The 144,179-nt window shown below is 46.6% G+C and overlaps 3 protein-coding genes and 1 pseudogene across 4 annotated transcripts; 1 reads left to right on the forward strand and 3 right to left on the reverse strand.

Annotated features, from left to right (window-relative positions):
- Positions 1-1,543: 1,543 nt before the first annotated feature.
- UBE2V1 (ubiquitin conjugating enzyme E2 V1) lies at positions 1,544-38,318 on the reverse strand. Its single transcript, XM_080683159.1, has 4 exons — positions 38,245-38,318; positions 18,030-18,178; positions 4,792-4,917; positions 1,544-3,596 (listed from the first exon to the last, which is right to left on the reverse strand). Exons 1-4 carry the CDS (start codon positions 38,264-38,266, stop codon positions 3,450-3,452), a joined length of 444 nt encoding a protein of 147 aa, XP_080539285.1. The 5' UTR covers positions 38,267-38,318; the 3' UTR covers positions 1,544-3,449.
- LOC308255841 (large ribosomal subunit protein uL22-like) lies at positions 13,544-14,088 on the reverse strand (annotated as a pseudogene). Its single transcript has one exon. The product of its transcript is annotated as a large ribosomal subunit protein uL22-like (transcript).
- A 12,685-nt stretch (positions 38,319-51,003) lies between the features above and the next one.
- Positions 51,004-79,757, reverse strand: LOC308255554 (plasmanylethanolamine desaturase 1). Its single transcript, XM_080683158.1, has 6 exons — positions 79,487-79,757; positions 71,663-71,782; positions 56,390-56,481; positions 55,834-55,978; positions 54,026-54,238; positions 51,004-52,009 (listed from the first exon to the last, which is right to left on the reverse strand). The coding sequence occupies exons 1-6, from the start codon at positions 79,608-79,610 to the stop codon at positions 51,888-51,890; spliced, it is 816 nt and encodes a 271-aa protein (XP_080539284.1). The 5' UTR covers positions 79,611-79,757; the 3' UTR covers positions 51,004-51,887.
- Positions 79,758-117,072: 37,315 nt separating this feature from the next.
- On the forward strand, positions 117,073-119,403 carry CEBPB (CCAAT enhancer binding protein beta). The gene has a single exon (XM_080684495.1). The coding sequence runs from the start codon at positions 117,754-117,756 to the stop codon at positions 118,795-118,797; it is 1,044 nt and encodes a 347-aa protein (XP_080540621.1). The 5' UTR covers positions 117,073-117,753; the 3' UTR covers positions 118,798-119,403.
- The last annotated feature ends 24,776 nt before the right edge of the window (positions 119,404-144,179 follow it).

Genomic DNA, 144,179 nt, shown 5'->3' on the forward strand with positions numbered 1-144,179 from the left:
ATTTAGGTTGATAACATCTATGGCCTGTGGATGATGTTATAAATATCCAGTGGCCCTTGGCAGAAACAAGGTTCCCCACCCCTGCTCTACACCATCCACAACTGGGGAAGCTGTGCATCCTCCCACCCAAAGGCCAGGCATTTCTGGGCAGAGACACAACTCAAGGGACCTGTCCTCACCCCGATTGTGGTCAGAGGTCATGGGAGACCCATCACTGGTCTCAGGAACAGAAGACCTGGCATATGCTGGGAACTGGAGTGTGATCCAGGGAGGCCACCTGTTCCTTCTGTGTCCTAAGTTTAGGCCTAAACTCCAGCCATAAACTTGACCACCTGTGAACCCACCAGTAACAATAGAGCAAGTCTCACACGACTGTGGGGCACAAACACCACAGCTTGAGGATTCAAGCCGTTGTCACAAGAAGTTCTAGTAGTGCTCCTGAAGCTGAGCCCAGCACCCTGAAGCCTACTAAGAAGGCAAAGGGAGACCCTAGGATTTCGATGGGACTTGTTTCCTCGCTGGAGGTCACTCAGCACGGAAGAGCTGCCCTCTTTAGATTTAGCCCTGAACTTGCTTTGGGGTTTTCTAGCAGCGTTTTGAAATACATTTAGAACCTGTCCTTTCTCCCTTTAGGGAGTTGACTGAGGGTACAGAACCCACAATGTCCCTGGACCAGTCCTCTTTCAGGGAAGCTGAAAGGCAGCAATTCACTCCAGAGAGCTGATAGAGGGCCGATGGGCAGAACTTGGGCAGTGCTTTCTGGAGGGTGGCCTATTAGGAAACAATCTGGCTCTTTCCAGACAGCCAGGTTCTGACATCTGAGCTGACCCCAACAGCCACAGGGGAATGGCCTGGCTCCTACCACAGGACACCAAGGGCGTGCCTGTTGGCGGTTGGTACCACAGTGGGAACTTCAAATTCTGGGTAAAAACAGATGTTTCCACCCCTCACACAGTGAATGGTTAACAAATTGTCAATCATCAGATCAAAAGTCTCTTTTCATCACTAGAAATACGTATGAAAAATCCTTACTCAATTCCCCCCTACTCCCCCGCCTCCAAAAGACTAAATGCAGTCAATACATAGCTTCTAGTGGAGAATAGCTAGAGTCCCACAAAGCTACTTAAATCAAAGGATGCCACCCTCTTTGTCCTGGCTGGTGTGGCTACATGGTTGGAGCACCAGGCTACATATGGAAGGGTCTTGGGTTCGATTCCCGGTCAAAGGCATGTACCTGGTTTGCAGGTTCACTCCCACCCGCAGTTGGGGTGCATGTGGGAGGCAACCAATTGATGTTTCTCTCTTCCCCTCCTTCCTTCCCTCCCACTCTCTCTCTGAAAAGCAATGGAAAAAAATATCCTTGGATGAGGATTAACAACAAAAACAAACAAACAATAAGAATGCCACCCTGTTTGTTTACTACCATCTTTTAGGACAAGGGTTGGCAAACTATGGTCCACAGGACAAACCTGGCCCACTGCCTGTATTTGTATGACCCCCTGGAATGGAGAATGTTTTACAGATGAACATTTGCAACTGATTTGATAATAGGGAATACAAACTTTATATTCCAACTAAGCAAAATGTTCTCTAAAAAAAGAATTCCCACTACAAAAAAATTATACTCATCGTATTTTTAATTTCATCAATAAAAACATTTGTGGAAATTTGTTTTCTCTCATGACATAAATACATATTTTCTATCTTGCCTCTTGGCCCACGAAGCCTAAATATTGACTAACTTAGGCCCTTTGTAGAAAAAGTTTGCCAACGCCAGCACTAGGAGGTCTACCCGAGTCCCACAGCATCTAACACATTACTAGTAAATGCTGATCCTGTTACATGCCAAGAGGAAGAAGAGCAGAGCTTCTTAAATATTAACGCACACTTTTTTTTATTATATTAAAATCAGGCAATGGTCTGACAATAAAAAGGCTGCTTATGGAATACTGTTATGTTAAACTTTACTTACAGGATGTTAAATCCTTACAACTAAGGTTTTCCCCAGAAAAAGATTAATGAAAACATCAATTGCTTTTCAGACTTGATAGTTGCTGCTTCGAAAGGTGGTTTTACACAAATACTAAATTACAAAAAAAAAAAAAAAAAAAAAAAATCCTTTATAACACAATGAATCACTTTTATTTCGGTATGCATCCACATCTCAGTAATTAGTGGTCCTGAACAGAAAAGTGGAAAAACGCAGCCATTTGCCAGGAAGTCAAGCCCGCCAATTTTGGGGTTCTGCTGTGCACATCGAGTTCTTTCTTAATCCATGCTGAGGACCATGAGAAGCTGCAGCACCAAAACCAAAGTATGCACCGAATTCAAGGTTCTTTTTGTTCCAGTTGTCAAGATTCCAAACTAGACCCAAACGGATTGCAAAGATGACCAAATGAGGTCTCTGTTTAAAACTTCAATTTGTAAAAGCAAAAGCAATGATAGGTACAACAACAAAATTCATTCAGAGGGATCATATGTGCTTACAAATGTCTTCTGTGGCCTTCCTGAGCTTAAAAAACAAACATATCAGCTGATGATGACAGCAGAGTGGCAGGGCTGCAGACCCAATTTTCATTTCCTGGGCTGCTGGAGAATAAATGAATGTGGTTCCAAAACTAAACGAGGGAGGTCAGAGACTCTTTCCAACCTTACCTGATGGCTTCTGGCCAAAGCAAGGGAGTGTCATGGAAAGTGTTGCGTGGTGATGGTGCAAGAAAGGGACTTGAAGAGGAGGAAGGAGGAAGCAGCACCCCTCGATATAAAGGTGGTGGGGGAAGTTATGGGGAAAGCCCTGAATTCCTCACCAAAGGCCAATTTCGGAGGGGAGCAGAGGGGGTTACAATCTATGCTTCGGCCAAGGGTGGTAGTAGAGTGGGGAAAGGATGGTGGCTTGGAAGGGGGAGGGGCATCATTTAAGACTTAAAAAAAAGAAACCAGGGGTGCAAAGGAAGCACCCACACATACCCAGCAGTAGTCCCACAGGCTGTGACCTGAAACCTTCACATCTACTCTAACAAGCCACCCCAAGCTGGAGGGCTGTTGCGAGGGAAGCGGGGGTGGGGGGGGGGAGGGAAAAGGCAGAGCCCCCAGGCCATGTAATCAGCAGCAAGGTGATTGTGTGATGTGTCTTTTCACAGTTGAGTTAGATGTGCCCCACCAGTTATGATGGGAATCAATTTAAATATACTTTCTTGATCCCAGAAGTTCAACTATGTGGACAGTGGTTACACTTGACAGGATGATTTGTTATAGCACAACTTATATATTTCAAATGGACAAAAAATTAGTATCATTTACAGTATCTTAAGATAAACTGCCTTTGAACGGGAGCTTCCTTTCCAGTACTTTGAGGTCTACAAGACGTTATCTAGAAAATTTACTACTGTGGAAAATGAAGACTGCTTAAATCGAATGGGGGAGGGGTGGGTCTGTGGTTTTCTTTTTAATTAGTTGCTGTAACACTGTCCTTCAGGTGGCTGAGGGAGTTTCATATTTTCTTTAGACATCATTAGGCGCCGAAGCTCCTGCAGGACAACTTTGATACTATATGAATTCTGCCATTTCGCTAGCACTGATATGGCTCTTGGGTCCACCTATAAAAAAGCAAATAAAAACAAATTACTGCTGGGCTCTCAAACAAAAGAACTGTTGTACACCGGAGTTAACCTACAGTATAAATTTGAGTAAAATGCATTTTTTTAAATTGAACACGCTGATCATACAATATCTGACATGCAGAATACCTGCAAGATCCCTCCCACCAGTCTGTTTTTCCCTTTTTATGTCCCAAACCCTCACTGTTTAGGAGAAGGAAATTATGGATAAGTAAAGCCACCTTTAGAGAAATGGCCTGATACTTGGCGAGACTCAACCCAACCAGCTCTAAAACAATGACCTGCTTATGGGCGGGCTGCTGCCGCTGCCGCTGCCGCTGCTCAGGGTTTGTCCTTTCTCGACTCCACACCCAGGTGGTGGATGATAAAGATGTGCAGGGCAGTCGAAAGAGCAAAGACAACGGGTGGCTTGGACCCAAGCTCTAGTGACAAGGGCCTGCCTCAGAGTCCTAATCTCTCAAGTTAATGCAGCATTCCCTAAAAGAAATTTCCCAAAGCATGGGTCAAGTTCTGGCTCTGAACTTTAGGTGGAACTTGGATACAACATTAAACACTGAACACACAGTACAAGGCTCACATCTTTTCAACACCCCCGCTCCCCTCAAATCTTTGGAATACCTCAAAATTAAGGATTAGCTCACATGAAGTTAACTTATGCCACACCCTCAAACACCTGCTGATCTCCCTTGTGAACAAGAGAGCAGGCCTCAAAGGCTCCAGGCCCTTGGCAAAGAACATAAGGAGGAAAAATTTATTAACTTTGCTTTGGTTTTGTAGTATTTCTTGTTGCTATTACTGCCTTATGGCAAGTGCAACTGGTTTTCATTTATGGCAGTAAAAATAAGTTAAAGAAAGCAAGGACATTAAAAAAAAATTATATACCAGTGGTCCACAAATTAGGCCACAAGGTAAAAGTGTGACCCTGGGCAAGATCTTTCACCTCTGTGCCTGAGTGTCCTCATTTCTACCTCATAGGGGTATAGCATGAGGACTGATGAGCTCATATAGCAAAGTAACGAGCACAGTGCCGGCCCAGATGCGTGACCCCACCCCAAATGTTCATACTACAACACACGTTATCATCATATAACCAAGGAACACGTGGGGTCAGGTCTAAAAGTACAAGGCATTTCTCAATCCTGGGGAACAAGTAGGGGCAGAAAAAACAACTTACCACTCCATTAGAACTATTAACTCCATTCATATTAATTTTTGTTACAAATCTTACAAAGGGGGGTGCTTCTGGGTATTTAGGTCCACATTCTATTTTAAGGCTGTATATTCGGTTTTCATAAATTGTCTGGAAAAGAAGGGTAGAGATGTCAGGCAATTACAGAGAATTCAACTAAAAGGCAGACCTTCTGAAAGCCCAATACCCCCGACTGCAGAACGGGTGCATCTGCTTCCATTGCGCAGTCTACCTGTTATTTGATAAGTCAGTGGTAACTAGTCCCTACACTAGTGTCTGTGTATTCCTTGGGGAAAAGTTAGCATCATTAATTTTTTTTTTTTAAATCTTCACCCTAGGACATGCTTAGAGAATGGGAGGGAGGGAGGGACATTAATCAGTTGCCTTCTGTACATGTCCTGAGTGGGGGGTTGAACGTGCAATCCAGGTATGTGCCCGACCAGGAATTGAACCGGCAGCCTTTTGATGCATAGGACAAGACTCAACTAACTGAGCCACTCCAGCCGGACACTAAAGTTTTAAGTTAGTATTATTAAGTCCAATCAGGTGGACCTGTTTTTATGTTAATTTTTCTACTTTGCAGAGCTGCCTGACACTCTGGGGATGGTGTGTTAAGAGGTATTCTCTATTCTGGGAAGCCACACTATATGTCTATCCACTCCAGGATCATAGCCAACGCATTAAGTGTCAATATGTCCAAAGCACAGAACAGGCATCTCCTCTTTACAGAACTTCAAAATTAAGCAGAAGATAGGGGTGGGGGTGCAGATGGGTACAGATGTGAGAGCTGCTTTCCCACTTCATCATCACTCTGGGGCTGTGCACTGCACAAGGGATGTCAGTGGGCAGGTACCAACCCTCCCTTGCTATTTTTACAATGGCCCAAGAGGTCACCAGTCTTTAGCGTGTGTGTGTTGGGGGGGAGGGGGAAGGGAAAGTGGGGAGGGGCGCCAAGGTCACCAGGCCTGCATAAAAAAAATTCCTTCTTCAAACACCAGCCGTGCTTTTGTTGGGAAACACTAGAAAAATCCAATGCCCCACGTCAATGAACTTTTCACTGCAATGTCTACCCAATAACCATTAAAATGTGCTGCCTTTGCCAGGCTGTTCCTTCTGCCTACAGTACCCTGCCTTCACCTGAGCTACCTACCTTTAAGACCCTGTTCAAACATTACCTAGTCAAACACCCCCCAGTTCAAATATTATACAGGACAGAAGGCCAATCCACAGCTTTCTGTCCTATATTAAATCGCATTGTTATCACTTGTGTCTGAAGACCACACTGTGGTAACGTCTCCCCATCAGGTGGCACCCTTGAAGGTACCCTCCTATGGTTCCCTTCTTAGGCACCTGTGCCCTTTCCTCATTGCATGCTGCACAAATAACTGTTCCTGTGTAAACAGCGACATCTAGTGGTCCTTAGAAAAATAAAACTAGAAGATGTGATTTAAACCCCTGAAAACACTGCATCTAAATCAAGCATGTCAAACTTGCAGCCCACAACAAATATTTCTGCGGCCCAGCCAAAATAATGGTATGTAAGAAACGTTTTAATAAAAAAATCAGTAACTTAATTTTTACAATATCCTGTTATACATAATTATTAATAACGAACTACAACATTCGCTGATTACTATAATCATGTTGCATTCATTTCCTTTATGTGCAGGCGCACCATTTCTCTCCACTAATACTAGCAGCGAATATTTTAGCAGTTAACTGCCACATCATTAGTCTTGGACTGACTTGTTTGGTGTGCGCAATTCGGAGAACAAGAAAAATAGGTTTATTTGAGTTACGCTTATTAATTTGTGCAGTTATTCAGTGCCTGGTAGGTTAACGTTCAAGAAAAAATATTAATTTTTATTATAAAATATTCTATTATTTTATGTTAACGATTACTCATTTATTTCAGCCCTTTGTATTCAGCATGTCTCTATCGAAATAAACCTATGTTTCTATGAAAATTGAAGCTTTTATTTTTTTGCAGCCCACATAAACTTTTAAAAAATATATATTTCAGAGAGGAAGGAAGAGGGAGAGAGATGGAAACATCAATGATGAGAATCATTGATCAGCTCCTCCTGCACGCCCCCTACTGGGGACAGAACCCTCAACCCAGGCATGTGCCCTTGATCAGAATCGAACCCAGGACCCTTCAGTCCCCAGGCCTAAGCTCTATCCACTGAGCCAAACCAACCAGGGCAGCTCACGTAAACTTAAACCTTGTTTATTTGGCCTGTGTTAACCTTTGAGTTTGACATGCTTGGTCTAAATATTGGCCTGTCCCTAATAAAAAACCAACAAAACTGGAACATATTTTAAGATTCAGAAGGTATTGATAATATACCCGTAGAAACGCTTCACATCCACTTAACAGAGACTATATACTATAACAAAACCAAACTCAAATCTGGATTTCCACCCACCCTCAACCTGCTCCACCATCTGGCAGTTAGTTAAAGCAAAAACCTAGCAGCCATCCATGATTCCCTTTTCCGGTACCCCCTACCTTGTAATCATCAAAAAGTCTCACATCCATCCACTTTCCTCCACCACTGTACCTCAACTGAATCTTCCAAGTTTGGTTTTTCTTCAGCTCCCTACAATCTGTTCTTCATACAGCAACCTCACTGACCTTTTAAATCCAGAAACTGTCCTTTCAGCTTAGCCTTTCTACTGGCTTCCTAGTTACCTGAGAAGGAAACCAAAGTTTCTGAATCGGACCCTATGCACCCTTGCCTTCCTCTCCTTTTATTTCCTGCCTCCCCAATCAGGCCCGCTGGTCTCCTTACTCATCAAACACACCAAGTTCTCTCTATCTTGGGGCCCTTATGCCAGCCCCTCCTCTGCATCCTGCAGCTCCCAGGCTCAAGTGAACTTTCCTCTCACAAGTCCCACTGACCCCCCATCTGAAGACTCACACCCAGTCTGGTATCAGACCTCCCTCATCAAACACAGAACAAGGAGGGCAGGACCCCAACAGCATTAGTATTCAAATGTTCATTGAATGAATGAATGTTGCCCTTCATATTAATGTAAAATGAGCTAGCTTGTTGCCATTAAGGAGTTTCCTCAGAGGAAAAAAAAAAAACCCACTCAGTAAACATAACAAGTAGGAAGCAAACAGGGACATGATTTCCACACAGATTTATGGAAAATATAAAAGGTCTACCTTAGCACAGTCTCTATCAGCAACTACACACTAAGTATCTGTTGACTACATGGGTCCCAAATCTATCCCTATGTGTGTCCTGCATTCATGCTCAATGGTTTTGTCTGTCATAAAACTCAAAGACAGAATTTCTTACATAAAAAGTCCTTGGGGGTATGGGCACAAGGTAATTGCCAAAGTCACAAAGTCCTTTAAAATATCTGATACCACATTTTGGAGGCTCTGATGCACTAATATATTAATCTACTGGTACGTTTTATGGCTTATCAGTATTGATAAAATTTCACTGATATCTATTAACAATAATATAAAAATGGTTAAAAAGGTGGACAGTTTATTAATAGGATTCTGATTATTACACAGATTAAATATTAATATTACTTTTGACACTATGAAGTCTAATTTTAAAACATCCATGCTATGACTAATTTCTTAGAAAGAAAAAAAGAAACATTGAGTTCTGACCACTGATGTTCAACTGGAAATTTCATTGGAATACAGTATAAAATGGCTCAACTCAGGTAAACATAGAGACCCCTGAAGGGTCATTAAAAAGCCCAAAGTACGATTTTTTATAAAAACTGGGTTCTGTAATTTGGATATGAGTTAGAAAATTAATCTTGTGTTTGTGCCCTATCCAGGGGACTCCCCAGATTCTGAACTTGAGCTAGACGAAGAGGAATCCATGAGGTGCTATCTGGTCAGACTTAAGTGGATTCTATATCCTTGGTTCTCCCTCTACCTAGAACCTTTTTTTAAAAAAATATATTTTATTGATTTTTTACAGAGAGGAAGGGAGAAGGATAGAGAACTAGAAACATCGATGCAAGAGAAACATCGATCAGCTGCCTCCTGCACACTCCCTGCTGGGGATGTGCCCGCAACCCAGGTACATGCCCTTGACGAGAATTGAACCTGGGACCCTTCAGTCCGCAGGCCGACGCTCTATCCACTGAGCCAAACCGGTTAGGGCAAGAACCTCTTATTTTATTGCCCCCTCTTTTAGATCAATTCTCCTTTGATTTGGATATATTGAGGTTTGTTGAGAAGGATTTTGGAGAGTAGATTAACAAAGTTCCAAGAGTGAAATTACATTGTGTTATGTGTGTGGGGGAAAATTCATCTTATTTTTTCTCTACATGGGGTACAATACTGTGAAATTCAGTCTTCAACTGATGGCCCTGCAGTTCTCCTAAAACACAGATCTTTGTTTCTTTCTTTAACAAAGTTTAAGCCAGTGTTAATAAATTAAAAAGAGAAACTGCTTGTCTGTCCACTTCAGCTTTGTTTTAAGCCCATTTCATACTGTTGTCTGTGTTGTAATTCATACTTTTGATACCATTTCTGATGTGTAAAATTGGTTGCCTTGTAAATATCTTAAAGACTTCAATCATAAATAAACTATTGTGGCTGTTAGAAAACAAACAAACCAACCCAACAGGGTTCTGGTTTTATTCTTTTGTTTGTGAGTACTCCAGGGACCTCCTAAAAAGGTTCCATGGAAAAAAGGAAACGTGCCTGATGGTGAATTGTTAGGATAGGCTGTCTCTGTATGATACACAGTTCTTAAAATTCGTTATTTGATCATGAAACAACACTTCCCACATTGATGATGTGGCTTGAGCTTCATGGGACAACTTGGCAGTGCCTATCAAAATGTGAACCAGGTATGCTCAGACCAGCAAGAGCATTTCTAGGAATTTCCTACAGGCAGACTCATACTTGTGCACAAAAATGTGAAGCACTGTCTGCAACAGCAAAAATCATTGTAAATAATCTAAATGTCTACATGCAAGGGACTGACTAAATATGGCATATTCATATAATCGGATACTCTGTAGCCTCTTCAAAGGCTGAGGCAGAGCACGCACGCACACAGCCAAGGCAGAGCTGGTGGTATAGCCAGCAAGTTGCAGAATATGTACAATCTATAAAAACAAACAGATGCCTCCCTCCAACTCTGGGTATATTTATGTGCACACAGGCTATTTCTCCATTAGGCATAACAGGTCCAGAGCCTAGAGATTACAAGCTTTTCCTAGACCCAAATATATATATATATATATATATATATATATATATATATATATATATGATCCAGCCTAACCATGAGGAAAAAAACATCAGGCAAATTCCAAAAGAGAGAAATTCTATAAAATATTTGACCAGTACCCCTCAACATTAACAAGGGCAAGAAAAACCTGAAATTGTCACAGTCTCAAGGAGCCCAGGATATGATGACAAAATATAATGAAGTATCTTGGGTAGAATTCTGAAATGGAAAATAGACATAAGGTAAAGACTAAGAATACCTGAATAAATTATGGACTTTAGTTAATAATAATATATCAATATTTGTTCATTGGTTCTTACAAATGTACCACACTAGAACACTAATATACTAACAATAAGGAAAACAGGAGGGTGGTATATGGGAACTTTCTGTACTACTTTTGCAACTTTTCTGTAAGATTATTATAAATTAAAATTTATTTGAAAAATGATAAATGTAAAGGGAAACAGTATTGACTTAAAAATATGCAAAGAAAATTATAAAATCTAAATTAACATATAATAAAATGGTGATACTAGGTCATCTAAACATTACCCGCTACTCAATTCAAAACTTATATATAGTTATATGAGGCAGTAAGGGGTAAACCAGGAGAAAAGACATGGCACTAGGTATTTTAACAGAGAATTTAACATAGGGAATCAGTTACATCAGTGTCATTGAACTAAAAAAACTTTAAAAAGGGAACATGAGCTAACACATGGGCAATAACTGCAGGGAGCAGGTGGTAACCCTTAAGGTTGGGGGAACAAAGGGAACAGGCTACAGTTGATCAGACCTAGAGGCTCAGAGGAGTGGTTTCTGGAGATGAACAAAGAACTCTGAAGAGGGGGCGCTGTGAGGCCGGTGCTCAGAGTGTCTCCCAAAGCTGAGGCTGGAACCCATAGGTGATGCCTGAATGAAGAGCTATTACCAGAGTGGCAGAGACAGAACAGTCCCTTCTCCCTGCCATTCAGGCCCTCTCCTGTGTCCTGAACAGAGAAAGCTAACAGGAAGCCAGCTGACAAAGGAAAGACGTAGTTTGTAGTATCCAAAGTAGAGCAAAGAAAGGTGGGCTTGGAGCTTACTAACCAGCACCTGCACACACCCTCTAGACAGTGACAAGACACCATTTTCCTTTGTACACAAACTCGCTTTGTCCACCAGTCAGAGTATCCTTCTGAGTGAGCCACAGGACCCATCTAGAGGCCATAGTAATTATTAATTTCTCTATTCAATCCTAGTGCTACAGGAATATTCTACAACCTGAAGACTAAACTGTCAAGTTTACCACACAATACTAACAAAATACAAAGGAAAAGAGACACTTGCCCCTTCCCACTTATTTTTTGTCAGTGTCACCCCAGCATGAGCCCCTCCTCTTGGCAGCAAGAGCTGCTTCTGGCCTCTAGCGCTCTCCTAACCAGTCCCTCGGGCCTTCTCCAGTGCTAGGTTCGGATGGCCCTAGCCTCCTCCCCTGCCCTCCCAGTCCCAGAGAAGCGTTTTTTCTATAGTGTTATCTTTGTGTTCCTACAGTTTACCTTTTTTTGCTTTTTTTCAGTCCAACATCTATTTGATCAACTTCCTATATTAAATTATCTTTGTTGATATATCTAGTATGATTTCTCTTTTCCTGACTGACACAAAGAGTTAAGGGGAACAAAGTGAACTTCTTACTCCATACTCTGTTTCGTTTTTTAAAAATTTGAGAATATATTCATCCATCAGATATGTAACTTGAAGCTATTAAAAAAGAGACAGGTCGCCGAAACCGGTTTGGCTCAGTGGATAGAGCGTCGGCCTGCGGACTGAAGGGTCCCGGGTTCGATTCCGGTCAAGGGCATGTACCTTGGTTGCGGGCACATCCCCAGTGGGAGGTGTGCAGGAGGCAGCTGATCGATGTTTCTCTCTCATCGATGTTTCTAGCTCTCTATCCCTCTCCCTTCCTCTCTGTAAAAAATCAATAAAATATATTTAAAAAAAAAAAAAAAAAAAAGAGAGAGAGAGACAGGTCAATATGCACTGATGTGGAATGACATCCATCATTTGTTGAGTGAAAAAAAAGTGTTGCAAAACATTATACAGAGCAAGGTCTCACTTGTATTAAAAAGAATATGTACTTGGGTACTCTCTCTCCAGGGAGCACAGCCATGCCATTCCCTTCCCCTTTTCCTTCCTTCACAGGCATGTATCCCCTAACCTCTAAGGCAGTGGTTCTCAACCTTTCTAATGCCGCGACCCTTTAATACAGTTCCTCATGTTGTGGTGACCCCCAACCATAAAATTATTTTCGTTGCTACTTCATAACTGTAAATTTGCTACTGTTATGAATTGTAATGTAAATATCTGTGCTTTCCGATGGTCTTAGGCGACCCTGCTAGTGGTTCTCAACCTGTGGGTCGCAACCCACAGGTTGAGAACCACTGCTGTAGAGCATAAGACCATTGGAAAACACAGATATTTACATTACGATTCTAACAGTAGCAAAATTAGTTATGAAGTAGCAACGAAAATAATTTTATGGTTGGGGGTCACCACAACATGAGGAACTGTATTAAAGGGTCGCGGCATTAGAAAGGTTGAGAACCACTGCTCTAAGGGACCTCATGAGACTTGCAACCAGAGCAATGCGCAGCGGCAGCTTGTCCTAGGCTAACCCCCTAAACCTGTCTTTAAGGTCCCTATCATTTGACTTTCCAGTGAGCCAAAGCAAACCCAGCCTAGGCTCTCTTGTTCCTTCTTCTATGCCCTTCCTTTTTTTACTCTCCTATATATAGTTTTGCTACAGTCAATAAATTCTTGCTTGCTTTTCTACATTTTGTCTCGATTGAAATCTTTCCCTCAAGACAAAAAAAAAAAAAAAAAGAAAGAAAAGGTATGTATTTGTGTACCCACAAAAACAACCAGTTGTTGTCACAACTGGGGGAAGGAGGTACTACTGGCATATGGTATGTATGTAGAGACCATTCTAAACATCCCACAATGTACAGGACAGCTCCCCAACAACAAAGAATGATCCAGTCCAGTACATCACTGCTGAGGCGCAGAAACCCTGCTCTGTAACCTGGCTACTGTTAGCACCTCTGTGGTCAGAACTGCTGTGAACAGTTGGACATTTGCCTGAATTTTACAAGGGGCACTTGGATGGATTTAGGTTTGGAGAACTTGCTTTCCTTAAAAAAAAAAAAAAAAAAAGGCATTCAAATAGCTAACATACACATATAAATAAAGCATACTCAAAGAGTACAAAAAGATACATGGTAAAAAGTAAGTCTCCTTTCTACCCTGGCTCCAGCCAGCCAGATCCCTTTGGAAGAAGGCAAATTACAGTCACCAATGTCTTTTATGTACTCCCAAAAGTATTTGAAGCACACAAGAGCACAAGTATTAATGTATGACCTTTTCCTCTCCCACCATGGCCCCCATCCCATGTGGCAGCATATTCTGTATACTGCTTTGCACCTCCCTTATTTTCTTTTACTTTTATTAGTATTTATTTTATGCTAAATTTACTCTGGGACCATAAATGTTTGTTTCTTCAGCTTTTTCTTCTGTGCAACCCCCTCTTCTGGTTTACGAACAATGTGCTCTTTTTCAGTAAGGATCATCTCAATGTGGCAGGGAGAGCTCATGTATGGGTTAACCCGCCCAGGAGCTCTGTAAATTCTACGCTGCATCTTGGGAGCCTTTTTCACCTGGATGTGCTCAATGACTAGAGAATCTACATCTAAACCCGTAAGTTCAGCATTGCTGACTGCATTTTTAAGCTTGTGCAGCAAAAATTCAGCACTCTTTTGGGCCACCAACCCTGCATCGAGCCCCACTGTTCTGCCTGGGCACACCTACCAACTCCACCATTTTAACGACGGAATGGCACACGTTGCTGCTGTAAAGTGACATCCTTCAGATACTTGGTGGCTTTTCAAATATGCATACCCTTGATGGTCTGGGCAGTCTCACGAGTGTTTTTAAAGTGAACACGAAGATTTGAGCCTCTTGATTTGCAAGATTTTGTGGGTTTTTCTGGGTCAAGTGAATAGAAAACAATTTTCATAGGTCACCTCTGGCCACTTTGGGGAAGAGGAAGAGCGGTGCACCTCACTTTTTTCACTTAAATATTATAGGGATTGTCCCATTTGCAGCACATAAATTTGTTTCATTCATTTGAACAGGTGAACAGTACATAACCAGTGGTCGGCAAACTCATTATGCAACAGAGCCAAATATCAACAGTACAATGATAAAATTTCTTTTGAGAGCCAAATTTTTAAACTTAAACTTCTTCTAATGCCACTTCTTCAAAACAGACTCGCTCAGGCCGTGGTATTTTGTGGAAGAGCCACACTTAAGGGGCCAAAGAGCCGCATGTGGCTCGCGAGCCGCAGTTTGCCGACCACGGATATAGTCAATTGAAAGACCTTGAGGCAGTTTCCAATATTTTGCTACTGTTGAAAATGCTGCATGAAATAACTTTGTATACGTAGGCTTTTGGGCAATACATTCAAGATAAACTGAGTTAATTCCCAGCAGAATTGCTGGATCATATGGCATATATTAAAAAAAAATTTTTTTTTAATCCTCACCCGAGGATTTTTTCCCCATTGATTTTTAGAGAGAGTGGAAGTGAGGGGGAGACACAGAGAGAGAAACATCAATGTGAGAGAGACACATCGATTGTTTGCCTCCCGCATGCACCCTGACCATGGTCAGGAATTGAGCCTGCAACCAAGGCACATGCCCTTGACCGGAGTCAAACCCACAACCCTTCAGTCCATGGGCCAACACTCTAACCATGAGCCAAACTGGATAGGGCTACATCTTTTAAATTTTAATGGATTTTCTTTTTTTTTTTTTAATATATTTTATTGATATTTCACAGAGAGGAAGGGAGAGGGATAGAGAGCTAGAAACATCGATGAGAGAGAAACATCGATCAGCTGCCTCCTGCACACCTCCCACTGGGGATGTGCCCGCAACCAAGGTACATGCCCTTGACTGGAATCGAACCCGGGACCTCTCAGTCTGCAGGCCGACGCTCTATCCACTGAGCCAAATCGGTTTCGGCGTGGATTTTCTTTTTAATAATACAATAATAAAAATTAAATAGGGAAATTAGTTTAATAGGGAAGTGCTCTATTAGATGCTTTAATAACTGCATATATCTTGTATTCTAATCTTAAAACATACTGGTCATAGGAACCACCTAGAAGCAAATAGTTCTTTTTATGACTTTGCTTTTAACCTTGCAAAGTCAGGGCAATCAAAAATTATAGGAGTAAAAAGACAATAATAAGTACTGGTGAGGATGCAGAGAAATTGAAACTCTGCTGCGTTTCTGGTGGAAATGTAAAATGGTGCAGCCACTTTGAAAAACAGTTTGGGCAGTTCTTTAATATGTCAAACACAGAATTACCATATGATCCAACAATTCCATCCTAGGTATAAAGAGAATCAAAAACATTAGTCCACACAAAAACCTGTGCACAAATGTTCATAGCAGCATTTCTCATAATTGGAAAAATACAAATATCCATCAACTAATTAATGGATAAACAAATATGGTATACCTATATAATGGAATATTATTCAGTCATAAAAATGTACATGCTGTTACATGGATGAACCTTGAAAACATTATAGTAAGTAAAAGTCAGTCATAAAAGACCACATGTTATATAATTCCATTTATATGAAATGTTTACAACAGATAAATTCATAGAGATAGAAAGTAAATTAGTGATTGTCAAGGGTGAGGAGTGGGGGACAGAATGGGAGTGACTGCCAATAGGGATGAGGTTTATTTCTGGTATAAGTAAGATGTTTTGAAATTAGTGATAGTTGCACAATTCTACTACTAAGTATAATAAAAAAAATCACTGAACTGTTTTTTTTTTATTATTTTAAAGGTGTATTCTACGGTAAGTGAATTCTATGATATGTAAATTATATCTCAATAAAGCTGTTATTTTTAAAAAAGGATGTATGGAAAGTAGCTTGCATACTGAAATTATTTCATGAAAAGTTAGCCCCTTTTGAAAGAGATAAACTAAAACTCAAGGTGATCTAAAGTGCTTTAGGTATAACAGAATATTTTCCACAGAACTTAGTGGTTCATTTTATTTGTTCATTTGCTTAAATGTGTAATTCAGTGGCATTCAGTGTATTCACAATGTTGTGCACTTGGGTTCACTATTAGGTTGTTAGAACCTGAAAACTGATCTGTTGATTAACAAATCTACTGAACAACTAGCCCATTCTTAGTCATTTCCAGGTGTTCTGGAGAGTAAGGAGTAAGGAACAATAGTTCTCATCCTCAAGAAATCTAAACCACTCTTAGAAAGAGATGAAATGTAGTGAAGGGAGCCATCACCAAACAATGGACTTTCAGAGGCAGCAAGAAAAATGATCTCCAAGAAGAAATGAGTTTTCTAGATCAGGTTTTCCCTAGTATTTAACAGGTCCAGAAAATCTTCGTTTTCATAGATTTTAAAAAAGATCAAGAAATGAGTAAAGCCCTGGCCGGCTTGGCTCAGTGGATAGAGCGTCAGCCTGCGGACTGAAGGGTCCCGGATTCGATTCCGGCCAAGGGCACATGCCTGGGTTGCGGGATCGATCCCCAGTGGGGGGTGTGCAGGAGGCAGCCGATCAATGATTCTCTCTCATCATTGATGTTTCTCTCTCTCTCTCCTTCTCCCTTCCTCTCTGAAATCAATAAAGAAATATATTTAAAAAAAAGAAATATATTTAAAAAAAAAAGAAATAAGTAAAAACTTTTTTTTTAAAAAAACCTCCAAAATAAAACTATAGTGTTACAAAAATGACTCAAGAAGTAACATTAAGTGGCAAAGTTAGTCACTTGCCATGAGTGTGTGACAGCCTAAGATCAACATTAAATTGTCCTAACACTTTATGAGCAGGACACACTTCTTTTCAGTTGGGGCCACATCCCATGTGACTTTCTATCTCCTACAGAGGTGGTGCAGAGCCTTACATGCAGAGAAAAGAATGAACATAATCATCCTTAAGCACAAACAGACACAGGAAAGGCCCAGCTGCATTCAGGCAGAATCTCCTACTGCTTGTCTGAAAAATGTATCACATTATGGTAATCTATTTCTTCACTCCTACATCACATTACTACTTAAACTGGGTAATACTATAATGGGAACAGAGGAAAACTCAATTTATAAACGGGAGGGACACAATGTAGCAGAGTGGTTAAGAGCACAGGCTCTGGAGTTAGACCTGTTTCGGAAATTATCAGCCACGTGACTTTGGGCAAATAACATCTGTGAGTCTGTTTCTTCATCTGTAAAACAGAATGCAAGTACACAATAGTAGCACCTAACAGGTTCTAATGAGAATTAAATGACATTTCTGGGGGGCTTACTATGTGTCATTAAAAAAAAGGTTAACTGATTTTCTGAAGACTGGGAACTCTCAAATCACAAAGCTCGAAAAGAGAGGTCATTTTCCACTGTGTCTTCTTTGCAAAGGCCTCTGGGCCTAACAGTGCCTGGAACAGATCAGAGCGGACCAGGCAGGCAATAACCCTTCGTTGAATGGCCCCAAAAATTAGGATACAGATGCATATTAGAATGGGAAACAATGAATAAAAACCACAACTGTGAAGGCTTTCCAAGGTTCATCTGGACACTGTCTTCAGAAATGTTGGCTACATCTGGAGCCTTGTTATCTGATAAACCCAAGAGTTTGTTCTAAACTACATCTGAGGGTACATTTACCTCAAACCTCACTGTCTACATCGTCATGTAAATTCACACTATGAGTCTAAACAGGTTTTTGCTTACCATTTAGAGGGATTAAACAGCATCAGAGGAGGTTCAAATATATAAACTGAAACTGGTCAAAAAATAGCCACATTTCAGAAAATATACCATTGGTGAGCTTTTTCCGTGATAAGGCTAATATTTTTTAAAAGGAGGCACAGTGAATTTAAGACATTGACATTTATAGCCGTAGCTCGACGCTTACTCTTGGAGGCCCAATTATCATCCCTGTCCATCTTGTAAGTGTCATGTCTTCGTCATCTTCTAGACCCCAGCTAACTGTGCCATCTCCTACTCCTTTCTGGCCTTCTTCGAGTTCTTCCAACAGTCGAAAATTGCGAGGGACTTTTACTCCTAAAATAAATGGAAAGAAATTCAAGATACTAGCAACTCCAGGGGAACTTGTAAACCTAGTTAGTTGCTCATTATCACTACCTGGGAATGAAGATGCTAACATGCAATTAATGCTGAAAGTTGTTGCACCTCAAATTTGCTGCTTTCCAATCTATTTGTAATTGGCCAGCACAACCAGAAGGAAGGGGCTTATGGTTTTGTTACAGGTGAAGTAACAACTGAACCAAGAAAGACATACTCAAAACTAGAAAGACACCCCACCCCATTTCCATGGCTTTGACGAACTTCATCAAGGGCTTACATGTGGAAATGTTGATTCATTTGGGTCCATTAGTTAGATGAAAACCATCAATATCAATTACTAACAAAAATGCCTTGAAGACAAGAAACCATTTCTTTTGTTTTGATCTTATTACACATTTCTGTGCTCATTTGTTAGAATGACTCTCAAACTACCTTAGGAGGAAGAGTTGTCCGGACTGCATCAAATCACAACTATGTCCTCTTGATCAGTAAGAGTCAACTAAAGGCACCAAGGATAACATTTTCAATTATTTAAGCCACAGTTTCTCTCTTAAAAGAGAAAGCTAAAAGAGGGTAGTCAGTTCTCTGATTTACTTGTTTCTACAAACCCAAAGCCTGACAAGGAAGTACAAAAACACACCTCACAGATTCCAGCCACTACTCCCGAGTTCATACTGAGGCTTGAGCCATTGTTTCTGGGTGTCTTTCAGTACAGAGCCTAGGTACTGGGGCCAGAGAGGGAATGAGGCGGTGGGAGGGCACAGAGCAACTCTCCTAGGGTTGCTCTCCCAACCAGTCTTGACTATCTCTCCTTCCTCCCACTTCTTTCCCTGGAATTTGGACTATTCCTCTGGATAAAACTCAGGATCCAGGCAAGTCACAAGCATTCTTTGCCTTAAATGCTGAGCCCCCCAACTGGCTAGACTCTCAGAGATAAGTAACTCAACATAGGACTGTGAACAAAGATCCACTGAAGGGACTTAAGACGGTGGGAGATTTTCCCGGTATATCTCAGTATTTCCCAAAGTGTGGGATGCATGCTACTATTAATTCAATTTGAATAAATATTTGAGCATTGACTATATATCAGACACTTTTCTAGGCACTGGGGAATAAGTAGTGAACAAAACAAAAATGCCTGCCCTCATGGTGCTTACACTCTAGTGGGACACATATAATTGATAAAATAAACATGCAGAGCCCTAACCGGTTTGGCTCAGTGGATAGAGCGTCAGCCTGTGGACTGAAGGGTCCCAGGTTCGATTCCAGTCAAGGGCATGTACCTTGGTTGCGGGCGCATCCCCAGTAGGGGGTGTGCAGGAGGCAGCTGATCGATGATTCTCTCTCATCAATGTTTCTAACTCTCTATCCCTCTCCCTTCCTCTCTGTAAAAAATCAATAAAATATATTAAAAAAAAAAAACATGCAGATTATGTAGTATGAGAGATGGTGGTGTTCTGGAGCACAAAGTAATGAAAGGAGGAGTTACTGCCTGGCCGGTGTGGCTCAGTGGATGGAGCGTCGGCCTGCGGACTGAAGGGTCCCGGGTTCGATTCTGGTCAAGGGCATGTACCTTGGTTGCGGGCACATCCCCAATGCGGGGTGTGCAGGAGGCAGCTGATTGATGTTTCTCTCTCATCGATGTTTCTCACTCTCTATCCCTCTCCCTTCCTCTCTGTAAAAAATCAATAAAATATATTAAAAAAAAAATTAAAAATTGAAAGGAGGAGTTACAATTTTAAATAGGGTGATCAAGGAAAGTCTTACTGCAATCAGGAGTCATGACTACAGACCTGAAAATGAGGGAGCCTGACTTATGGAGGGGGAGTGGGAGGGAGTCTTCCAGGCAGAGGAAATAGGCAAGTGCAAAAGCCCTGAAGGAGGACCTTGCCCATAGCGTCAAAGAAGAGCAACCATGCCAACCAAGTTAGCTGCAGCAGAAAATTAGGGATTTCAACTATTATTGAGTGACATAAAAAAGCCACTGGAGTTCTAAACAAAAGAGTAACAGAATCTGACTTGTTTTAACAGGATCCCTCTGACTACTGTGTGAAGAACACAGTGAAGGGAGCTAGGGCAGAAACAGCTAGGAGGCTATTCCAAGAATCCTGCAAAAGATAATACTGGCTTGGACCAGGTAATGGCAATGAAGGTGGTGAGAAGTAGCACAATTCTAGATATTTAGAAATCTGAACTGATAAGATTTGTTGTCAAATTGCCTATGACACATGAGAGAAAGAGGAGTAAACTATGGCTCCCAGGCTTTTGGTTTGAGCAACACATAGATGATTTTAGGTGCACATGAATGAACTTGCTTTTACAGTCATGTATTTATTCTAATTTCTCCTTTATGCTGATGGTAAAATTTTCCTTTTAAAATAAATATAAGTGCCCTTGCTGGTTTGGCTCAGTGGATAGAGTGTCTGCCTGCAGACTAAAGGGTCCCAGGTTCCATTCTGGTCAAGGATACATGCCCAGGTTGCAGGCTCAATCCCCAGTAGGGGGCGTGCATCAGGCAGCCGAGCAATGATTCTCTCTCACCACTGATGTTTCTATCTCTCTCCCCATCTCTGAAATCAACAAAAATATATTTAAAAAAAATAAATGTAAGCAAAAACCTGAAAGCATACTTGAATGGCTTGTCTGAGAAACACTGCCATTTTTCATCCATAGAACAGCCATTAAGTCTCCTCCAGCAAACACAAAACTGAAGGATGTCTGTGACATTATAAGCAAAGAGTCAGAGAATACATCTTTTGTTCAAAACAAGTTAAATATAAATCTTTAATAATCCTAACTAATTTGGATTAGGGGGAAAAAATCACTGTGCATTACTAATTGGTTAATTTATAAACCTAAACTAATACAAATAAATGGTCAACAAAGAGCACAGAATCATACTGATAGGAAGACTGATAAATATCTGAATACCTGACCATAGATGGTGTAATGGACTGAATTGTGTCCTCTTAAATTCATGTTGAAGCCCTAACTCCCAGCATCTCAGAAACTAATAGCCATATTTCAAAACAGTGCTTTTAAAGTACAGATTAAGTTAAAGTGAGACTATTAGGATGGGTGCTAATCCAATTTAACTGATGACCTTAGAAGAAGAAACTTAGACACACACAGAGACAATAAGGATGCACCTTTGCATGGAGTAAAGACCATGTGATGAGGATACAGTGAGAAGGCAGCCATCTGAAAGCCAATGGGAGAGGCTTCAGAAGCAACCAAACCTGCTAACACTGATTTTTTTTACTTCTAGGCTCCAGACCTTGAGCAAATAAATTCTGTTGTTTAAGCCACCCAGTCTGGTATTTTGTTATGCAGCACTAGCAAACTAATCCAGATGCTAAGTGACATCTTAAACTTAAATTGGAAAGGAAACAGACTAAGATAGCAACAGTGATTATCTCTGGGTACAAAGATTATGGGTGATTTTTTTCCCCTTTTCTTATTTCCTGACTTCTTTTACCTCTCTTATTATTTGCATAGCAAAACAAAACAATAACAATATACTCAGGGCCCACATCAACCACACTGTAGGCAAGGGTCCTACTTCTGGGCCTTTGTACTTGCTATTCCCTCTGCCTGAAACACCCTTCCCCCAGATATCCATCAGTCACGCTCCCTCACCTTCTTCAGGGCTTCAGTTGTATGACACTTGATTGCAATATGGATCGCAGAATCTCTGAAAGTGGGAATCTCACTTAACGGTATTCCCTAAGTGACCAATAACTGTGTCTGCATTTTTTAATATTACCAAACTTGTTCAAGGCAAATGAACAATGGCAAAGTACAATAACTTGCATAGCTAAGTCCTTCATTGAATGAAGTTGCTTTTTTTGGCAAGATAAATGTGCTGCTTTCTTGTGTCGGATAAAATTTTAAGTCAGGCTGGATTATCTACTTCTGGTATGACTATTCCTCTTATAAACTTTGGCAAAGAACATTCTGTGGCTAGAAATGTTATCTCTTCATCTAACAACCAGATATCACAAGCTCATTGTTATTAATTTCAAAACAGGTGATGAATTCAAGGTATATTTTTCTGATGTTTGAGTCCTACTTGTGAAGTAGGAGAAAATATATTAGTAATGGAGAGAAACCAAGATGGCGGCATAGGTAAACACCTAAACTGCTGCCTCGCACAATATCAAAACTACAACTAAAAGACAAAACAGACACCCATCCAGAACCACAGGAAAGCTGGCTGAGTGGAAATTCTACAACCAGAAAGAAAGAGGAAAGCACATTGAGACTCAGAGGAGCTGCAAAAGGCTGAGGTATGGAGACGCGCGCATGGCTGAGTACACGGGCAGCTGAGTGCGCAGCTGGCTTTCTAAAGTGGGGGGGAGACGGAAGCTCACGACTGCGCTGAACTCCAGTCCCGGGCGAGACTCTGGGAACCCAGACCCATTCGGGGGGAATCTGGACTGTCAGGAAAAGAGAAAGCACACTGAGACTCAGGGGAGCTGCGGAAGGCAGAGGTCCAGAGGTGCGCATGCGCAGAGAAGACTGACTGCTGAATGCTCGGGTGGCTGAGTGCGGGGCTGGCTTTCTAAAGTGGGAGGGAGATGGAGGCTCCCGACTATGCTGAACTCCAGTTCCGGGCGAGTTTCTGGGAATCCGGACTCATTCGGGGAGAAACTGGACTGTCTGGCAGCGGGTGAAACTCAAGGGCGGTTTTCTCTCAGAGGTGCTTGCAGCGATTACCGAGGGACACTGAGACCCAGGGGCCTCATAGGGCAGGGCTGACGGGAAGCCAAGGCTGCCTGCTCCACCCTGAGACTCTGCCCCATCCAAGCTGAGCACAGAGGCTTTTGCAATTTTTCAAGTCTTGTCTCATAAGGGTGTCTACAGCACAGAAGTTCTCCCAGCGTAGACACAGCTGATCCTCACAGCCAATTGGCCTGGAGGTCAAATCCTCCCAGTGATACCAACAACAATTAAGACTTACCTACAACAAGGCTGTGCACACAGTCCACAACGGGGTGCACCAAAAATGTCCACCTCAGGTAACTGGGGAGGCTGAGCCACTGGGCCCTATAGGACACCTACCATACAAAGCTACTCTACCAACTCAGGGAAGCAGTGAAAATGCAGAGACAAAGAAACAGATCACAAATGAAAGAAATGGAGGAATGCAAATGACTGGATATAGAGTTCAAAACCATGGTTATAAGGTTTTTCAAGAATTTTCTAGAAAAGGCCGATAAATTCAGTGAAACCCTCGAGGATATGAAAAATGACCAACTAGAAATTAAGCATACACTGACTGAAATAAAAAATATTATACAGAGACCTAACAGCAGACTAGAGGACCACAAGAATCAAGTCAAAGATTTGAAATACAAAGAAGCAAAAAACACTCAACTGGAAAAGCAAAAAGAAAAAGGAATCCAAAAATTTGAAGACAGTGTAAGGAGCCTCTGGGACAACCTCAAGCATACCAACATCTGAATTATGGGGGTGCCAGAAGAAGAGAGAGAGCAAGATACTGAAAACCTAGTTGAAGAAATAATGACTGAAAACTTCCCCCACCTGGTGAAAGAAATAGACTTACAAGTCCAGGAAGTGCACAGAACCCCAAACAAAAGGAATCCAAAGAGGACCACACCAAGACACATCATAATTAAAATGCCAAGAGCAAAAGACAAAGAATATTTAAAGCAGCAAGAGAAAAACAGTTAATTACCTACAAGGGAGCACCCATACGACTGTCAGCTGATTTCTCAACAGGAACTATGCAGGCCAGATGGGAGTGGCAAGAAATATTCAAAGTGATGAATAGCAAGAGCCTACAACCAAGATTACTCTACCCAGCAAAGCTATCATTCAGAAATGAAGGTCAGATAAAGAGCTTCACAGATAAGAAAAAGCTAAAGGAGTTCATCATCACCAAACCAGTATTATATGAAATGCTGAAAGGTATTCTTTAAGAAGAAGAAAAAGGTAAAGATAAAAATTATGAACAACAAATATATGTCTATCAGCAAGTGACTCTAAAAATCAAGTAAATAAAAAATCTGCCGAAACCAGTCTGGCTCAGTGGATAGAGCGTCAGCCTGCGGACTGAAAGGTCCCAGGTTCGATTCCGGTCAAGGGCACGTACCTTGGTTGTGGGCACATCCCCAGTAGGAGGTGTGTAGGAGGCAGCTGATCGACGTTTCTCTCTCATCGATGTTTCTAACTCTCTATCTCTCTCCCTTCCTCTCTGTAAGAAATCAATAAAATATATTTAAAAATAAAAATAAAAAATAAATAAAAAATCTGATGAACAGAATAAACTGGTGAATATAATAGAATCAGGGGCATAGAAGGGGACGGACTGACAATTCTCAGGTGGAAAGGGGTGTGGGGGGTGCGGGAAGAGACTGGACAAAAATTGTACACCTATGGATGAGGACAGTGCGGGGGAGGTAAGGCCAGAGGGTGGGGTGGAAACTGGGTGGAGGGGAGCTATGGGGGGAAAAAAGAGGGACAATTGTAATAATGTGAACAATAAAGATTAAATTTTTTAAAAAAAGAAAATATATCAGTAATGAATCCTATACTTCCAACATACATTCCCATGGGGTTAGCTATTCAAATACTTTTTAAAAAGTGTGCAAAGTCCATATACACAATTGAACAACAACAACAGAGAGTCAGTTAAACAAACTTATTTTAAGGTAGCCTTTGGAACAGTAACTAAGCACCACAGAGGGCAAAGTCAGCTTTTTATTACAGCAGCACTGACATCATAGGATAATTTGATTTGAGTTAATTATAAAGAAGGCACCAGAAATCCACATTAATAAAAGAGAAGATGCAAATCGACCGTACCTCTGCCAATCAGGAGCGAGTATGCAAATCAACCCAACAAACTGGCGGGTTAATTTGCATACGCAGGCACAGAGCAAAGACTGAAGGCTCTGCTGCAGCCCAGGTCCTGGGTGCCAGAGGAAAACCGGTGCCGGCAGCCATAGGAAGGAAGGCCTATTGCACGAATCTTCGTGCAATGGGCCTCTAGTCCTATCTAATAAAGAGGGAATATGCTAATTGACCCTCACACCGTTGCAAAGATGACGGTGCCCAAAGCCAATAAGGATGGAATATGCTAATTGACTGCCCGCCCTCAAATATGGCAGCGCCCATAGCCAATGAAGAGGGAATATGCTAATTGATTGCCCTGCCCTCAAAGATGGCGGCGCTCACAGACAATAAGGAGGGAATATGTTAATTGACTGCCACGCCCTCAAAGATGGCGGTGCTCACAGCCACAAGATGGTGGTGTCCAGTCCCCTCAGCCCAGCCACCCAGGGCCGGCCCGAGGCGCAGGCAAGCCTTGGATGGCGGCTGCCCAGCCGCCCAAGGCTCAGGTAACCAGGGTTGGCCGAGGCTTGCGCTGCTGGCAGTGGCAGCAGCAGAGGTGTGATGGGGCATCGCCTTCCCCTGATCGCCAGGCCGTCTCCCGCCCCTGAGGGCTCTTGGACTGTGAAAGGGGGCAGGCCGGGCTGAGGGACCGACCCGCCCCGTCCAGTGCATGAATTTTCATACACTGGGCCTCTAGTAGTTTAATAAATGAAAAACTTTGGATTGGCTAATACCTATTAGGCACTCTTAAAATATTCCAAGCAGGAGTTGGAATATATATATAAATATCAGAATAATTGTACTTTATACTGATTAATGACAATAAGCATTTATTCCATTTGAACAGTAATTCTCAAACTTTTTTGGTCTCAAGACCCCTTTATACTTTTAAAAATTACTGAGGACTTCAAAGAGCCTTTGTTGATGTGGGTTATAGCTATTGATATATATTGAATTAGAAATTAAAAGAGATTTTTAAAAGTATTTAATTCATTTAAAATTAATCACAATAAACTACTGTATGTTAAGATAACATATCTTATGAAATAATTATATTTTCCAAAGAACAAAATAAAATTAGTGAGAAGAGTGGTATGACTTTGCAAATTTATTTATCGTCTGGCTCAAACAGGTTTAAGAACTGAAGTGAGCTGGAGAATACACATCCTGTCCAAAGGGGACAATCACTCCTTTGCTTTGGCCAAATGTCTATGGGTCATATTCTGTTTATGGTTCAACACTTTGCAACATCCCTGGGATCACCTAATTGTCCTCAAAAATCCCTTTGACACTCAACATCCTAGGGTTAGCTCAGCAGATATTTTAAACTCTTTCTTTTATCAGAACGATAAATAAAAATTGATAAACGTTGTGCTAGTTGGGCATCAGGCAGTTAAGTACTCTAACTTTATTAACCTTTATTTAGCTAAATCTTGAATGTAAGCCCACAAACTGGATATCATTTAAAGGAGACTTTTTTTTAAAAAAAAAATCCTCACCTAAGGATATTTTTCTATTGATTTTTTAGAGAGAGTGGAAGAGAGAGGGAAAGACAGAGAAATATCTATGTAAGAGAAACACACTGATTGGTTTCCTCCTGCATGAACCCAGGCCAGGGTCCAGGCGAGGGAAAAACCTGCAACTGAGGTATGTGCCCTTGACTGGAATTGAACCCAGGACCTTTTGATCTGCAAGCCAACTCTCTATCCACTGAGCCAAACCGGATAGGGCTAAAGGAGACTTACTTTTTAATTCATTTTTTTCTAAGCCATAAATTTTTATTTTCATTCAAAATTCATTAGAAGAAACGTTTGGGGAATAAACACCAGGCAGAAATCAGGAATAAAATATTTTAAAATTATGAGGCAATTCATTTAGTCTTTTCTGATATTTAAATAGAAGTGGCTAATTCAGGTTAGCTGGTATACTGAACTCTACTTGGTAAGGGACCACTTGGGAGCTCACCATGTTTAATGTATGTAAGTCTGGGCTCACTTCACACTTACAAGTAAAAAAATCCCACATATTTCAGGACTGCCATTTAAAAAAGTTTGCTAGGCTTTTTAACCTAGGCTTTTTTTCCCTTTACATAAATTTGTCAGTAACATATGCATACACACACCTTTTTCAATGCAATAATTACCTAACACCATGCTAGACCTTATAGGGGCTATGAAAGAAAAGACAAAAGCAAAAAACTGGCCTCCTAATCAGAGTATAAAGTTTCACTATGGAAGCAAGATATAAACATACCAAGTTCAACAAAATAAAACAGTATTAAAATATATGAGAAATACAATCTATCACAGGGCAATGTTTCTTAACTTTTGAGGGGAGGGGGCGCTCATAGAACCCTTTGAATTTGATGAAAGCTAAAGAGGTGGGTTCATGTTACTAGGAGGGACTGGACTTTATCCTGAGGATAATTAGTGGGGAGCTGCAAAAGGCTCTGAGTAGGACAAGAGATAAGGCAAATCTCCAGGGTAATGTTCAGGATGGGCTGGAAGGCTTAGAGGCCACGTTAGGGAAGTGCTATTACTAACAGTCTCTAAAGCCAGAGGCAATTGCTTAGAGCAGGGGTGAGGAACCTATGTTCTGATAAGGGTTACTTAGATATTTATAACATCGTTGGAGGGCCATACAAAATTATCAACCTAAAAATTACGTTGCTATTTAAAAAGCTCCTAGATTTATTGAACTTCAACTCCTTTCTGCAGTTGCCTTGGCAGAGCCAGACCAAATTATACGGCCCATGAGCAAATACTGTGACAGCGTATGTTATCAAACTTCTTACAGGCCTAGATAGGTAGAAAGCAGAAGGAATATTAAGAGATTTAAGGCAGGGCATATTAATTTGCATGACTGTCCTGGTAGTTGCCATTTTTACAATGTGACATAAAAACAACTGGTCTTCACACCTTAGGCTTCAGATAAATATTTATTGGGGGGGGGTGAATGAGTAAAGGATAAAAAGGTATGCACACTCTATTTTATAAAAGATGGAGTCTTTTATACAAAAATTAAACAAAGTCAACCCAGGCTTCTCCATATGTATATACTCATATAAATGACATTTAGATACTTTTTTATGATCACAAATAAGATATTTGATCTACCACTCCATTTCAAAAAGACTCGTCAGGGTAATGGCTACGTTATCTTTCACAAATAAGAATCAGAATGTAGTATACTTTAGGTAAATTTCTTTAATCTCTTAGCAGAGAATTAAGAGCACAGGCTTAGATTCAAGTTCCCACTCCAGAACTTTCTAGCTGTGTGACTCCAAGTTACCTTGAGCCTCAGCAAAACAGGGATCTCAATACTCTTTGCCTCTATAGGTGACAGGATGAATGAATGAAGTAAAACCTGTAAAGCACCTTCTGTAATACCTGAATCACCTTTATCAGCACTGAATTATCCATCATAAGATTAAAGAAACCCTCACTTGACCCCACATCCTCTTTTAGCTACCATCTCATTTCTTTGTTCTTTCTTAGCAAAAAAACAAAACAAAACAAAACACCTCAAAAGGGCTGTCTAAACTCCTTGTTTACAATTCTTCACCTTACTTGCACCTACTCCAATCAATCAGGCTTTTCTATCCAGTCACTCACCAAAACTGCTTGTCAGGGGCACCAAGCAGCACCCTCTAGCCAAATCCTAGTAAATTCTCAGTCCCCACTCCAAGTTCCTGGAGCTCTCAGTAGCACCTAATTACTCCCTTCTTTAGGTCTTTCTTCCCTTGGCCACAGAGGGCCTGGCTTCACCTCCTTGACCTCCAAACTCTGGCTGCTGGGCCTCAGAGCACAGCCCATCGACCTCTGCTCCTCTACTACCCAAGTGATTTTAACTAGACCAAGGAAGCTGATGACTCTTCAATTTATATTTTCAACTAACTGCCAGCTAGACATTTCCATTTACTAGTAAATGCCTAACAGGCCTAACGCAAAACACTTCCAAACAGCCCTTACACTCCTCAATCTACTCTAAAAACTACCCACTCCTCAATTTAAAAAATACAGCACATTTACCAGATTGCTCTGGCCAAAAATCTTGGAGTCATTAATAAGAAATCTTTCCTTTACATCCCATACCCAATCTATTTCCAAATAGATCCCAAATATGATCATTTTCACAATCTCCACTGTGATCACTGTAGTCCTCAGCTTCCTACCTGATTTCTTAGTCAAACTGGTCTCTACCTATAGCCTATTCTCCACAGTGAGCCTTTAAAAAAGTAGGACATCACTCCCCTTAGATCCATCAGCCCCCTCCCCACTCAAAGCCCTCCCTACTGGCTTCTCCTTGCAAACAACATACATCCAAACTCCTTACCTCACCTACAGAGATGCACCTGCTTCTCCAACATCATTTCCCACCACCCTTCCCCTTGTTCTCACTCTCCTTCGGCCATACCATCAATCCTTAAGTTTCTGAATGAGCAAAGTGACTTTCTTCCTTTGCACTTGCTGTTCCCTCACCCTAGAATTCTCTGTCCCAGAGCTGTAAATAGTTGGCTGGCTCCCTTAATCCTCACTGAGGTCTAACTTCCCATTACCTTATCTTGCTTTATTTCTCTTCACAGTAATCATAACCACTTGACATTAGTTTATTGTCTATCCCATCTGAACATAAACTCCATGAGGGTAAAACTTCATCTGTTTTGTATACTGCTGACTTTCCAACTTGAAGAGTGCTTTGCTGAGTATGCACTCAAATGCTGGGTATTAGCTCGAGGTATTATTTCAGAATGAATGATGATCAATATCACAAAAATTCTAATTCTTTATTTCTAAAAATACAGTAGGGAAACATTCAGAGTACTATTAAAAGGAAGTCTAATATTATAAATATTACCAGAGGGGCTTAGTATGGAATTTAAATAGCCCGAGAAAAGTTATTTATTAAATTTTGAATTTAATGATCTCAAAAAGAAACACAAATCTTAAGTTAGAAGCCAGGCAGTCTGCAGAGATCCTCTCAGAGCCCTCCCTCCCCCATATACCTTTACCTAATGTCTATGCTGTACTCTTTCTTTTAAGTTTTATTTTCTTTCTTTTTTATTGTCTGACTCACTCTCTGAGCTTCTTAACTTAGAGCTGTGACTCACTCAGTCCTGCCTCCCCAGAATCTGGTATGCTGCCTGGCATATAATGGTACTCAATAAATGTTTTCCTCATTAAACAGTATCTCTTCCGTTCCTACTGTAAACTCTAATATGGTCAATTGTGGACAAAATGTTGGACTCTGATACTGTCTTCTATTTTGAGATAACCATTACTCGATAACTAGTTTTCCTGTAATTTTTTTAGTTTTCAGTTTTATTTTTTTATTGAAGTGTGCTTGAGACTTTTAGGGAAACAAACTGTAAAACAAACGATTCTTCACTATAAAATAAACTTTGTTTAATAGGCTACATATGCTAGTATGCTACTGATATCCCAAACCATTTAGAAACTGCATGTAAGAGCATTTTACTCCAAATGGCCTGACCACATCCTAGGTCTAGAATTTTAGAGGTACTCCAGGGACATAAATCAAATATTAGTGGAGTTCAGAGATCCTGTAGATCTTGTGAGTACTAGTATATCAATCACAAGTGAAGACTTCATCTCATCCCAAATGTAGAGTATAAGCTCAAAATTATAATATATTAATTTTAATAAAAGATTTTAGTGACTATATTAAAAAATTAAATCCACATATGCAAACCCCCCCCCAGAAGCTTATCACATCAGAAACGTCAAGAAAACTCTAACCTATTTTTCTTCCTACAGCTCTTTAATCCATTGAATCAACCTAAATTTTAAGATTCCTAACATTAATGTGTGAACCTGACTCCTAAAAGGCAGCTGGAGAAATAGCTTCAAGTGACAATACACAGGATGTAAAACATGGACTGTTGTCAATCTTAACTATTAAAAAAGTTAACCATGAAAATGTTAAGATAACTTCACCAAGGTGCTATAATACAGTAATCCAAGATTTTTTTAAAAAGCAAACATTTGTTCCTGTTACTTCAGAATTCTTCTTTCAAGAAGGATTTTTCCTGGATCTGTGTCAGTATTAAAAGTCAGCCAGTTATTCTCTTGGCTAAATATAAACTGAAAAGTCAGCAGCTGCAGGATATTACAAAGAAAATATGACAACTAGGTTGAAAAAGCATGAATATTTGATAGGGTCTTACACCATGTCATAGTAAAACATTTAATGCAGCAATCTGAAACACATAACATATTAAAATATTTCTGGTACAATGAACAACATAAACTGATGAACAAAAATAGATCCAGAGACATAGAAGCACCGAACAGACCATCCAACCTCAGAGGAAAGGCAGGGGAGGGACAGGGAGGTAAGAGAGCAACCAAAGGACTTGTATGCATACATATAAGCATAACCCATGGACACAGACAGTAGCAGGGGAGGGTGAGGGCATGTCCTGGGGGATGGGAAGGGCCAGGGAGAGGTCAATGGGGGAAAAAGGAGACATATGTAATATTTTAAACAATAAAGAATTAAAAAATATATAAGTACCAAGTGAAAAAAAAATATTTCTGGCACAAAAAGGATTTTGAAACATCTTTTAGGAAAAGTATGATTACAAAGCAGCAGCTATTACAGCATACCAATATCAGGAAAACCTTGGCCTGGCCTGGGTCTTGATTTAAAATGGCAGAGCCTCAGAGGTTTCTCCTGAAAAGAAAGCTGCTAATTAAAACTGGTTTGGTTGCCCAGTCAGGAAAGACAGTGCATTGAGCTAGGAATCTGGTTGGAAAATAAGGAGGCCTGGAAGGTGTACATAGATTCAATGTTCCTGAAGTTAGATATAAAGTTAGGGAAGTTAACTTTTACTTCTGAGTAACTGGCAAGTGCAGTCTAGCTACCTAGTTAGTGCCTGCCCAGACGCATATTTTTTCTCTCCTTCTCTATAGCATCACCTAGGAACTTGCTAGAAATGCAAAATTTCAGGCCACTCACCAGACCACTATACGACACCACAGAATTATTAAATGTGAAACTCGGAGGGTGGGGTTCAGCAATCTGATCAACTCTCTCCAGCTGATTCTGATGCACACTAGTTTGAGAACCACTGACCTAAGAGGAAGAAATAGTGGCAATCATTCTTTACAATCAAGACAATGTGACAACAATCGGCTGATGACAAAACCCTGTGGTTTTTTTGCTGCTAGGGAGACCAAAGCCAAAGATGAGATTTTCTCTAATAGGATGGAGACAAAGAATTAGATGTGGGAAGCGTCAGGACAGGAAGGGAAGGAGAGGACAGAGTTAATTCTATGCTCAAGTCGCTTTATAAATACCAACTAATCAAGACAAGAGCTGTCCTTTTTGATAGGCTGAACAGCCACATTTGCTTCTGCCCTATCAGACATATTGTTTCTTCAAATATGTCAAGTTTATATATCAAGGTAAGACCTGGATTAATTTACTGTAACTTAAATATTTATGAAGGACCTACTATATGTCAGGGACAATGCTGAATGCCAGGGACTAGCAGAGAACAAGGCAGAATCTCACCCTAGTAGAAAGGCACAGAAAATATTCAAGAAAAACAAATGAAACTTCAGATAAAGTTAAGCACTTAGAAAGAGAACAGAACAGAGATGTGATAATGACCAAGACAATTGAAGGAGGTGTCAGAGACGGCCTTTCTGAAAAACTAAGACCTGAAGAATAAGAAGCAGTCAGTCATGTGAAGATATGCTGGCAGAACATTCATTCCCGAAAGGAGAAGAGCAAAAGCAGAGGTGTGTAACATCACGTGAGGTCAGGGAGCAGGCAAGACCACGACCACGACCACGACCACCACCACAGAAGGGCTTGTGGGCCTTGGAGAAAAAATTGATTTTATTCTAAGTGCAGTGGGAAAAGCTTTCTGCAGGGGCGTGGCAGTTTCTGTTTTACGTATCATTCTGCCTTCTTATGAAGAATGTACTGGAAAAGGGCAAGACTGGAAACAGGAGGCTTTTGCAGTCTTCTAGGCAAATTCTATGAAACATGGTTCTGGTTGGACAAGAATGACAATAATGGAGATGGAGAAGAGGAGGATTTGGCATCTGTTGCCTGGTCACACCTACTGGGCTTGTGATGGAGAGAATGTGAGGACGAGGAAAGAATCCTGTGTGACAGTCATTACTACCTATCCATGAAAAACTAATCAGCCAAGGCAGAAATGTCAACAAGCCTGCCAATGGCTGAAGGAACTTGAGATGCCTAGCTGAAGAACAGGCAATGGGGACTAGAAGAATGATAATACAGCCAAGAGCATGTGTGCTGGTTCTGTACCCTGGCTCTGCAAGTCACTGGTTCTGGAGCTCAGTTTCCTCACCTTCACAATAGTTACCTGCCTCAAAGGCTTGCTCTGAGAAATGAGATAATGTACTTAATTCAGTATCTAGCACACAGTAAGCCTTAGAAGTGCAGTTTAAAGAGAAGTCTGAAGGGCTTGCATATAAATGAAAACTAGAACCTACCTTGTACATGATACGAGGGGGTCCCAAGCCCAATGAGTATAAATTATTGAGTATAAGGTATAATCAAAAGCTTCTTTAGAAATAAACTTCACATTACTCAGAATGGGATTAAAAAAGGGTTCCTGCTACCGGTGGCAGATGCTTCTCATTAAAGCTGTAACCCTGTTCACCAAGCTTAACCATTCCAAAACCTTGGAAGAGAATATGCCCAAACCCAAGCCTTTCTGCTTCCTTCCTAAGGTACTGAAGCAGGGTGGGGAGGGAACTGAAGTCAAACTCCTAGGCTCTAGTCTGAGTATCACACTGCTCCCTCAGCCAGCCACCAATCTCCCTCAGTTAATACTGTGGGGCCCAAACCTCCCTTGGTTAGCTTACTGGGTTGCGGAGAGTTGGATGAGATGACACAGCAGGTAAATCAAAGTGCTTGGAAAACTCTAAAGCACTATACAAAATATAGAAGTGTTAAAATATTTACTTCACCAATGTGCTGTACTTCATTGGGGTTTTTCAAAATTAAACAGAGGATTCCTGACCTCACATTTTGTATTCCACTTTTATCAAATTACTGTAGAGCAACTTTCAGGTGAAAGAAAGAAAACGTGGCGGTGGAGGGAAAGGGTGGTTTTAAAGTTACTGTGAAGGGGAAAATAATGATCATCAAAATTAACCTTGGCAATCCCTAAGGAGAGCAATAGGTTGTACTGGCCCAGCAAAGCGTTTCCCCCTCCACAGCTGCAACAGATTGCTGTTTCTTCAGCTGAGCAATATGCGAAGCAGCGCTCTTGAATGCAAGGCTCATGTTGTACAAAAGGCACTTAGCTACAACAGGCACAACAAAATGCTCACACAATGAGACACTCGGGAACAAGACCAACTAAGAACCTATAGGTTTTCATCTCCACCTCTCTCTGGGGAACACCCTTGAATGGAATGGAAGATTACTTAACCTCCACTGCCCATATGGTTAAATTTTCATAAGTTGAGTGGGTGTATGAGGCCATGTCAATGTATGCAAATTTAAAATCATGCCCAGCCAGGGCTTACCCTTCTGGCATCCAGTTTCTGGTTATCTGTCAGGGAAGCCTGTGGGGTACTGGGTGAGAAAAAGGACCTGGCAGCCAAAAGCTAATGTATAAGGTCCTGCAATCCTGGACAAGGCACCTGTCATAACACAGGCATTTGGAGGGATTCTAGTGGGCTTTTCCCAATCCCACCCTCTAGCATCTATGCAGAAATCACACCCTGCAAAACCAAGGGAGGTGGAAAGGTGTTGTAGCCAAGTGTGAAAGCAGTGACCATAAAAAACTAAGTTCAGCCCTCACAGGAACTCAAAGGTTTCACAGCTGTTTCCTGGCAACCAGGAACAGATTAATGGAGGGGCCTGTTCTAAACCTGACTAAGGAAGGCCTCAGAGCCCCTGACCACACCTCAAAGACTTCTCAGGATCAGAAAGCAAAGAGGTTAGTACACTCATTTTAGTTAACCCAATTAAAATCTTTCTGCTTCCACTCTTGGCACTCTGCACTCCTCTCATTGGGGCACAGATCAGATCTTGCCATCCCTCTTTTTCAGACTCTTTACTCATTCATCCATTCAACAAATATTTACTGAATGCCTACTGCATACCAGGCACTTTTTCAATTGGTTCTCTTTACAATGAATAAAATCCAGAGATACAGTTCTCCAACTCACCATCCTTAATAGCTTCCCTTGTACACTAAGGCATTTATTTATTTATTTGTTTATCTCAACATGCCAAGCTTGGTCCTGCCACAGTGCCTTTGCACTCACTGTCTCCTCCTTCTCCTGCCTGTGACACATGCTGTAGGGTTGGCTCCTGCCATCATCTATCTCAGTTCAAATGCCTTCTCTCAGAGAAGTCTTCCCTGATCACCTCTCCAGACACCCTTATCACATCATACAACCTCCTTCCTGGTATTTATTGCTATCTGAAATTGTCTTTATTATTTGCTCCTTAATGGCCTTCTCCCTGACTAGACTAGAAGCTCCTCAAGGACACAGGCTATGCCTATCTTGTTCACTATTCACAATGGGACATAGCAGGTTTGTTGTATAAACTGATAAAGGAGTTCTGGGAAACTCACTTTAAGGCACCTCTATCCATGTTATCTAACCCAGCAGTCGCCAACCTTTCAGACCTCACGGACCACCAGTGGTCCGTGGACCACCGGTTGGCGACTGATGATCTAAACCATGCCAAGTGCTCCTGTAATTCCTCTAGACAGCAGCTGACATTGCTTTATCTGACCACCATTGCATTTACAAACCACTCTTCACTGGCAGGGCATCAAGAAGTTAGAATTAAGTAGCTGTTAAAAATTGCAGGTAGCCCAAGTGGCTGACAACAGGGCTGAGATGCAATACCACCATAATGCTGGCTGCTACAGGTACCCCCCTTTGCCCCAGTTCATAGCAACCTTGGAAGATCAAGGGGTTCACTAGAGGAGGAGAGGCTCCCCAACCTTGGCAGGGGTGTTACTCTGGTGAGTTTTCCACAGGAGTCTGGCCTGACTCAGCCTCTCTCTTTTGACAGTGTATGTGGCAGTATCTTGGTAAATGAATTGACTCAGCACTGTTCCGACTAAAACCAAAATCTACGAAGATTGTATGGTCTCCTCGGAAGACCCTGCTACTTAAGTATAAATGGTAACTTGTGGTAGGTCACTTCAGTCAGACCTCCTACATCCATTTCCTTCTTTCCCACCCAACAATCAGACAAAGATGACACTGTGGGTTACCAGAGGAACAACATCCTGGAAAGATGAACTTCCCTCACCCTATGCATTTTTTTTAAAAAATTATTTTTTATTGATTTCAGAGAGGAAGGGAGAGGGAGAGACAGAAACACCAATGATGAGAGAGAATCATTGATTGGCTGCCTCCTGCACACCCCCCATTGGGGATCGAGCCTGCAACCCAGACATGTGCCCTCGACCAGAATTGAACCTGGGACCCTCCAGTACGAAGGCCAACGCTCTATCCACTGAGCCAAACCAGCTAGGGTACCCTGTGCATTTTAGGTCATCAACCCTCTTCTAACAGTGCTGCTGCTGTGTGGCCTGAAATAGCCAGAGGATTTCAGTACCCAGGCTAGTAGACCTGTTTACTTCCTCCATCAGAGCTCACCTTTACCTGGGAGGACCTCCTTGGCCAACTTCACTGGCCGGCACTTCAGGGTACACTTCACTGTCACCCCCAAATCCTGCACTTCCAAGAATCTGATTCTCTTGTCTTATCAGCCCCTCTGGTGCTTCACCAGCAAATCCTCACCCCTCCTCCTCAGGAAGGCCAGTCTGAGTCCATCCCTTAATGTCCAGCTGTGGGATGTTAGGTCTGAAACAGACCTTTAGGATTTTTATTCTCAGGCCCACATAAGGTGTGTAGAGCAGGGAATCCAGTCTCAAAATAAGTGCTGCTTCTCTCAACCTACTAGGGACTGGAGGAACGCCCCTCCCCCAAGGTGGAGCCCCCTCACTCCCTGTTGCCTAGCTTCCTTTTCCGAGCAGTCACCCAATAATCCCCATCTCATTGGTCCCTCTCTCTCCATGGCCATCCCGCATGCGGGGAACTTCTGACCTGAACCCACACGTCCGCTACCAATGTCCACAGGAGTGGGAAGGGGTGCCAGGCTCCACGAAACAGACACTTCTAGGGGATGCTTCCCTCACCCAATTAAAGGAGGAGATGCTTTCTCTCTCAAAGAAACAACTCTGAAACCTGGCCGTTTCCCACTCTTACCCACTCTGTATAGGCCTCCCTCAGTCGACCCCTCCACCCCCCCCAACCAGACGCCTCTGGGGCTCCCAATTCACCTATTTTCCACCCAATATAGCAAGTTTCAGCTAGTCCCCATCGGAGTGCCATGTGTATGTCCTTCCCAACACTAGCCTGCCTCCTAAAATCTAATATCCGTGTCCTCAAGCAGGGGCTGGCAATGACGGAGTCCTTTCCCTATCGGCCGCACCAACCAGCACTCTCAGGAATCTGAGAGATCTCCCCCCTCACTCATCGCCCTCAATCCCCGCAGGAGCAGCCAGCCCAAGGCTCCCCTTTTCTAATTAAAGTAGAGATTTCCTCAGCTAACCCCATCCCAGAAACTAACCCTGGAGCCGTCCCCGTGGCCAATGGGAGATCCTTTCAGTTACCCCTCAGGTTCGCGTTTCCTCCGCCCATCCATCCAGACCTTCCCATCCAGACCCAGCCAAACGGACATCCCAAGGCTCCCCTTTCCCCGGACCCACGGCACTCAATAAAGGACTTCCATCCGCTTTGGGGAGCCTCTCCTCCTCTAGTGAACCCCTCGATCTCCCCCAAAGAGCCGCCGGCCCCAGCTCCTCAGGAGTGGCTCAGGGCTCCCCATTCGTCCGCTCCGGCCCCGCAGCAGCGCCACAGGGCCCGGCCCTTCCTCTCTGCGGGGCCCTCACGTCGCCCCGGGGAGCTTCTGGGCCTCACCGCGCCGCCCACAGGCCCCTCAGGCCCCCGCCCGTGCTTCCGGCCGCCGCCTGCTCCTCCTCCCCACTCAGGCCGGCCGGGTCGCCGCTGCGGAGCCCGGCGGACAGATTCAGCGCAGAGGGCCTGGTCACACTGCAATGGCCTTTGCGAGCCCCTGAACCCCGGCCCGAGCCCGCGGTGCCTCAGCCGGCCGGGCCCGGCGCCCCTGCTCACCCGAGCCCGTGGTGGCTGCCATCTTGCGTCGCTGTCGCTCGAAGGCCGGCCCCTTCTTCACCCCCCACCCGTTCCCGAGCGCTTCTGCGCAAGCGTGAGCGAACGCGCAGCCGCCGCCGCTGACGCCGGCTCTGCGGACCACGCGACCAACGCGGGGAAGTTTCCCCCCCACCGTTTTAGAGAAAGGACATAATATGCGTGCGCGATGGCCCAGCAACCTGCGAGTCCCTCCGGGCTCGGGTGCGAAGCAGGTATTGAGGTGCTCGGTGAGAAAGGCAGGGTGATCAGTTTGGGAAGGCGCGATTGTAAAAGAAAAAGAAGAAACGAAAGCTGTAAAAAACTCATTTTCGCTCCGGGCACTTTGCTATGTGGTTGCATCCTCATAACATCTCAGCTAGGTGGGGATTAATGTGAAAAATGAAGCTGAGAGGGGTTAAGCGATTTATCTACACTCAACTGTTTAGTAAATGAGTCAGAGTTTGAACCCAGGCCAGGTCGTCTTGCTTCCAAAGTAGATGTTCCCGCGCCAAAGGAGGCTTGCAGGGTGTGCAGCTAAATGATTTAAGGGCATTAAGGTGGCAGAGAAAGCATTCATTCATTCATTCATTCATTTGTTCATCCAAACAAATAATTAAATAAGCATCTACCACAGTTCTTGGTGCAGGGGTTGGATATACATCCCTGAAGAAGCAAGTCCCTGCTCTTAAGGGGTTAAATTCTACACCAGTGGTTCTCAACCTTTCTAATGCCGCAACCCTTTAATACAGTTCCTCATGTTGTGGTGACCCCCAACCATAAAATTATTTTCGTTGCTACTTCATAACTGTAATTTTGCTACTGTTATGAATCGTAATGTAAATATCTGTGTTTTTCGATGGTCTTGTGAACCGCTGCTGTAGAGCCTAAGACCATCGGAAAACAGATATTTACATTACGATTCATAACAGTAGCAAAATTACAGTTATGAAGTAGCAACGAAAATAATTTTATGGTTGGGGGTCACCACAACATGAGGAACTGTATTAAAGGGTCGCGGCATTAGAAAGGTTGAGAACCACTGTTCTAGACGGAAACAAAGTAAATAGGAAAAAACATAATTATGATAGGATAGAGCAGCCGTGGGCAAACTACGGCCCATGGGCCGGATCCAGCCCGTTCGGCTGTTCTATCCGGCCCGCGGAGCAGAAAGAGCGAGGGTTCTCTTGCTCTCCCCTCCGCTCCTTCACCAGCAGCAGTGTTAACATGGCAACGACGGAAACACAGTGGCAGCTCCTTCTTCTGAGTGGGCGGATATAAATCCGCCCATTCAGTAGAAGGAACAACCTCTCAATCTTCCAGAGGCTCCTTGTAATGACCGCGGACCCGCCCCCGACATCACCTGGGAATGCGTAGACACCTTATCGTGGTGATGTAGGGAGACACGCCCTTGGAGAGCACAGTATCAGAGCATTAGCTAAAAAGGAGACCAACAACACTGTTCCCACTGAAGTTGATGTTTTAAAGACCAAAAACCTTTCAACCCAGTCTACATTGCCATCTACATCTACGTCCCGGGCATAATTTGGAAGTTGCACTAAAGAAAATGTTTAATTTACTGTTTACACATTTTGTTCTTTTCTATTTGTTTTAGTTTTAAATTATTTTATTATATTTAAGTTTAATTTGAAAGGCTTTTGTACCTTTCCTTTGTTAGGCAATTTTATTTTGCCTTTGCCATCTTCAATATAAGGTATGTTATTGTGCTATGATTCCTCCATTTTTTGAAGTTTCAAATTATGATAATTAGTGTTTACATTCTTCTTGTTAAAATGTTTGAAATGAATAAAACTATTGAAATAAAAAAGAAAAAAGACCGTACCCTTTTATGTAATGATGTTTACTTTGAATTTATATTAGTTCACACAAAAACTCCATCCATGCTTTTGTTCCGGCCCTCCGGTCCAGTTTAAGAACCCATTGTGGCCCTCGAGTCAAAAAGTTTGCCCACCCCTGGGATAGAGAATAAACCAGGGAAGTGGCAGCAGGGTGGTCAGACTCCTAAGGTGGTCACATTTCAAGGGAACTTGTATGATGAGAAGTAGGTCTGAATGATGAGGAGGTAGAGAAAACGGTTTGTTTGCAGGCCCTGGTGATATAGCTCCACCATTACTGTAAATGTTCTGAGAAGCCTTATGTGGTTGTGAAAACAGGATGTGAGAAGTGAAGGGACTGCTTCAAGGTCATACAGCTAAACACTGGCAGAGGAAGTACAGAGGAACAAGAAAGCCGTAAGTCCTTACTCAGCATATCCAATTCATCACCTTGTTCTGACAGCATTGCTTCCTGAGCATTTCTTAACCCCATCCACTTTTCCTGCTTAGGGTAAGTTGCCCTCGTCTTCCACTTGGGTGACCTCAGCAGTTTTTATTCCTGCCTCTATATCGCACCAGAGTTTGCTCAGAAACCCTTCTGCTAAAACTTTCAGTGATTCACCACTCCCTTGGGATAAAAATACAGACTCTACAAATTGAGTGAGCATAGAATAATCATCCAACAAGGACAATCATCAGAATGAAAGGGGGCCTAGTATAATCTTGTCAGGACAACAAGAATAAAACAGGATTCTCCAGGGCAAACCAGGAGGGATTGCTACCCTATCCACAACCCTGCACATAGGACCAGGATGGGGCCAATAATGTGTCTAAGGCCCCAAATTTAAGGAGGCTTTCACTCTGAGGTCCTAGCTCTGTACTTTCATGACCCTGTGAGTGAGTGCCTTCCTAACATTGGTACCCTGGGAACCTCACTTTTCCCCCTTACATGGTACTGCCTTCACCTTTGAGACTTGCTGTATCTCTCCTGTTACACTGGCCCTTTTCAAGGCCTCTGGAACACATGTCCTCTCCCTCCTCAGGACCTTGGACTATGCTGTTCCCACTCTTCAGGTCTCACAGCCAGCATTGCCCTGTGAATTTGATTCTCAGAGTGCCATGTGTATGTCCTTTCCAGCACTGGCCACACACAATTATCTAGACCAGTGGTCGGTAAACTCTAGTCAACGGAGCCGCAGTTTGCCAACCCCTGATCTAGACACTAGAGTCCCAGTGCCCGAAATTTGTGCACAGGTAGGGTCCCTAGCAGCTGCCGGCCACGGGCAGGGGCCTTCCTTCATTCCACGCCACCCCCTGGTGGTCAGCGCATGTCATAATGAGCGATGGAACTCCTGGTCGCTCAAACTCCCGAGGGGACGCTTTGCATATTAGGCATATATATATATATATATATATATATATATATATATATATATATATGTATACACATACATACACACACACACTGAGTGGCCAGATTATTATGATCTCTGAACGCATAATAATCTGGCCACTCAGTGTATATATATATATAATATATGTGTGTGTGTGTGTGTGTGTGTGTGTGTGTGTGTATATATATATATATATATATATATATATATATATATATATATTTAGAGGCCCGGTGCATGAATTCGTGCATGGGTGGGGTCTGGCCAGCCTGGTCAGGGGGAGGGAACATGGGCGGTTGGCCGGCCTGCCTGCTGGTTGAACTCCTGGTGGAGGGGACAACTTGCATATTAGTCTTTTATTATATAGGATATTCACTGAGTGGCCAGATTATTATGGGTTCAGAGATCATAATAATCTAGCCACTCAGTGTATAATTCCATGTATCACATGATTCAGGTTTACCTTGAAGAGAGGAGAAAATATTTGCCCTGGACTTTGGGTCACTATAAAGCATCAGATAGCAAGAGGGAAGCATTTGGGCTCCTAAGGTGGACTCAACTCTTCAGTGTCATTTTCTGGGTTGGAGTCCTCCTTCACTACTCTCTTTGCTGTATGACTTCAGGCAAGAGACTTGAACGTCTCCTGGTGTTATTTTCCCCTTCTGAAAAGGATTAACTTAACCTCATAGGGTAGCTATGGAGATAAAATGCTTTGATAAAACCCTTTGGCATAAGGGGAGGAGGAGATACTAGAAGAACTGACATTTACCAATATATATCCAGCTTTTAATCCTCACAACTGAATGCTGCAACTCCTAGGAATACGGTATCCCCATTTTAGAGATGAGGACACTGAATCTTCAAGCTATCAGATGGAGAAGCGAGGACTAAAACACCTCTTATCCACGATGCTCATAAATGTTTACTTGCATAGGTCTCTTGGTTTTTATAGGGAATTTCTGGCAAGCAAAATTGACACTAAAGCATATTCCTATGCAAAGCACCCAGGAGAAATAGGTTAAGCAGGACGGGCCTGGGGCATACTCGTTATTGTAGTCCAACGGTGATGCAGAGCCTGCTGGGAGTTGTAGTCCCCCTAGCTTACACTCTCTCAGAGAGGCTTTGCCCCCTCATCAGAGGTCACAGCCAGTCCCCAGTGCACAATTCTTCTGGGGTGCCTAAGCCAGGTCTTAGCTCAGAGGCAGTAGCTTCGGTTGATGAGAATAAGAGAATCCAGAGTATCAGATTGTTGGAAAGATTAAAATAGTTGATAGAACTAAAAAATTTAGAAAAGGGCTTGGTGAAGAGTGCATGTTATATAAGTACTAGAGGCCCAGCGCATGAAATTCATGCATGAGTATGGTCCCTAGGCCTGACCTGCAACCAGGGCCATCTTCGCTGGCTGCTTACAGCTGGCCCTGCCCTCCCCCCCCCGCCACTACCCACCCCCGGTTCCCCATTCACCATCGGGTGATCAGAGCCTGCCGGCTGCGGGGAGGGACCAAGAGGTTGGCCATTCCACCCACTGGCTGGCCCTGCCCCCTGCCACGGGTCACTCTCTGTGTGTGGGGTGACCAGTGGGGTGGGGGCCTTGGCCTGGTGCCACCTGCATCTGTCGCCACCCATCCTGGTTCCCCGTTCCCCATTGGGCGATCAGAGCCTGCTGGCCAGGGGAAGGAACCGAGAGGTTGGCCGGCAGCTCCTGCATTGAGTGTCTGCCCCCTGGTGGTCAGTGTGCGTCATAGCGACTGGTTGTTCGCCATTTGGTCGATTTGTATATTACCCTTTTATTATATAGGACTAATGGCCCGGTGCACGAAATTTGTGCACATTAAAAAGGAATTAATTAGAGGAAATATTTTAATATTGCTATTTGCCCTTTATTATAGAAGTGTCAGAGATGAGAGAAAATTAGTAAAATGTGTATGAAAATAATATATAAATTTATTGCCCATGGGGACACAGTGTCAAGTCCCAACCCCGGATGCACCTCCTGGTCAAGTTCCCACCAGCGGCCCGGGGGGACGCAGCGTCAAGTCCCCACCCACCTGCGTGCACCTCGCTGTGCACACAGCCCCGTCCACCCACACGCGCCTGCCACCCACGCAGCCTCCTGGTGATCGGTCGTTACAGTGTGAGGGCGTCATGACCACAGGCTTTTTATAATATAGGATTAGCTGCCATTTTTATTTAACATGTTAAGCTCCTAGTCAGTCACCGGTGACTGACACTATACTTTCCGTCCGGAAGACAAAACAGGCTGGGCGCTTAATGTGTTAAACCTCAGTGATCCTTGAAAAATAGCTATTATCATCTCCATTTTTTAGATGAGGAAAATGAGGCTCGGAGGAGTTAGATGGCTTTCCTAGAGTCACACAACAGGAAGGAGTAAAGTCAGATTTGGAATCCAGTTCTCTTAATACTGAGGCACCTGCCCCTGTGATGAGAGAGCTGGATGGTACCTGGGAGGCTTTAAGCAAAACGTGCAACTTGGTTGAATTGGGTAGCAGCAAGACTGGAGGTGGGGCGTCTGCAGAGGTGTGTTGGACAGCACTGACTGTCAGTCTTCCAGTCACCATGTCCTTCCTGCTCTCAGAAGCTGGGTTTTGTTTAGGAGGCCAGAAGGTCCAGTGTCTAGGTGTGAATCAAAGCCAGTATTGGGCACTGCTATTTCCTTTTGCCATTGATTGATCCAGTGGTGTGCCTGTGACCTAGTTTTTCTGTTCAATGAGTTGGGGAGAGGGCATGTTTGGAAAGTTTTACTTAACCTGATACAGCCTTTTTTACCCCCTTTCCTTCTTCCTGTAATATGAGGTTGTGATGTTTGGGGCTGTGATAATTATGATGAAACCATGAGGCACAACCCTTAGGCCAAAAAGCTGACATATCGAAGATGCCAGCACAGAAAGACGACAAGAGCTAGAACTTGGATGATGTAGCTGAACTGCTGAACAAACCCTGGGGCTGCCTACCTACAGGCTTCTTAGGACATGAGATCAGTGTTTTAATTGCTTACGTTGCTCTTAAAGGTAAGTTTTTGTTGTGTATGGCCAAAGTATGCCTAATAGATACAGGAAGCTGGCTCAGTGCTCCAGTCAAGAGATATATAGACATGGACTGTTCCACAGCATCCCTTCCAAAACACTGTTCTCAACAAGATGGGAAAATGTTTGGGCAGTTTTGGAATCTCTGGGATGTGGAAGGCATGAATAGTTTTAAAAAGTATACTCAAAATGTAAAAAATGCAATATACTTTACAAAACCTACAGTATTATTTTTTAGTTCTCAAACTCTAATGTGCACACAGATCACTAGGAATCTTCTTAAAATGCAGATTCTGGTACCATGGGGGTAGAGGTAGGGGTGCTGAGATTCTGTAATTCTAACAAGCTCCCAGGGGATGCAGTGCTGACCCATAGAGCACACTTTACGTAGCAAAGTTTTAGATAACATTATATGATTTTGTTTATATTTCCAATTTAAATATTTTTACATTGATTTTAGAGAGTGAGGAAGGAAGAAGGAGAGAGAGAGAGACACATTGATCCTGCACACCTCCTACCAGGGTTAGGCTCACAACCTGGGCATATACCCTGACTGGGAATCGAACCGGCAACCCTTTGGTGCAATGAATGATACTCAATCACCTGAGCCACACCAGCCAGGGCTATATTTCCAATTTATAGTTAAGAAAAAATCTCAACCTCATGCTATAGCTTTTATAATACAAACTACAGAAAGTAAAGCTGATGAATTGTTGACAGGAATTGTCATGGGCACACAGAGAGCAGAGAGTAGAATACCTGGGGAGGTGTCTGTGGTTGATGGGGTGTGTGAGACATTTGCTAGTGTCATTTTATGGCACATACATCGAGTTAGGTTCTCTTGGGGTGTGTCTGAAGTATAGCATTAATATACTTTATTTACTGTTTGATGTAGTTGTTAAAATATACAACCAGAGAGGGATTGGAGTGGATGGGAAGGGGGTCATGGTACAGTTCATTCACTCCTCTATTGCTGGGCATCTGGGTTGTTTCCATTGGATTCCTCCTATACAATTTATTTCTGTAATGTCAAAATTTTTGTATAATTATCATCTGTTACTTTTGTGGTCAGGGAAAAATATATAAAAACCAGGGGTCTTGAGTGGGGGGAAAACAAAAAAGATAAAGTTCCTAAATTTATAAAGCACCCTTGCAACTCATTAAGAAAAAAAGATAACGCAAAAGAAAGATGATAATCATACAAACATTTTTGGATCATTTACTGTATTCCAGGAACATAGTGTTTTGGTTATATTAATTCATTTAATCTTCACAACTATCCTATGAGATAGGTACCATTATTATCCCATCTTACAGAGCAGGAAACTGAAACACGGAAAGGTTAAGTAACTTGCCCAAAGTTACAAGCTTTGACCCCCAAGCTCTTAACCACCACTACCCTGCCTCCCAAGAAAAATACATGCACAGAGTAAGGAAATGAGATAAGATACCCAGTCTCATTCAACATACTGTATTTCAATGATTCTAAAATGCAAATATTTACATTCAAACATCTGTGAAATCAGGATGCATCTTACAATCAATGAGATCTTAGATTCAATGAAATACAGTAAGAGAAATGCAAATTAAAACCACCTATCAGATTGGCAAAGAAAAAAACACTCGATAACACACTGTGTTGGCAAGGGTGTGGGAAAACTGGCACTCTTCAAAGTTGTGAGAGTTTAAATGGGCATGGCCGTAGTGGAAGGCAATGTGGCATGAGCTATCAAAATGTAACACACGAACACTCTTGACCCAACCATTTCTCAGGATGACCGCTCAGGTCTACTGACCCTTATGAGCACTTCAGTTCTCCCATGCACATAATAATTTGTATTACCAAGACTGAAAACAACCCAACACCCAATGAGAGGTGAGTTAGAAAACGCAGGTCCATTCTGAAGTTGGAATGCTACACAGAATAAGGAAGTGTTGAAATAACACTGTCTCCAAAATATATTTAATGGCCCTAGCCAGTTTTGCTCAGTGGATAGAGAATCAGCCTTCGGACCAAAAGGTTCCCGGGTTCGATTCCGGTCAAGGTCACGTACTTGATTGCAAGCTCTTACCCAGCCTGGGTTCTGTTCAGGGCTCATACATACAAGTTTCTCTCTGTTTTACCCTCTCTCTTCTACTCTCTCTAAAAAAAAAAAAAGAAAAAAAAAAAAACAATGGGAAAAATATCCTCAGGTGAGGATTAAAATAAAATAAAAAAATATATATGTATACATACACACATATATATTGAGTGAAAAAAGGTAAGGTGCAGAACTGTGTTCAGGGGTCCTCAAACTACGGCCCGCCGAGGACATTTATCCGGCCCGCCAGGTGCCGGGTGCCGCTGCCTGTCCTGCTTAGCAGCCGACTTGTCCCGGGCCCGCAGTGCGCATAGAAATTTGTTCGTAGTTTTTTTTTAAAACTATAGTCCGGCCCTCCAACAGTCTGAGGGATAGTGAACTGGCCCCCTGTTTAAAAAGTTTGAGGACCCCTGGTGTATATTATAATCTATCTATTTTAAGGGGGCGTCAGACATGCCTCCCTGCCTACATAAAGGACTTGCAAGGGTCTTGTTGAAATGATGGCCTCTGGGGAGGGGAACTGAGGGCTTGGGGGAATGAAAGTAGGAAGCAATTTACTCTTCACTCTAGATCAGGAGTTGGTTAAGCTTTTCTGTAAAGAGCTGAATTGTAAATATTTTAGGCTTTGCAGGCCATTTGGTCTCTCAACTGCCTCTGAATTGAACAAGCAGCCATAGACAATATGCAAGTGAATGGGTGTGGCTGTGTGTCAATACAAAGTTACGATCAATACTAAAACTTGAATTTCATGTGTTAGGAAATATTTTCCCCACAATTTGATTTTATTGCCATTTCCCCCCAACTTTAAAAAATGCTCATAGGCCCTAGCCGATTTGGCTTAGTGGATAGAGTGTCAGCTTGTGAACTGAAGGGTCCCGGGTTTGATTCTGGTCAAGGGCACATGCCCAGGTTGTAGGCTCTTTCCCCAGTAGGGGCTGTGCAGGAGGCAGCCAATCAATGATGCTCTCTCATCATTAATGTTTCTATCTCTCCCTCTCTCTTCCTCTCTGAAATCAATAAAAAAAAAAAAATATATATATATATATACTTATTTTTTTAAAAAATATATTTTTATTGATATTTTACAGAGAGGAAGGGAGAGGGATAGAGAGCCAGAAACATCGATGAGAGAGAAACATCGACCAGCTGCCTCCTGCACACCCCCACTGGGGACGTGCCCGCAACCAAGGTACATGCCCCTGACCGGAATCGAACCTGGGACCCCTCAGTCCACAGGCCGACGCTCTATCCACTGAGCCAAACCGGTTTCGGCAAAAAAAATATATATTTTAAAAAATAAAATAAAATAATGCTCATGGGTTAGAACATTGCCCCAATATGCCAAGATTGTGGGTTCAATCCCTGATTAGGACACATACAAGAATCATCCAATGAATGCATAAATAAATGGAACAACAAATCAATGTTTCTCCCCCCCCACTCCATCTCCCTCTTCCTCGGTCTCTAAAAATCAATAAAAGAAATTTACTTAAATGCTCACGGGGCCATAGAAAAACAGGTGGGCCCAATTTGGCCTACTGGCTGCAATCTAGACCCTTTCATATTGCTTGATAATAATTCTTTACATTTTATTACAAAATAATGCTTAAGAGGGGAACTTGAAATTTTACTTTTATCAAAAGGAGATGGGTTAAAGTTGGGTGCGGGTACCCTGCCCAGACCCCTCTAAGAAGTGAGCACAGAGGAGGATGCACCACGTTCAGTTGAGCTGGAAATCCCTGTTTTCCTGCACTACCACCTGCCTCATTCCACCACCAGATAGCAGCACAAATCCACCTAAAACCCGGCCATCCCCACACAGCTGGGAAGTCGGGGCCAGAAGTCAACTCACACATATCTGTTTTATTTTGCTCAAGATATGTTTAAAAAATGGAACCAGCATTTAAAAAATCTGGGTTTGCAGCTCCTCTTTATTTAACTTTAAAAATATTTTTACTTGAATTCATTGGGGGTGACATTGGTTAATAAAATTATATAGGTCTCAAGTATACAATTCTACAGTACATCATCTGTGTATCGTATTGTGTATTTATTTACCACCCCAAGCCCAGTTCCTTATGAGTAGCAGCTGCCCTTTGGGGCCTGATGTCTCCAGGCTATCCAAGTTCTCCGTGTCAGCTGCTGTTTCTCATCCTGCCCTGTTGCTGTTTTCTCGAAGGGGACACATGTGTCACTGGACACCTACCTCCTCCCCTCCCTCTCTCCACTTGGGCCGAAGGCAGGTGTTAGAGCACAATGGCTCTGGGTCAGATCAGGGCTGATTCCAGCCCTACCATCTACAAGTTTTGGGTATGTTACATGACCTCGTTGCCTCAGTTTCCCCATTTGCAAATGGGGCTGGGTGTATTCCCCTTTCAGAGCTGCAGGACTGCCTGATGGGACGCAATGCAGAGAGCTCTCCACAGTCTGGCACATGATAAGTACTCAGTAGGTGCTACCATTTCCCCCTGCTCTGCTCTCTTAGGCAGTTGTTTGCAACACCAGGAATCGAACGGTTGACCTCCTGGTTCATAGGTCGATGCTCTACCACTGAGCCATGCCTGCCGGGCCTCCTTCTGGTTTTGAACACATTTTTTAATTCAAGAGCATGGAACCGGTCTGAGCATGAGGCCTGGCTCTGCCTTACTAGCTGCGGGCAAATCACTTCACCTCTCTGGACTCAGGCTGTTTTTTTGCTGGCTCAGGAGAACTAACACAGGTTGGTAGGGCCTGGAAAATCTCTCCATCAGGCCTGGGAGTGGGAAACCAACACCTGCAGTCCCAACACTGCTTTTCTGGTCCCTCCAAAGGGTTTGGCTGTTGGCCCATCCCACTGTGGATTTCTTTGATAACACCTTTTCTTTTGGGAGCCATCCTGCTCTCCTCACATTCTGTGGCTTGGAAAGTGTTGATCCTGCCTCTGCAATTCCAGGTGAACATGTTTCAGCCCTGGCCAATCAGAACACCTCTCCACCAGTCCATGCCCTCCCTCCCCCAAGGTGATTGGTTCAGAAATAGACACATGATCCAATCCAGGCCAATGAGAACCTGCCCTGGGGCTTTTGCTGCAACTACTGGGAAAGGAGACTTTCCACTGAGATTGCTAAGCTGGTCCAATGTCAACTCAGAGAAAAACAAGAACTAGTCAGAGGCTAAGTTCTGATGAGTCATGTGAGCCTGAGTCCTGCCAAACTGTAAGTCAAAACCACTTGTGAACTTTTCAGTTATACGAACTTATAAAATTATTTCTGCTTAAGTTTTCTGTTACTTATGAGTTGATGAATTTTAAAACCCCTTCCTTTTGTGGTCCCTTCAGACAGTCACAAATCAAAAATCTAGTGACAGACAAACTTTAAGGAAATTAAAGTTATGGGTCACAATTTTTAAAAAGTGCTTTATCTGTGACTGCTCTAAGAGTCTTTTGTCATTTCTCTGTCCTCAACAGGCTTTTTCTCCTAATATTGTAGAAATTCTCTAGCCCAGACTAGATATTGATTGTAATGTGTGTAGTGTTTACTACTGAACCCCAGTGCCTAGCACATAGGAAATGCCTTATAATTATTTGTTCAATGAATGAACAAGATAGTCATTTGTCTGAAATGTCCAGTGTCTCTCCACTTGTCTCAGCCTAAGAGGTTCTGTGTAATGTCTTTTCTAACCTCATCTTCCACCTTCCCCTTGCTCACTTCAGTCCAATCACACTGTCTCTTAAAAACTACAAGTTGTTCCTGCCTCAAGACCTTTGCACTTGCTGTCCAGTCAAGAGGCCTCTTTCCCCAATTCTTTCCTCAGCTGGCTCCATATCCTCCTCTAGATCTCAGCTCAAATGTCACCTCCTGACAGGCCCTCCCAGACCACACTGCCAAACAGCCCCACTCTGCTTTCTCTATGCTGTTTGATTTTCTTTACAAATCAACATCTGAATGCCCATGTGCATTTATTCATGTTTATTGTCCGTCTGCCCAGGAGGTCATCTCCGCTAGGGTAAGTCCTTTTCTGTTTATGTTCACTGCTGTGCCCCAGGGTCCAGGTCAGAGCCTGGCACACACTAGATGCCAATAAACATTTGCTGAAGGAATTCACTAATGGGGATCAGCCTTAATACTCTATCATCATGATCTCCTGCAAGAGGAACATTCCTTACCAAATCATGGGTCCCCTCCAAGTGTTTGAAGTGGATATCAACATTAATTCACTGTCTCAGGTGACAAAGCCCCCATCCTGAGCCCGGAGTTGGGGTGGCAGGTGGGGGGTGGGGGGAGAGGGCGAGGAAAGGAGGGAGGAGAGTTAGGAATAGGCTAGGGGTGGGGCCTTACCCTCTGACTTCTTACACCCCTCCCCGAGTCAACCAGGAAACAGGAGGCAGCCCAGGTTAAGTAGACTCTTGCTGCTTTGTTATAAATATATTATGTACATCCAAAACATGACATTAAAATATCACTCCGTGTTACAGAAAAGATATTAAGGCTTTCTATTTACATTAAACAAGCAAGCACCTTTAAAAAAAAAAAAAAGCCCACTCTTCCTTCTCTGACATACCCCTGGCCAGAGGGGATACTGTGTCCCCTTCCAAATGATCAAGACCCAGGGTAGGGGCTATGCCCTGTGAAGTCATCCTTCTTTCATGTAGAACCATCAGCTCTGGCTGGAATCACGTGGGCAGGTGGAGAAGGGGAAGGGAAGATGGTCCAGACTTGGGCAGGGGATTCTGGCTTCTTCTGGCCACTGCCCTCAGACCCTTGCTGTACTTTGCTATCCTTAAATAGACAGGCTGGGCTGGGGCTGTCCACCAAGGCCTTTAGGGTCAGTTTGCAGGGCTATGGCAGGGCAATGCTCCAGGGACACTTAGGTGTGCCTAGGGGCTCCTAAACCACTAGGAGAAGACAAGGAGGGACAGATAAGAGGATTAGTGGCCCTAACGCCAGACACATGGAAGTGCTGCCCAGTGGGGCTGTGGGAGGTCAGAGTGTGGAGAGTGAGTGAACTTCCCCTCTACCCAAGGGGCTCCTTTTTCTGCAGTCAGGCTTGGTAGACAGAGCAGCTCAGGTAGTTAAGGAGGGGGCCATGGAAAGGAAACGGGGAAAAAAAAGGAAATGAAAAGTCAGTGGCTCAAGTATTCTGTGTCACAAAGGGTGGGCTGGGGGTGCCCAGGCCCAGCTCAGGAGGCGTCCTCTCCTAATGGAGGGGCCAGCACAAGGAAGGCTGAAATTTGGCAGATGGCTTCGGTTTGGGGAGGCCAAGGAAGGTTGGCAATGAGGTGGCAGGCTGGAGGAGTTATTTGATCTTCTGGGCCCATTTCATGTCATCTGCCCGAGGCTTCTCGCCTGTCAGGCCCTGGATAAGGTCCTCTAGGCGTCTCCAGAAGCCCATCTTCTCCAGAGGGTAGTTGAGCCAACCTGCAGTGGAACAGGGCACCAAGGGGTTGAATGGGGGAGGAGCAGTTGAGGGAATATAGAGAGAGCTGGTCCTACCTGAGGCAGGAGCAATAGGGAGTGGGTTGGCACAAGGGAGGGGACAAGGACTGATCAAGGAATCTAGAAACAGGGGCCTCCCACCAATGGGCTCAGGGGTGCTCAGACATGCCCTCATACCCTCATTCATTCACTTTCTTATTGAGCACTTACTATATGCTAAGCACAGTGGCAGCATTTCTTATCACTTGGCTCAAATGCCACCTCTCCCAGGAAGCTTTCCCTGACCACCACTTAAACCACACTCCAGGCCTGTGGTGCCCCTCTTTTATTTCTTTACAGCCTTTCTGATAATGTAACTAATCTCATTAATTTAGCACTTCCATGTTTTTTTTTGTTGGGTTTTCTCTCCAACCCTCAACTAGAATGTTAGCTCTCAACAGCAGAACCTCATGTTTTCTTCACTGTTCATACCCAGTGCCAAGAATGGTATGTACAACATAATAGGTACTCAATTCATATTTCTCACAATTTTATTTCATATTTGCATTACAATCTCCCAACCAAACAAGGCAGACACTATTATCAGTCCCTTTTTCCACATGAGAAAATGGAGACTTAGTGGGGAGTTTTCCAATTAGTAGCAGGCCAAACCAAGATTGATCCCAGGCCTGGCTAAGCAGTTAACTGAACTCCTAAATAGCCTAAATTCTATGCCCTCCACCTTCTTTCAAAGAGTATGACGTGCAAAAAATATTTTTTTGTGGCTCTCAGTTCTGCCTCCAGAAAAACAAAACAATCCCTCTTCCAAGACCCAGTAGTAGCTTATCGAGTACCTATTATGTGCCAAGCATCTGCCATCTTGCCATTCACATCCAGCCTTGAAAAGGTGGTACGTGAAGGAAGTGCCTGCAGACCCATTTTGTGGATGAAAAACACAATATCCAGGGAGGCTTGAGTCTTCTAAAGGCACACATGGAGGAGATGATAGGTGAACCTAACTTGGTCTGACTTGATAGCACCTTATGTACTTAACCTTGGAAGAAATCCAACTAGCCCTAGGAAATATGCTCACCTGATCCACCTCACCTCGCTGGTGGCACTGGCCATTACTAATGGCATATGTGCCTCCTTACCGTTCCTCAGACACTCTAGGCATCTTCCTGCCTCAGGACATTTGTACATGTTATTCCCTTTGCTTGAATTGATCCTTCCTTATTTATCTGCAAGTATTTGCACTCCTACCATATTCCAGCTTTCTGATCTCCTTATATGAACAGCCACTCCCCTCTCCCCCCCACACCCCATGACTCTCTGCCCCTTACCCTGCTGTTTTCCTCCATAGCATTTCTCAGACCTGGACTTTGTCATTTCTCCTGTCACTCTACCCCTCAAGCCCTCCACTCCAGCCACAATAGCCTCCTTGCAGCTCCTCAAACAAAAGTGCATGCTCCTGCCTCAGGACCTTTGCACCCACTGTTCATTCTTTCAGATCTGCATGACTTTCTCCCTCAGTTTAAAGGTCACTTTCTCAGTGAGGGCTTCCCTGACCGCCCAACTTAAAGGGCGAATTTCCCCATTTCTTTCCACCTCTGCTTTATTGTCCTCCATAGCAGTTAGCACTATCAGATGTAGGGCTTGTTTATTGTCTGGAATGTCCCCTAATAGAATGTAAATGCCTTGAAGACAGGATTTTTGCCAGTTTTGTTCAGTGCTGTGTCCTAAGCCCAGAGCAGTGCCTGGCATATAGTAGGTGCTTAATAAATATTTGTTCCATGAGCTGGGGTTAGGGAAGTTCTGTCTTGTTTATGGCTGTGTCCTTAGCACCTAGAAGAGTGCCTGGCATATAGTAGGTGCTCAATAAATGTTCTGAGAGAACATTCCCACAGGGCAAGGACTGCATGACCTTCCACTGTAACCTGTGCCCTCCTGACCCTCAGGATGGAGTTGTAGCTGGAGTGGGGAGGGGGTGTCCTGTTCTATGCCGCCTTATAGCCGCACCTGTGGTGATGCAGAAGTAGGTCTCGTGGGGTGAGACGTGGTGGATTCGATGGTGTTTACGCGGCAGGATGACATGCCAGTCCTGCAGGAGGATGACCCAGCGTGGTAGCCCAAAGTACGTGTGTGACCACTTGTGAATCTGGTTGGTGAAGGTGCCAAAGATGATCAGGCAGAAGACGAAGCATTCCCAGGGGTACAGCTGCTCCAGGGCTTCTGCAGGGTGGGGAGAGGGTGTGTACCCATAAGGCCCACGTAATTGTCACATGGGGTGGGGGGCCGTCCACCAGTCTGACCTATGCCACTCGCTCCAGGCAGCTCCCATCCCAGGGTAGCACCCAGACCTCCTTCCAGCCTCCCACGTGGCCTCAGCAGCAAGTTCAGACGCCCCTTCTGCTCAGTGGGCAGATAACGAATACACATAAATAACAATAACGTGGGCTCTGGAGTTGCAGCACTGGGTTCAGATCGCTGCTATGACATTTCTTGGCTGTATGAACCTGGGTCAGTGACCCTGCCTCTTGAGTCTTAACTTCCTCATCAATAAAATGGGAATAAGTTGCCCAGCCGGCGTGGTTCAGTGGTTGAGTGTTGACCTATGAACCAGGAGGTCATGATTGGATTCCCGGTCAGGGCACATGCCCGGGTTTCGGTCTCAATCCCCAGTAGGAGGTGTGCAGGAGGCAGCCAATTAATGATTTTCTCTCGTCATTGATGTTTCTATCTCTCCCTCTCCCTAATCAATAAAAATATATTTTAAAAAATGGAAATACGTCTTTGTCCAGGTTCCCGAAAAGCACAGCCTGAGAAGGATTTGGGGGCATTGTGATTTATTGGGGGATGGGGGACTGAGGGGAATCCCCTCTTCTGGAAAAACATCTGAGGGAATGAGGGAAGTAGGGCAGGGGAAGAGCTAAGCAAAGATGGGGTGGGGGAGTCTTGCCTCAGCCGATACCGAGGGGGAACTCTGGAGTGTTGATGGCTTCATAGAGTCGGTCCCATTCAGAAATGAGGGGGCTGGTCTTTTGTAGGTGTTTCCTGTCACTGGCTTTAGGCTTATCCCCAGGGGAGAGGCGGGACCTGCCCTAGCAGTTCTCAGAAGGGGCAGCTGGGAGTTGTTAGCAGCCCTCCTCACAGCAACAGTGAGGGAGGTTCCACCCCTTGGGAAGAGGGTGTGGAAGGGGCACCACAGTACCTACTACCACAGGTACTCATCACATCTACCCACAGGGAGGTTGCTCTGAGGATCAGTGAGGTGTCAAATTGTTAAAACAAGACCTGGAAAAGGAAGGACTCATTTCCCCACCTGACAGATAAGGCTCAGAGAGATGAAGTGACTTATTTTGGGACAAGTTCCCTCCCTAAAATACATAGGGCAGAGATCTGAATGCAGGACTGTCTGAGTTCACAGTGGATACTCTTTCCACTAAGCCAGGGCAGCAAAACCAGCTCTTAGGCAGGTAATACAAATAAGCAAAGGGGTGGGGGGTGTAGGACAGCAGGGAGTAGTGGGGACTGTGGCAAACTGGAGAGAGTGCATTCCTGTCTAAAGGTGGCAGCTGCACTTAGCTCCAGCCCAGTGAAGAAGCCAAGTGGAAACAAGGGCCCAGGGTGGCCAGATTGGATTGTTTAAGAGAAGCTGGAAACACAGGCCTTTATGTCCAATGTCCCAATTTTACATGAAGGTAACACAATTTTTTATAACACTGTGAGGGCCCAAACACACACACACAAGCCACAGGAGGCTCATGGACACATGAGTGTTTGTCTCCGTGGCCCCCTGGAGGCCCACCACCAGCTGGCACGCTCACCAGGGCTCTGGGTGTGGAACTGGTAGGCCATGTTCAGCAATGGCAGCAGTGTCACCAGGCAGTTGTCCCCATTGGTCTCGATGAAGTCATGACGTGTGATGGCTGTTGGGTCGATGTGATGCTCCCGGAACGGCCGGATGAAAGCCTGGGGTGGGATAGGGAGGCGGGAGTGAGGATAGATCCAGCCAGTCTATCTATGCTGGCCAGCTACTCCCACAGTCTCCAGCACACACATAACTCGAGCTCACCTCCTTGGCTTTGGGATGCCAGAACATTCCATCATGCCACTGATGCCACAGACCCCACCCAGTCTTCACGGTCTAGTTCTAGCGGAAGATAGGTCGAAATGACCTGGCAGGGACCTTGGGCTGGTACTGCTCCCCTTTGGGCCTGCCTCCCCACCTGGGCTATGAGGGGTGTTGGAGACAGGCTCCACCCTCTTTCCCACCCTAAGACAGGGAAACAGAGGCTCAGACAGGAAAGGGAACTCACCCAATGTCAGAGAGCCCGACCTCCTTCCAGAGGAGACGGGCTGGGGCTGGCTCAATATACGCACCTTCCCCACAATGGGCAGCTCCACAGAACCCCAAGTGTCGGCTCCCCAGTGCACCAGGCCAGACAAGAAGTCAGCAATGAGAGCCCCTGCAACTGTGGACAAGAACAGAGTGAGAATGGCGAGGGGGACAGGGGACACACAGGGACATCTCGCCATCTGCCCACTCCAAACCAGGAGTCAAGCATTCACTCACTGGCTTGCTCGCTCATTCACTCATTTGTTAGGGGAAAGGCTGTCCCTTCTCTACTTGGGAGCTCTCTTTCCTGTGAATGGAGCCTCAGTCTGGTTCTGGCCCTTTACTTGTTCTGCCTCAGGGGAGATATGGGGACTGGAGAGGATAAACTGGGCATGCTCAGATCAGCTTAACCTTTCCCTATGAGGAGCTGACCCTCAGTTGCCCCACACAGGGAAGCCTGCTCTGTTACAGTGTTGCTGGTGACTAGATAGAAATGTCTTTCTGGAGTTTGGTGTCAAGAAGTACTTTACTGGCTTATTTTGCTGAGGACAATAATCTCCAGGGGGATATCTGTAATATTCTCAACAATGAAACAAAAAGAGAAGTACATTAGGTGCCGATAGACACCACAGTCCCCAATCCTACCTAGCTTTTATCAACAATAAACATGGTAATTTGGCATCCAGCAGCCTTTTCTTTATCTTTGTTCTCAATTGGTTCAGAACTGGAGTGGGGTCCCCTAAGAGACCCCAATACCACTCACTCACTTGAGGGTTTAGTATGATACAGAGGTTAAGAGCTGTTAGATCTGTACTCAAATTCCAGCTGTCACTCACTAGCTGTGTGATACTGGGCATGTTACTTAACCTCTCTGTGCCCCAATTTCTTGAAGATAGATGGGAATGATGATGATTTTAAAAAAAGTACCACTTATAGCACTTTCTTAGTATCAGACACAAGTGCTTTACATGCTTGATTTCAAAAAATTCTCATAGTCTGCCCTGACCGGTTTGGCTCAGTGGATAGAGCATTGGCCTGAGGACTGAAGGGTCCTGGGTTCGATTCTGGTCAAGGGCGTGTACCTTGGTTGTGGGTACATCCCCGGTGGGAGGTGTGCAGGAGGCAGCTGATAGATGTTTCTCTCTCATCGATGTTTCTAACTCTCTTTCCCTCTCCCTTCCTCGCTGTAAAAAAAAAATAAAATAAAATAAAAAAAATCAATAAAATATATTTAAAAAATTCTCATAATTTTTAGAAGTTGGTACCATTTTTATTTTTAGTTTATAGAAATGGGAACTGAGGTTTGGAGAACAGAAGTTACTAGAACGAGATAGCATAGATGGCAAGTGGCAGAGCTGGGTTCTTTTTTTTTAATATATTTTTTATTGATTTTTTTACAGAGAGGAAGGGAGAAGGAGAGGGATAGAGAGTTAGAAACATCGATGAGAGAGAAACATCAATTCAGCTGCCCTCTGCACACCCCCCACCGGGGACGTGTCCGCAACCAAGGCACATGCCCCTGACCGGAATCGAACCCGGGACCCCCCAGTCCACAGGCCAACGCTCTATCCACTGAGCCAAACTGGTCAGGGCGGCAGAGCTGGGTTCTTAACCAGCATTGAGGATCAAATCTAACACAGCAGGATGAACCATCACCATTGTACACCTGGGGAAACTGAGGCAGAGAGGCGACCACCTGTCCAGGTAACACCCCAGTGCCACTCCCATCACACTCCCCTCTCACTGTATCTCAGCCCTCTTGGTGTGTTCCCTTTCCCTTGCACACTCTTACATGTCTTGGGTCTTCACATTTGCTTTCCCCTCTGCCTGGAACATTCTTTTCCAAGATGTAACACAGTTCACTCTTCACTTCCTTCTGTTCTTCACTCAAGTCCTCCAGGGACACCTGATCTAAAATTGTACCTGCTCTTGCCCGGCCAACATGGCTCAGTGGTTGAAGGTTGACCCATGAACCAGGAGGTCACGATTTGATTCCTGGTCAGGGCACATGCCTGGGTTGTGGGCTAGATCCCCAGTGTGGGGTGTGCAGAAGGCAGCCGATCAACGATTCTCTCTCATCATTGATGTTTCTCTCTCTCTCTCTCTCCCCCTTCCCCTCTGAAATCAATAGACATGTTAAAAAAATAACAAAATAATAAAATAAAATTGTATCCCCTCTCACCTTCCAGCATTTCCTATCTCCTGTCTCCTTTTGTCCAAGTGCCTGTCACCTCGGACTTCTTTTTTCTGATTACTGTGTCCCTCACAAGGATGTCAGCCCACAAGATCAGGGATTTTATTCTTTTTTTTTTTTTAATATATTTTATTGATTTTTTTTTTTTTACAGAGAGGAAGGGAGAGGGAAAGAGAGTTAGAAACATCGATGAGAGAGAAACATCTATCAGCTGCTTCCTGCACACCTCCTACCGGGGATGTGCTCACAACCAAGGTACATGCCCTTGACCGGAATCGAACCTGGGACCTTTCAGTCCTCAGGCCAACGCTCTATCCACTGAGCCAAACCGGTCAGGGCAGGGATTTTATTCTTTTGTTTATGGCTGCATCCTGGTTCCTGGCACTTATCAGGGGTTCTGTACATACTCACTGAATTAATCAATGTAAACTCGAAGTACAGTACTTGGCACACAGTAACCCCTCCATACCTATAATTATCGATGCTGTTGTTATGTGGTCATTTAGTCTGTAAGCAACATTTTGTGAGACCCTGTACTGTGCACCAAGCTCCGGAACCAGAGATGCACCAGATATTGAGCTCACTGTCTCTGGGGCAGAGACACAGGCAGGAAAAGCTATAAAACATGGCAGGGAACAATGCAGTTCTCAGTGATTGTAAGTGTAGTCCACTGGGTCATGTGACTTCAGGCACACCCTTTCCCTCCCCCTCCCCACACTCAGTTTCTCTGGTGAACTTGTTCAAGGCCCAGCAAGGCCATTTAAGGGTTCTTTGAGTTCTGCTAGAGCCCTCGGCCCCTTGGTGACAAGAGACCAGGTCACTGGGCCACTGTGGAGGCTGCAGAAAAGTTCCCGGAATGGGGGTCATGAATGAGGGGGCAAGAGTGGGCATGCAAGTATCTGGGCCCAAGTTAAAGGGTAGCCGTGAATGAAGACTTTCCAGAGGCCTGGAGCCTCCATCCCATGGATATCAAACATGGGACAGACAGTGGGGGAAGGGAGACACAGCTCTATGTAAGTTCTTGGTGACAAGGCCAGGCGGGCAGGTAGGGATAAGCACTCCTCCTGACATGTGGAAGCTGAAAGATTAGTCATAGGGTGACACAGGTGGCTGGGTTGGGAAGGGTCAGGGCTCAGCAGGGCCCTCTGGGCCTGTATGCCCAGGGCCCCACCCAGGGCTGGGCAGTCTGGCTCCTCAATGATAATGCCAGGAGGGTGGACCCAGGCAAGAGTCCGGGAGGCCAGGGAGACAGGAGACAAGGGCTTTGCACTTGCTGTTTCCTTGGCCGGCACCCCACCCCTCCCTAAAGATCCCGGAGCGGCTGGCTCCTCCTCAGCCTTCCAGTTCAGGGCAAACATCACCCAACCCCCCTGGTGAAAGCCAGCCTCTCAGCAGGTGCTCTTGGTCACGTCTCTGTGCTTTATTTCCATCACAGCACTTGTCTCCACATGAGACGGTGTCACTTATTATCCCTCTTCTTGGATAAGGAAAGGGGCTCTAAGAAGTTGTCTCCCCTCCCTAGAGTCTCATGACATGGAAGTGGTAGCCCTGGGATGGGAAGAGGCGGGTCTACCTGCCTCTAAAACCAGCACCCTTTTCATGCCCTTAAGCTGCACCTCAGTAAGTCCAGGGGCATTAATAGAGCTTCTATTGCATACTACAGGATGCTCTAGACACACTACCTTGTGTCCACCAGGAGCGACAATAGGGTATGTGGACAAGAGCTAAGGTGAATCTAGATCAAGAATCAGGGGCCTCATCTCTTGCTACTATATTGCTCTGTCACCCTGGGCAAGTCCCTTGCCCCCTCTGGACCTCAGCATCTTTACTTGCATAGTGAAGTGACTCCCGAGGCTCTATCCTGACAACTCTAACAATGCCTTTATCTATCTATCTATCTATCTATCTATCTATCTGTTTTTAAAAAATATATTTTTATTGATTTTAGAGAGGAAGGTAGAAGGAGAGAGAGATAAAAGCATTAATGGTGAGAGAGAATCATTGATCGGCTGCTTCCTGCACACCCTACACTGGGCATCGAGCCCGCAACCCAGGCATGTGCCCTGACTGGGAATTGAACCATGACCTTCTGGTTCATAGGTCGACGTTCAACCACAAAGCCAAGCTATTTATTTATTTATTATTTATCTTCACCTGGGGATATTTTTTCCATTGCTTTTCAGAGACAGTGGGCCCGGCCCGTGTGGCTCAGTGGTTGAGCGCTCCCGACTTGGGGGCAGGGAGCAAACTGCAACCCAGGTATGTGCCCTTCACCTGGAATTGAACGTGCAACCTTTCAGTGAGTGACCAATGCTCTAACCACTGAAAAACACCGGCCAGGGCTACTGATGCCTCTAAATGCTGCCTCCCAGTGAGTGTGACCTTGTGCCCCCTAATTTTCCTCCGGCCCCTGTTCCACACACCACTGATCTACTTCTTGTCATAGATGGGTTTTGCATATTCTAGAACTTCACATAAATGGATTCACATAAATAGTATGTGCTTTGCCAAAACTGGTTTGGCTCAGTGGATAGAGCGTCGGCCTGCGGACTGAGGGGTCCCGGGTTCGATTCCGGTCAAGGGCATGTACCTTGGTTGCGGGCACATCCCCAGTGGGAGGTGTGCAGGAGGCAGCTGATCGATGTTTCTCTCTCATCGATGTTTCTAGCTCTCTATCCCTCTCCCTTCCTCTCTGTAAAATATCAATAAAATATATTTAAAAAAAAATAGTATGTGCTTTTTTGAGTCTACCTTCTTTCATTAGCATAATGCTTCTAGAATCACCCATGTAGTTGATGCATCAGCAATTCGTCCTTTTTATCGCCGAGTCATATTCCATTGTCAGGATGTACCACAGTGTGTTTATCTATTTCACTATTGGATGTCTGGGTTGTTTTCAGGTATGATTTAAATGTCATACCCGAACGTCCGTGAAAATGTCCATATATAAACCTGTGTGTAGACATAAGTCCCATTTCTTTTGGGTGAAGATTTCAGCTGTTTTACTTGACATTTGTTGGGTACTTTAGGTACCAGGCCCTATGTCAGCATTAAATGTTTTTGTTATTTTTAAAAAATATATTTTATTGATTTTTTTACAGAGAGGAAGGGAGAGGGATAGAGAGTTAGAAACATCGATGAGAGAGAAACATCTGTTAGCTGCCTCCTGCACACTCCCTACTGGGTATGTGCCCACAACCATGGTACATGCCCTTGACCAGAATCGAACCCGGGACCCTTGGGTCCCCAGGCCGATGCTCTATCCACTGAGCCAAACTGGTAAGGGCAGCGCCTTAAGTATTTTAACTCTTTTAATCCCTACACTGTACCAAGGCCAGTCCTAAGCTGGTTACACATCTTATCTTTGTAATCATCCTAAGCATTTAATCCTCCCAGAGGACAGAAATAACAATAAAAACAATACAGATGTCCCTGACTTACAATGGTTCAACTTAGGACTTTTCAACTTTACAATGGTGCAAAAGCAATACACATAATAAATAATGATATTTAACAGTTCATTAAAATAAGCTTTGTGTGATGATTTGGCCCAACTGTAGGCTAATGTTAAGTGTTCCAAACATATTTAAGGTGGGCTAGGTGTTCAGTAGTTTAGATATATTAAATACATTTTTTAAAATATATATTTTTATTGATTTCAGAGAGAAAGGAAGAGGGGGAGAGATAGACACATCAGTGATGAGAGAGAATCATAGATCGGCTGCCTCCTGCATGACCCCTACTGGGGCTCGAGCCCAAATCCCTGCATGTGCCCTGACCAGGAATTGAACCCTGACCTCCTGGGTCATAGGTCAGTGCTCAACCCCTGAGCCACCCTGGCCGGGCTAAATACATTTTTGACTTATATTTTATTGGGATGTAACCCCATCCTAAATTGAGAAGCATCTACATTAGAAAAACAATGTTTGTTTGTGATAATAGTTAACACTGGAGCACTTTCGTGTGCCTGGTGCTATGTAGGTATTAAAAAGTGCATTATTGGGGACCATAGCTTCCCACACCTTAAATATGGGCTGTGCACAGTGACTTCCTTCCAAAGAGAATGCAGTATGGAAGGGGGAGGAGAGTAACTTTGCAGTGGAGAAAGTTGGCAAACACTACCTGGGCCAGGGGCATGGTCAACATCACAATGCTAAGTCATGTTGATAGTATGTACCTTGCTATGATGTGATAAAAATGACAATTTAGCCCAGCCGGCATGGCTCAGTGGTTGAGCGTTGACCTATAAACCAGGAGATCAGGGTTCGATTCCCGGTCAGGGCATATGCCTGGGTTGCGGGCTCAGCCCTGTGTGTGGGGCGTGCAGGAGGCAGCCGATCAATGATTCTCTCATCATTGATGTTTCTGTCTCTCTCTCTCTCTCTCTCCATTCCTCTCTGAAATCAATAAAAAAATATTTTTAAAAAATGACAATTTACCTCTGAGCTCTTCCTCTCAAAACATCTTACCCAGTCTAAGAAAAACACTAGACAAATTCCAGTGGAGAGGCATCCAATGAAATTCTGGTCCTCGCCAAAACCGGTTTGGCTCAGTGGATAGAGCATCGGCCTGCGGACTGAAGGGTCCCGGGTTCGATTCCGGTCAAGGGCATGTACCTTGGTTGCAGGCACATCCCCAGTGGGAGGTGTGCAGGAGGCAGCTGATCGATGTTTCTCTCTCATCGATGTTTCTAGCTCTCTATCACTCTCCCTTCCTCACTGTAAAATATCAATAAAATATATATATATAAAAAAAAAGAAATTCTGGTCCTCAAAACTGTGAAGGTCACTGAAAACTAGGAAAATCTGAGAAACTAGCACAGTTAAGAGGAACCTGAAGGGACATGACAACTACATGTGATGTGGAATCCTGAATAGGATCCTGGAACAGAAGGAGGACATTAGGTACAAAGGCCACCTGAACAAACTATGGACTTTAGTTCCTAATAATGTACCCATATTGGAACAGTAATTATAACCAATGTATGGTACTAATGTAAGATATAAGATGCTAATCATAGGGAAAGAGGTTTATAGGAACTCTCTTTACTATTTGCTCATTTTCTGTAAATCTAAAACTGTCCTAGCCCAGCCGGTGTGGGTCAGTGGTTGAGTGGCGACGCATGAACCAAGAGGTCAATGGTTTGATTCCTGGTCAGGGCACATGCCTGGGTTGTGGCTCGATCCCCAGTAGGAGGATTGCAGGATGTTTCTCTCCCTTCCTCTATCTCTAAAAATCAATAAAAACATACTTTAAAAAAATGGATGTAAAACTGTTCTAAAAGTAAAGTCTATTAAAAAAAGTGTATTATCTCACTTCATGTGTACTGTGATGGGCCCTATCATATCTTGACTTCCAGAGGAGAAAATGTGATGGGGGTAAGGACTGCTCAGGCCACACAGGACAGTCAGGGCTCCTAGCAAGTGGCCAGAGACCATAGCAAGGTGTTAAGGATGACACTGAACCTTCCTGTTCAAGTCTGGGAAATGGGAATTGTAATAGTACTCACTTCACCTAATTAAAATCAAGTTAGTAAGATGGGCTAAGGTAAGTCAAGTGCTTAGCATGGTCCCTGGGACACAGTAAGAGCTCCCCAAATGTAGCTACAGTCAGCGGTTTAAACATTACTCTCCTCTCAGAGCCTTGGTCTTGTCATCTGTTACAGGACCAACACCCGGCCTTTGGGGGCAGCGGAGCCAGGAGGGATGTATGATAGAACAGAGGTCAGGAATCATTTTAGGAGAGAATGAGTTCTCCCCTTCTGGGAGGAGATGGCTCTGTGATCCCCAGGCCTCTGTGCATGGCTGTTTTTAGACTCCAGGCCTGCTGCCTGAGGCTGCTTTAATAGGGGCAGGGGTGGCAGAGGCGGGCACACAGAAGCTTCTTTGTCCCAGCCGGTGGCGGTGGCTGGCAGCTGGCTCACCCTGGGGATGGCTTCAGTTCGGTTACCTCCCTGTCTGCAGGACACTGGGGTGGGGGTAGGGATAGGGGATGACTCACTTCAGGCTATCTTGACTCACTGGGTGTCCTTGAGACAAACCCACCAAGGGGCCCACTTCCCCACAAGTCACCCAGAAGGGACTTCTTCGCCTCTGCCCAACTCAGGGCCTGGTATGGAGACAGAGTGATGAGACAGAGTGGACACTGCTAAGGGCTGGTCCATATGGTCCTGAGCCAAACCCCAGCTTTGAGCTCAGAATCACATGGCGATACTCCACCTGACCTAGCAGGCCAGCCATGACCTGAGGCCATGTGACCTGTGTCCTCACTGCTGACCTTGCACTCACTGTGCCCCCTACCTGGAACACCCTCTCCTGTTTGTCTGGCAAAAACCCCTATTCTCTCTTCCAAAGACCGCCTCACAAGTCCACGTATTCTTCCTCTACTTTCCCCAACGCAGCACAGCTCAGGGCTCCCAGGGCTGTTCATTTGTTCACTCATTCATTCACAACAATAGTCCTGGTCAGGTCCCTAATGCCTGACCAGTGGTCCTCTCACTGCCCCCCAAGTCTTCTGGAAACATATTTTCCTCTTGCCGTGCCTCCTACCTCTTGGCTGGCTCTTCCTCCTCTTCCCAACCTGGAAGCACCAGTGGCCTCGGGCTCTGCTCCCACTCAGCTCTTGAGGGCGCTTCAAACACCATCTCTACCCTCTAGACCTCCCAGATTAAAATATACACTGAATGGCCAGATTATTATGATATCTCTGAACGCATAATAACCTGGCCACTCAGTGTGTGTGTGTGTGTGTGTGTGTGTGTGTGTGTGTGTGTGTGTGTATGTGTGTGTGTGTGTGTGTGTGTGTGTGTGTATATATATGTATATATATATATATATATATATATATATATATATATATATTAGAGTAGAGGCCCAGTGCATGAATTCGTGCATGGGTGGGGTCTGGCCAGCCTGGCCAGGGGGAGGGGACATGGACGGTTGGCCAGCCTGCCTGCTGGTCAAACTCCTGGTCGAGGGGACAATTTGCATATTAGCCTTTTATTATATAGGATATACACTGCATTCATATATCATAATAATCTGGCCACTCAGTGTGTGTGTGTGTGTGTGTGTGTGTGTGTATTTCAGAGAGGAAGGGGGAGAGAGATAGAGAGAAATATCAATGAAAAGAGAGAATCATTGATCGGCTGCTTCCTGCATGCCCCACACCAGGGATCGAACCCGCAATCTGGTCATGTGCCCTGACCAGGAATCGAACCGTGAGATTGACGCTCAATCACTGAGCCACACTGGCTAGGCCAGCCCTCCCAGATTTTGATCTCTCACTGCCTTTCCTGATTCCACACTGGGATTTCCATTTCCCTTCTAGACAGACAACCTCCCTTTGGCTCTCAGGCAGGCATTTCAAGCATCTACCCTCAAGCCAGCTTCTTCAGCCTCATCCACTCAGGCCAAAAGCCTGGAGTAGCCGCTGACCCCACCCCTCTCACCTCCACAGCCAATCTGGCAGCATATGACTGGCTCACCTTTCACGGCTCACCCCTAATCTGACAACTTCTCACTACCTCCTCTGCCCTACCCAGGTCTGGGCCACCATCTTTGCCTCCTCTCTGGCCCTTGCTCCCTGCCCTCTCCATTTTCTCTGCAGGATCAGCTCCCTGTGGGAAACTCACAAATGACTGCTCACAGCTTTTAGACTAAAACCCCTGGCCTCCTCTTTATTCCCCAAAGCACTGGACATACAACAGCCTCAGGGCCTTTGCACTTGCAGTTCCCTTTGCCTAGAATACCCATCACAGAGATCTGCCAGGCCCCATGCCTCACCTTTCAGGTCTCTACACAAATGTCGCTGACCTCACCTCTTCCCCGCCTACTTCCTTATCTTGATTGTGTTAGCAGCATTGCACCATCTGTTTGCACTTTTTAACTGGGCACCTTTTCATGCTTCTGCTTTTTCTCATTTCAAAGGCCTTGCAGAGGCACCAGAACCTCTGGGGAGATAATGGTGGATGGGAGGCAGGCTCCGAAGGAGGCACAGAGCCCTTAAGTCTTGCTTCGCAGTTAACATGCAAATCAGCGCAGCTACTTAAACTGATTAGGGACTGTGTAAACACTGCTATCGGGATTGTCTGTTCTTATCAGCCCAGAGGCAAAGGTATGAGATTGGGAAGCTGCAATCAGATGCACTGACTGAACAGTCAGAGATCTCCTAGGCCCAGGGCTAGCAACTACCTGGTCCTAACCCTGGAAGGGACTGACAACCTGCCTTGGATGCCCACTGTCCTGGCTCAGATAACACACACGTAGGCTTTGAGGCTGCTGATCCTTTGCCCAAGCGGGGCCCACTGTCTAGAACACCCTCTCCTCTCAGTGCTAACTGGTGGCTGCACAGTCCCTGGTTCAGGAGCCACGCAGTTCTGAATACGTGATCCCAGACCCTGCTGCTGCCTGGGTGAGGACCAATGGGCAAGTCACCTGGCTACTCAGAGGATGGTGATCAGAACCTTCTCACTAGGCTGCCACTGAGAGTTGAAAGTGCCCAGCTAGCCTAGGGCCTGGCATTGTAGGCACTCAGGAAATATCCACTGTTAAACTGACCATTGAGGCAGAAGGCCCAAGCCCTGGTGAGTGGGCCTTCCACCCCTCTATTCAGTCACTGGCCCTCTCAGCAGTTATGCACACCTGCATTTTGCCCTCACACTAGCTCTAGGAGGCAAGGACTGTGGGCAGCTTCACTTAAAAGATGTGGAAAATGAGGCTCAGAGATGCAATGACACCTGCCCAAGTCCACACAGCCAAGAGGTGGTGGAGCCGGGACTTGAATCCAGGTCTGCAGGGGCCTGCTTGTAACCACCTCAGATGGGGCTTTAGGGCTCACACTGTCTGCATTACTGCCTTTGAATGAGAGGCTGGAGGTGCAGGTCCCTCTCACTCCTGGGCAGAGGGGGCACATCTGGCACATCTGGCTCCTATGGGTGGGGCCCAGGCTCCCCAGCACTGGATGGATGGGTTAGTCTCCCCTCCAGCTGGCTTGGCCCCCTAGCACATGCTCACTCCTACCCTAGACCCAGATGGCTTATTTAGCCTGAGCACTACTGGCTTAGGTGGCCAGAATGCTTTTAATGAGATTGTGGGAGCTGAACGATACAAGTGGAAACAGTGACTTAAAAACTATGTTGTGCTTCTGGCTTGAGCTGTGTGTGACTCCGGGCCAGTCCCTTCTCGGAGCCTCAGTTTCCTCACCTGAAAAATGACAATAACTGTAGCATCTACCACCAAGGCTGTGGATGGGTGTGGACTGACCGGGAGAAAACCCTACTCAGTAGGTACTAATAAGTTGCAGCTTGCTCATTCATTAATTCATTCATTCAACAAATATTTATCAAGCACCTACTGTGTGTGGCCTTGTGCTTGGGGCTGGGGACATAGTGGCGAACAGACAAAAATCTCTACTCCCAAGAAGTGGACATTTGAGTAGGGGAAAACACATAATAAACAAAAAAAGAAATATCTACACTAATAAAAGAGAAAGATGCAAATTGACCGTACCTCCGTGACACCTACCAACCAATCAGAAGTGAGTATGGATATCAACCCAACAAAATAGCGGGGTAATTTGCATACGCAGGCACAGAGCGAAGACTGAAGGCTCCACTGAAGGCTCAAGGCTTGGCTCCGCTGCGGCCCGGGTCCCAGAGGAAAACTGGTGCCGGCAGCCAGGGGAAGGCAGGCCTATTGCATGAGTTTTCATGCAATAGGCCTCTAGTATTGTATAAAAGAGTAGGGTGAGGTGCTAGTGTATGACAGGAATGCTATTTTTGAGGAGTAATTGGGGGCTTCCTGAAGAGGTGACCTCTGTCTGAGCAGAGAATTGGATGAGGTATGAACTATGTAGGTATCTATAGGAAGTGTTCCAGGCACAGGGGAAAGCATATGCAAAGGCCCTGAGGTAGGAGTGTGTCCAATACATGGCAGCGGCACAGTGAAGAGGCCAGTGTGGTGGGAGCAAGGTGAGCCAGAGAAGAGTGGAGGGAGATGAGGTCTGAGGAGGAGCTGGGGCCAGGCTATGCTGAAAAGTTGGTACTTCATTCTTTTTTTTTTTTTTTTTGGTATAGCAAAGGTGGAGATTTATTGAAGAACAAGTACAGACTCCCATGGGGGAAGGGGAAAGAATCTCACAGCACAGACTCCCACATGGGGAGGAGGAGTGAGTCCCACAGAACAGACTCCCACGTGGGGAGGGGGAAAGAGTCCTGAGTTTCCTTCTTAGTATACAGGGGAGAGCAGGGGAGTGGCATGACATGACTGAGGTTCTAACTGGGGGCCTCTAGCTGTGTGTGGGGAATGGAGGCAAAGATGGAAGCAGGGAGACCAGGGAGGAGGCTCCTACAATCCAGGCGGGAGAGGATGGTGGCTGGACCAGGGTGGGGACAGTGCAGGTAAAGAGTAATGGTTGGGGGACTAGAGGGGGAGAAACCAAGATGGCGGCATAGGTAAGCACCTAAACTGCTGCCTCGCACAACAATTTCAAAACTACAACTAAAAGACAGAACGGACACCATCCAGAACCACAGGAAAGCTGGCTGAGTGAAAATTCTACAACTAGAAGGAAAGAGAAAAGCTCACAGAGAATTGGAGGTACGGCAAAGGGTCTTTGTGAGCGCAGAGAGGAAGGGTGGCTGAGAGCCTGGCTGACTTTCTCTGGCGGAAGGGGGAAGGAAGCCCCCGACTGCACTGAACCCCAGTTCTGACTGCACTGAACCCCAGTCCCGGGCGAAACCCCATGGACCCAGGCTCATACAGGGGGAGTCTGGACTGTCAGGTAGAGAGAAAGGCACCCGGAGACTCGGAGACCCGGGGGAGACCCGGGGGAGCCCCGGCAGGCAGGGTTCTGGAGGTGCACGTGCCAGTGTGCACAAAGGCTGCGGAGGTTGCCACAGGCTTTCCCTAGCAGAAGGGAGTCCGAAGCTCCTGACTGCACTGAACCTCAATTCTGACTGCACTGAACCCCAGTTCCAGGTGAGCCCCTGGGGACCCGCGCTCTTACGGGGGGGAATCTGGACTCTCGGGCAGAGACTCGAGAGCCGGGGAAGGCAGAGGTCTGCAGGCGCGCGCATGCCAGTGCGCACAAAGGCTGTGGAGGTTGCCACAGGCTTTCCCTAGTGGAAGGGAGTCAGAAGCTCCTGATTGCACTGAGCCCCAGTTCTGACTGCACTGAACCCCAGTTCCAGGTGAGCCCCTGGGGACCCATGGTCTTGTGGGGGGAATCTGGACTCTCGGGCAGAGACTCAGGAGCCAGGGAAGGCAGAGGTCTGCAGGCGTGCACGCACGCAAGGGCAAGGCTGACTGGAAGCCAAGACTGTCTGCTCCGCCCTGAGACTCCACCCCATCCAAACTGAGCACAGAGGCTATTACAATTTGGCAAGTCTAATCCTATAAGGCTGTCTCCAGCACCGAACTTCTCCCAGCGTAGACACAGCTGATCCTTACAGCCAACTGGCCTGGAGGTCAATTCCTCCCAGTGATACCAACAACAATCAAGACTTAACTACAACAAGGCTGTACACACTGTCCACAAAGGGGTGCACCAAGAGTGTACACCTCAGGTTAACTGGGGAGGCCAACCCACTGGGCCATATAGGAAACCTAGCACACAAATCTACCCTACCAACTCAGGGAAGCAATGAAAATGCGACGTCAAAGAAACAGATCACAAACAAAAGAAATGGAGGAAAACAAATGACTGGATATAGAATTCAAAACCACGGTTATAAGGCTTTTCAAGAATATCCTAGAAAAGGCCGATAAATATAATGAGACCCTCGAAGATATGAAAAAGGACCAACTAGAAATTAAACATACACTGACTGAAATAAAAAATATTATACAGAGACCCAACAACAGACTAGAGGAACACAAGAATCAAGTCAAAGAATTGAAATACAAAGAAGCAAAAAACACTCAACCGAAAAAGCAAAAAGAAAAAAAAATCCAAAAAGTTGAAGATAGTGTAAGAAGACTCTGGAACAACTTCAAGAGTACCAACATCAGAATTATGGGGGTGCCAGAAGAAGAGAGAGAGCAAGATACTGAAAACCTAGTTGAAGAAATAATGACTGAAAACTTCCCCCACCTGGTGAAAGAAATAGACTTACAAGTCCAGGAAGCACACAGAACCCCAAACAAAAGGAATCCAAAGAGGACCACACCAAGACACATCATAATTAAAATGCCAAGAGCAAAAGACAAAGAGAGAATATTAAAAGCAGCAAGAGAAAAACAGTTAATTACCTACAAGGGAGCACCCATGCGATTGTCAGCTGATTTCTCAACAGAAACTATGCAGGCCAGACGGGAGTGGCAAGAAATATTCAAAGTGATGAATAGCAAGAACCTACAACCAAGATTACTCTACCCAGCAAAGCTATCATTCAGAATTGAAGGTCAGATAAAGAGCTTCACAGATAAGAAAAAGCTAAAGGAGTTCATCACCACCAAACCAGTATTATATGAAATGCTGAAAGGTATTCTTAAAGAAGAGGAAGAAGAAAAAAGTAAAGATAAAAATTATGAACAACAAATACATATCTATCAACAAGTGAACCTAAAAATCAAGTGAATTAAAAATCTGATGAACAGAATAATCTGGTGAATATAATAGAATCAGGGGCATAGAAAGGGAGTGGACTGATAATTCTCAGGGGGAAAGGGGTATGGAGGGGTTCAGGAAGAGACTGAACAAAAATCATACACCCATGGATGAGGACAGTGCGGGGGAGGTAAGGGCAGAAGGTGGGGTGGGAACCGGGTGGAGGGGAGCTATGGGGGGAAAAAGGAGAAACAATTGTAATAATCTGAATAAAGATTTATTAAAAAAAAAAAAAGAGTAATGGTTGGATTCTGAATGCATTTTGAAAGTGGAGCCAAGAATATTTGCTGATGCTTTGGATGTGGAATTTGAAAGAGAAGCTAAGGATGATGCCCAGGATTTTGGCTCAAGTGACAGGTGCCACTGATTGAGATGAGAGGCGGAGTTCCCACAGTACTGACTTTGTGTTCACACACATGAGCACGCAGTATACACATGTACAAGTTGCCATCAGAGGGGCGCAGACACTAGGTACGTGGAAATGGATGAAGGCAACAGAGCCATGGGCACTTACTGACACCCAGCATTATGAAGGGCGTGTGTTCCCAGCGGGCCAGCAGCAGGAGGTGGACCAAGTTGTGGGCAATGAGGCTGAAACACAGGACCACACAGCACCACTCCTGGAAGCGCTTGCCTGTGGGGAGAAAGGGGAGAGGTGAGCATGGAGAGCAGCTTCTAATTCTCAAGAAAGCCAGAAATCAGGATGTGGGTGGGAAATCTTCTCTTTAAATGTGACCCTAGCCCGTTTGGCTCAGTGAGTACAGCTTCGGCCCCAGGGATTGAAGCGTCGTGGGTTCGATTCCGGTCAAGGGCATGCACTTTGGTTGCAGGTTCAATCCCCTGCTTCTGTAGTGGCATGTGCAGGAGGCAACCAATCAATGTGTTTCTCTCATATTGATGTTTCTCTCTCTCTGTCTCTCCCCTTCCCTTCCACTCTCTCTAAAAATCAATGGAAAAGAATCCATGGGTAAGAATTAAAAAAAAAAATGTTGCCACATATATATTTTTTTAAAAAATATATTTTATTGATTTTTTTACAGAGAGGAAGAGAGAGGGATAGAGAGTTAGAAACATCAATGAGAGAGAAACATCGATCAGCTGCCTCCTGCACACCTCACACTGGGGATATGCCTGCAACCAAGGTACATGCCCTTGACCGGAATCGAACCTGGGACCTTCAGTCCGCAGGCCGACGCTCTATCCACCGAGCCAAACCGGTTTCGGTGCCACATATTTTTAATAGGCACATGAGCTTGGACAAGCTGATTTACTTACTGCAGCTTTGTTTGAGGTGTCAAACCACTGGAAATAACCTAAGTATCCATGGCCTGGAGGACTGCCAAATTAATCTGGTCCACAGCATCTCTGCAGCCAGGAAAAAGCCAGGGTGTGCACACATTAGAATATCCAGGACATACCGGTAAGCACAAACAGCAATCATTTATATAAAAAACAAAAACTATAGTTAAGACTAGCTTTTCACTTACTCCTTTTTGATTTTAAAATTTGTGAATGTACAATCAAAAGTCTTTTCTTGTCATTTTAAGTCAAAAATTTAAAAAGTAACAGGAAAGAAAAATAGCATGTGGGTGACACAGAATTTGTGACAGGGCCTCTGAGAATACTGTTTTCCCAGGCAGCAGGTCTGAAGGGCATGGAAGACTCTTAATGATAATAATTTCCTTATCATTAGTGTTTAACATCTACTAAGTAGTTACTATGTGCCAGGTACCAGCTGAGGTGATGCTACTTTGCAAATGAGAAATCTGAGGGTCAGAGTGGTCCCAAGGAAGTAACTCAAAACTACCCAGCTAGGCAGCTACAGACCAGAATCCTGTGGCCAGAGGATCTGGCTCCTGAGACCTTGCCCTTACGTGTCCTGTTGTCCCTGGTTGCTCCCTCTGTGACCCTGACCACATTCTGGGATAGAATCACCTTAAACCAGTGGTCGGCAAACTCATTAGTCAACAGAGCGGCAAACTGCGGCTCGCGAGCCACATGTGGCTTGCGAGCCGTGGTTTGCCGACCACTGCCTTAAACAATAGACCAGGCAGTGAGTGATTAGCCATCAAAGGGGCCAAGGCACATAAAGTTTTCTCCTGTATCTGTCCTCTCCTCTCTTTAGTGCTTTGAATGTGCTATTTCCTTCATCCCTCTACACCAGGCTGACTTTGGCACTGCCCTTAAAAATCTCAACCTGGAACCTCTGTCCCTAGGAAGCCATCCGTGATTCCTCCTCTGACCCCAGAGCTCCCGCAACATAGTGGGACTGTCACTGTGTGTCCAAATGTGAACTCAGGAGGCCTGTCTGGCTTGTTCACCAGGACCCTGGCACACAGTTGGTGCTCAACAAATGCTTGTGGAATAAAATTCCACAGTGATAATCCTAAAGGAAAAACTCTCAGGCTTTGTCTTTGGGCTCCCCTCCCCAAAGCAGCTTGGGAAGGAAACATCCTTTGTTCCTGGTAGGTTCAGAGAGAGAGAAAGGGCCTTGTCCAGGTCATACAACAGCAAGCTGCTCCCTGAGTCAGATGAGAATAGCTGCCCTCTCCATGACCTGTGAAGAGACCAAGATTCAGAGTGGGGAAGGACCATGCCCCTTCTCATACAGATGTGGACACTAAGGCCAGAAATAGCAACAGGGGTCATGCAGCAGCAGAAGAGAGCCTAGAACCCCTTGTTTCCTGCTTGGCTGTTTTCTTTGGGTCATGTGGCCCTGCCACCGCAGCAGCCCCCAGCTAAGGCCACCATGATGTGGCCCAGCAGGGCCTTCCCCATCTGCTTCCTCTTTGTGGCCAAGGCCTGGGGCTCAGAAGCAGGAAGCCGGTGGGGAGGAGGGGTCAGCTGGGGGCAAGGGACAGGTGATTCCTCAATGCCAACTTGTCTGCTCCCTGCCCAGCCTGGCAATAGCATTGGCCAGGCCCCTGTAGTCATCTGAGTTTTTGAGCCTGAGATAAAATGACAATAACAATAACAATGGATGACACCCACTGAGGCCTATCACAGCTGGGGTGCCAGGTTTAGCCCAGATCAGAAATGCCACAGACCCACTCCTTCTAGCATATTTTGCTCTCAGTTAAAAAAAAATTAGCTGCACATACACAAAAATCACATGAATTTCCTATTTCCTGCTTCCCTTGAGAACATAGGACTCTGGCCACCCTGAGGCCTGAGCAGCAGTGGTTGCCCCATCAGAAGGGGGCAAGAGCTCCCAGTTCACCTTGGTCCCTCCCCTAGTGGTGGCCTCATATTGGGTGGCTTTCCTTGGTGGCAGTCATGGCCAGGCCCCTGTAGTCATCTGAGTTTTTGAGCCTGAGGCAGAGTCTCTCATTCAAGTCTCAGTCCCTCCAGGGAGGAACTATTGATCCCATTCCTCAGATGAGGAAATTAAACTGAGGCTCAGGGGTAAAAATGAAGAGCTGGGCTTGGATCCTGGACTCATAAATGAGACATGATACCCTGAATGTTTGGGGCTGTCCTGATTCCAAAGGTTGCCCAGCTCTCTCTCCCTGCCATGGGGAATGTCCTGGAATTGAACATTTTCCTGTCTAAACTCTCTTTGGCCTCTGGAATCTGGATCCTTTTGTAGATCAAGGCCTCAACTTTGATATATAAAAAACACATCTACAATAATAAATGGCCTTCATTAAGTATGTCCTACATGCCAGGTACAATGTCAGCAGTAACCTCAGCCAGCCCTCACCATACTCCGTAGACCTTTGCCCCATCCTTCAGAGGGAGAAATGGAGAGATGAAGTGACTTACTCAAAGTCACTTGAGAGTCACCTAAGTCACAGCCTGGACAGTCAGTCTGGCAGGGCCTGCATGGTCAAGTGGTCTACATGCTGTCACTTTACAGATTGGTTGACTGGAGCCCAAGGAGGGGAAGGGCTTTGCTCCAGACACAAGAGCTCAGGCTGCCTCTGGCAGAGGGCTGGGCCTTGTTTTCTTGAGCTACCCGTGGCCTGGCCAGGGCCCCTGATCTGGGCTGTTACAGCAGTGACTGCTGGTTGGCCTGGGGAGGGGGCTGGATTGTGTGGTGGCTGTGGAGGGCTGGGAGGTGCAGGGGAGGTCAGGAGCTAGGCCTCGGCCATCTCTACTTTCCTGGGGGCAGGCTACAGCCAGAGCCCTGGCATCAGGCCCAAATCTTGTAATTCAGTCAGACAAGCTCTGAACAACTTGCACTTCTGATGGCCTTGGCCACTAGGAGACCAAGGAAAGTGTGGACTCAGGAAAGTGTGGACAGGAGGGAGGGAGAAGGCAGGAAAGAGAGAGAGAGAGAAGAGAGAAGAGAGAGAGAGAAAGAGAGAGAGGGAGAGAATGATGCGAGAGAGAACAGGAATCAAGAGACAGAGATGAGAAACAGATAGAAAAAAGAGAAAAACAGACACAGGGACAGGTTATAGGGACACAGAGAATAAAAGAGAAACAGCATGGCCAGAGGAAGGAGAGACAAAGAAAAGTGAAAAGAACAAGACTGAGGGAGGCAGAGAGAAAGCTTGGCCCAGAGTGTGGCAAGGACCAGGCCTGGCCAGGGAAGGGGCCCCATGCCTCTGTCCCCTGGCTTTGGTCAGGCCCATGTGGGGACTGAACCTAGGCTCAGCTCTGGACTACAGGCCAGGACCTCCACTCAGTGCTTCCGGTACCCTCTACCTTTCCTGTAACCCCATACTAAGAGCCCCTGTGTCTCCCAGGGCAGGGGGCATCTGTAGTTAGCCAGTGGGGAGGTAAACAACTGACTCTAGAGAGCCCTCAGAATCCACCCCTGGAGCACCTGAGAAGTGCTGTACACATAGGCAGGCATCAGCTGGCACCTGCCTCACCTACTGGCTTGCCCATGAGGCCAGGGGAAGCCTGCCAAGCCTGCCAGGCCTTTCACAAATCCTGGCACCTGGCACAGGACAGCTGCTGCTGCGAAACTGAAATCCAGAGTGGAGCAGGCTATGGGACTCTGGCTCCCGGCCTGCAGGACCAGGCCCCAACTCCTTGGCTGGACACTCAGGACCCATGGGATTGGGCTGAGGCTGCCTCACCCCTCACCATTTCCTCCACCCCACACCGCGCTAATCAGATGACTCACAGCTCTCTGCCCATACAGTGCCCACTCTCTCTGCTCTGCTGACCTGCACTGGCTCCGCTCCTGCACTCCCACCTTGGGCTGGCTCACTTCCACAGTAGAGACTAAGAACACGGAACCTAGAACGTCCTCTACCAGTGTTCTGGTTCTGGCCCTGATGCTAACTGGCAGTGTGACCACGGGCAGGGTGCTATTCTTTGCTAAGCCTCAGAAAATGTTGTCAAGGTGGATGGAATCCCCGGCCTAGCCAACTTCCCCTCTGGTACAGGTAGGGGCAAGCCAATTCCAGGCAAGACAAGTGTAGGAAGAACATGCTCTTCTCAATGAGGAGGCCACAGGGGTCTCAGTTTCCTCTCCTGTAAATGGAGTTCATGCCAAGGTGCTCCTCAGACAACTGTAGTGAGGATGATACGCAAGCATGTGAGGAAAATACCCAGGACATGACAGGGCTCAATAAATTGTCTTTGCCTTGTTATTGTTGCCAACTGTTATAGTGCCAACCCACTTCTGGCCCCAGGAATTTCAAGAATCTAGTTCTGGAACCCAGAAACGTCTCCTACTCTCCCTTTGCTCACTCTGCTCCAACCCACAAGCCTCCTCGCTGTTCCAAAGACATTCCAGGCACACTCCCACCTCAGGGCCTTTGCACTTGCTGTGTCCCTAGTGTGGACTAATCCTTCCTCAAATATCTTCATGCCCTTCAAGTCTCTGTTCAAATGTCACTTGTGAGGGCTTAACTGCCCCCCTCTAAAATGTCACTGCTCCCAACATTTCATTCCCCCCTTTTCTGCTTATATATTTGTTCTATAGTATTTGTCACCACTGGGCAAGTGACGTATTTCCCTCCTATACTGGGCTTACTAAAATGCCAGCCCCATTTTTCCTGTCTTGTTCACCGCTTTGTCCCCAAGGATCTAGAACAGGGACTGGGACAAAGCTGTTTAGTATGTAGTGAGCCTGGTGGCTCATTGTATAGGTTAGGCCCAGAGAGATCAAGCCACACAAGGAAGGAACAGAAGGAAGCCTACAAATTTGGAGAAACCAGTCTGGCCAGTTTCCTTTCTTCCACTCCTCATACCCCAGCCCCCAAACTCCATGTCAGGAGGAGTTAGGCCTTGGCTGTAGGTCTGTGGTACCAGGAGGTTGTCTGCAGCCTCAGATCCCTGCATGGCTATTCTTCAGAGAGTGAGAGGCCATTGGCGACAGCAGAACCAGACAAAGATGCAATCATGGTGGAATGGGGAGATGGTGGTCTCTAGGGGAGGCTCAGGTATGATTTGGTTGAAAGCGAGTAGGGTTTACTCGAGTGGGCAGGGATGGACACAAAGGAGAAGGCCTTTGAATTCTTACCCTCGATTCCCAGGGGATGAATCTGAGGACCAGAGAAGTGAGGCAGCTTACTTCGAGATTGACAGGAAAAGTCAGACTATGGGGTTAACAACAGGGAGCGCCTACTCTATGCCAGGCACTGTGCCAAAGTGGATGATCTTATTCCCTCTTCCTAATGACACTAAGGAATAAATAAACTTTACCTTGTACCCATTTTAGAGGTGAGGACACGGAAGCTTAAGAGAGGGAAAGTGGCTTGGCCCTAGGACAGTGGTCAGCAAACTCATTAGTCAACAGAGCCAAATATCAACAGTACAACGATTGAAATTTCTTTTGAGAGTCAAATTTTTTAAACTTAAACTTCTTCTAACGCCACTTCTTCAAAATAGACTCGCCCAGGCCATGGTATTTTGTGGAAGAGCCACACTCAAGGGGCCAAAGAGCCGCATGTGGCTCGCGAGCCGCAGTTTGCCGACCACTGCCCTAGAAAGTGCAGGACTTAGTCCATAGACCGGGTATTTTGGGAAAAGGCTGAAGAAACAATGACAGCACGGGCCAGGTGCCTACATCAGATCAGAAAAAAATCTCATGCAGAGCATGGAATTGCAAGTCCAGAGAGGCCTCTGCTGGTCCTCAATGAGAAAGCAAATGGCCCAATGTCATGTAGCCCCAGTTATAACAGAGATAGTATGCAACCCAGGCCAGTCAAGCCAAAGGTGGTAGTGGATCCTTGCCCACCCCAGGCTAGGGCTGTGCATGGTGGCAGGTGTTAAAATGCCAGCATGTTTGACAAACAAAGCTTGGAGTGATGACTTTGTTCAGCAGAGGAGCCAATGGCAGCTCCCAGTCACCTGACTCTGGAGTTCTCAAAGGCATTTCCTTAACCCCTTTGAAGGTGACACTTGGCCTTCTTTGGGCTAGGCAATGAGATTCCTGGGGCTCAGGAGGAAGGCAGAGAAGGGAGCGGGGACTGATGCTGCTGGAGCATAAATGGTTGGCACAGGGGTAAGAAGACAGGGGCCTTGGCCTGAGGGCAGAATTTGAGCAAGGGTCTCTAAATTGTTGTCTAGGGATTATGGGGGCTCCACACACAAGTCCTAATGGAGGGGGCTAATATATCCATCCACATGGGGGCGGGGCAAGGGATGGAGCTGTGGCTTGTGTATGGGAGGGGCTTAAACTGGAGGATTTGCAATGCCCTTCCCACCAGCAATTCTGGAATACCCGGTGAAGGGCTAATGCCCTTACTGCAGGGAGTGGTTGGGGGACAGTGATGGAGGAGGGGGGGAGGGGATTGTGGTCTCTACTTTCAGCCTCTGAATCTATAACTAGGATGGGGCTTTGGGGTAAGGGCGTTTGGGGCATTCGGTAGCCAGGGCCCCTGCATTGAGGTTCCCAGAGCAGGGTGGCTGATATGCCCAGATTTGGGGGCTGAGGTCACTGTTTCCAGCCCAGTATCCTGGCTGAGGCGCAGTAGGGGCCCTAGGGTGTGAATGCCGGATCTGGGAAACCTGGGATGGGGTGTGACTTTTAGGGGCTCGGGGCAGAGTTTGTAGCTGAGGAGCAGCCTCCGGCTTGTTAATGGGTTATGGGGTGGGGTGTCAGTAAGTCCAGTGGCGGTCTTTGCAGCCGCGAGTGCCCCAGGACTAGGATTGGGATCTGGGGGTGCGATGGGAGCTCTGTTTGTAGTCCCGGGAGCTGATATTGCAGTTCCTCGATGTGGGGAATCTAAGCATCCAGAAAGCCTCGGGGCTGGGTTCTGGCTTGGACTTGGAAGTGGCGCTGGGATGGGGTACCCAAACTTGCAACATAAGCCGAGGCTGGAGTTCTGCATCAGGGCCTGAGGCTGGGGTTCCTATCTGGGGACCCGGGATCGCTGTCCGCAGCCCGATTTGGGGACTGCAGGCCCGGAGGGGAGCCCGAAGGTCCTACCTGGCGAGTAGAGCGCGGCCAGCTCGCGGGCCCCGGCGTGCTGCGCGCCCCAGCGCCGGCAATACGCTTCTTCGTCCTCGTCGAGCTCCGGCTGCTGGCCCGGCCCGTCCTCGGCGCCGTCCATGGTCACTGGGCCGGCGCGCCTGATGCGCTCTGCTAGCAAAGGCGGCTGCGGCAGCAGGGCCGCGGAACCGCGGCGAGATCACGCCGCCAATGACCGCCCAACGCCGGGGGTGGTGGCGGCGCCGACCGGGGCCTCGCCCGGCCGCGCGTCACAGCCAATCATAGCCCGCGCCGGGGACGCGCCGGCAAATCAGCGGCCTCCGAGCCACAACCAACCGGGGCGCGCCGGAGGTCGGACCGCAGCTGGACGCAGCTGGGCGCGGAAGCGAGGGGCGGTGGCGTGTCCCTGCCCGCCTCGCTCCGCCCCGGCCTGTGCCTGGGTGCCCGCCTCACGGAAACGCGGGCCTTGGTGCCTCCCAAGTCAGTCTCGGTTTACGGTCCGGTCCGGTGTAACGTGCCGAGGTCGTGCGCCGCCGCACCTGGAAACGGGCATTTCTTCAGCGCGCACCGTCAAGCGTCTACTGTGTGCAAGAAACGCGAGGGCGCCGGAGGGGGCCAGCGCTTGGTGGACACTTGGAACAGAGCTCCCTAGCTGGAGCCTGTGTACGCTGGACCATCTTATGGAGCCCGCCCGCGTGTAGAGGTTCGAGGACCGTGCGTACACCTGCTGTGCCCGCTCATGCTGTGCGCCTCGGAGGAGAAACGCCTGATCCCCCAGGAGCTTCTGTCCTCCTGAGGGAGAGGACACTAAACTGATGAGAATGACATTAGGATGCACTATGAGATTTGGTGAGCGCTTAATCTCTGTTAGGCGCCGAGCTAGGAGCTAGATGGCAGATTTCATTTACTCTTAATAACCAATGATGTTGTTCTCTTCAGAGGCCCCTCTGACCACCCTGCTCAAAGTTGCTCCTCCAGTCACTGTGACATCACCCTGTTTTGTCTCACAGTGCTTGTCCTGGGCAATGAGCTTTGCAGTTCACATCTCCCCCCAGCAGACAACAAGCTCCCGAGGGCGAGGTAGGGCAAGGACTTGCTTTGTTCACAGCTGAACACCACATCTTTTTTTATTTTTTAAAATATATTTTTATTGATTTCAGAGAGGAAGGAAGAGTGAGAGAGAGAGAGAGAGAGAGAGAAACATTAATGATGAGAGAGAATCATTGATTGGCTGCCTCCTGCACGCCCCACACTGGGGATCCAGCCCAAAACCTGGGCATGTGCCCCGGCCTGAACCGAACCTGCGACCTTTCAGTCCGCAGGCCTATGCTCTATCCACTGAGCAAAACCAGTTAGGGCTGAACACCACAGACTTAATCAGAGTAGGGCACATGATCGGCTCAGTAAATGCTTGCGCAGTCACATGCTTTTACTACCTCAGCAGGTAAATGACATGGGCAGGGTTTTACCTGGGTCCAGCTGGCTGCAAAGTACACAATTATTCACATAAGTTCCATACAGTGTAACCAAATGGAAGCCACCTTAGAGGCCATGGAAAGATCCAAGAGGGGAGCAAGAAAGGGAGGTAAGACCGAGCTTTTTTTAAAAAATTTTTATTTATTTATCTAGAATTCTAGATTTTTCTTTAATTTAATAAATCTTTATTGTTCAGATGATTACAATTGTTCCACTTTTTCCCCCCATAGCTCCCCTCCACCCGGTTCCCACCCCACCCTCTGCCCTTGCTCCCCACCAACTGTCCTCATCCATAGTTGTACAATTTTTGTCCAGTCTCTTTCCACACCCCCCACACCCCTTTCCCCCTGAGAATTGTCAGTCCACTCCCTTTCTATGCCCCTTATCCTATTATATTCACCAGTTTATTCTGTTCATCAGATTTTTTTATTCACTTGATTTTTAGATTCACTTGTTAATAGGTATGTATTTGTTGTTCATAATTTTTAACTTCACCTTTTTCTTCTTCTTCCTCTTCTTAAAGAATACCTTTCAGCATTTCATATAATACTGGTTTGGTGGTGATGAACTCCTTTAGCTTTTTCTTATCTGTGAAGCTCTTTATCTGACCTTCAATTCTGAATGATAGCTTTGCTGGGTAGAGTAATCTTGGTTGTAGGTTTTTGCTATTCATCATTTTGAATATTTCTTGCCACTCCCGTCTGGCCTGCATAGTTTCTATTGAGAAATCAGCTGACAACCATATGGGTGCTCCCTTGTAGGTAACTAACGGTTTCTCTCTTGCTGCTTTTAATATTCTCTCTTTGTTTTTGCTCTTGGCATTTTAATTATGATGTGTCTTGGTGTGGTCCTCTTTGGATTCCTTTTGTTTGGGGTTCTGTGCGCTTCCTGGACTTGTAAGTCTATTTCTTTCACCAGGTGGGGGAAGTTTTCAGTCATTATTTCTTCAAATAGGTTTTCAGTATCTTGCTCTCTCTCCTCTTCTGGCACCCCCATAATTCTGATGTTGGTATGCTTGAAGTTGTCCCAGAGGCTCCTTACACTATCTTCATATTTTTGGATTCTTTTTTCTTTTCCAGTTGAGTGTTTTTTGCTTCTTTGTATTTCAAATCTTTGACTTGATTCTTGCAATCCTCTAGTCTGCTGTTAGATCTCTGTATAATGTTTTTTATTTTAGTCAGTGTATGCTTAATTTCTAGTTGGTCCTTTTTCATATCCTCGAGGGTCTCACTAAATTTATCGGCCTTTTCTAGAAAATTCTTGAATAACCTTATAACCGTGGTTTTGAAGTCTATATCCAGTCATTTGCTTTCCTCCATTTCTTTCATTTGTGATCTGTTTCTTTGTCTCTGCATTTTCACTGCTTCCCTGAGTTGGTAGAGTAGCTTTGTGTGCTAGGTGTCCTATAGGGCCCAGTGGCTCAGCCTCCCCAGTTAACCTGAGGTGTACACTCTTGGTGCACTCCTTTGTGGGCTGTGTGCACAGTCTTGTTGTAGTTAAGCCTTGATTGTTGTTGGTATCACTGGGAGGAATTGACCTCCAGGCCAATTAACTGTGAGGATCAGCTGTGTGTATGCTGGGTGAACTTCTGTGCTGGAGACACCCTTATGAGACAAGACTTGCAAAAGCCTCTGTGCTCAGCTTGGATGGGGTGGAGTCTCAGGGCGGAGCAGACAGCATTGGTTTCCCGTCAGCCCTGCCCTAATAGGCCCCTGTGTCTCAGTGTCCCGTGGTAATCGCTGAAAGCATCTCTGAGAGAAAGCCTCCCTCGAGTTCCGCCCGCTGCCAGACAGTCCAGTTTCTCCCCAAATGAGTCTGGGTCCCCAGAATCTCACCCGGAATTGGAGTTCAGTGCAGTCGGGAGCTTCCATCTCCCTCCTGCTTGAGAAAGCCAGCTGCGTACTCAGTTGCCCGCCCTCTCTGCGTGCGTGCCTCAGTACCTCTGCCTTCCACAGTTCCTCTGAGTCTCAGTGTGCTTTTCTCTCTCCTGACAGTCCAGTTTCACCCCGTATGTGTCTGGGTCCCCAGAGTCTTGCCCAGAACTGGAGTTCAGCGCAGTCGGGAACCTTTGTCTCCCTCCCACTTGAGAAAGCCAGCCGCACACTCAGTTGCCAGTTCTCTCTGCGAGCGCATCTCAGTACCTCTGCCTCCTGCAGCTCCTCTGAGTCTCAGTGTGCTTTTCTCTTTTCTTCTAGTTGTAGAATTTCCGCTCAGCCAGCCTTCCTGTGGTTCTGGATGATGTCCGATTTGTCTTTCAGTTGTAGTTTTGAAATTGTTGTACGAGGCAGCAGTTTAGGTGTTTACCTATGCCGCCATCTTGGTTTCCAAAATCCAGCTTTTGGAAGCTCCATTCTGCCCTGGTTCTCTGAAGGTTTAAACCCTGGATTCCTCAGCTGCTAGTCACCCCAGTCACCTTAGGTCTGTTTCCTCAGTGTTCCTGCTCTGAGCAGCTCTGTCCCTAGCCAGGCCCATGCTCCCTCCCTGCTTTCTTCACCTCCTTCAAGGAAACAGAAGTTCATTTTGTTGGCAGGGACAGATTGCAGCCCAACTTGTGGTGAATTCTGGAGAAACTGGGAGGGCTTGCTGTCCTTTATTGACACAATTGGATTTTCAACCCAGGTGCTTAAGGTCAGCTTGGCTTGGTGGGGGCTGGATCTCAGATTTCAGAGAAACACCCTCCAAAGTTTTTTTTTTTTTTTTTTTTTTTTTTAAATTTTTATTAAGGTATTATATGTGTACATATCTTATCATTGCCCCCGACCCCACCCCACTCCCATATATGCCCTCACCCCCCAATGTTTTGCATCCGTTGGTTACTCTTATATACATGCATATAAGTCCTTCAGTTGATCTCTTATTTCCCCCACCTCTCCCTAACCTTACCCCTGTAATTTGACAGTCTGTTTGATGCTTTACTGCCTCTGTAACTATCTTTTTGTTCATCAGTTTATAATGTTTTTCATTATCCCCAAATGAGTGGGATCATGTGGTATTTTTCTTTCATTGACTGGCTTATTTCACTTAGCATAATGTTCTCTAATTCCATCCAAGTGCCTACAAATGGTAGTAATTCCTTCTTTTTTACGGCAGCATAGTATTCCATTGTGTAGATGTACCATAGTTTTCTGATCCAGTCATCTGCTGATGGGCATTTAGGCTGTTTCCAAATCTTAGCTATTGTAAATTGTGCTGCTATGAACATAGGGGTGCATATATCCTTTCTGATTGGTGTTTCTGGTTTCTTAGGATATATTCCTAGGAGTGGGATTACTGGGTCAAATGGGAGTTCCATTTTCAGTTTTTTGAGGAAACTCCATACTGTTCTCCACAGTGGCTGCACCAGTCTGCATTCCCACCAGCAGTGCACGAGGGTTCCTTTTTCTCCGCATCCTCGCCAACACTTGTCGTTTGTTGATTTGTTGATGATAGCCATTCTGACAGGTGTGAGATGGTATCGCATTGTTGTTTTGATTTGCATCTCTCGGATAATTAGTGACTTTGAGCATGTTTTCATGTGTCTCTTGGCCTTCCTTCTGTCTTCTTTCGAAAAGCTTCTATTTAGGTCCGTTGCCCATTTTTTTATTGGATCATTTATCTTCCTTTTATTAAGTTGTATAAGCTGCCTGTAGATGTTGGAAATTAAACCTTTATCAGTGATACCATTTGCAAATATGTTCTCCCATACAGTGGGGTTTCTTGTTGTTTTGTGGATGGTTTCTTTTGCTGTGCAAAAGCTTTTTATTTTGATGTAGTCCCATTTGTTTATTTTCTGTTTGGCTTCCATTACCCTAGGGGCAGTATCACTGAAAAAGTTCTTTTGGCATATGTCTGAGATTTTGCTGCCTGTGGATTCCTCTAGTATTTTTATGGTTTCCCGTCTTATATTTAAGTCCTGTACCCATTTTGAGTTTATTTTTGTGTATGGTGTAAGTTGGTGATCTAGTTTCATTTTTTTGCATGTATCTGTCCAATTTTCCCAACACCATTTATTAAAGAGACTGTCTTGACTCCATTGTATGCTCATGCCTCCTTTGTCAAATATTAAATGCGCATATTGGTTTGGGTCGATATCTGGATTCTCTATTCTGTTCCATTGATCTATATGTCTGTTCTTGTGCCAGTACCAGGCTGTTTTGAGGACAGTGGCTTTGTAATACAGCTTGAAATCTGGTATTGAGATCCCTCCTACTTTATTCTTCTTTCTCAGGATTGCTGTGGCTATTCGGGGTCTTTTTTTATTCCAGATGAATTTTTGGAGAGTTCTTTCTAGGTCTGTGAAATACGCCGTTGGTATTTTAATGGGGAGTGCATTGAATCTATAGATTGCTTTGGGTAGTATGGACATTTTAATGATGTTGATTCTACCAATCCATGAACATGGTATGTTCTTCCATCTGTTTACATCTTCCTCTATCTCTTTTTTCAGTGTCCTGTAGTTTTCCGCATATAGGTCTTTTACCTCCTTGGTTAGGTTTATTCCTAAGTATCTTAATTTTTTTGGTGCGATGGAAAATGGGATTGCTTTTTTAGTCTCTCTTTCTGTAAGTTCATTGTTGGTGTATAGAAATGCCATAGATTTCTTGGTGTTAATTTTGTATCCTGCTACATTGCCGAATTCATTTATTAAGTCTGTTAGTTTTTTGATGGAGTCTTTCGGGTTTTTTATGTACAATATCATGTCATCTGCAAATAAGGACAGCTTTACTTCTTCTTTTCCAATTTGGATGCCTTTTATTTCTTCTTCTTGTCTAATTGCAGTGGCTAATACTTCCAGTACTATGTCAAACAGGAGTGGTGAGAGTGGGCATCCCTGTCTTGTTCCTGTTCTTAGGGGAAATGGTTTTAGTTTTTGCCCATTGAGTATGATGTTAGCTGTGGGTTTATCATATATAGCTTTTATGATGTTGAGGTATGATCCTTCTATTCCCACATTGTTGAGAGTTTTTATCAAGAAAGGGTGTTGGATTTTGTCAAATGCTTTTTCTGCATCAATTGATATGACTATGTGATTTTTATCTCTCAATTTGTTTATGTGATGTATCACATTTATTGATTTGCGGATATTGAACCATCCTTGCATTCCTGGGATAAATCCTACTTGGTCATGGTGTATGATCTTTCTGATGTACTGCTGGATCCTATTTGCTAGAATTTTATTGAGGATTTTGGCATCTACATTCATGAGGGATATTGGCCTGTAATTCTCCTTCATTGTGTTGTCTTTATCTGGTTTTTGTATTAGGGTGATGCTGGCTTCATAGAAGGAGCTGGGAAGTGTTCCTTCCTCTTGAATTTTTTGGAATAGTCTGAGGAGGATAGGTTTTAGTTCTTCCTTGAATGTTTGGTAGAACTCTCCTGTGAAGCCGTCTGGCCCCGGGCTTTTGTTTGCCGGAAGCTCTTTGATGACTGCTTCAATTTCTTCCATAGTTACTGGCATGTTGAGCTGTTTAGATTCTTCCTGATTGAGTTTTGGAAGGTTATATTTTTCTAGGAATATGTCCATTTCCTCCAGGTTGTTCAGTTTGTTGGAATAGAGTTGTTCGTAGTATTTTTTAACAATCCTTTGTATTTCGGCGGGATCTGTTGTTATTTCACCTCTTTCATTTCTGATCTTGTTTATTTGGGTCCTCTCCCTTTGCTTCTTGGTGAGCCTGGCTAGAGGTTCATCAATCTTGTTTATCCTTTCAAAGAACCAGCTCTTGGTTTTGTTGATCTTTTGTATTGTTTCTTTGGTCTCTATGTCGTTTATCTGTGCTCTGATCTTTATTATTTCCTTCCTTCTGCTTACACTGGGCTTTTCTTGTTGCTCTTTTTCTAACTCTTTGAGTTGTTGGGTTAGGTAATTTATTACCCCTGTTTCTTGTTTTTTGCAGTAGGCTTGTAGAGCTATGAACTTCCCTCTCAAGACTGCTTTCGCTGTGTCCCATAGATTTTGGATTGTAGTGTTTTCATTGTCATTTGTTGTCATGATGTTTTTTATTTCTTCTTTGATCTCTCTGGTAACCCAGTCATGGTTTAATAGCATGCTGTTTAGTCTCCATGTGTTTGATTTCTTTGGGTTGTTTTTATTGTAGTTGATTTCCAGTTTTATGCCACTGTGGTCTGAGAAGATGCTTGATATGATTTCTATCTTCTTGAATTTGAAGAGACTTTGCCTATGTCCCAACATATGGTCTATCTTTGAAAATGACCCATGTGCGCTTGAGAAGAATGTATATTCTGTGGCTTTGGGGTGAAATGTTCTGAAGATGTCAATTAATTCCATCTGGTCTAGTGAGTCATTTAGGATTGATGTTTCTTTGCTGATGTTTTGTTTAGAGGATTTGTCCAATGGTGATAGTGGGGTATTAAAGTCTCCTACTATGATTGTATTGCTGTCAATGTCTCCCTTAATATCCTCCAGGAGTTTTTTTATGTATTTGGGTGCTCCTGTATTGGGTGCATATATGTTTACCAGAGTTATTTCTTCTTGTTGGATTGCTCCCTTTAGTATTATGAAATGGCCTTCCTTATCTCTTGTTATGTCCTTCAGTTTGAGATCTAATTTGTCAGAAATAAGTATTGCTACCCCAGCTTTTTTTTCAGTTCCATTTGCCTGGAAAACCTTTTTCCATCCCTTCACCCTCAGTCTGTGTGCGTCTTTTTTTCTGAGGTGGGTTTCTTGTAGACAGCAGATATATGGGTCGTGTTTTCTTATCCAATCTGTTACCCTATGTCTTTTGATTGGGGCATTTAATCCATTTACATTTAAAGTTATTATTGATAGGTACTTATTTGTCGCCATTCCTATTCTTTACCCCTGTGTTACTTCTTCGCTTCCTGTTTCTTTCTTTCTTTTTTTTTTTTTTTTTACAGTAGACCCTTTAGCATTTCTTGCATTGCTGGTTTGGTGGTAATAAATTCCCTTAGTCCTTTTTTGTCTGTGAAGCTCCTGATTTCACCTTCAATTTTGATTGACAGCCTTGCTGGGTACAGTATTCTTGGATTCAGCCCCTTCCTTTGCATGACTTTGTATATTTCATTCCATTCCCTTCTGGCCTGATGAGTTTCTGTTGAGAAATCAGTTGCTAGTCTGATGGGGGTTCCTTTGTATGTAACTTTCTGTCTCTCTCTTGCTGCTTTTAAGATTCTTACTTTGTCGTTGGTGTTTTCCAATTTAATTATAATGTGCCTTGGCGTCGGTCTTTTGGGGTTCATTTTGCTTGGGACTCTGTGAGCTTCTTGGATTTGTGTGGGTTTTTTCTTCCCTATATCTGGGAAATTTTCTGTCATTATTTCTTCAAAGAGGTTTTCTATTCCTTGCTCAGCTTCCTTTCCTTCTGGAACCCCTATTATGCGGATGTTGTTTTGTTTCGTGTTGTCCCAAAGTTCCCTTAGACTCTCCTCCTGCCTTTTAATTTTTTTTTCTAGAAGTTGCTTTTCTTGGGTATTTTTTTCCATCTTGTCTTCTAGCTCACTGATGCGGTCTTCTGCTTCTTCTAGTCTACTCTTGATGCTTTCTATTGAGTTCTTTACAGCAGCGATGTCATTTTTCATTTCTTCTTGGTTCTTCTTCATTTCCTCTTGGTTCTTGCTCATATTGTCGAATTTGTCTTCCATTCTTTTCAGCCACCTTATGACCATTTCTCTGAATTCTTTTTCTGGAAGGTTGCTTGCCTCCATTTCGTTTACTTCCTTTTCTGGTGATGCCTGCTTTTCTTTCATATGCGGGCTGCTTCTTTGTCTCCCCATGGTCTCTCTTCTCTGGGTGTCTGGTTATGTAGTTCTCTCTCTCCTGGGTTGATTTAAAGGCACAAAATACAGCACTACCAGGTACAACTCACAAGGCACTGAACAGAAATGTATTCACGATATTAATAACCTCCAATAAAGGTGACCACCAGAGAAAGGCAAATTAGGTGATAGGAGAGAAAGAAGAAGAGGAAAAAAGAAAGAAAGAAAGAAAAAAAGAAAAAAGGAGTGTGAAAATGAAATTGGGAAAAGGGAAAGTAAAGAGAAAAAAAAAAGTAAGAGAGACAAGAAAGTGACTAAGAGAGAAAGGGGAACAGACTATATATATTGGGGATAAAACTCCAATAGAACAATCACCAATCCCAGCAAATGCCAGCAACAAGTGCCTGGGGATTAATACAAACTACAACACCAACTAATATGGATTGAGGCAAGGGAAAGCTGAAGCACAAAACAAACAAAAAAATAAACAAAAGAAGAATAAGCAAAACAATCTCACAAAAACAGCATAAAAATTGGATATAATCTACATTCAAGCAAACAACAACAAAAGGACAGAGAGAAGGACAAGTTTATGGATAGCTCAGACAGCGAAGGGAGAGGTGTATGTGGACTTGGAGCAGGGGATTAGAGATTAGATATGTAAGTAGGGTGAAATTTTAACAAGGGGTAAACAGAAAGAATAGGGAAAATCTAAAGCAGTAAAAGGGTAAGACAAACAGGACACTGAAAAGGGGGAGGTTAGGAAGAGAGTGATGGCCTAAAGGTAGAGTTGAGATAGAGTAAAACGATGCTAAAGGAAAGATAAAAAATAGAATGTAGAACCCTAATCCCAAAATAAAATGAAGAGAAAATAAAATGACACTTTAAAAAAAAAAAAGATAAAATAGCAGTAGTAATAATACGGATTGAAAATAAAAATGTAATCATTAAAAAGGTAAAATCAAGTGATGAAAAAAGAAAAAAAAGTTTCTTGATTAAAGGATGCAAAAAATGAAAATAAAAAAAAATAAAAAAATAAAAAAATAAAAGGTAAAAATAAAATGTGAAGTAGTGAAGGTCATTCACTTCCTCTGTTTTTCTGTTTGGCACGCCTGTTTCTCAGTCCAGACAGTATTGCAGTTCCCTGCGATCCACTGCTCTTCGGTGTTGTAAGCCAGTCCTGATTTTAAGCAGGCGGTGTGTCTTAATTTCTCGTATTCCTTTATTTTTGATTACGCAAGAGTCAATTTGTGATTCAGCCCCTGGGTGGCAGTGTTTCTGGATTGACTTCCGGGTCTATCTATGGCCTCTCTAGGCAGTGTTAGAGCCTTCTTTCCCTGTGGCACTGCCACCGGCCTGTGGGCGTGGTCTGCCTCAGAGCTGACTCTCTGATGGTCACTCCCCGCTCTGATCCCCAGGTTCCAGAAAAACAACTTTCCCCTGCAGTCTCCCAGGGTGTCCCCAACTGGGTGATCCTATGTATTGGGCTTAGTAATCAGAAGCAAGGATTTGAAGAGGAAAAAGCCCAAGTGTGCGAACTCCAGGACTGCGAGTAAACCCAGGCACAAAGGGAGCGCACGGGCTGCGCGTAAGTCTGGACAGCCTGAAATTCTTAGGGTGTCCCTGCACTTCAGATCAAAATGGATTGCTTTTTAGAGTGCCCTTCTCTTAGCAGCTCTGAGGACCCCTTTCCACAGTCACAGATCACGCCAGCCCCTACAGCCACGGATTTTTCTAGGCACAGACTTCCCTGGTCCTCCAGCTCCCGCAAAACGCGCATTCCTCTCTCCCGCCGGGACCAGAGACCTCACCTTATCCCAGGCGAAATCTGACCTTTCCGTGGTGGAGTGTAGAGCTCCTCTGAACCCGTGTGCTTGCGCCAGTTGGGGAGCGTTGTTCTGGGGCTCGCAGCTGTTCCTGGGGTGCCGCAGTTGTGGATTCTCAGGCTTCAGATAAGCTCCACTTTCCGGATCAAGATGGCGCAGACTCCGCGTCCAAGCCCGCAGCTCCGGGAGGGGACCCAGCCGCAGTTGGTGCTGCCAGGTCAGGGGAACCCCGTTCAGCAGTCCCCCACCTCCTTCTGGAATTCAGCTGTCTCCCAACCAGCCAACAAACACTCCTTGTGCGTCCCTCAGCTGTTCTTTCTTTCTGCTCCGGGACAAGGCTCGGAACACGTCTGTCTATTCCGCCGCCATTATTCCCTCTCCACCCTCCAAAGTTTTTAAAAAATATATATTTTATTGATTTTTTACAGAGAGGAAGGGAGAGGGTAGAGAGTTAGAAACATCGATGAGAGAGAAACATTCATCAGCTGCCTCCTGCACACCCCCTACTGGGGATGTGCCCGCAACCAAAGTACATGCCCTTGACTGGAATCGAACCTGGGACCCTTCAGTCCGCAGGCCGACGCTGTATCCACTGAGCCAAACCGGTCAGGGCCCAAAGTTTTCTGTATGTGTCCCAGACTTCCAAACTATCTGAGGTGGCTGGCTACTACTGGTGTCTGGTGTCTGGAGCCCTCCTAGTGGCCAGCACCATGGATGACAGACGAACAGACAGCCTGAGGTCATCCATCCATCCATCCATCCATCCATCCATCCATCCATTCACTCCACACATGTTTATTAAGCATCAACCTGGCCCAGACACTGTTCTAGGGAAATAGTAGGAGACATGACAGAGCCTCCTGGGAGGTAGGGATGTGGGGTTCAGGGAAGACCTGTTCAGGAAAGTGACATTTGAGTCAAGACCTAAAGGAGGTAAGGGAGCAAATCTTGTGCAAATATCTTGAGATAAATGGTTCAAAGCAAAGGGAACAGTAAGGACAAAGTTCCTGCGGCAGGAACATGCTTGTGATTTCCAGAACAGCAAGGAGGCCCGTGAGACAGGAGTTAGGTAAGAGGCAGGGAGGTGGAGGAGGTGAGGTCAGAGAGAAAGGGAGAGGGGCAGATGGGGTAGGGCCTTGAAAGGGACCAGAGAGTCCTTGGTTTTTACTTATAAAATGAGCTGGAAAGTTTCTTCCCTCTAGGGTTTTGAATACAGGAATTACATGACCTGATTTATATTTGAAAAATAGTTTTTATTTTTAATATGTAGAACATTCACATGCTTTGAAAACCAAAATTATATATATGTATATATATTATTTCATATAATATAATAGAATCATTATTATTTTTTGTCCAGCTTCTTTCAGTTAACATAATGTTTTCAAGGTTCATCCATGTTGTAGTACTCCATTTCTTTTATGGCTGAATAACATTTCATTGTATCGATAGATCACATTTTGCTTCTGCATTCAGTTGATAGACATTTGAGTTGTTCCCACTTTTTGGCTGTTATAAAGACTGCTGTTGTAAGCATTCATGTACACATTTTTGGGTGGACATCCATTTTCATTTCTCTTGGGTATATACATACCTAGGAGTGGAATTGCTGGATCCTATGGTAACTATGTTTAGTTTTTTGAAGAGCTGCCAAATAGTTTTCTATGGCAGCTGCGCCATTTTACATCCCTACCAGCAATATATGAGGGTTCCAATTGCTCCACATCCTCACCAACATTTGTTATTTTCCATGTCTTTGGTTATACCACCCTAACGAATGTGAACTGATGATCTCATGGTGGTTTTCATTTACATTTTCCTAATAATTAATGATGGTGAGCATCTTTTCATGTGCTAATTGGCCATTTGTACATTTTTTTTGAGAAATCTTTTGACCATTTAAAAATTGAGTTATTTGTCTTTGTTGTTAAATCGTGTTCTTTATATATTCTGGACCCTAGACCCTTATCAGATATATGATGTATAAATATTTTCTCTCATTCTGTTGGTGGTCTTTTCATTTTCTTGATAATGTCCTTTGGTAACTCAAAAAGCTTTCACTTTTGATGGAGTCAATTTATCTATTTTTTACTTTGTGCTTAGGTGTCATATTTCCTCATTCTTTTTTTTTTTACAACTTCATTGTATGCTATTGTGTGGCTGGACCATAATTCATTTAATTTGTTGCCTATTAATGGACAGGTACTTGGATTGTTTCCTGTCTTTATGTTATAAACCTTTTACATAATGTCATTTGGCATGTGAAGGTAGATCAATGGGACACACTCTTGAAATGGGATTGCTGTGACAAATGTTAAATGCCTTTGTTATTTTGGTAGATATAGACAAATCTATCAATAGGTAGGTAAGTAGATATCGCCATTGGAATCATATGCAAATTTATACTCCCACCAGCTGTTCAAGAGTGCCTGTTTCCCATAGCCTTGCCTGCAGAATGTGGCTACTAAACTAAGATTAAAAATTCAGTCCTTCAGTCCTGGCTGGTGTTTCTAAGTGGTTAGAGCATCAGTCTTGGGTTCAGTCCAGGTCAAGGGCACTAACTACGTTGCAGGTTTGATCTCTGCCCCTACTGGGGCACATGCAGGAGGCAACCAGTCTGTTTGTCTCTTTCACATGGATGTTCCTCCCCCTCCCCCCTCCTTTCCACTCTCCAAAAAACCAATGGAAAAAAACCCAATTAAATATAAATAAATAAATAAATAAATAAGTAAGTAAGTAAAAAATTCAGTCCTTCAGTAGCTTTCAAGTGCTCAGTAGTCACATGTGGCTGGTGGATAATGAGTCGGACAGTTCAGAGGGAGAACATTTCCGCCACCACAGAACGTTCTATTGGACAGTCTGGTAAAGCATCGTACAGTGACCTTGACTTTACATTTTAATAGGATTCCTCTGGCTGTGTGTGTGGAATGAACTCAGGGACCGTGCTGAGGCTGGATCCAGGGAGGAGGTGATGGCAGTAGTCCAGGTAGGAGGGGATGGAGGATCAGACCATGGTGAACGTGGAGGTGGAGAAGTGGTTGATTCTGGATGTGTTTTGAAGGTGGAACAACCAGGATCTGCTGGTAGATGAGATGGGGGAGTAAGGGAAAGTGAGGTAATGGGCAGTTGGAAGGAGCCCAGGCTTTGGAGCTTGGAGTTTCGCAGCTGTGTTTCTGAACCTATGTGGGCCCATTTCCCTTCTGCTTCATAGGCTTACTGCAAGGTTCACAGTGCCTGGCAGGCAGGGGCCCCTGCAGAGGTGTTTGTTACCTCCCCCTGCTGTTACACTTGACTAGGAAGGTGGTGGGATGAGATCCACACCTTCACCTGGCCTTCAAGGCCCTGCTGAGTGGGTGGTGCCGACTCTCCTGTTTCCTCTCCTGACATCTACTCTCAGGAGAGTGCAGGGGCTCCACTGTACCTGCTTCCCCAGAGTCATGTGGCTGGCTCTTTCTCCTCCTTCAGGTTTCTGTCCTCTAGTTCCTCCTAGCTCTGAGGCTCAGGCTGCAAAGCTGCCTGAGATGGACACCCACAAGGTGTCATAGTATTGGGGCATGGAGCCTTCCATGTCTTCTGTTACGGTGATTGGATCGCCCCATTCATTTATTCACCAAATCTTTACTGAGACCTGCTGTGGACAAGAAGCTGTGTAAAATGCTGGCAATGCAGCAGTGAATAAGATAGATGCAATAGGACATACAATAACTAGGTCAAAAAGTAATCTAATGTCAGGTGAGGGACAAGTGATGTGGAAAAATGAAGCAGGGTGCAGAGATGGGTAGAGAATGATAGGGAGTGCTTCATTAGATGGGGAAGATGGAGGGAGTGATTGGCACAGGGGAGGAGAGCAGACATGCATGGTCAACAATAAGGACCATTTATGGAGCACTTTCTGCATGCAGGTCATGTTACAACCTCATTGAGTCTTCCCATCCCTCCCCCAAACAGTTGCTTAAAACAACACTGACTTATTACTTCTCACAATTCTGTTACTGGCTGGTGGTTTCTCTTCTGGTTTTACCTGGGCTCATTCATGCAGCTTCATTCAGCACCCACCTATGTTTGAAGGTCCAAGATGGCCTTATCCATACGCCCAGCAGCGGTGAGGGTTGTTGGCTGGAGCATCTCAATTCTGTTTGCAGCCACTCATCTTCCAGAGGACTGGCTTCTTTTTTTATTTTTATTGATTTCAGAGAGGAAGGGAGAGAGAGCGATAGAAACATCAATGATGAGAGAAAATCATTGATCGGCTGCCTCCTGCATGCTCCCCACTGGGGATCAAGCCCGCAACCCAGGCATGTGCCCTTGACTGGTGTCAAACCTGGGACCCTTCAGTCCACAGGCCAACGCTCTATCCACTGAGCCAACCTGGCTAGGGCAGGACTGGCTTCTTAACATGGAGTTCTCAGGGCAGAATCCTGGGCTCAAAAGTCTCATAAAGTCACTTCCTCACATTTTATTGATCAAAGCAAGTCAAACACCAGCCTGAAGCTCATTTGTTCCTTATTGGCTCTCTTGAATCATATGCCCATTCCTGGACCAAGCAGGGGGATAAGATTACCCTTAGGCCCATCAGGGTTTCTCAAGGATCTAGGGTTGAGGTCACTTCTTGAGGGCTGACTGGGTGTGTGGCGGTGTGGGTGGGCACTTGAGAACAAAACTGCAGGCAAGGGAGGGGTCATTACTAACCACTGTTAAAATTGGGCGAAACTTCTTTCTAGGTATTTTACAGATGCAAATAAATGCAAAAGGTCTTCCTGCCTGCCACGCTTGTACTGAGAACGCTTTGCTGGGAGACTTTTGGGATCATGGCCTGAATGGGGCCTGGTTTCCTGGGCACAATCATAACATGACTTTTCTTTTTAATGGGAGCAAGTGGAAATAACAGATTAAAACCATATTTCAAAAACTAGAATAAAACATAGATAATATTTAAAACTCTCTTAAAATAATTTCAAATTTACAGAGAAGTTGCAAGAATAGTACAGAAAACTTCCGTATCTCCTTCACTCAGATCCCCTAATTGTCAGCATTTTGCTACACTTGATTTGTTATTCTTTGTCTGTGTAATTTTTATGAGTCATTTAAGAGTCAGTTATAGATACAATGTCCTTTTACCTCTAAACTTCAATGTGCACTTCCTAAGAATCAGGACATTCTCTTACGTGACCACCGTATAGTTTTCAAATCTGGAAATTTAATGTTGATACAAAGTTATAATATAATTGCTATTGTCCATATTTAATTCCCACTAGTTGTTTCAATAATGTTATGAAATCCTTATTCTTAAACTAGTGATTACCAAGGTCATTGTACCATCTTCCAAAGAGATAGATGTGCACCTTCCCAAAGAGAAGAAAATCAATTATATTCACAAATCTGCTGAAAGAATCTGTGCCTAGAAATCTTACTCACAGGCTCTGTGAGTGTCAGCGTTTCTCAACTGGAAATGATTTGGGCTCCCAGGGGACATTTGGCAGTGTCTGGAGACTTGTGGTTGACACACTGGGGGTAGAGATAGGCTACTGGCATCTTGTGGGTAGAGGCCAAGAATGCTGCTAAACATCCTACCCAGCACAAGCACAAGACTGCCTCCACCACAGAGAATTCTCTGGCCCAAAATGTCAGTAGTGCTGAGGTTCAGAATCTCTGATCTATAAATCAACTGGGGAGAGACACCTCCCTCTGTTACAATTGGAGTGTCCTGTGGATTTAAAATTCTCCCCTGCAATTCTATTTCTCCCCAACTACCCTGGAAAACCCTGGTCTTATAGGCATAGGGAGGCCCAGCCACGTCTGTTTTATGATAATTTCACACTGGAACTAACCCACACGCCCATCAGGAGGAGACCGATAAAATAAAACAGTGCAGGCATGCTGTACTCATGTCTCTTCCCTGGGCTCTTCTGTAAGATGGGGCTGGGGAGGTGGGATTGGAAGGATGCCAGTGTCTTGGGCCCAGCTGCTACTCGATGACTTATGGTCATAACTGCTTCTGACTCATGCATGATTGACATGTTGAGGATACGTGCTGATACGACTCCAGGCTTTTATAGACAGGAAGCTGCCCTAGAATGTCTCCCCACTGAAATCCAGGGCAGGGCCTCTGCTGAGTCACCTCTGGCTCAGGGTCTGGCTTCTTTGAAAAGCAGCTGCCATTTCTTTAGTGCCAACTGTGCAGTAGGCTCAGTGCTGAATCTACTAGTACATTGTCACTCTCACAACTCCCACGTGGGAAGAGCACACGTACTCACCTGTCTTCATTTTATAAATGAGGAAATGGAGGCTCAGAGAGGTCATGACCCACAGCTGGGAAAGACAGAGTCAGGATTCAACCCTCACATGGGTCAGGTCTGCTGCACCTTCTCCCATACATGGTAGGTGCTCAGAAATGTATGAGTGGCAGAGACTGGACAATATATTCATTGGTAACAGAACCCTGAGTTTTAGCAGAAAACATGTTAGCTATGTTAGTTAATGACTACTGTTCCAGCCTTCCTTGCAAAGGAAGTGGCAAATTCCAGCCAATAGAATGAGAATGGAAGTGGCAGAAAAGATTCTGGTTTGTGCCCTTAAGGATCCTGAATTCTATTTCCTTTTCTCAACTTCCCAACAGCAGGAATGTAAATGTGATGGCAGTGCTAGAGCAGCCACGTTGGGCCATAAGATGGAAACTGATGGCTGAAGATGGAAGAGTTATAAGATAGAAAGAGTCTGGGTCCCTGACACCGTAAAGCCACCATCCAAACTCTGGCTGCTTTCATTCAGATGATGTGAGAGAGGAAAACTAACTATTTTCTTGTCCAGGAGACACTTGTTACTTGAGCCTTCCTTACAGCATTGGACCTGTATCTCACCAATGCATTTATTAAATGATTGAATGGGTGACTGAATGTCAGAGGGCAGTCAGATCCAGGCCCACACACATATAAAAATGCGCAAAGACCGAACTCAAGCCGAGGGTGGAAGCATCGTCCAAGTACAGTAGGAAAATTCATGGCCGGGGTAGCCAGTTCTAAACCTGGCCCTTCCACTAGCTTGCTCTGTTTCCCTGGATAACGTATGTACTCTCTCTGGGCCCCACACTCCTCGGTTGTAAACCAGGTTTAGTGAGTTCATGGGATCTATGCAGTGTCAAGATGTTCAATGCTCTTTAAAATTTCACTTCCAGGAACCCATTCCCAGAGAAATTGTCACCTCATAGCTTATGAACACAGGTGCAAGGATATAGCTTAGTTTGTGGAGCAAAAACTTGGAAATATCCTTAGAAGTGATTTAAATAAACTACGGCGCATTCATGTTTTAGAGCATTAAACTGCTGTGCACATGGGAATTCTCTGGTGACACTTGCTGGCACAAAATGACACTGCAGCCCAGCAGCCGGGCAAAGAGAATTTCCAGAACAAGAGAGGTTCCGGTAGCAGTGAGGATAGTTTGGGAAGCCACAGAGCAGGAAAGACTTGGAAGGAAGGCCACGGCCAGGAGGTTGGCCTGGGTGTGGAGGCTGAGAGCATGGGCCTGGGACTGAATTCCAGCTTCACTGTTTCCTGGCTGGGTGAGTTTAGGCAGAGTTGGGTCTTTCTATAAAATAAGAACCCGAGGGCCCATCGTATAGAGTTCAGTGAGGATTCAGTGAGTGAGTGGATTTATTTGATTATTTATTGAACCAACATTGGGTACCTGTGATGATGGTGATTGGGAATCTCATCTAGGACCTAAGGATATACCAGGACCTAGAGCCTGACCTCATGGAGCTTATAGTCTGGAGGGGGCGGGAGGGGGGCAGTAAAGAAGTAAGCATGCATATAAGGTATTGATGATATTCTAAAGCCAGCATGTCAAACTCAAAGGCTAACATGGGCCAAATAAACAAGGTTTAAGTTTATGTGGGCCACAAAAAAACAAAAGCTTCAATTTTCATAGAAACGTAGGTTTATTTTGATAGAGACATGCTGAATACAAAGGGCTGAAATAAATGAGTAATCCTATATAATAAAAGAGTAATATGCAAATTAACCATAACTCCGCCACACCAACAAGCCACGCCCACAAAGCCACGCCCACCAGCCAATCAGGAGCGGATATGCAAATAAACCCAACCAAGATGGCTACGGCCACAGAGAGCAGGAGGGAGGCTTGGGTTTCCCTGGTAATGGAGGAAGCCAAGCTTTCTGCCTTCCCTTGCTGGCCTAGGCCTCCACTTAAGGCTACAAAGTTTCAATGATAGAAGATACATAAACTCAAATAGAAATGGCGGCAGCCATGGAGCTGGAAAGAGCAGGAGGCTAGGGTTGCCCCCGGCAATGGAGGAAGCCAAGCTTTCTGCACACCCTGGCCGGCCCAGGCCTCCGCTTAAGGCTACAAAGTTTCAATTATAGAAGATACATAAATTCCCAAAAAAATGGTTGCTGCCACCGAGCAAGCAGAAGGCTTGGCTCCGCTCCAGGCTACAAAGTTTCAATTGTAGAAGATAAATAAACCCCAGATACCAGGGCCTCTGCTTGGGTTGCCAGGGGGCGTGGCCGGCCTGCAAACCACCACAGGCCCCTCGCCCAGGCCGCCTCATGCCCCAAGGGAACCCCCACCCTGATCCGGGACACCCTTCAGGGCAAACCAACTGGCCCCCACCCGTGCACCAGGCCTCTATCCTATCTAATAAAAGAGTAATATGCAGATTGACCATCACTCCAACACACAAGATGGCTACGCCCATGTGGTCAAAGATCCTGCCCCCATGTGGACACAAGATGGCCACCACAAGATGGCCAGCAGGGGAGGGCAGTTGGGAGGGACCAGCCCTGCAAGGGAGGGCAGTTGGGGGCGATCAAGCCTGCAGGGGAGGGCAGTTAGGGGTGACCAAGCCGGCAGAGGAGGGAAGTTGGGGGCGACCAGACCTGCAGGGAAAGGCAGTTGGGAGGGACCCAGGCCTGCAGGGGAGAGCAGTTGGGGAGGACCAGGCCTGCAGGGGAGGGCAGTTAGGGGAAAACAGGCTGGCAGGGGAGCAGTTAGGCATCAATCAGGCTGGCAGGGGAGTGGTTAGGGGGTGATCAGGCTGGCAGGCAGAAGCAGTTAGGGCAATCAGGAAGGCAGGCAGGCGAGCAGTTGGGAGCCAGCAGTCCTGGATTGTGAGAGGGATGTCCGACTGCCCGTTTAGGCCCGATCCCACCAGGATCAGGCTTAAACGGGCAGTCGGACATCCCTCGAGGGGTCCCAGATTGGAGAGGGTGCAGGCTGGGCTGAGGGACACCCCCCCTCCCCCGTGCACAAATTTCATGCACCGGGCCTCTAGTCGTTAACATAAAATAATAGAACATTGTAATAAAAATTAATATTTTTTCTTGAATATTAACTTACCAGACACTGAATATCTGCACAAATTAATAAGCGTAACGCAAATAAACCTATTTTTCTTGTTCTCCGAAAGCGAAATATTTCCTGTTGCGCACACCAAACAAGTCATTCCAAGACTAATGAGGTGGCAATCGGCTGCTAAAATATTCGCTGCTAGTATTAGTGGAGAGAAATGGTGGGCCTGCGTGTAAGGCGCGTAAGGGAAATGAATGCAACACGATTATAGTGATCAGACATTAGCGAATGTTGTAGTTCGTTATGAATAATTATGTATAACAGGATATTGTAAAAATTAAGTTACGAAATTTTTATTAAAATGTTTCTTACATACAGTTACATTGGCTGGGCCACAAAAATATTCGTTGTGGGCCCCATGGGGCTTTTGGGCCTCAAGCTTGAAAAGTTTGCTCTAAAGGAAAATAAAGCCAGAGCTGGATCTGTGTGGTTAGAGGCATTGTTACAAATAGACAGTGTTACAAATGCTTGGGAGGGCACTTCTGAGGAGGTCTGAGCAGGTGCCTGAAGGAGCTTGTGTTTGTAGTGTGCACATGGAACGCCAGTGGGAGAATCTGGCTCATAGGAAGTGCACAGTCAATGGTGGAGCATAGTCTTAGCCCACAAAGGAAAGGGCTTAGAGGGGGGATTGGCATCCCAGGGTCTGATGCAGTTGCAGAGTAAGAGAAGATTCCTTGGGGCTTGGTGGGTGGAGAAGCAGCTGCCGAACCTGAGCAGACCCAGCTCTGGGAGGTCTTGCGCAAATCACTGTCCGGGCCTCCATTTCCTCATTTGGTAAACAGCATGATAATGCCCACCTTGTAAGGGGGGTGCTAGGGGCCGAATATGTCCCCCCTAAATTTATATGTTGAAGCCCCGACTCCCAGTATCTCTGTATTTGGAAATAAGGTCTTTAAAGAGTGACTAAGTTAGCCCTGGCTGGTTTGGCCCAGTGGACAGAGCGTCGGCCTGCAGATCTAAAGGTCCCGGGTTTGATTCTGGTTAAGGGCATGTACCTCGGTTGGATTGCAGGCTCTTCCCCAGCCCAGGCCTTAGTCAGGGCGAGTGCAGGAGGCAGCCAATCGATGTGTTTCTCTCACATTGATATTTCTCTCTGTCTTTCCCTCTCTCTCCCAATCTCTCTAAAAATATCCTCAGGTGAGGAATTAAAAAAAAAAAGAAGAAAGAGGTGATTACTAGTAAGTTAGAATGAGGTCATTAGCATAAGCTAATATGATGGTATCCTTATAAGAAGAGGAGATTATATACAGACGGGAGATGCTGTGAAGACAGGGAGAAGACAGCCATCTGCAAGCCAGGGAGAGAAGCCTCAGAAGAAACCCTGATCTCAAACTCCCAGCCTATACAACTGTGAGGAAATATATTTCTGTGGTTTAAGCCATCTAGCCTGATGGCAGCCCTAGCAAACTAATACAGGGTGGTGTATGCATCCAGGGTGATGAATACAGACAAGCAGGCAGGAGGCCCTTGCTAGAGCCTGGTTTCCTCGGCCTGGCCACATGGAGCTTCTTACCTGAGCCTGCGGCCTGACTGGTCAAACCTCAGCGTCTCTGTAGATGCCGAGTCAGTCTGGAGGTCACTGAGGTGACTCTGCAGCGTGGCCCACGCTGAACTTTGGCCTGGAGCTGTAGCTCATGCTGGGGTGCCTCTGACTTGGGGACCCAGCTCACTTAATTTCTGCCCTCCCTCTGGTTCATTACTCAGTCAATCCACAAACTTCACGTGGTACCACAGTGGCCATTCTGTAAGTTGGGGCATGACTGGTGCATCAGCGAGGGTCCAGGCTGGAGAATGGAGACCACTCTAGGAATTTTATTTATTTTTTATTTTTTAAAAAACATATATTTTATTGATTTTTTACAGAGAGGAAGAAAGAGGGATAGATAGTCAGAAACATTGATGAGAGAGAAACATCGATCAGCTGCCTCTTGCACACCTCCTATTGGGGATGTGCCTGCAACCAAGTTACATGCCCTTGACCGGAATCGAACCTGGGACCTTTCAGTCCGCAGGCTGACGCTCTATCCACTGAGCCAAACCGGTTTTGGCTCTAGGAATTTTAAACAGAAGGAATGGAATACAGGGAATCATGTACACAGACGCTAGAAGAGCGGAGACACCAAAGGGCAGGAAGAGGTGCCCCAGCATGAGCTCCAGCTCCAGGCCAAAGGGACAGAAGGAGGATGTCGTATGAAGAGCTCCTGGAAGCTAGGCCCCCAGTGAGGGCTGCTTGGAGGAAACTGGGACCAGGAGGGAGGGCCTGTTGGGCAGGGACTGGTTCTTTGCTCTCAGATCCATTTCCTGCCCCTGCTTTGCTCTGACTTACAGAGGGGCTGACCTCTGCAGGCTGCATTGCCCATGTTCCAGGTCAGCTGACTTCCCAGTGGCCAATGGGAGGTCCTAGTGGGAGATTGGAGGCCAGAAGGAGGGGAGAAGCCAGAGTATTTCTCCCTTTCTCCTTCCACTTTGGGCTGCATCCCCGTCAACAACTGAGTGTCCTCCATGGCTCCAGCTCTCGCAGGACAGTCCACTGTGCTTCTAGCTTTGCTGGGGACCACAGGCCCCAGGCTACTGCAACATTACCTCCTCCCGCAGTCCCTCCAGCTTAGAGGTGGCAATGGCTTTCCGTTACTGCAAGTCTCTGAGCTTCTTGGCAGCCCCTTGCTTGGCCTCTGGGTGCCTCCATCATTTCTGTGACCACTTCACTGTTGGAAAATCTCTCTGTTTACATGTTCAGTGGCTTCCAGGTTAAATGGTCATTGATACAAGGGGAGGCTATGAGAGAAAAGTGGCAAGTGGCCAGCCCAGCAGGCCTTTCCACCCCTTCCCTTTCTTATAGATAAAAACCCAGCAGCCTGTAGATGGGGAGAGGCAGCTGGGTGCTGGGGGATCAAGAGGTGGCCCTAGAGTCAGACAGGCCTCACTCTGTTCTCTCTCTGCCACTTGTCAGCTCTGTAAACTTCGTCAAGTTACTTCTCCTCCGTGGCCTCAATTTCCTTACCTGTCAGGTGGGGATAAGATCTCGCCCATCGATTCAGTGCTGTTCTGAGGATTTGATGAGATGTGGCATGGGAAAAACTTAGCCACAACCTTAAAAAAGAATAGGAAGGAGGAGACTCCTCTATCAGCGGCAAAAAGGCACGTGCCATTATAATAAAAAGTGGGGTGCTGGTGCAGGGAGGCAGAGCAGGGGTGCAGGAATCGCCCATGCACACGTGAGAAGTAAATACACAATGGAGGCTGCCCCACAACCCACCTGGGGAAGCAGAGATTGTTAAGAAGATGGTGCTGGGAAACTGGCCCCAAATAAAACTGACCTCACACTGCAAACAACGGTGGGCTCTAGATGGATTAAGACTTAACATGGAGTGCGAACTTTTAAATCAGTAGGAGCTCTAGACACACAATGGAATACTATTCATCCACGAAAAAGAAAAAATTCGGACACATGCTACAACATGGATGGACCTTAAAAACTGTGATGAATGAAATAAGCCAGTCACAGGATGACAAATAGTGTATGATTGACTTATATGAGGTGCCTAGAGTAGTCAAATTCATAGAGACAGAAAGTAGATTAGAGGCTTCCAGGGGCTGGGGGGAGGCAGAGACGGGGGTTTAATGGGTACAGCAGAGTTTCTGTTTGGGATGATGAAAAGTTCTGGAGATGGATGGTAATGATGGTTGCACAACACTTAATGCCACTAAATGTTTTTACCTTTAAAAATGGCTAAAATGGTAAATTTTATGTTACCTGTATTTTAGCATAATAACAAAGCACCAATATATAAAAAGTAAGAACATTTAAAAATTATGTTAATTACATCAAAATGAAGGAATCGAGCCTGCAACCCAGGCATGTGCCCTGACCGGGAATCAAACTGTGACCTCTTAGCTCTTAGGTTGACACTCACTCACTGAGCTACACCAGCCAGGCTCACCTGTGGCCTTTTAAGCCGTGGCTACCAGAAAATTTAAAATGAAACATAAACACATGGCTCACATTATATTCCTACTGGATGGTGATGCTCCAGCCCCAGGTGAGCTTTCAGGTAACCAGCCCCAGCTGACACCTTGACTACACCTTCACAGAAACTTGAAGCCAGAACCTTCCAGCCAGACCACTCCTGAATTCCTGACCCACAAAAAACAGTGAGAATATGATGATTATTTTAAGCTGTTAAGTTTGGAGGTCATTTGTTACACAGCAATAGACTGACTGAGGCAAGCATATAAGTGGATGTTAAAATCAGTGGGTGAGCCTGGCCGGTGTGGCTCCGTGGTCGCTGGTTCTAGTCCCGGTCAGGACACATGCCCGGTTGCGGACTCGATCTCCAGTGTGGGGTGTGCAGGAGGCAGTCAGTTGATGATGTTTCACTTTCATCAATGTTTCTGCCCCTCCCTCCCTTCTTCTCTGTCTAAAAATCAATAAAAAACATATTTAAAAAACCAGTGGGTGAAGTTGGAGGAATAACACTATGTTTAAATAGTTTAAAAATATCTCCCCACAAGGGAGTGCAGGAGGGAGCCAATCAATGATTCTTTCTCATCACTGAAGTTTCTATCTCTCACTCCCTCTCCCTTCCTCTCTGGAGTCAATAATTATATATATATATATATATATATATATATATATATATATATATATAGTATTTAAAAAAATATCTCCCCACAACATACTTATTCATTACACAGAGAAAAACAGTAGCTTGACAGTGGTGAAACCTGGTAGGCGTCACCTTAACCGTGAGGTCAGCATTAGCATCAGCAGATAGGGACAAACAGCTCTCAAGTGCCTCCTGATGGGAATCAGGGAGGAGACACACACAAAGGAGTGGAGGAAACGTCAGACAGACCCACTGGAGGGACGTTCTACGAAGTAACTGGCCTAAACTCTTCAAAAGTTTCAAGGTCTTGAATGAGAAAGAAAGACTGAGGAACTGCTCCCAGCTAACGGAGACCAGGGCCACTATGTGCAGACTTGGTTGCAGACAGCAGTACCCCTCACCCCTGACCACTTCAGCATTAGCTAGAGGCCGGTATTTGTTCCTCTTTCTGTAAATGTGCCCATCTCAGGCGTACTTCAGATTATTTTCGACAAATGCATCTACCTGTGTTATACAAACTCTTTCCAAGATATTGAACATGAGGGGGTTGAATTGTGTTTCTCAAAAAGATATATTCAAGCCCTAACTAACCCTTGGTACTTGTGAATAGAACCTTATTTGGAAATAGGGTCTTGCAGATATAACTGAGTTAAGATGAGGTCATGCTGGATTAGGGTGGGCCCTAAATCCAACGACTTTATAAGAGAAAGGAGATTTGAACACAGACACACACAGGGGGAAGAGGGCCATGTGAAGACAGAGGTAGAGATTGGAATGATGTACCTCCAAGCCAAGGACTGCTGGCAGCCACCAGTATCCGGAAGAGGCTAGGAAAGATTCTTCCTGAGAGCCTTTAGAGGGAGCATGGCCCTGGTTTCAGACTCCTGGCCTCCAGAACTGTTGGAGAATAAATGTATGTTGTTTTACATTACCTAGTGTGTGACTTTGTTATGGAAGCCCTGGGAAAGTAACAGAACATTTACCACAACTCCGAAAAGTACCTTGGGCCCTTGCCAGTCAGTCCTGCCCACCCCCAGCTGTATTTCCCAGCGTAGATTAATTTCACTCACTCTGGAGCTTCATGTCGGTGGAATCATGCAGCACGTATTCTATTGTGTCTGGTATCTTGCACTTGGCAGAAGATTTTGGAGTCATCCAGTGGCTGGCATGCCTATAACCAAAGTCAATTTGCTGGAGGAGGAAGCAGATTTTGTAAGGAAAGGAGTGGACAAGGAAGGTGGGAAATTTCTCATAAAAGTTGGGCTTGGAGCTTCCTGCCCTGGGGTCTCTGGCCCAGACCTACCCATCATTTTCAGCTCAGATAGCAACTGGGGAGGTTGGAGGCTGGGCCTCATCGCCACCTGGTGGCCTTTCTTGACAATGCAACCACAAGTGCCAGCACTGGGCCAGCTGGGTGGGAGATTGTGGGATCAGGCAAGTGTTTATCTTTTTGGGTTGGGTCCCCAAATCGCTGAGCACCTGCTTGGCACCTGCATGATTCCTGTGCGTGCATGCGTGCGTGCGTGTGTACAGAGATGACTTAGATTGAGCTGACCTCCAGGGGCTCCCAGGAGAGCAAGATTACACAAAACTAACCCTAGCAGGGGCGGAATAAGATCCTAGAGACACAAACTGTAGAGAGTGCAGAGGAAGCAGGGAGAAATTTGACTTAGACATTCAGGGAAAGTTTCTCTGGGTATTTCTCAGCTGGAGGTGAAAGGGAAGGGTGTTGGAGGCAGAGGGAACAGCACAAGCAAAGCTGTGGAGGCAGGACCATGCAATGTATGGCCTTCTAAACTCAAACAAATAATAAGGTAATACCTACCCCTGGCGAACATTTTGAAGTGAGAAGAGGATGTAGGTCTTGCTCCCACCTCCCACCTCCCACCTCCGGCCCCCAGCCCTTCTCCTGTGGTAGACTTACTATAGGGGCTGCCCGTGAACCAGCCGCCTGGTATGCGCCTCTTTTATCCTCTCCTGCCCTTCTTCCGAGCTGACCGATGGCTGTGATGGAAATGGTGGTAGGCCAGTGTGGGGCTTAAGCTTAAAGAAGGCCTAGGAGCTTTGCAGCTTCCACCTCTGTGCTCTGGGATAAGCCAACCGCTGAGTAAGAAGTGTGGCTACTGTGCTGGGGAGACCACGTGGAAAGGCCACATGGAGTCACAGCGTGACCGTGTGCAGGGACCATGTAGAAAGCCACATGAAGATACCTCGTGAAGAAGCTACCGGAGCAGGAGTCTCTTGGAGAGACCACATGGGGAGGGATAAACTGGGTAATGGAGAACCGAGGAACTGAGAAACTGAGAACTAAGCTGGGGCCATCCATGCGGAGCTGCCACACGTGGGAACACAGTCACCGTGGGCGTTCCCGCCAGCAGCCAGCAGGGACAAACTGTCCCCTGGTGCCTTGTCCAAATTCCTGACCCACAGGGTGGTGGTTGTTTTAAACCACTAAGTTTTGGGGTATGTTACTACACAACAATATTCAGAGCATCCTGGGCTCTAGCCTGCCACTGTTGCCAGTTTCTGATGGCCCTCCCAGCGGGAGACTACATCCTCAAACACACACGAGTAAATTCCCGAATCTCCCCTTGTTTTTGTGGGGGTTGGCACACCACACATCCTGGCCTGCACTTGGCCTTTTTTCACTGACAGTAGATCTCAGAGAGGGTTCTAGATGTGTGCTGTTCAGGACAATATTCACTACCCACAGGCTATTTAAATGTAATTAAAATGGATCAAAATAAAAAAACCAGTTCCCCAGTCACACTAGCCACATCTCAAGCGCTCGGTGGCCACATGTGGCTGGTAGCTCCTGTATGGCACAGGACAGCTGTAGAAAGTTCCCATCGTTCCCGACACTTGTATGGGATAGCACTGGCCTGGGTCCTCTCCCGCAGAGATGTCTGTCGTTTTAGCAGCTGCACAGTATTTTCTAACAACAGCTTCTGCCATTACAGCGTCCATTTGTCTTTGGGCAGGTGTGATTATCTGTGTAGTATAAATGCCCAGCATTCCTGGGCCCAGTGATATTTCCCATTTAAAAAAATACATTTTATTGATTTCAGAGGAGAGAGAGAGAGAGAGAGAGAAAGAGAGAGAGAGAGGGAAACATCAACATTGATTGGCTACCTCCTGCACTGGGGATCGAGCTTTCAGCCTGGGCGCATACCCCAACTGGGAATCGAACCGGCGACCTCCTGGTTCATGGATCGATGCTCAACCACTGAGCCACACCAGCCGGGCTGTATTTTCCATGTTAATAGCCATAGCCAGATTACTTAAAAGCTGGAGGTTGTACCGTTCTGTACCACCACTGACAGTGTATAAGAGAACCTGTTTTCACCCACCTTCATCAACACTGTGTTGTTCACATTAAACAAATGGAGCTGCTGGGGAAGGTTTTATTATTTTTATTTTTATTTTTTAAATAAATCTTTATTGTTCAGATTATTACAGTTGTTCCTCTTTTTCCCCCCATAGCTCCCCTCCACCAGGTTTCCACCCCACCCTCTGCCCTTACCCCCCCTCCACTGTCCTCATCCATAGGTGTACGATTTTTGTCCAGTCTCTTTCCACACCCCCCACACCCCTTTCCCCCTGAGAATTGTCAATCCACTTCCTTTCTATGCCCCTGATTCTATTATATTAACCAGTTTATTCTGTTCATCAGATTTTTTATTCACTTGATTTTTAGATTCACTTGTTGATATGTATTTGTTGTTCATAATTTTTAACTTTACCTTTTTCTTCTTCTTCCTCTTCTTAAAGAATACCCTTCAGCATTTCATATAACACTGCTTTGGCAGTGATGAACTCGTTTAGCTTTTTCTTATCTGTGAAGCTCTTTATCTGACCTTCAATTCTGAATGATATCTTTGCTGGGTAGAGTAATCTTGGTTGTAGGTTCTTGCTATTCATCATTTTGAATATTTCTTGCCACTCCCGTCTGGCCTGCATGGTTTCTGTTGAGAAATCAGCTGACAATCGTATGGGTGCTCCCTTGTAGGTAACTAACTGTTTTTCTCTTGCTGCTTTTAATATTCTCTCTTTGTCTTTTGCTCTTGGCATTTTAATTATGATGTGTCTTGGTGTGGTCCTCTTTGGATTCCTTTTGTTTGGGGTTCTGTGCGCTTCCTGGACTTGTAAGTCTATTTCTTTCACCAGGTGGGGGATGTTTTCTGTCATTATTTCTTCAAATAGGTTTTCAGTATCTTGCTCTCTCTCTTCTTCTGGCACCTCCATAATTCAGATGTTGGTACGCTTGAAGTTGTCCCAGAGGCTCCTTACACTATCTTCATATTTTTGGATTCTTTTTTCTTTTTTGGTTAGGTGTTTTTTGCTTCTTCGTATTTCATATCTTTGACTTGATTCTTGTGATCCTCTAGTCTGCTGTTGGATCTCTGTATATTATTCTTTATTTCAGTCAGTGTATACTTAATTTCTAGTTGGTCCTTTTTCATATCCTCAAGGGTCTCACTAAATTTATTGGCGGTTTCTAGAAGATTCTTGAATAACCTTATAACCGTGGTTTTGAACTCTATATCTCGTAGTTTGCTTCCCTCCATTTCTGTCATTTGTGACCTGTTTCTTTGTCTCCGCATTTTGGCTGCTTCCCTGAGTTGATAGAGTGGCTTTGTGTGCTAGGTGTCCTATAGGGCACAGTGGCTCAGCCTCCCCAATCACCTGAAGTGGACACTCTTGGTGCACCCCTTTGTGGGCTGTGTGCACAGTCTTGTTGTAGTTAAGCCTTGATTGTTGTTGGTATCACTGGGAGGAATTGACCTCCAGGCCAATTGGCTGTGAGGATCAGTTGTATTTATGATGGGAAGACTTGTGTGCTGGAGACACCTTATGAGACAAGACTTGCTTCAGTGGGGCTTTGGTGCTCACTGACTCTGCCCCCTGAGTGTGTCCCTTATGGATCTGAGGAGTTGTAATCTGGATGGTCCCACTCTGACCACTGGGTACACTGGCTCTTGGGTCTCCAAGGAGGTGCTAATTTAGCCTCTGCCTGAGGCCACCCAGCAGGAGCTATGGAGAGATCTGCAGATTCCTCTTCTTTGTTTGGGTTTTGGAGGTGCCCAGATGAGGCCCAGCTGTGAAGCAATGCAAGCTGCTGTGGGGCCTTGGGCCTTCTTTTGGATGTTCTGGGTCTCACTGACTCAGCTGCAGTTTGTTAGGTAATTTTAGATTGCAAAGGGCCAGGCAATTCATATGCAAAAGCTTCTGCACATAGCTTGGGTGGGGTTGTAAATTGGGTGGGGCGGGGTCTCAGAATCAACAGGACAGAGCAGACAGCAATGGCTTCCCATCAGCCCTGCCCTAAGAGGCCCCCGGGTCTCAGTGTCCCGCAGTAATCACTGCAAGCACCTCTGAGAGAAAGCCGCCCTCGTGTTCTGGCCTGATGCCAGACAGTCCAGTTTCTCCCCTTATGAGTCTGGGTCCCCAGAGTCTCGCCCGGAACTGCAGAGCTGTCGGGAGCTTGTGTCTCCCTCCCGATTGAAAAAGACAACTGCGTACTCAGTCGCCAGCGCCTCCACACCTCCTCCAAGTCTCAGTGTACTTTCCTCTTTCCTTTTAGTTGTAGAATTTCCACTCAGCCAGCCTTCCTGTGGTTCTGGATGATGTCTGTTTTGTCTTTTAGTTGTAGTTTTGAAGTGGTTGTACGAGGCAGCAGTTCAGGTGTTTACCTATGCTGCCACCTTGGTTTCTCTCTGCTGGTGAAGGTTTTAAAGGGAAACAACTCTACCAGGACCGTTGTGCTCGCTCGCCTCCTTCCACGTCACAGTACCACTGGGAATATTTCCGTGTCGACATATGAAGATTTACCTTGTTTTTTCAAATGTGTGGTAAAATTCACATAACACACAATTTCCCATCTTAACCACTTTTAAGGGGACAGTTCGGTGGCCTTAGGTACACCCACATTGTTGTACAGCCATCACCGCCATCCACCTCTAGAACTTTTCCATCTTTGCAAACTGAAACTTTATACCCATTACACACTGGCTCCCCAGTCCTCCCCCAGCCCCTGGCAACCACTGCTACTCTCTGTCTCTATGAATCTGACTGCTCTGGCACCTTATATAAGTGGAATTGTGCAGCATTTGTGGTCCTCTTGTGACTGGCTTACTTCACTCAGCATAATGACTTCAAGGTCCGCCTAGGCCAGTGGTCGGCAAACTCATTAGTCAACAGAGCCAAATATCAACAGTACAACGATTGAAATTTCTTTTGAGAGCCAAATTTTTTAAACTTAAACTTCTTCTAACGCCACTTCTTCAAAATAGACTCGCCCAGGCCGTGATATTTTGTGGAAGAGCCACACTCAAGGGGCCAAAGAGCCGCATGTGGCTTGCGAGCCGCGGTTTGCCGACCATTGGCCTATGCTATAGCATGTTCATTCCTTTTTAAAAAAGACTGAATAATATTTCCTTTATGTACAGACCACATTTATTTGTTTACACTATTACAAATGTCTCCCATATCCCCCCCCCCCTTGACCCACCTCTACTCAGCGCTCCCCCTCCCCCCACTCTGGCCATCACCACACTGTTGTCTGTGTCCACGGGCTATGCATGTATGTTCTTTTTTGTTGTTGGAGAGAGAGAAACATTGAGACACATCAATTGGCTGCACGCCGTGTAGATCGACTTTTCAGTGCGAAGGCTGACACCCTAACCACTGAACAACACTGGCTAGGGCACATATATGTTCTTTAATCTCTAGACCACATTTTGTTTATCCATTCACACAGGATGGATACTTGGGTCGCTTTCCCCTTTTGGCTATTGTGAATAATGCTGCTATGAACATGGGCATGCAAATATCTGTTTGAGATCCTGCTTTCAGTTCTTTTGTGTCTATGCCCAGAAGTGGGATTGCTGGCTCATACGTTCCCCTTTTTGAAGAACCACCACACTGTTTCCCATAGTGGTGGCACCATTTTACATTCCCACCAACAGTGATAAGACTTTCAATTTCTCCGTAGCTTCACCAATACTTATTTTCTGTTTTTCTTGATAGCAGTCAACCTAGTGGGTGTGAGGTGATCTCGTATTATGGTTTAGATTTGCATTTCCTTAAGGATAAGTGATGTTGAACATCTTTTCATGTGCTTTTTGGCCATTCATGCATCTTCTTTGGAGAAACGTCTATTTTAAGTCATTTGCCACTTTAAGTTGGGTTTTCCATTGCCAACTTGTAGTTCTTTATATATTCTGGATATTAACCTCTTATCAGATAGATGATTTACAAATATTTTCTCCCATTCTGCAGGCTATCTTTCTTTCCACTCTGTTGATATTGTCCTTTGCTGTACAGAGTTGTAAATTTTGATGTAGTCCAATTTATCTACTTTTTTCTTTTGGTTGCCAGTGCTTTCGATGTCAGATACCTTGTCCCTTTAAATGGCTATGGAGTGGTCCATTGTGTGGCTGTTTTGTAATCGGACCTACCAGCAAATCCTGAATGTTCTATTTTTAAATTAGATTCAGTATTTGATCACTTCTCCCCACCTCCACGGCTACCACCTGGTGGAGTCCACCATCCTGTCATGTGCCTGCACAACTCAGTTACCTCCTCACTGGCTCCCTGATTCTGCCCTGACCTCCACCCCCCATATGCAGCCAGAGGGATTCTGTTAAAACCTGTAAGAGCCTGTCCCTTCTCTGCTCAGAACTCCTCGTGGCTCCTGTTAACCCAGAGTAAGAGCCAAAGTCTTTACGATGGCCCACAAAGCCCTGTGTGATATGGCCCCCACTATTTCTATGAGATAATTTCCTGCTACTCTTCCTGTCGTCCACCCACAGCAACTACATGGGTGAGGCATGCTCCTACCCAAGGGCCTTTGCACTTGCTGGTATACTTTCACCACAGCTACCTGCATAGCCCACTCCCTCACCACATTCATGTTTTTGCTCAAATGTGACTTCAATGAGGCCTCTCCTGAACTAAAGTTAAAATCAACTCCCTGCCCCCCTGCATTCCCCATTCCCCTCCTCTGCTGTATTTTTCTCCATGGTGTTTACCAGAATGTAACACAATGTATACTCTTCTCATTTATCTTATTTATTGTTTGTCTTCCCCAAGGGAAGTGTCAACTCCATGAGAACAGGAATTGCTTCTGTCTTGTTCATGAAGATATACCTCTAGGGCACAAGCCACAGTAGGTGCCAAAAAGTATTTGCTGAATCACTAAATGAAAGCACCTTTTGACTGTTTGTTGGGCATTTTTATTTCTTTCAATGGCTGCTCAAGTACTGTGAGCATCTATCGTATTCACAGTGCTAACCTCTGTATCCCAAAGCAAAGTCTCCAGTAGGTCCTTGTTCAAAAGGATTCATTTAAATCACTCCTGCATTACTAGAGCTTGCCACCTGGTGGCAGCATATACTCAGGTAAGTTTTGCTAGCCAGCCACAAGCGTTTCCCAGGAAATTCAGTTTCCCAAATTCCAAAACTCAGGACACTGGGCCCAGCAGCCTTCAGGGATTTACTCTCAGTCCCATTAGGCAGAAGGGGAAAGTGAGGCTTGAAACAAGAGGCATGATGGGGAAAATCTCAGACACTAGAATCGGGGGTCTGGTTTTTAAGACCCCCTTTTCTACCAGCTCACTGTGCTCTTAGGGGAAGTCTTAACACTCCCGGGCCTGTTTTCCATCTACCTGCTCTGTGAGGTTTGTGTGATTTGCCTTTTGTGGGGCTAGGGCAGGGGTGGGCAAACTTTTTGACTCGAGGGCCACATGGGTTCTTAAACTGGACAGGAGGGCCGGAACAAAAGCATGGATGGAGTGTTTGTGTGAACTAATATAAATTCAAAGTAAAGGAGCGGAGGGGAGAGCAAGAGAACCGGATAGAACAGCCGGATCCGGCCTGCGGGCCGTAGTTTGCCCACGGCTGGGCTAGGGGCAGGTCTGATTCACTCCCATGAGCCAGTTGGGCCAGTGTAAGAGGGAACAGCTGGCTCAGAACTCCCAAGAGAGAGGGGATATTATTCCTTTATTAGAGGCCCGGTACATGAAATTCATGCACTGGGGGGGTGTCCCTCAGTCTGGCCTGTGCCCTCTCGCAGTCTGGGAGCCCTCGGGGGATGTCCGACCAACGGCATTAATTGGACATCCATGAGCCAGGCTTCTGGCTGAGCGGCGCTCCCCGTGGGAGCGCACTGACCACCAGGGGGCAGCTCCTGCATTGAGTGTCTGCTTCCTAGTGGTCAGTGTGTATCATAGCAACCGGTTGTTCTGCTGTTTGGTCAATTTGCATATTAGCCTTTTATTATATAGGAGGATAGATCAGGGACTGAGGTCTAGAGGGGACACCAGAGTGCCACAACCAGGAGGCTACAGAGCAAAAACAAGTCTGACCCCTGCATCCCTCCACTGCAAATCCATTAGAGACAATCTCCATGGACCATCTCTGATGGGTCCGCTTTCTGCCTTATATTTCTACCCGCTGGCTGATTTCTAAGCCCCTCTGCAAACACCTTTATCACTCTGTGTCAAAGCAGTAATGATGGGACTTCCTTTGGGCAAGTCACTCCAGTTTCCTCCTTCGGAAAATAGGGCTAAGGAAAAGCTGCAGAGACGAGAAGGAATTCTGAAAGCAGTTTTTGGGCAGAGGAGAGAGTATCTGGGTAGGTAAGTGCCTGTTCCCTCCACAGCCCCCACCTGGCTCCTGCCCACCACTCGTAGCCACGTGGGCCCAGCCCACAGCTATTGATTTTAAAAGAGAAGCTGAGAGGGGAAAGGAGCTGGAAATTTGAATTTTGATGTGAAGTCTCCTGATTTTTAAATGTTGGCAATAAACTCATAGAAAGAAACAACAAAACAAAGCAAAACACCAGGGGGGGGGCAAACTGAATAGGTCTGTGGGTTGGATCTGGCCACTGGCTGCCAGTCTGAGACCCTTCCCCGTCCAGGTTGCTGCAAATACCTACACAGGAGAGATCATTGTGGGTGGTGTCAGCTGGATCTGGTTTCTGTGCTCTCGCTGCCTACAGGGCCGGTGGGGTGTGCCCAGGACCTCTGGGCCATAGCAGTTCAGCTCCCATCAGCCCCTCCTCAGGAAAGGCTGAGTACTAATGGTGAGGCAGCAGGCAGGGCCTGTTGAGCAACGATCCTTGTGACAAGGGCTTACGTCACCTGAGGAGGCACACAGCCTCCCTGCGGGACACCTGGGGTGGCACTGAGGTGCACCTGGCACTGATTTTACTTTCAGGCCAGAGTGGGGAATCCAGGGCAGGGCAGGGCAGGGTGGAAAGCAAAAGGCTCAGTCTTTGGTGAGTACAGGTCCATCCTAGAGGCCAGAAGGGCAAGACCTGATGGGGCCGTCCCTAGGGTCTGGGTTGCCTCTTGACTAACTGTGTGACCCATGTCAGCCTTCTCTGGGCCTCCTTTTTTGTACTCAGAAAATGGGGTTCACATTGCCATACACGTTATTATTTATTATAAACCAAAGGGGAAGGTCAGGCTGGAAAGACTTTAATTCTTCCCTTCCCTTTAATGTGGCCTTGAGCAGACAACTTAGCTCTGCTGGGCCTCAGTTTCTTCATGTGTAAAGTGGATGTAATAATAGGACCTGATCCCTGTAAGTAATCAGGAGGATTAAATGAGTTAATACATGCAAAGGGCTTAAAATGTGGTTCAGAGAGGGTAGAAGATTGACTTGAGGATACACAGGAAATCCTATAGTTAGCTTTAGATGACTCCCAACCCCCAGGTCTCATCGAATCTCCATAGAACCCTGAGAGTTAGGAGGGGAGTGCTGTGGCTCAGAGAGGGGAGTCATCTTACCTAAGGTCACACAGCCCAGTTAATGAGGGGCCTCACCTTCATCCACTGAGCAACTTCTGTGTGCCCGAAGGCACTGGGGGAACAACAGTGAACAAAACAAAAATTCCTATCCTGGTGGGGCAGATATGAGGAGGAGACAGCAGGGGCAGAAAGCAAGATGGGTAGGTGCAAAATAATTTTAATAGTAATGAGAAAGGTAAAGGAAATAAAGCAGGAGGATGTGAAAGGAGTGATTGAGAACCTGGAACTTTCAAAGGAGAGGTCAGGGAGGGCTTTCTGGAGGTGGTAACCTTTGAATTGAGCCTTGGGCAGAGCTGGGAAAAAAGTGTTCTTGGTCCAGAGGGTGATAGGAAATGTCACTGATAAATTTTGGGCTTGGAGTCCCAATATTCAGGGGACAGCCCTCACAGAGTGGGCAGTCTGGGTGGAGACTGAGGTAGACAAGACAACCAGGATAGTGGTAGCTGGAGATAAGAGCTGGGAAGGAAGTTCACCAGCAGGTGGAGCAGGGAGGGCCTCTTGGAGGCGGTGGGCTGCAAGCTCAGTTCCTGAGCGTTCTACAGGCATCTTAGAAGGCCTGGCTGCGTGGCCCTGGGGCCTTGGATCCTTCCTTAGCAGTGGGAAGGCCCACAAAGCCAGCAGGCTGGGTCAGTGTCTCATCCCGTCCCTCCCTGCCCTCCACCCCCCAAGGGTGCTTGGAGATGTCATTTCTCCAGCTCTCCGGGGCAGAGGTCACCCCAGCTCAGCAGATAACGCTGAAAGTTGAGCAATGCCTGCTTGCCCGCCAGGGCCGGGGCTGGGGTCAGTGGGCCGGGGGTCAGCCCCAGGCAGGCTGGGAGCTCTTGCCTGGGCCTGAATATCAGAGGGGTGGGCCCAAGGAGCTGCTCAAATGGCCTAGGAATGGGGCTGGAGCGGGCAAGGGGCTGCTTGAGCCCACTCAACAGGGAGGGCCTCATACACATTTAAATCCAGGATGGGCCTTGTCTTTTGCCCAGCTGTGAACCAGGGGCAGTAGAAGCCTCCTCCTGGAAGGGTGCAAAAGTGAACCCTGGGTCCAGGCCCACCCGCAATGCATGGTAGGGACTTGGTAAATATGGGGGAAGTCCCTTCTCTCTCCTGCCTGGTCCCCAGGGGGCCTGGCTTGACCCCCTCCCCACCAGCCTCAGAAACAGGTTTTGTGGCCTTGGGTGGGCAAATAGGTCTTAGTGCACTCAGATAAGGGCTTTCCTTTTGAGACTAATGGGGGACATGAGGCCGTGTGACCTTGGGTATGCGAGACCCCTCTGGACCTCTTTGTACTCCCTGGGAGAGGTCCTTCTTTCTGATATGCATCCCCAAATGGACTTAAACTAAGCCTCTTGGGCGTCTGTGGTGGAGACAGTTATACAACTAATAACAATAAGGACACCTTCATGGAACCTCAGAGAAGTGAAGTGGTTTGTCCAAGGTCACACAGTGTGGCAGAACCAAGTACTCTGTCCCTTTCCACCTTCCTGGGGGCCCAGGTCAGGTTGGGGTGGGGCTGGAGAAGACCCAGGTGTGTCAGGGGAGGCTACGGGAGGGGAGCGGCCTAACCCCCTCCCCCCCACCCCGCAGAGGCCCAGTGGAGCGCCCCCCCCACTCCTTCCCCTCCAACCACCCCCTTCCCCCCACTCGTATTGGAGGTGGCTTTGAGAGGGGAGTATCACAGGAGTGGAATCTCTTCCTTCCAAGAACTGGGGATGGGGGCAAGTTTAGGGGCAGAGCCGCGTCCGAGGAAGAGGAGAGGAGATGCTCACCGCTCCAGGAGACAGAGCTCGGGGTTGAGGTCTCCAGGCTCCGGCCTGGGGAGTACCTTCTCTGTGGGGCGTCGGGGCTGGGCGCCGCTGACCCTGAAGCCGTCGCCTTCTCCAGCAGGGGGCGGGCCGCCGCCGTGTTTCGGGTGGGGTAAGTCGATAGCGTTGCCCCCTCCCCGGATTCCCTCCCACTTTGAGTACATCCTCCAAGCCCAGAGGGGGCGGTCCGGGGGCGGGGTCGCGCCTCCCCTTCTTGCTCCCAATCCCAGGTCAGCCGGGTGGGAGTGGGCAGGGGGCGTTAGGCCGCCCTCCGGGGCTAGGGGACCCCCCGAGTGTGCGCTCCTGGTTTTCCATCAGGCCGCCGACCTCTCGGGGGTCTCAGGCGGCCACGGTGTGGCTATGTCCCGGCGGCTGCGGGAGGGGCCGGGGCGGCCGCCAGTGACGCACCGTTGCCATGCGCCGCCTTATAAATAACCGGGCTCAGGAGAAACTTTAGCGAGTCAGAGCCGCGCACGGGACCGGGAAGGGGACCTACCACAGGGTCCAGCAGCCAGCCCCCGCACTAGTAGCAGCCACCCCAGCAGCAGCAGCGGCAGCAGAAGCGAAGCAGCAACACAGCGGCAACAGTTCGCAGCGAGGAGGCCGCGCCACCTGCGGGCCGGCCGGAGCGGGCAGCCCCAAGCCCCCTCCCCGGGCACCCGCGTTCATGCAACGCCTGGTGGCCTGGGACCCAGCATGTCTCCCCCTGCCGCCGCCACCTGCCTTTAAATCCATGGAAGTGGCCAACTTCTACTACGAGGCGGACTGCTTGGCTGCTGCGTACGGTGGCAAGGCGGCCCCCGCGGCGCCCCCCGCGGCCAGACCTGGGCCGCGCCCCCCCGCCGGCGAGCTGGGTAGCATCGGAGACCACGAGCGCGCCATCGACTTCAGCCCGTACCTGGAGCCGCTGGGCGCGCCGCAGGCCCCGGCGCCGGCCACGGCCACGGACACCTTCGAGGCGGCTCCTCCCGCGCCCGCCTCCGCGCCCGCCTCCTCCGGGCAGCACCACGACTTCCTCTCCGACCTCTTCTCCGACGATTACGGGGGCAAGAACTGCAAGAAGGCGGCTGAGTACGGCTACGTGAGCCTGGGGCGCCTGGGGGCCGCCAAAGGCGCGCTGCATCCCGGCTGCTTCGCGCCCCTGCACCCGCCGCCCCCGCCGCCGCCGCCGCAGCCCTCCGAGCTCAAGGCGGAGCCGGGCTTCGAGCCCGCGGACTGCAAGCGGAAGGAGGAGGCCGGAGCGCCGGGCGGCGGCGGCGGCGCAGGCATGGCGGCTGGCTTCCCGTACGCGCTGCGCGCCTACCTCGGCTACCAGGCGGTGCCGAGCGGCAGCAGCGGGAGCCTGTCCACGTCCTCGTCGTCCAGCCCGCCCGGCACGCCAAGCCCCGCTGACGCCAAGGCGCCCCCGGCTGCCTGCTACGGGGGGGCGGCGCCGGCGCCCTCGCAGGTCAAGAGCAAGGCCAAGAAGACCGTGGACAAGCATAGCGACGAATACAAGATCCGGCGTGAGCGCAACAACATCGCGGTGCGCAAGAGCCGCGACAAGGCCAAGATGCGCAACCTGGAGACGCAGCACAAGGTCCTGGAGCTCACGGCCGAGAACGAGCGGCTTCAGAAGAAGGTGGAGCAGCTGTCCCGAGAGCTCAGCACCCTTCGGAACTTGTTCAAGCAGCTGCCCGAGCCCTTGCTCGCCTCCTCCGGCCACTGCTAGCGCGGCCCCCGCGCGCGCCCCCCTGTCGGCCGGCCTCCACGCTGCCGGGCGTGCGGCGGCCGCGAGTCTCCGGGAAGCGCCCGCGCTCCCGCCCCCGCCCGTGGTGGCGCCGGCAAAACTTTGGCACTGGGGCACTTGGCAGCGCGGGGAGCTCGTTGGTAATTTTAATATTTTATTATATATATATCTATATTTTTGTCCAAACCAACCGCTCATGCAGATGGGCGCCCGCCCGTGATATTTAAAGAAGAAATGTCTATGTGTACAGATGAATGATAAACTCTGGCTCTCCCTCTGCCCCGTGTCCAGGCGCCGGCGGGCGGGCCGGTATCGAAGTTGATGCAATCGGCTTAAACATGGCTGAACGCGTGTGTACACGGGACTGACGCAACCCACGTGTAACTGTCAGCCGGGCCCTGAGTAATCGCTTAAAGATGTTCCACCGGGTTGTTGCTGTTGATGTTGTTTTTGTTTATTTGGTCTTTTTTTTGTATTATAAAAAATAATCTATTTCTATGAGAAAAGAGGCGTCTGTATATTTGGGAATCTTTTCCGTTTCAAGCATTAAGAACACTTTTAATAAACTTTTTTTTTGAGAATAGTTAAAAAGCCTTTTGGGGGCAGTAGTTGGCTTTTGCTTTTTTTCTTCATTTTGGATTTCTATGATTTTATTTTTGCTTTACTGGTGTGTGTGGGGGGTTGTGCGTGGGGGCTGCTAATATTTTTGGCTTTTTTTGCGGTTGGGTGGGGGTGTTGCAGCTGGTTTTTCTTCTCCGCTACCCCCCCCCCTGGTCTCTGCTTAGAGATGTGGGTACCAGAACTGGGGGAGAGGGAGGAGCAGAAGAGTGCTGGGTCAGGCTTTCAGGGTGACTCAGGGCCCCTGGGTGCTGGGGAGGAATGACTGGGAACCCCATTTAGGGAGGGTGTCCAGGGCCTCTGGCAGGTCCTGAGTTCTAGGTTTGGGTTTGGAGGGACCTGGAGGTCTGTGTCCCCTGCACAGTGTTTAGGGCCTGTGATTGCCGGAGGAGGGGGTACAGGTCTTGGTCCTGCTGAGCCCAAGTTGGGGCAGATTCTTTTGGTAAGTGTAGTGGGTTGGGCTGTTTAAAAAATACTTTGTGTGTATATATATTTTAAGAGAGGAGCCTGGATGTGTGGGCGAGCTTGTGTTGTGTGTCCCTGGCCTGTTTGGGTGTCCCTGTCTGGCAGGAGGGGAGAAGCCCGGCCAGATGGGGAGGTGGGGGGAAGGGTTCCTGCTCTTCCACTCCCTTTCCTAGGAATGGGAGGTTTACCACTGCCCTCTGCCCAGATGTGGACACTGAGGCCAGCCTCACCTGCTTGTTCAAGGTGGCTGAGCCTCTGTTTGAACCTGGGGCCCCTGTTCCTGATTCCCTGGGACAGAAACAGCCCCTGGCAAGGCTTCTTCCTCCCTGCCCTCTGATAGCCTCCCGCCTCTTTTCACTGCACCCACACCCCCATTCCAGCTCTGGACAGCATTCCTGAGAGTTGAGGATGTAGACAGAGGGGTTAGTGGATACACGTACGGCGTCCTGCGGTGCCTGGCACGCAGGAGGTGTTATATAAGCCTTTGCTCTTGTTATTATTTTTCACTGGGAGGCTCTTGGCATTTGGCACCCCAGTCTGCAGTGCAGTGAGTGTGGCGAGCACTTGCCAAGGGCCAGGCGTCCGGTAAACCCTGGACTTGCCCCATTTCATTTAAACTTCACAACCTTTGGAGAGCTGGGTACTATTATGGGGCCTGTTTTTAGAGTAGTTTTTGGCTGTCAAATCCCTGTGGGCAAGAAAGTGGTTTGGGGTCCCCCTGCCCTCGGAACTCAGCAGTTGAGGGGTGAAATGGGGGGTTCATATATTATTTTGCCAAGGGCCTGAGGCAGCCTGGGGTTTTGGGAGCAGCTGTTGATACTGTGTTTTGAGAACAGCAGAATGCTTTTTCCCTCCCTTTCCCTTTGGGATCCAGGGACGTGGGGGACAGACACACTCAGCCCCCACTCTTATGGAGCTGAGGATCAAGACAATCTCTACCTCCTTAATGCTAGTGTCCCCTGTTTGTGGCACGATGGCTGTGCAGAGTGCTGGGCAGAGACAACCTCACTCCGGGCCTGGGCCTCCAGTGTGGCTCTGAACAGGCCTCCCCGCTGCCCTGGCTGGCCAGGTGACTGGCCAGGACCCTGGAGCCTCCAGTCTAGTCCAGTACCAACAGCACATCTGCTCAACTACCTCTAGGATTTACCAGCTGGAGTGCAAAGGCCGGGACTCAGACTTTGCAGGGGGAAGGGGTGTCACAATTCAGGAACGAATCTCTCCAATCCCTGCTCTCCCCTTTGTCACTGAGAGGTGGCTGGTGGCTGCTGCTCACCCATTTTGCAGAGGACAAAGGAGGCGAGAAGGGAGCAGTGTGGTCAAAAGTGACACCCAGGCTCCCCTTTCACCCATGGCCAGCCTGGAGCGCAGCTCCTTACACACTCATGTCCTGCTTTAACCTACATAACATCCCATGGAAGGTATTACACCATCTTACAAAAGTAAACCGAGGCCCGCAGAAGTGGTATTAATGCTCAAGGTGGAACCAGTTATAAGATCCCAGGTGTCTGGGGAAAGCTCGGGCTGGGAATCTGGCTTGTCATTTCAGTCCCCTGCCCTAAATCCTGGGCCCTACCTGGAGGGCGCCTTGCCTGGCCCCATACGCAGGCACCCCAAGCACCATAGTTAAGTGACTTGCACGTGGTTTCACAGTTTGGAAGCAACAGAAAAGGGATTTGAACCTGAGCCCATCTGACTGCCCCTGAAGAGGCCTGGGACAAATAGTTAACAGGTTGAGGGCTCTGATGTGGGAGCATGGTGGACAGAGCTGTGCCCAAAGGACTTCAGGAAATGTCACAGATTGGGGGATCCTGCCCTGTGGATCCCTAGGCTAGGAGGGCTAAAGGCTTGCAGGGAGGAGGGACCAGATCATTCAAAAGCCAGGTAACAAGAAAGAGTAGAGCCCTGACCAGTGTGGCACAGTTGGTTGAAGTGTTGTCCCGCACACCTTCTCTCTCTCTTTCTCTCTCTCTCTTTCTCCCTCTCTCTCTCTCCTCCCCCCACCCCCCAAAAAGACAAAAGATTAGGATGGGTGAAGCAAAAGGATACCTAGTCTCTGTCTCCCCCTATAAATTGTCGCCTCCATCTCAGTCACCACATGTCCCCAGAACCCAGCATAGGTCTTGCGCATAGTAGGTGCTCAAAATGCTCAGGAGGCTAGGGACAAGTTAGGACTAATAGTGGAAGCAAGTTCAGTGCTTACAGTGTGCAAAGCACCACTTCAAGGCGGGATCCTTGCATCTGTCCAAGAAGGCTGGTCATAGTAACCACAGACCCATTTAGTGGGGTTGACCACTGAGGCTAGCTGGGAACCCCAACCAGTGTTTGCTCAGGACAGGAGAGTTGACAAAACACATTCACACCTCATCATCTTATGCAATTGCCCCATGGCCTAGTGATCTTAACCAAGGAGAAAAGTGGGTGTCGGAAAGGAAAGCTGGAGACACTGCTGGCTGCCAGGCCCTGTGCTCAGGGTGTGCTGTCAGTTTAATCAGGCTCTTGGAGGTCTCCACTTTGCTATTGGCATTTTCCTGCCAAGCAAACAGGCTCAGAGAGGGGAAGTGAGCTGTCCAAGGCTGCGCAGCTAAGAATGGTAGAAGTGGAGTAGGAAAGAGAAGGTGGACTTTATTTTTTTTAAAAAATACATTTTTATTGATTTTAGAGAGGAAGGGAGAGGGAGAGGTAGATAGAAACATCAATGATGAGAGAGAATCACTGATCGGCTGCCTCCTGCATGTCCCCTACTGAGGATCAAGCCCCCAACCCAGCATGTGCCCTTGGCTGGAATCGAACCTGGGACCCTTCAGTCCTCAGGCCAATGCTCTATCCACTGAGCCAAACCAGCTAGGGCAAGAGAAGGTGGACTTTAGATGGAGTTTAGACTCCATGGAAACACCTAACAAATGTTTCCCCCTCTCCTGAAGTCCTCTCTAGACCTCCCTGAGACTGTTTTATCCTCGTCTCTAAGACATTTATTTGTCCAGCTATTTTTTTTCATTTGTTCAGTAAGCATTTTGAGCACCTACTGTGCGCAGGACCTATGCTGGGTTCTGGGGACATGTGGTGACTAAGATGGAGGCGACAATTTATAGGGGGAGACAGAGACTAGGTATCCAGTAACAGGAACAAGATAATGACAGCTGGAGACAAGGGCTCGGAAGGAAGGAAGGAAAGTGGGGCAGAGAGGGGTGGGGAGGTCCGGGAAGGCCTCTCCTAGGAGATGGCACCTGGCAGATGCCTGATTGAGGTGAGGTGTGAAGGGGGAAGAGCCTTGTTTATTGAGCACTCACTCCTCACCAGGTGTCATTGTGCGTGTTTTATGTGCCTTTATCTTCACATTAACATTGGTGCTGTTTATCATCCCCCTTCCCTAGTTGGGGAAACCGAGGCACAGAGCAGCAAAGTCACTGGCCCAACAGCTGGTGAATGAGGGACTGATGTGAGATTTGAATTCACACATTATATTTGAACCTGAGAGGCCTTTGTTTCCGGCTTCCCCGCCATAACCCTAAACCTCTCATTTGCTCTGTTTTTCTGCCCCCCCCCCCCCCCCCCCCCCCGTCCAGACTTTATCCTTTCTTACCTTGGCTGACCTCCTGGGTGACTTGTGGTAGAGTCCCAGGGGCCCCAGCTGGCCATCTGCCCCTCCCTGGGGGGTTTCAACCTTGCATTGACTGGTCATGAACAGGGCAGAGAGGGAGGCCAGGGTGGGCTGGGAATGGGGGTGGGGGTTCTGAGGCTCCAGAATGTTGGAGTTTGAGCCCCTTCCGGGTGTCCTCCGAAGCCCCAGAGGTAGCAATCCCATTTCAAAGAGTAGGGACCGAGGCTTTGAGAAGGACAGTCCCTAGCCCACCAAGGGGAGACGTTGGAATTTGAATCCAGCTCTGTTTTAGCCTCAGGCTGAGCTGCTTTCCTGGTCTGTGGGTCCCTGCATTGTGGGGGAACAGGTGGGCAAACGGCGAGCTTAGTACATTTCAGGGGTAAGATGGTGGGGAGGGGGGGCTCTGAGCTTTGCTCTGCACTTACTGGGTGACCTTGGGCAAGATGCTTGGCTGATGTGGGCCTGGGCTCTCGCCCCTGTGAGTGAGAGCCGTGCCAGCTGCCATGCACACAAGCAGCCAGTGTCAAGGCAGCACCCACTCTGACCCTAGGTGGTCCCTCGTGCCCCTGGAGCTGACATTCTGGCCGAAGACGCACAAGCAATGCATTGCAAGCTGATAGTAGATTGTGATACAGGCCTTGTGGGGAGTGGCAGCGGGTGACTGGGAAGGGTATTTGGAGAGCATTCTGGGCAGAAGGAGCCGCAGGTGCAGAGGCCCTGAGACAGGACGGAGCTGAGGCTGCCAGGGTGGAGGGAGGAGCGGAGGACAGAGGGTGCAGGGGCCTTGGTGCAGGGGCTGTAGAGGCCAGGGTGAGGCGCAGAGAGGTTGTTTTGAGGATGAATGACTAGGTGTTCATGCCAAGGCCTGGCACCCAGAAAGCCCTTGACAAGTTTGTTGATGGGACAAAACAGGCCGCCTGGTCTCTGGAGGAGGCAAAGTGCAGTGGGTGAAGGGCACAGGGAGGCCCCCTGCCTGGGCCCAGGGGACCTTGTGGGTGAGGAGCCTCTGACCCAGGGCCTGGAGCCATGAGGAGCTGTTCACCAGGCAGGAATGAGGGGAAGGGCATGCCAGGAGGCGGGTACCCGAGGAGCAAAGGCTGGGAGCCAAGAGAGGGAGAGTTCTTTGGGAAGCGTGACTGCAGGGGAGAGGGCACCGAGGAGGGAGAGAGAGGAGGCTGGAGAGGGAGGCAGGGCCAGGTCTCTCTGAGGCCTCTGGGGTGGGAGTGGTAGGCAGTGCGGAGGGGGGGGGGGCAGGTAGGAGGCAGTTTTTATTTGATTTCATAAGTAATGCACGATTGTGGTGGGAGGTTTGGAGAATGCAGAGTATCAAAAAAGAAGGACATAAAAAGCACCTATAATTCCACTATTCAGAAATAAACCCTGCTAACACGTGCTGTGTGGCCTTGGGCAAGTCACTTCACCTCTCTGTGCCTCATTTTCCTTATTTATACAATGGAATGGTGACTGCCTCATAGGATTGTTGTGAGGATTAAATGAGTTAATCATTGTAACATGTTTCTCGAGCAGTGCCAGCACACCATATTTGTCATCATCATTATTAATAACATTATTATTATTTTGGTGGGTCGAGAGCCCAGATGCTACAATTTGGCTAGTTCTGATTTGGGACAGGTGACTGTATCTTGCTGTGCCTCAGTTTCCCCATCTGTAACAAGAAGAATAAAATTTCTCGCAGAGTTTTGTAAAGCTTTGACAGGTTAATTCACACAGAATGATTAGAGAGAGAACACGCTGTATGTGGCAGTTGTATTTCCTTCTAGAATTTTCATGCCATGTGTATTTTTATTTCATTAGAGCTAATGTTCCTATTTGATACTCATCTGCTTCTTCCTTAGCAATGGCACCCCTGTATTACTGGGTTAAGTACCCTCGTGAAGACTACATTTTCCAGCTTCTCTTGCAGCTAGAGATGACCAGTGAGGTATAAATAGAAGCTATAGGTGAGGTGTCCAGGGAAGTTCTTTAAAGGGGTCCTGACTCAGCTATGAGAGACATTCCCTTTTCCCTCTCTCCTCTACAATCCCCTTTTCCTCCAATACTTTTTTTCTCCGTCCTCCCTGGAAGTCTGATGTGATGGCCAGAGCCTCAGGGCCATCTTGAACCACGAGGCAGACATTGAAGCACAGGAGTCACGTCGTGAAGGTGGTGAAACCAGAAGATAAAAGGCTCTTGACTTCTTCTTTTTTTTTTCAATCTTCACCCGAGGATATTTTTCTGTTGATTTTTAGGGAGAGTGGAAGGGAAAGGGAAAGACAGAGAGAAACATCAATGTGAGAGAAACACATCGATTGGTTGCCTTCTGCATGAGCCCTGACCAGGGCCCAGGGAAGAGCCTGCAATCAAGTACGTGCCCTGGACCGGAATCGAACCCGGGACCCTTTGGTCCGCAGGCCGATGCTCTATGCACTAAGCCAAACCGGCTAGGGTGGCTCGTGGGTTCTTGATGGTGGTGGAGCAGCCAGCCACACAGGTCCTTGCCTGCCTTGCTCTGGCCTTGTTTACCTGATACAAAAATAAATCTCTGCTTATTGAGGTCTCTGTCATTTTGTCTTCGTATTACTGGCAGCTGAATCTATTTCTGATACATTTGCCAAAACAGAATCGACTTGTATGAGCTGTTTTGGTTCCTGCATTTCCTAGTGGTGCCCCAGTGCTTCCTTGTCTGAGGATGTTCTACTGACACTATTACACATAAACACAAAACAAAGGGCTTGCACTTTGGTTAGGAAGAATAATTTGCATCAGATGTGGTGGAAGTGTTTCATTTAATTCAATTTAATTGCAGAAGCAAAGCACGAAGACATCTGCCCTGAAACTGTTCTGCCTGTCTTCAGGTACCTGTCTCCCCTGAGACTCTGAAATCTCAGTGTGTATCAGGGCAGGCATGAGTCAGGCCCTTGGGGTGGGCAGAATCTCTTCTGATAACTTTTTTAAAAAAATAATTTTTTTATTGATTTCAGAGAGGAAGGGAGAGGGAGAGAGAGATAGAAACATCAACAATGAGAGAGAATCATTGATCAGCTGCCTCCTGCATGCCCCACACTGGGGATCGAGCCCACATGTCTGAAAATCAGAACTGTGACCCCCTGGTTCATAGGTCTACACTCAACTACTAAGCCATGCCAGCTGGGCACTTCTGATAACTCTTGTGAGCTCAAATCCTGCTCCCCATCCTCCATATGAGATCCACCAAGGAGGTCCTCATCTTGGAGATGGAGAGGGTCAGCCCCTGCTGCAGCTCACAGAGTGTGATGGCAGCTACACTGGGACCAGATACCGCACCACCCCGAATAACCCCTCTGCCCCATGCTGCTGCTGCCACCAGCTGCTCCACGGAGCCCTTTGCCAGCCTGCCTGGGGCCAGCCCAGCTGGGATCTCTGCGAGGTGAGTCTGTAGGCCAGGGAGCTGGGCAGGAGAGCTTTTACTTTTATAGCTGTCACCAGATCCCTGCCTCTCAGGCCCCAGCCCTGGAGCCCTAGAAGGGACGGAGGTGGCTAGGGAGGAGGAGGGCTCTTCAGAGAAACTGGTGGGTGTGGGTCAGCAAGCTGTGGAGGAGAGAGGACTGGGACAGGCTTGGTCCACCTGGGGTATGGGTACCATACTCAAGCCAGGCCTTGGTCCTCTCATGCTAAATGGGGCCTGTCATCAAGTTTGCCTTGCTGACCCTCTTGGGTGTTGGTGAGGGACATGCAGATCACAGGATCCTTTCACTCCTTTGGCCTTGAAACTTAGGTGCAGAGCATTTAGCTAATTCTACTTGCCATCAGCCCTTGCATTGCCTTTTGCTTTATTTTCCTCCTTTGTTCCAGCTCCCTGCATCCATCCCACCACTCCTCACAGCATCCACCCCAGTGTGGGCATCATCCCTTATTTTATGTCTTTTCTTCTTAGTGAAATATACACACACAGGGTAGTGCACACAACACAGGCACGCAGCTCGTGAATTTTCCCTGCCTGGAACCCCTCATGTAACCTGAATCCAGATACAGAGACAGGCCACTCCAGCTCCCCAGAAGCCCTTCCCGCCCCTCCCAGTCACCACCCCCACCTAAGGGTGATCGTTATCCTGATTTCTAACAGCAAACATTTATTTTGTCTATTTCTGTAAATATAAGTGGAATGACACTATGTATTCTTTTATATCTGACTTCTTTTATTCAATATTGTTACTGTAACATTTACTCAAGTTGTTGCGTCTACCTATCAGGGTTTGTTGCTTTTTTGTTGTTGAATAGAATTTCATTGCCTGGACTGACACAGTGCAGGGGTGGACAAAAGTAGCTCTACAGCTGTGAGTATGCGAAACAGAGTTTACTCTTAAATTATTCTTCATTAACTATTGTTTTATTTTCCACATGAACAGCAGTAAACCTACTTTTGCCCACCTGTATATTTCCTTGCTGAGGGACATGTGGGTTGTTTCCAGCTTTTAGCTCTTCAGAATTGGGCTGTGATGAACATTCTAGAATACATGTCTTTTGGTGAACATATGTACATATTTCAGTTGGGCATATTTTGGGAGCGCCTTGCTGACTCATAGAAAATGCTATGAGTATGTGTTTTAATTCCTGTTCATGGTATTCAACACTAGACGTTATTCAATTTCTTACTTTTTTTCTGTTTAAAATAAACTATCTTAGTCAGTTTGGTCTGCTCAAACAGAATACCATAGTCTTGGTGGCTTATATAAACAACAGAAATTTATCCCTCACCATTCTGGGTTCTGAGATGTCCAAAATCAACTTGCTAGCAGATTTAAGGACCTGCTTCCTGATTCATAGACACTCTGTCCTCACATGGTAAAGAGGCACAGGAGTGATTTGGGGTCCTATTTATTTATTTATTATTTTTAGAGAGAGAGGAACAGAGAAGGATATAGAGATAGAAACATTGATGAGAGAGAAACATACTTGACTGGCTTCCTCCTGGTATGCCCCTCTCCTCCCCCAGGGGATAGAGCCCCAAACCCAGGCATGTGCCCTGACCAGGAATCAAACCAGGCGCCTCTTGGTTCCTGGGTCGATGCTCAACCGCTGAACCACATTGGCCAGGCTGGGGTCCCTTACATAAGGTCACTAATTCCATTCACAAGGCCTCCACCCTCATGACCTAATCACTTTCCAAAGACCCCCACCTCCCAAAACCATCACATTGAGCTATTTTTTTAATGGACATCATGATTATTTTCTTTTTTAAAAAATAAATCTTTATTGTTCAGATTATTACAGGTGTTCCTCTTCCCCCCCACCCCCATAGCTCCCCTCCACCTGATTCCCCACCCCACCCTATACCCTTACCCTCCGCCACTGTCTTCATCCATAGATGTAAGATTTTTGTCCAATCTCTTCCCGCACCCCTCACACCCCCTTCCCCCTGAGAATTGTCAGTCCACTCCCTTTCTATGTCCCTGATTCTATTATGTTCACCAGTCCATTCTGTTCTCAGATTTTTTATTCACTTGATTTTTAGATTCACTTGTTGGTAGGTATGTATTTGATGTCATTTTGTTGTTCATAATTTTTATCTTTACCTTTTTCTTCTTCCTCTTCTTAAAGAATACACTTCAGCATTTCATGTAATCCTGGTTTGGTGGTGATGAACTCCTTTAGCTTTTTCTTGTCTGTGAAGCTCTTTATCTGACCTTCAACTCTGAATGATAGCTTTGCTGGGTAGAGTAATCTTGGTTGTAGGTTCTTGCTGTTCATCACTTTGAATATTTCTTGCCACTCCCTTCTGGCCTGCATAGTTTCTGTTGAGAAATCAGCTGACAGTCGTATGGGTACTCCCTTGTAGGTAACTAACGGTTTTTCTCTTGCTGCTTTCAAGATTCTCTTTGTCTTTTGCTCTAGGCATTTTAATTATGATGTGTCTTGGTGTGGTCCTCTTTGGATTCCTCTTGTATGGGGTTCTGTGCGCTTCCTGGACTTGTAAGTCTATTTCTTTCACCAGATGGGGGAAGTTTTCTGTCATTATTTCTAATAGGTTTTCAATATTTTGCTCTCTCTCTTCTTCTGGCACCCCCATAATTCTGATATTGGTACGCTTAAAGTTGTCCCAGAGGCTCCTTACACTATCTTCATATTTTTGGATTCTTTTTTCTTTTTGTTTTTCTGGTTGGGTGTTTTTTGTTTCCTCATATTTCAGATCTTTGGTTTGATTCTTGGGGTACATTGAGTTTCTGTATATTCTTTATTTTAGACAGTGTATGCTTAATTCCTGACTGGTCCTTTTCCATTTTTTTGGCATTCTCATTAAGATCCTTAAAGGTCTCACTAAGTTCCTCAGAGGTTTTTAGAAGATTCTTGAGTAACCTTATAAATGTGGTTCTGAACTCTATGTTGTCCAGTAGTTTGCTTTCCTCCATCTCTTTCATTTGTGACATGTTTCTTTGTCTCCGCATTTTGGCTGCTTCCCCGTGTTGATGGAGTGGCTTTGTGTGGTAGGTGACCTATAGGGGCCAGTAGCTCAGCCTCCCCAATCACCTGAGGTGGATGCTCTTGGTACACCCCTTTGTGGGCTGAGTGCAAAGTCTTGGTGTAGTTAAGCCTTGATTGCTGTTGGTACACTGGGAGGAATTGACCTCCAGGCCAATTGGCTGTGAGGACCCGCTGTGTCTATAATGGAAGAACTGCTGCGCTGGAGACACATTTATGGGGCAGGACTTGTTTCAGTGGGGCTTTGGTGCTCACTGAGTCTGCCTCTTGAATGTGTCACTTATGGATGTGAGGAGTTGAAATCTGGTGTTTCACACTGACCACTAAGTACACTGGCTTCTGGATCTCCAATGGGGTGCAGGTCAGCTACTGTCTGAGGCCACCCAGCAGGAGCTACAGCGAGAACTACAGTTTTCTCCTCTTTGCTTGGGGTTTGGAGGTTTTGGATCTGTCTGACCAGGGCTGCAAGTTTGCTAGGTTAAGCTGCGATAGGGCAGGCCATTCATATGTTAAAGCTTGGAGCTTGGGTGGGTTTGTAGGTTGTGCAGGGCGGGGTCTCAGGGTGTCACTAGGCTAGGGCATGGCAAATAGCGATGGCTGCCAGTTAGCCGGCTCTGCGTCTCTGACCGCGTCCCTGTGTCCTGCACCCCAGCGCAGTAAACAATTATTCCTGCACGCAGCTCTGCAAGCAAGCCACCCTCACTTTCCGACCTGATGGCAGACAGTCCAGCTTCTCCCTGTAGGAGTTTGGGTCCCCCATGTCTCCCCAGAAACAGGATTTTAGAGTAATCGGGGGCTTGTCTCCCTTTGGGTTGAAAAAAGCAACGCCTCCCGCCAGCCCAGATCACGCGCCTCTGTACCTCAGCTTTTCAGCACTTGTGCACGTCTCACTGCTCTTTTCTCTTTCCTTCTAGTTGTAGAACTTCCACTCAGCCAGCTTTCCCGTGGTTCTGGGTGATAGACGTTTTGTCTTTTAGTTGTAGTTTTGAAATTGTTGTGTGAGGCAGCAGTTTAGGTGTTTACCTACGCCGCCATCTTGGATCCTCCCACAATGGGCTATTTTAATACATAGATTTTGGTGGACACAAACATTCAATCTATAGCACATTTTATTTAGAAATAGATCTCACATTTTGAGAAAAGTTACAAAAAAAGTCCAAAGAACTTTTTTTCTTGAATTATTTGAGAATAAACTGCTGACCTGTTGTCTTATTACTTCCTAAAACTTTGAGATACAGAGACATTTTCTATCTAACCACAACATAACCATCAAAATCTGGAAATGTACATTCTAATAAGTGCAATCACCTTAATAATGTCCAGATAAAGGATCTCGTTCAGAATCACATTGCATTTAGTTGCCACGTCTTTTTTAGTCTCCTCTGATGTAGAACAATTCCTGGGTCTCTCCTTGATGTTCATGACCTTGACACTTTTGAGGATGACAGGCAGCTATTTGTAGTATGTCCCTCACCTTGGGTTTGTCTGTTGTTTCCTCGTGGTTAGATTCAGGTTATGCATCTTTGGCAGATAAATCACAAAAGTGATGCTGTGTTCTCCTCTTTGTCCCATTGTTGATGGCTTTATTGAGATATAATTGACATATAACATCACATACATTAAAGTGTACACCATAATGACTTGATATATGTATATATTATTAAACTAGTGACCCAGTGCATGAAATTCATGCATATTAAAAGGGAATTAATTAGAGGAAAGATTTTAATATTGCTATTTGCCCTTTCTCTATAATAAAAGTGTCAGAGATGAAAGAAAACTAGTAAAATGTATATGAAAATCTTCCTTCTTTCAGAGTATGGGGCGCGCCACGGGAACTCGCCCACCCACATGCGCCTCGAAATCGTGCAAGACCCAGACCTGGCTGGCCCTACCCCCATCAAGCCTTGCTGGGTGGGGGTAATGGCCTCAGGTCCCCTGGCCTGGTGCCGGGGTTGGGGGCACCACCTGAGGTCCCCTGTAAAGCCCCACCAGGCTGGGGGGCACAGCCTCAGGTCCCTGCTGATTGCTCATTAAGGCTCGTTATGGGAACTCGGCCTCCACTGTGGGCGCAGCCATCTTGACCATTACCACGTGACAGTCAATTTGCATATTCCCTCTTCATTAGATAGGATGATTACCACAACAAGTTTAGTTAACATCCATGACCTCACATAGTTACATTTGTTTTTCTTGTGATGAGAATGATGGTGCTCATTTGATACTTGATTGAAGAGATATCTGCCAGACTCCACATCTGTAAAGCTACTCCCCGCCACCTTTGTAGTAATAGATATTTGAGGGGTGGTACTTCAGAACTATATAAATATCTGTTCCTCATCAAACTTCCAGTGGCATTTATTTTTATCAGTATGGACTCATGGTTTTCTATTTTATTAAACAGGCTTTAGTACATTGTTATTAAGTGTTAATATGCTCACATTTTCCAATATGTGACCACTGGGAGCCCCTTCAAGCTGGCACTGTGCTCTTTTAGCATGTCACCATCATTTTTTGAGCACTTCTTTAACTTTCTGGCGTAGGTGCTGTGGGCTCATCTAGTGCTTTCTCTGCCCCAGCCCTGGAATCAGCCATTTCTGTAAGAAGCCTTGGCTCCTTTGAGTGGAGAATGGTGTTTAGAAACCAAGGTTTCAGCACAAAGTGTGCTCATTGCTGCTGGGTTGTCACTGCTCCCAGACCCTTTCAGTGAGCAGAACTAAGGACTGTGTGTATGCACATAGATAGCTACACATTTATATCTGTATTCTTTCTGTAACTGTATCTCATGACTATCTATCATCTACTTAGGAAACTATAAGTTTATGTTGATATCTCCAATTCCAATCCAGAACCACACAATTTATTCTAATGACCTCTTTCTATATTTGGAACTCTCTCATCTGACAGTGAGAAAATTGGCTTCTATTATTCTTAATATATTTACTTATTTGACCAATCGCTTACATATAACCAATTTCCAGTCTCTGCAATTGTCCAGCTCCCTCCCTCCCCAACTGGAGGCCTCCTCTCCCTGCTTTGGACACCACATTGTGCTACCTTTCTTGTGGATGATCTCAGTTCAACTCCCCTCTGGCCTCTATGCAAGTCTTCACATTTTTAAATTAATGTGAATACATAATATATGCATATTGTTCAAAATTCAAAAAGTGGGAAAGGGTTTATCATGAAAACTTACTCTGCCTTCCACTCCTGCCTGCACATTCCCAGTTACCTTCCCCACAGGTCACCCAGCAGTCTCAGTCTCTCTCTCTCTCTCTCTCTCTCTCTCTCTCTCTCTCTCTCTCTCTCTCTCTCTGACACACACATGCACGTGATATTTATACACATCACACATGTAGCACTTTCCACACTGGTCTATACTTCGCTTTTTCCATCCAATAATGTTTTTTGGATGTTGCTCACATCAGTAGTATAGAGCCTCCTGATTCTTTTTAGTGATCCATTGTATTATGGACCGTAACTATTTAATCCTCTTTTGACAGACATTTAGGTTGTTCCCAACATTTTTTTTAGCTCTCACAACACTGCAGTGGACAACCACATCGGATCAGTCACTGCACAAGGGCAGCATCCCTTCCTGGAAGGCTGTGCTTTCGAGATGTCTCGCATTGCTCTGCGTCCCTCGAATTCCTTGTTTTTACTGTGATGCATGCTGTTCCTCTGTCTGTATCTGCCGCATTTTAACAAACGATTCCTCTTGTGATGGACACTGATGTTGCCTCCAAGTGCCCCTAGCCGCAGACACTGTTATGCTGAATGTGATGGACTGTGCCTCTGTCACAGGCTAGGTTGTCTGGACACTGAGATGGAGTTTGGGGAGAGTGTGGTTGGTTGAGGGATGAACTGAGGTTCACTCTCCATGGTCCCCCTGCCAGACAGTTCTTCCTGGTTGTCATTTGTTCCTTCACTATCTCCCTGTCAAGCTCCTGAGTCAGATATTCCAGCTTTGTCACTTAGATGTTTGACCTGGAATAAGTGCCCTCCCTGTTCTGAGCCTCAGTTTCCTCATCTGTATAATGGGTCTCGTCACATCCCTGATTGTTATGCAGTGTGGGGCTTGGTGGAAAGTAAGCCCTTGATAAACAAAAGGTCCCATTATATTAGGCCTTCATGACTTAAGTCTTTACCTCAAGCTCAGGTTTGGGGACACAGTGCCCCTAAGGCAGTGAGCGAGAGGGGCTGACTTGGGGAGGACCAGGGAGCCAGGGAACTTGGGCTGGGGTTGTTATGCCACAAGTAGAGTTGTAACCAGACTTCAGATTCAGTAATGGTTTTATAATTAAATCTTTATTGTTGAAATTATTACATATGTCCCCGTTTTCCCCCCATTAACCCCTTATGCAAATGGGATGGCAATAATAGTACCTATCTCATAGGGCGTGGTGAGATTAAATGAGATGATATATGCATAGTGCTTAGATTAGTGTATGACACATAGTAAATGCTCAGTAAATATCAATTACTATCACAATTCATTTTTTCAACATATCATTTAATAAGAATCTGCTACATGTCAGGGTTAGCTTCTCTCTGCCTACAAGTAGAACCTCAGATACTATAAAGTCAGAGCCCAGAAAAGATGATAGCATCTCCGGGTGTAACTGCCCCACCTAGTATTCCGGCTGCCAAAGGTGGTTAAAATCTCCATCCCCTCCATTTCCAGGCCAGGGCCCTGACACCCCTGTACCCCCCGCCCCCCAGCTCTTCAGAGGTAGTAACATCCTCAAATCCTCTCCAGCAGTGCTGATTTGAATCCTTGTGGATTCAGAAAAAGACAGGCTCAGGCAGCAAAACCGCATTTGCGCAATGAGGACTCCCCTTTGTAAGCCTGAACACTGTTGAAGGGTCTGAACCACCTTTTCTTTGCAGCCAGTTGGGCCCTGGGAGGAAATGGGCAGCGTGAGTTGGCCAGGGACTCACCTGCTGCCTGCTGTGTGGACCAGGGCTCCTCAACCTCGGCACTACTGGCATTTGGGACAGGATCATCCCTTGCTGTGGGAGGTTGTCTTGTGCATTGCATGACTTCCACCTGCTAGATGCCAGGAGTGCCCCCACCCCAGTTATGACAACCAAAAACGTCTCCAGACACTGCAAGTATCCCCATCAGTTGAAAAACCCTGGTGTGCAGGGAACAGCCACCTGACTGAGCCCCGCAGGCCGAATGGCTGGCTGTGTGATGCTGGGAAACCCCTCTGCGCTCTCAGGGGCTCAGGCTCCCGTCACTCGGGATCAGGAGGAGCTGTCATCAAGGCTCTCCAGATGATCTGACTAGAATTCTCACTCCGGTGTGTCCTTCCATCCTGGTTGCAGGTTCTAAGAGGCAGGGCAAGGATTGGGCCAGGGGACAGGTGTGGGTGGGGGCGGCCCTCTGCTTCCTCTTCCACTTCGTGCCAGGCCCTCCCTCTGAATGCAGAAGAGCTAATAATGACAAAAGCAGGCTTTAGGCTGTGTCTCCTGTAATCCCCGTAACAGCTCTGGGAGGTGGGAGGTTTTATTACCCCATTTTCCAGCAATGGGATAAGTCATAATCGTGTGCCACCTGACAGGACACACAAGACGAACACAGTATCACTTCTGTTACATCCCTGCAAAGATGCATGACCTGAATGTAACCATGAGGAAACATCAGACAAAGTGAGGGACATGTGACAAAATAGCTGGCCTGCCATTCTCAAAAGTGTCAAGGACAAGAATGTCATGGAGAGACCGAGGAGCTGTTGAAAGAACCTACGTACAATAGGAGGAAGCTAGGTGTGACCCCGGACCAGGAAAAAGCAGTAAGACCTTTATAGGGACAAGAATGGTGAACATGGCGTGTGGATTCAATGAATGCTTATGGATGACACCGGTACTGAATTTGATAACACTGTGGTGGGTGTGTGTGTGCACATGCGCGTGTGACGGGGTCAGGAGATCCATAATGCAGGGTTCAGGGGTCAAAGGACACTATGTCTACAACCGACTCTCAATTCGGTACAAGAGAGAATATAAGTAGAGGGAAAATGATGCAGGAAGTAGAAGAAAATACAACAATCCGGGTGAAGGCTCTCTGGAGTCCCTTGTAAGTCTTGTAATTTTTCTGTAAGTTCTAGAGTTATACCAAAATACATTTAAAAAGAAATCAAAGCATCTGACCTTCAAAATACCCAAGCTAAATGAAGATATATATATATCTACAAAAAGACCTGTAAGCATATTTGCAGCAATTTTATTTATAACAGCCAAATTGGAAACCACCCAGATGTCTTTCAGCAAGTGAGAAGATCAACAAATTGTAATACATCTATAAACGGAGTACCAGTCAGCAATAACATGGAGCAAGCTATTGATTCATGCACACAATGGATGCTCCGGAACAGCAGTGTGCGGAGGGAGAGAAGCCAGACTCAAAAGACCAGTGTGATGCCTGATACGGACTTCGGGAACAGATCAGATGAGTCTAGAAGTCGCCATAGTGGTTTCTTTTGTGGGTAGAGGTGTTAGTGCCTGGGAAGCGGCATCGGGGAGCCTTCTGGGCTGCTGCAAAAGTTTGTGGCTTGACCTAGGGGGTGGTCACATGAATTCATCCATATGTAAGCATTCATTGGGACGAAAATTCATGGCGGTAAGTTCCCTTTCTGCACCTCCTTGTCCATAAGTTAAAGTCAAAATCAAAGTAAAAGAAAATGAACTGAAGATGCACATCAAACCTAAGGGAAGGAGGTGGGCAGGGGGTGGGGAGTGGGATTGAAGAGAAAAAGTAAATAGGATCAGAGGAGCGTTGCATGGACAGTGACGGCAACATGTCGTGAATCGAGGAGTTGGATAATCAGCCCTCACACCTGAGGTTCAGAAGGAGAAACCCAAAGTGCACAGAGCTCAGAGAGAGGGGTTACCTTGCCTGAGGTCACACAGCCAGTGCGTGGCAGCGGCAGGATTTGAATGTCGGTCTGGGTGATGACCCCGGAGTGTGCTCCTTACCCAGTACTCTGGCTCGGACTCACTGTACTGACAGCCCTGTTAGGCTCCCAGAGGCTCCCCAGGGCCTGGCGGGGGATGGCGAAACCACTGCCTGGCAAAGACCATCTCAGCTCAGAGTTGGCGGCTCCAACTAGGAGGGGAGGCAGTGGGACAGAGGGCGGCCCAGCCGGCAGCTTACATGCACGGAGCTCACTGCCTGGCTGCTTCCTGGCCAGGGTGGCCCTGCCAACCTTGCTCGCCTCCTGCTGGCCTTTGCCTTCCTTCCTGGGCCAGCATGTGGGCTCTAGAGATCCACAGGTTTGGGTGCAAATGCCAGCTGTGCCCCTAACTGGCTACGTGACCTGTGGCTCCCCTTTCTGTGCCTCAGTGTCCACTTCCAGGACCTGCCCATGAGAACACCTACCCAACAGCATCGATGAGCACAGTGGAAGAGTTAAATGTATGCAAAACTCTACACAATGCCTACACAGACTAAGTACTCGATAACGGTAGCTGCTGCTGTTGTTATTCTCTCTACTGGTGGGAATCAGGAGCTCCACTTGTCTGTGGGCCGCGCAAACACTGGCACGTTAAAACAGCTGCCGCAAAACAGAAAGTTTCAGAGCAAGGAGCTTTCGGACTCTCTGAAGGTTACTCAGAAAACTTCTTAATTTCCACTCTGGGTTTTGAAAAAGTTCTTGGGAGGCTAAGGCAAGACTGGGCAGCCTTCCTGGGCAGTTGCAAAGCGCCCTTGCTCAGAGGGCCGGTGCTTGGTTTAATGCTCTGCCTGTTCGTATTGAAATTCTTAATCGTTTCAGAAGGAGGGCTGGTCCTGGGCAGGACTGCGGCATCTGGCGAGGTGGCCAGGCACTCCCCCCTGAGTTGTGTCCTTAGATGTTTTGGAACAGTCTTTGAGCGTAGGTGTCCTCATCCCTAAGCTCGCTGACCTCGGTTTCCTCACCTGGGAAGTGGGAAGAAGTGTTCTTTGTGCGAGACCACAGGGCGACGAGAGAGGAACCTATGTTTTCTGGCGCCCGGCTCCCACCAGCGGCCGAGCTAAGAGGGACATTGGGAAGAGAACGACTTGTGGGCCTATGGAGCCCATAGCAGGTGCTCAATAAACACAACTTGCTCTTTGGTTCCCTGGTTGGCTCGTCTTTTTGACTTTTTCTGCAGTTAAATTTTGATTTAAAATAATGTTAGTCATACATGAATCCTCTCTTAAAACACGAAAACATTTCCGACCAGGCTGAAGCCGGTCAGGGACCGCTCGCCCAGGGCCGGCCCCTTCCTCACCTTCCCAGGGTGGTTTTATATCCTGGGGTTGGAGCTTCCAGGCCTTTGTGTACGCATTACTTTCATCTGTGCGCCCGTGTGTTTTTTCCTTCCTTTATTTTCTTTCTGTTATACTTTTTAAAATGTAAACTTTTTATGGAAGTCTAACCTGGGTCCAGAAGAGTGGACACATTTCCACCAATCCCACCCCACCCAGTGCCCACTCATGAGCATGCCTTTTCGTGGCCTCATTCCCCCGCCCCATTTCCAGGCCCTTCTCTCTCCTTGTTTCTGAGTCCCTGGGGATCAGTTTTCTCTGTAATGGGTATCCACGATACTCCACGATAGCCACATGCTTGGTGCCCAGTAAATAAATGGCTGGCACATGAACTAATGGAAGCAAAAGGAATAAACAGACAACAGCAAAACTCAGCCCTGGTGATCGAGGACTCTGTTGAGGTGGGTTTCAGTGAGTTGGAGTTGCTTGTGAGACCTGTAAAAGTAGAACCATATGGTATCGACAGTAACCAGCCCAGCATTTCCTGGAGGAGAAACTGTGGGTGTCACAGGGTCCTTGGCAGGAGCCCAGGGGTGGCACTGCTCCTCAGGCCTCCTGCACTTTTCTGAGGTCCCATAACCAGGAAATGGCTGTATGAGGTGCTGGACCCAGCGCCCCGATGCTGCTTTCCACACTGTTTCCATGTTGTTCTCTGCTGTATCCAAGGCCCTGAGCCTGGCAGACAGAAGACACTCAAATATGTGCTCCAGGAACTTCACTGAGCACCTTCCATGTGCCAGGCTATGCCCGGGAATACAGCTGAAGGACAGCCCCAGACCCAGTCTTCATGAAGTTTACACTCTCATGGTGGGAGGTACAGTTGGTCAGATGTCAAGTGCTGTGGAGAAAAAGAAAGAAGAGGAAGGAGAGGAGTGCTGGTGTGTGAGTGTGTGTTGTGCGATGTTGCATTTAGCTACAGAGGTCAGGAAAGGCTTCAACGAGAGAAGGTGATGTTTAAGCAAAGACCGAAAGAAGGAAGGTGGAGAACCATGGGGATGTCTGGGGACAGAGGAAACAGTAAGTGCAAAGGCCCTGAGGTGGGATGGTGCTTTCTATGTTCGAGGAGCAGCAGGAGGCATGTGGGGACTGTGTGAGTCGGGCGGCGGGGCTGGGGGGAGTTAGGGGGGAGAGGAGGACGGCGGTGCGTGTGTGGTAGTGGGTAGGTGAGGCTGTCAGCAGACAAGGGATTTGATTGGGCTTCACCCTCCCAGGGTTATGGGGTGGTGTGGCCTTCAGGCAGAGGAGAGAGCAAAAGGAAAGAGCTGGTGGAAAGCGCTGAGCTCAGGGTACAGACTAGGCACTCAATAAACAGCATGGTGTTACTGCAGAGGGATGTGGAGGCTTTGGGTGGAGCGATTTGCTAAGTTTTTTTTTTTTTTTTTTAAATATATTTTATTGATATTTTACAGAGAGGAAGGGAGAGGGATAGAGAGCTAGAAACATTGATGAGAGAGAAACATCGATCAGCTGCCTCCTGCACACCTCCCACTGGGGATGTGCCCGCAACCAAGGTACATGCCCTTGACCGGAATTGAACCCGGGACCCTTCAGTCCGCAGGCGGACGCTCTATCCACTGAGCCAAACCGGTTTCGGCCGATTTGCTAAGTTTTAATGGGGTTCCTGGTGGGCTGGTGATGCCTGAGGGGACCCATCTACCCCAGCCTCCCCCCATGGAGGGTATGGTACCCCCTTGAGCCGGGGGCGGGGAGGGAAGACCCTCGTGCAGTGAGGCAGGATCAGCGGGTGAGTGGGAGGAGGCAGCCAGGCCAGGGCTGGCAGGGAGCTGGGAACTGGGGTGGGGCCAGGGAGACAGTGTTCCGACCAGGAGGGCAGGCCAGGGCTGGTCCTCCTGGGGAGAGAGGTAGGAGGTGGGACGGTCCAAGTAGAGCTTCCCAGCTTCCCAGCGCTTCCCACCTGTCCTTTCTCCCAATTTTCCCTCATCCTCCAACTTGCTATTCCTCCTTCCACTGTTTGCCCATGCTGTTCCCTTCTCAGCGAATGCCTTTCCCTTCCGTTTTTACCAAGCTCATGCCTACTCATTGCTTGATTCTCAGAGGAGAGGGTCCTCACCAAGGAGGCCTTACCTGGCCCCCTCTTCTCCCTCCATTCCTGTGAATGGTACTCACAGCCAGGAACCCAGTTTGGGGATCTGCACGTATGTATCTGTCTGTGGTTAATTTCTCCCACAGGAACTGAGCTCCTGAGGTGGGAACAGGTCTACTGTGTTCCCAGCACTTAGAATGGCATCTGGCACATAGTAGGTGCTCTGAATCCTGGAGGGAGGATGGAGGATGGGTGGTTGGATGAATGATGTGTCTAAAGACAGAGGGATGGATGGGCAGATGGATGGATGGCCTTGAATGGCTAAGGTTCAGCTGGGCGATGGTGTGAGCAGTGAACAGGTGGAGGAGGGTTGGGTGGGTGGGCAGATTATTGGGTGAGGTGAATGGATGAGTGATGGCTAGCTGACAGGAGACTGGACCAGAGTGGGGTGGAATACAATAAAGACTCCTGGCCCAAGAGTTAGGAATTCTGGGATCAAGTTCAGCCTTGTTACATATTAACACCAAGGCCTGTGGAGTCTTGGGCTTATTCATTTGCCTCTTTTTGCCTCGGTTTCCCCAACTATTGCTTTTTCAGCTTCACTATTGCTTTTCACTGTAGAACCCTTTTCACCACCCCACCCCCCAATTTTTCCAGAGCCTCACCATATGAATGGAACAAAAAGGAGCTGCTGAGGCGGGGGCAGGGTATCCCCCAGGAGCCCTGTGAGCTGGGGACACAACTTGAAAACCCAGCTGGACAGTCCATGATTTTGCCCCGCCCCCACCCATGAGTCCCTTGTCCCTGGGATGTTTGCTAAAAATGCAAATTTGAGGGTTCCTTCACCCAAGCTTCCCCTTCAGGTGCTTTTTCAGAGATCTGCAGTTTTAACAAGCTCCACCCTAGGGCTCTGAGCTCATCTTTGGGGACTCACTGCCCCCTTCCAGGGCAGCTGGATCCTGCAGGTCAGCTGCCATGTGTGCATGCGAGCTGGTGCGCTTGGGGGCTGGGGTTGATGTGACATCGCGCACACACACGTGCTTGCGCGCGCGCACACACACACGTGACTGTAAACAACTCGCATGTCCTGTGGTGGGGCTGATTAAGTACCTTGAGGCTGGTCCACGAAGGGGAGGGCCCAGCAGGTGTTAGAAACAAGGAAGAAGGTTCTGATAAGGCAAGATCTTCAAGATACGGTTACGTGGAAAGAGCAGGTGCAGGACAATGCCCGTTCTTTCACCACGTGTGTTAAAATATTCCTATAAGAGTAGAAATTCGGATCTGCACAGCAATTCTGGAAGGACCGCAGGGAGCTGGGACCACAGTGGCCTCTAGGGAAGGAACCCGGGAGCAGGAGGGAGACCCTTGGCTATGTCTGCAGCACTCCCTGAGTCTTGGGTTTGAGTTTTGATTCTAATTAGCTATGTGACCCTGAGCCCTCTCTGAGCCTCAGTTTCCCCCTGTGTACTAGTAAATGGGGCCATGAAGTTTCCAGCGTGGGCCTGGGCGGTGTGGAGGGCAGCCTGATTCTGCTTTGGCTTGTTTCTCAGGATCCTCCTGGTCAGGCCTCACCTTCTAGCAGCCCCACTTGGCCCAGGACGGTGGTCCCCGGGCAGGGGGCGGCCCAGTTCAGGGGGCGCCTGAGCTGGAAAAACCAGCAGGGTTGGAGCAGCTTGTGCAAGGTACCATCTTCATCCCACTACCTGGAGGCTGCTGCTCTGGGCCCTGGAGGGACTGGGACCAGAAGAGCATTGCCCCTTCTTCCCTGCCCCCCACTTCAGGCTGGAGACCTGGGGAAGCGGAGGCCTGCTGGCATTGAGCCAAGGAGTTGGGGGGCAAGGAGACAGGGAGGGGGGGAGAGAGAGAGAGAGAGAGAAGAGAAAGAGAGAGAGAGAGGTTAAAGAAAGAGAAAGACACACAAACACACACAAGTAGCCAGACTCAGGCCTAGAGAGGCAAAGAACCAGAGCGAGGAGGAAGGAGACTGTGGAGCTCCCAGGGCGGGTGGGGGCTGGGCTTGCTCGGCCAGGTGCCTGGGGCTGGCCAAGGTACATGAGTGCTGGGGGAGGGGGGCTGTGGGATGGGGGTGCTGGAGGCATCCCCAGCAGGGCGTTTGCCACAACTCTGGGTTGCAGCTGCAGTTCTGAGTAGTCCTTGGAACCCACTCAGGGCCCCTTAGTTCTTGTCCCTCCAGCCCTTCCTTGGGACCTTGTACCCAGAGGCTTCCTCCCAGGGGCCCCCTCCAAGCAGAGCTGGGATGCCTGAGGTGAAACCAGGCTAATTAGTACTCAGAACAGAGACAATCGCTGCCTGGAATGTTCCCTAGGAGGTCCAGGTGGGGGTGGGCAGCCAGGGGCCCATGGGACCTGGGACTGACCCAGCCGGGCCTCTCAGCCTCTGGCTACTAGAGTCTTGAATATCGAAAGGGGGAGACCCAGGAGCCCTGGATCCTTGGGTCTTAGAACCTACAGTTAATCAGGCCCCTATAGACCTTCCTGGATAGCAGACTCACTAGACTCCCTGCCGATCATGCCTAACCCAACCCCCGCCTAAAGCCTTCCATGGCTTGACATGGTCTGTTAGGTAAAATCGGAGCTCCTCACCTTGGTCTAGGGGTGCCTGCTGATCTGCTCTTGCTCCTGTCTTATCACTCTGGCCCTCCCTTTCTACCCTCTTACCCTCAAACATTCCGCATTTGGCCCACCTCAGGACCTTTGCATATGCTGCTCTATCCCCTCCTAGTACGCTCTTCCTCCATTTCCTCCCAGAACTCTCCACTATGCAACCCTTAGGCCTCAGCTCAAAGCCACCTCCTTGGGAGGGCCTTCCTGGTACATACCCATGCAGTCCCCTGCAACTCCCCTTCTCAGCGGTTGGCACTCTCCATTCTCTTAATGGGATTCCATATTTGATGCCTGCCTCCTTCATACAAGTGTCACTCCCTGAGTTCAGGCACCAATGTCTGCTTGGTCACCCTTATGTCCCATAGGCCGTGACACACAGCAGGTGCTCCATGAGCAGCCAGTGACCATCAAGAAGCAGCCGGGACATTTTTTTTTTCTGTGTGGATTCATCCTAGGAAGGGATCCTACTGACCCCTGGGTTCCCTCCACCATGCCTCCCCCTCCCCCAGTCCTAGCCCCAGAAGATCTGGCTTCTGAGTCTTCAGACTCCTGGCTGTGATGTTGTAATGAATCACTGGCCAGAATCTGGTCTCAATTATCTCCTGGCTGGGCATGGCCTGCTGTTCCTCACAGGGCTAGGACCACAGGCCTCCTTATCAGAGGCACCAGGTGTCAGGCCTCTTGCCTCCGGCCACAGATAACAGCTAACAGCCCTCCCCCCCACCTCACAGGCACCTGCACCAGGGACATGCTGGGTGGCCTCGGGTAGTCCCTACCACTCTGTGAGTTGCTGGGTCACAGAGGGTGAGGCCCCCACCCCATAGGAGAGAGCGAGGAACTGGGTGGAAATGGGGTCCATGGCTGGGAGACCTTAAATGTAATAATAACAACAACTTCTCAAGGTGGGAGAAATTGGCTACCCATGATGGGATTCCCACGTGTCTCCAACTGGCGGTTGGGGGAGTCCAGGGTGACTGACCTGCCCCAAGGTACCTTGAATGCCTGAGGTTTAGAGGTATTTGGGGGCCCACTGAGGGGGTGCAGGAAGTGTTGGCAAGTGAGGGTATGAGCCACTTCTAGGCATTGATCCCACCATGTCTCAGTTTCCTCATTGTGAAGCAGGGATAGTAAGAGTTTCTCCTTCACAGGGATGTGCTTAAATGAGATACTCTTTGTGAGGTGCTTGGTACGATGTCTGATCATGGGACGTGATCAATAACTACCATTATTACTGCTTCCTAAGGTCTTGCCCACCCTGTCCTCACC

This window comes from Plecotus auritus (assembly GCF_963455305.1).
Source record: "Plecotus auritus genome assembly, chromosome: 8".
Taxonomy (NCBI): domain Eukaryota; kingdom Metazoa; phylum Chordata; class Mammalia; order Chiroptera; family Vespertilionidae; genus Plecotus; species Plecotus auritus.

Bases quoted from the DNA above. Each gene is read 5' to 3' on its own strand.
- LOC308255554 (XM_080683158.1), bottom strand. From the start codon at position 79,610: ATGGACGGCGCCGAGGACGGGCCGGGCCAGCAGCCGGAGCTCGACGAG. The intron at 71,783-79,486 runs GTAGGACCTTCG...TTCTCCCCACAG, and splicing joins GGCCGCGCTCTACTCGCCAG to GCAAGCGCTTCCAGGAGTGG. The intron at 56,482-71,662 runs GTAAGTGCCCAT...TCTTGTCCACAG, and splicing joins CTTCATAATGCTGGGTGTCA to TTGCAGGGGCTCTCATTGCT.
- UBE2V1 (XM_080683159.1), bottom strand. From the start codon at position 38,266: ATGGCAGCCACCACGGGCTCGG. The intron at 18,179-38,244 runs GTGAGCAGGGGC...CATTTATTTTAG, and splicing joins GGCAGCCACCACGGGCTCGG to GAGTAAAAGTCCCTCGCAAT. The intron at 3,597-4,791 runs GTAAGTTGTTTT...GCTTTTTTATAG, and splicing joins TTAATAGTTCTAATGGAGTG to GTGGACCCAAGAGCCATATC.
- CEBPB (XM_080684495.1), top strand. From the start codon at position 117,754: ATGCAACGCCTGGTGGCCTGGGACCCAGCATGTCTCCCCCTGCCGCCG.